Source organism: Oncorhynchus nerka, linkage group LG15, assembly GCF_034236695.1.
Source record: "Oncorhynchus nerka isolate Pitt River linkage group LG15, Oner_Uvic_2.0, whole genome shotgun sequence".
NCBI classification, from domain to species: Eukaryota; Metazoa; Chordata; class Actinopteri; order Salmoniformes; family Salmonidae; genus Oncorhynchus; species Oncorhynchus nerka.
In genome coordinates, this window is record NC_088410.1 from 87,414,807 (window position 1) to 87,529,041 (window position 114,235).

The 114,235-nt window shown below is 42.6% G+C and overlaps 1 protein-coding gene across 1 annotated transcript; it reads left to right on the top strand.

Annotated features, from left to right (window-relative positions):
• Window positions 1–6,200: 6,200 nt before the first annotated feature.
• On the top strand, window positions 6,201–98,467 carry LOC115143775 (guanine nucleotide-binding protein G(s) subunit alpha-like). Its single transcript, XM_065001997.1, has 11 exons — window positions 6,201–7,521; window positions 9,918–9,990; window positions 16,187–16,241; window positions 16,422–16,541; window positions 22,441–22,538; window positions 96,625–96,753; window positions 96,891–96,949; window positions 97,091–97,211; window positions 97,412–97,542; window positions 97,825–97,892; window positions 98,055–98,467. Exons 1-11 carry the CDS (start codon window positions 7,338–7,340, stop codon window positions 98,199–98,201), a joined length of 1,185 nt encoding a protein of 394 aa, XP_064858069.1. The 5' UTR covers window positions 6,201–7,337; the 3' UTR covers window positions 98,202–98,467.
• The last annotated feature ends 15,768 nt before the right edge of the window (window positions 98,468–114,235 follow it).

The window sequence follows — 114,235 nt, forward strand, 5'->3', positions numbered from 1 at the left end:
TACATACCTTGTTTTTTGTGGTAAATGTGAATGGAAAAAAACTGTTTTGATAATGGTTTACATACACATAGTTTGTCCATATGGGATTTTCATTGAAGAGGTAAGGGAGGAGAATGGTACATGTGATCTGCATAACATACCACAATTGGCATGGTATCATCATCAAACCATATAAATTTAGATCATACAAGGGACAAACCTTACCTTAAATTGAGGAGATCTTTACATTTTCAGTTAAGTGCTATCCTTTCAAATTCAAATGTTTCAGTTGGGCAGTTAGGTTCCTGCAAGAACCCCCACTAACTAAGGATGTTCCTCGATGAACCACACCTCCTATGGGGTTCTTGGAAGAACCTTTTGGGGGCCATTTTCAGTGCCAAGAACCCTAAGGTTGTCACGCCCTGACCTTAGAAATCTCTGTTTTCTTTATATTTTGGTTAGGTCAGGGCGTGATTAGGGTGGGTACGCTAGTTTTTGTATTGTCTAGGTTTTTTTGTATATCTAGAGTTTTTGTAGGTCTAGGTGATTTGTATGTCTATGGTGGCCTGATATGGTTCCCAATCAGAGGCAGCTGTTTATCGTTGACTCTGATTGGGGATGATATTTAGGTAGCCATTTTCCCTTTGGTGTTTGTGGGATCTTGTCTATGTGTAGTTGCCTGTCAGTACTCGTTTGTATAGCTTCATGTTTCATTTAGTTATTTTGTTAGTTTGTTCAGTGTTCATTCTTTTAATAAATAAGAATGTACACATACCACGCTGCGCCTTGGTCCGATCCTTATAACGAACGTGACAAAGGTTCTTCAAAGAACTTTGAGGATCTTAGAAGAACCCTTGTTGAACCCCTCATTTTTAGAGTGCTCAGGGGCTCCCGAGTGGCGCAGTGATCTAAGGCACTGCATCTCAGTGCTAGAGGTGTCACTACAGATCCTGGTTTGATTACAGGCTGTATCACATCCAGCTGTGATTGGGAGTCCCATAGGTGGCACACAACTGGCCCAGCGTCATCCGGGTTAGGCCGTCATTGTAAATAAGAATTTTTCTTAACTGACTTGCCTAGTTAAATAAATAAATAAAAATACAGAGGGTAGGGGTGGTAATGTTCTCTAGTTACGCCATAATTGGCTCAGTGTTCTGTCACTCATGGGGACACTACGTCACTGCAGAATCTACAGGGAGAGCTATAAAGTTCAAGCCCCTTGGGTGCTGTCATAGATTTACATTAGAAGTGCCCATCCAGCATGACTTCCACTGCTTTCAAAATAACTGGAAACTCGGAACTGGAAAATCTCAGACTTCAGTGATTTCAAGACAACTGGGAACTCTGGGGGGGGGGGAAGAAATGAGCGCCGACTGGGAAAATACGTTGTGAACGGTCATCCAAATCTGAATTCCAAGTCGGGAACTCTGGCCTCTTTCTAGAGTTCCGACCTTAAGATCCCTGACGTCATGATTCAAACTTGTTTTTTCCCGATATCCCAGTTGTCTTGAAACCACCATAAATCCAGAGAATGGTGACAAAATTTGCCCACAAGAAGGACCGCCATGCCACCTTCCTGTTCAAGTGAGCACAGCACAACAAGGTGAGTCCAAAAATGTTTTGTATTCTGCCTCATAAATTATGTAATATGACAGGGAGATATGTATACTGTAGCTAAGAAAGTAATACTAAGTGTATGCCTAGTTAAATAAAGGTTAAATAACAAAATAAATGTAAGCTGTTAGTAGCCCATGTGCCTCACCCTATTAATTTGGTCCCGTTCCCCCTCATAACTTAACCTACTGTTCTGACTTGGTGGTCCACATGTAGGCTATAGCCTGTTTTAGAGAATTGTTATCATCGAGTTTTGCAAGAGATTTCATTGTCTGCTTATGTGCCCCCTTTATTTATACTACTGTTCTAACTTGGTGTACAGGGAGAATACTGTAAGAACGGCCAATGTTCTGAATTCTGTCGCTGTACATTTCAGAAGTGCTGAACAAAGTTATATTCATTAAGTCCGTCTTAGCTCACTCATTAATGTCTCAATCTAAATTACGGATTGCCTCTTATCTGCTCACCGTTCCCTCATGCCATAGTTTGTACATCTCAATTGTCAGTAGAAACCACATTTGTTCAAGCAAGTCAGCCATATCAGCTATGTTTTTTAAAAAGGCAGTAAATGAGGCTGAATGAACTGTTTCGCTGCCAGTCAAGGCTCCGCTGATAGCCAGGTGTAGAAGTGGTAAGGATTCACTCCATGGTGCTGAAAAGAAAGCTCTGCTGTTAGGACAGCTTTATGTAGGCTCTAACAGTTTGTGGGCACTGTTTGTTACTGTTACAGTGCAATTAATGTATTGTTTTGCTGTCTTGTGTAGTGGCTTTGCTGGCATGCATATAATTGTTTTTGTTGAGTTTTCCCCATCAAGATTTACATGCTAAAATCGCCACTGCTCAAATCCTAGAATCCATTGTGATTGCTGAGAAGCCTCAGGTATGATACAACTGTAACTAAATTCTGCCCCGTACTGGCAAGAGTTGGACATTGCATTTGAATGTAGAATACTGAATCATTTTTGCTCATCGATAAAAAAATAAAACCATACTTTTCACCTCAGTTCGGAATTTTCATTATCAGTTAATCATATGTAACTATTTTATTACTTTTGCTGCAAAATAATTAGGCACAGGTTGAAGTGCTTAGACATTTTCTTATTGTTGTTACGGTCCCCCTGAACACAAATAATGTGTACATACACAATACAGAGAATTGCCCTGTATTATGAGGTAAACGTCCATTAAAGAAACAGAGGGATCAAGGCAGACACACAGGGATTCCACACAGCAATGCTCTCTAGTAAAACATTTGAACCACACCTTAGCCACGGAAGCTGCATTTTGTGAACTCCTTGTTCTCTTTCAGTGGTCATATTTCATGCATGAAGTGGCCTTAAACCTATGCAGTTACATGTGTAATTATAGTGTAGGTACGCATTGTAACAGTTTACAATGTAAGTATATGGGTTTTATGCTTCTTAATGCGAAGTGGAATCAAATAATCACATTTTCACATTTAACCTTGTATGTATAGTACACATATCCAACTTTTTGGTGGATGAAAATGTATCTGCTATTTGCACAATTCTGTTGCAAATGTTGAAAAGGGTTTCCTCCTGAAATGTAAGCATCTTTCAGAGCCTCATCATGATGTACAGGTACCTGCCAAAATAATGGAAAAGCTTAAGTAAATGAGGAATACAAATTCTATTGAAAACACGGGCTTCCATACAGGTGTGGTTCCTGAGTTAATTAAGCAGTTAACATCCCATGCTTAGGGCCATGTTTAAAATGCTGGGCTGGCCATTATTTTGGCTACCATGGCTATGCCACCATAAGATGACAATGCCGCCATACACAAGGCACTAGTGGTCACTGAATGGTTTGATGAGCATGAAAACAATGTAAACCATATGACGTGGCCGTCTCAGTCACCAGATCTCGACCCAATTGAACACTTTTGGGAGATTCTGGAGAGGCGCATGAGACAGCGTTGTCCACCACCATCAACAAAACACCAAATTATGTCATTTTTCATGGAAGTATGGTGTCACATCCCTCCAATAAAGTTCCAGAAACTCGTAGAATCTATGCCAATGTGCATTGAAGCTGTTCTGACTTGTGGTGACTCAAAGCCCTATAAAGACACTTTATGTTGGTGTTTCCTTTATTTTTGGCAATTACCTGTAGATTTGAAGGTTGACATCTTTTAGGCCTTTGGAGATGAACTACTCACACCATGGTGAAATAGTGACGATGATCGGATGGTTGAAGGAAATATACCGGCCTGTATGATGGTTGAAGGAAATATACCGGCCTGTATGATGGTTGATGGAAATATACCGGCCTGTATGATGGTTAAAGGAAATATACCGGCCTGTATGATGGTTGAAGGAAATATACCGGCCTGTATGCTGGTTAAAGGAAATATACCGGCCTGTATGCTGGTTAAAGGAAATATACCGGCCTGTATGATGGTTAAAGGAAATATACCGACCTGTATGATGGTTAAAGGAAATATACCGGCATGTAATGATGGTTAAAATAAATATACCGGCCTGTATGATGGTTAAAGGAAATATACCGGCCTGTATGATGGTTAAAGGAAATATACCGACCTGTAGGCTGGTTAAAGGAAATATACTGGCCTGTAGGCTGGTTAAAGGAAATGTACCGGCCTGTAGGCTGGTTAAAGGAAATGTACCTGCCTGTAGGCTGGTTAAAGGAAATGTACCGGCCTGTAGGCTGGTTAAAGGAAATGTACCGGCCTGTAGGCTGGTTAAAGGAAATATACCGGCCTGTATGATGGTTAAAGGAAATATACCGGCCTGTATGATGGTTAAAATAAATATACCGGCCTGTATGATGGTTAAAGGAAATATACCGGCCTGTAGGCTGGTTAAAGGAAATGTACCGGCCTGTAGGCTGGTTAAAGGAAATATACCGGACTGTATGATGGTTAAAGGAAATATACCGACCTGTAGGCTGGTTAAAGGAAATGTACCGGCCTGTAGGCTGGTTAAAGGAAATATACCGACCTGTAGGCTGGTTAAAGGAAATATACCGGACTGTATGATGGTTAAAGGAAATATACCGGCCTGTATGATGGTTAAAGGAAATATACCGGCCTGTAGGCTGGTTAAAGGAAATGTACCGGCCTGTAGGCTGGTTAAAGGAAATATACCGGCCTGTATGATGGTTAAAGGAAATATACCGGCCTGTATGATGGTTAAAGGAAATATACCGGCCTGTAGGCTGGTTAAAGGAAATATACCGGCCTGTATGATGGTTAAAGGAAATATACCGGCCTGTAGGCTGGTTAAAGGAAATGTACCGGCCTGTAGGCTGGTTAAAGGAAATATACCGGCCTGTATGATGGTTAAAGGAAATATACCGGCCTGTATGATGGTTAAAGGAAATATACCGGCCTGTAGGCTGGTTAAAGGAAATATACCGGCCTGTATGATGGTTAAAGGAAATATACCGGCCTGTAGGCTGGTTAAAGGAAATGTACCGGCCTGTAGGCTGGTTAAAGGAAATATACCGGCCTGTATGATGGTTAAAGGAAATATACCGGCCTGTAGGCTGGTTAAAGGAAATGTACCGGCCTGTAGGCTGGTTAAAGGAAATATACCGGCCTGTATGATGGTTAAAGGAAATATACCGGCCTGTAGGCTGGTATATTTCCTTTAACATTTTTTTATTTACACAAAACAGTGGGATACTCATTCGACCATATGAGCTGAAGGACTTCCTAGTTCACAAAATAAGTTCAAAAACACTAAAGGAAGAAATTGAGCTCTGATATTAGTCACTCATTGTTATTGACAACACACATGACAATATGTTACACAAATGATAATTGGGCAACTATCAAATAACCATAGACATAGTCATTTTTTAGAGAACTTACATAGAGTGTATATTGCTGGGATTCAGAAACAGACTCCTGGTGTCTTCACGCCACATACTCATGCAGTCTGTGCTGTGGTCAGATAAATGTTGTTAAATGCAGTGGGAAATCTGATCACAATGTGGGCACATTTATTTTCAAGCACGCTAATAGAGGCTGGTATTTTTTAAGGCTGGGCTGATATGTCACATATTTGGGAATGGCAAGACCCAGTAAAGCATTAAACTTACTAAGCCTTTATCTGGCAAGAAGTGCAATGTGTTTTTATTATTCATATCTACAAATGAATCCATAAACACATGTATATTAATATACTGCCATTCTTTATAAAGGGGTGGTTTATAATTAGGTTATTATTAATTTTAAAGATGGTTTATAATAAATGAAAACAAATGGTTAAAATGGTGTACTTACCCGTTTTAAACTACCCCTTTACAGATCCTTTTATGTTTTTTAATTTTATTTCCACTAAAACATTCAGAGATTTAGAGAGGGAATAAAGAAGTCAAGACTGAATAGAGATCCGGCAAGTATTAATACATTCTGTGTATTCATGTTATAATGGTTACGATGCATCTGTTGTGCTACAGTCGTCCACTTGCCCTGTATGGACGATCAGTTCTTCAAAGAGGGCGCCTTTTCTCTTCGGAATCGCAACTTCATGACGTCTTGGGCAATCATGTGATTACACTCTGGTCTTTCCCAGGGTTCAGTGAGAGCTGTTTGCCCCACCCCATCTCTTTAACGCTTTCTATCTCAATGTACAATTCTCAGAGAAAAGGACAAAAATGCATATAAATACTTCAAAGAAACTAATGTATTCACATTTATGCAAGAGCAGATCTGGCCTTTACATGAAAAAATAACTGTCATCGTTGGATTAATTGTTATGTTGGCCTACCGCGGTATGTTCATATATCGATATGCACATATATCCAGGTTTAGGCTACCATACGAATTCAAAAGGAATACAAAGCTTAGACTGACAGCGGGCTCTACCCACGAGAAAAACAAGAAAATAACGAATGATTTTCATAAATATACCTGAATCGGGGAAATTGCATTGCATACAACAAAACCTACTGAAGGCAATGTTCGCCTAGAAAAGCTTACCGATGTGAGGAGAAATACAAATTACAGCGGTAAAGAAAAAGACCGAGAGAAGGGCCTTTTTGATCTGGACAACCCCCAAAAGCAGCCAACATCTGTGACGAGGAGGGGAATTAATATTAATATCATTGACTAAAACAGGACATATTTGACAAAGTTACAACAAAAACGTTTTGTCTTGGATTTAAAATACATTCGGATGAAGAAGGAAACCCTGCATAATCATCCACATGCCGTCATTTTAGTGGAAATATGAATATTTTTTTGATCCACCCTCTGTATCTGCTTTGCCTGTCACGCTGGGGCTGAGGACGGATTGAACAAGGAAAAAGGGAAATACGCAAATGTTTTGAATGGCAGAATTCTACGAGTGAAACCAATGATGGATTCTAGATGAGACATTTGCTAGAATTCAGTGTGGATTTCAGCTCTACGACAACTCGAGATCATTTATGTACATTGTAACGCTGAAGGATAATATTCAACACTGAAATTCATCTTGATGACTATATTGCGGATTTACAGTGAAAACATTATAGGAATCAACTGTCTGAGAGGGCGGCCTGAGTGTCGTGATTAGCACCACCACTCTGTTCTCACTGAATAATCTATTGTAACCGGTAGATATTTAACACTAATAACTGTGATAAAGGCTACGGATTGGTTGGTCTTGATCTTCCGCAGGTTTTAGTCTGCAACTGGCAATACAGATGTCACCCATCTTGAGCAAGGTGTCTTTCTCTTGGCCCAATCTAGGAATCTAGAAATTATTTATTATATGAATCCCCCCTCCCCCGAACCTTTTTATTGGGTTTTTGGGAAGATGGGTTGTCTGGGCAATAGTAAATCCGAAGACCAACGTAATGAGGAGAAGACACAGAGGGAAGCTAACAAAAAGATAGAGAAACAGCTTCAAAAAGACAAACAGATTTACCGAGCTACTCACCGGCTTCTGCTATTAGGTAGGTTTCTGACATTGGTTAAGTGTTTCATGCCATGTTTAATGTGGGTATCCCTGCCATATACCTATTGTGGCATTTGAGGATGACAAGGGTCTGACGTAGTAAATGACCGTATTGTATGTAGGCCCATGTTCTTCCTAGGCAGTCTATTAAACCAAGACTCTTCCATTTGTTTTATTGCAATGGGGGTTTACATGTGGCTTTGCTGTCATTTTCGATAGGACTTTGTTCTTGTAAAAGACTTACACTGACAACACGTGTGTCAATGCACACCTGTCATTTCAAGCAGCTATTCATGAAAAGCCACCAAAAGGATTTGTACCCTTATTTTACAACATTGTTGCATATGATGCCATCTGACTAGTGGAATTATTGCTTGTGGTGTAAGCCTAGCAATGTGTGTCTATGCCTGACTTAGGAAGAGTAACCTATATATTATAGTGGATAAGAGCGTCTGCTAAATGACTTAAATGTAAATGTAAATGTAATAGTCCTCAGAAATGTGAGTTTTCATCATCATGGACTACGTTTTCCTTGGAGTGTTTTTAATCATAATCGTTGCTAATACCAGGACTAGAGTACAGTAGTCGTAGAGTAATCAAGTTGTTCCTAGTCCTACCTATGTAATAACACTGTAATTACTCAAGTAACACCATTGTATTAACGTGTTGTTTCATAGTAATTGCTTTATAATTGTATAGTAATGGAGTTATTCCAATTACACAGGGCTGGCTCTAGGATTTGGAAGGCCCTAAGCAAGATTTGGTTGGGTGACCCCCACACCCACACCTCACAGAAAACCATTTTAGAAGCCCCTCTCTTGCCAGTGGAGAGAGAAAGTGTAGTTTTAAAGTTCATGTCCTGCAATTCTACACATTTTGCCATGGAGCATAGATAACATGTTGCAGTTTTAAAGGCCCAGTGCAGTCAAAAACATGATTTTCTAGTGTTTTATATATATTTCCACACTGAGGTTAGAATAATACTGTGACATTGTGAACATGATGATAATGGACCTTTTACTGTTTGAAAAGACTCCCTGAAATTTGAGCTTTGGGGTAAATAAGAAAGATAAAAAACAGAGTTCCAAACTTCTCTGACAATAACAGCTAATTTTATTTTTTCCCCTCCCTATGCCCACTCCCAAACAGTCCTAGCAAAATTGCTTGAGAAATAGCTCTTTGCTAAGAAGCTATTTTTGTTTATTTTTGACCATTTTAAATGAAAACAATCACACTAAGGTAGTTAATTGTTACACAAAATTATTTGATATTGAGATAAAAACGTCTGTATAGTTAGCAAGTTTTCTGCAATTCTACACATTTTGCCATGGGACAGAGAAATTTCCTGCAATTCTACAAAATATTTCTTTAATATGATATCTGACAGAGTGACTAACAAAATCAATGGTGGCTCCGGAGGTCAGGACCTCTGGGCACATGCCATACGTGCCCGGCCAGGATTCGGCCATGATTACAACAAGTTTGGATAGCTGGCTAGACTAACTACTGATCTTTTCCTTTAATTGGCTTGATTTGGTAGGCTCATCTTTGGAGCAATTTAATCCTCATTGGTATTACAAACAACATGAAATCACGTTCTATGTTTTTGACCTTACAGTATTAGGCCTAATAACAATACAGACATTGATTCTAGTCTGAAGTGACAATGACTAGGGTCCCTATTAACTTATCCAAAAACAACATTCTTCATTCACTAAAATAATTCACATTCTTTGGATACATTAATTCAACAAAAGCATGTTCACCATACAAAACAAAAATAAATGTAAAAGCTGCATATTTATTCCAATTCATGTTTTTTGTTGCTGCACAGTAAGAATGTGTTTGACCGGATCCCGGAAACCTGGTTACCATTTTGGATTTTATAGGGGCCTAGGTATTTATGACAAGTCTACCTAGTCAACTCGCTACATTATTGGTGTGTTTTCCCTTGGAGAGAAGTTAAAAAAATTTAAAAATTAAAAAAAAAGATGCTCAGGCCCAAGTTAGGATCTGGTCTGTTTGCTTTTCATTTTCATTTAGCATGTAGCATGCTGTTAGCACGAAGGAGCAGCGTTTGTTCTCTCCGTTCCTTAATGTGTGGGGAATGACTGTTCCGAATATCCCCGAATGTTCCCAGCATTCCATGTTCCGTGGTTAGTGGACAGTCATCACTAGAGGTTAGGATTTCTTCCTAACCATATTATCTGACCAGGAAACACCCTGGGACCTAGTTGTAGTAGGTTATAACTTGGTTGAACACTGAAGTAATGTGTGATTTGCATGCCTAGAATTTAGCTCAAGGGAATTGATATCGCCCTAAAGAGACCACTGTCAAGTGAGGTGTTTTTTGAAAGGTCTTTAGATTTATCTTCCTGTTCTCTCTGTTTGCAGGTGCTGGTGAATCTGGGAAGAGCACGATAGTTAAACAGATGCGAATATTGCATGTGAATGGCTTCAACGCAGAGTAAGTATTATTTCCTCTCATTTCATAAATTTTTGCAGAACCGTGTCAAGCACTAATTATTTTCTAGGTGCCACTGAAGGCTTGGGCCGGGACGATACCAGTATAGCAATATTATTTTCACAGAAAAAATGAAAAACCGAAGCAGGTCAAAGTCTATGGTCCTTTTAAATAAATGTGACTCTGGATGACAAAATAATAATGCTTGCTTCCATCATTAGGGCTGTTTTCTTAAAGAAGTTAAATCCGCTTCGGGTTTTGTTGCACGAGACTAATGAGTATCGCGATGCTGGTATCGTCGCAGCCTTACTGAAGCCCATAGGGTTCTTACTCCTTTTGTATTACACAGACTTTAAACTGGTAACCGAGGCCCTAGGATTCTCTCAGGCTGATTAATTGTTGAGATTTTACACCTTTATAATCTGGGTGGTTCAAGCCCTGAATGCTGATTGGCTGACAGCCGTGGTATATCAGACCGTATACCACGGGTATGACAAAACATTTATTTTTACTGCTCTAATTACTTTGGTAACCAGTTTATAATAGCAATAAGGCACCTTGGGGGTTTGTGATAAACTCAGCAAAAAAAGAAACGTCCTCTCACTGTCAACTGTGTTTATTTTCAACAAACATAACCTGTGTAAATATATTTGTATGAACATAAGATTCAACAACTGAGACATAAACTGAATAAGTTCCACAGACATGTGACTAACAGAAATGGAATAATGTGTCCCTAAACAAGGTGGGGGTCAAACTCAAAAGTAACAGTCAGTATATGTTGTGGCCACCAGCTGTATTTAGTACTGCAGTGCATCTCCTCCTCATGGACTGTACCAGATTTGCCAGTTCTTGCTGTGAGATGTTACCCTACTCTTCCACCAAGGCACCTGCAAGTTCCCGGACATTTCTGGGGGAATGGCCCTAGCCCTCACCGTCCGATCCAACAGGTCGCAGACGTGCTCAATAGTATTGAGATCCGGGCTCTTCGCTGGCCATGGCAGAACACTGACATTCCTGTCTTGTAGGAAATCAAACACAGAACGAGCAGTATGGCTTGTGGCATTTTCATGCTGGAGGGTAATGTCAGGATGAGCCTGCAGGAAGGGTACCACATGAGGAGGGAGGATGCCTTCCCTGTAACGCACAGCGTTGAGATAGCCTGTAATGACAACAAGCTCAGTCCGATGATGCTGTGACAGACCGCCCTAGACCATGACGGATCCTCCACCTCCAAATCGATCCCGCTCCAGAGTACAGGCCTCGGTGTAACGCTCATTCCTTCAACGATAAACGCAAATCCGACCATCACCCCATCACCATGACTCGTCAGAGAAGAGCACTTTTTGCCAGTCCTGCCTGGTCCAGCGATGGTGGGTTTGTGCTCATAGGCGACGTTGTTGCCGGTGATGTCTGGTGAGGTCCTATCTTACAACAGACCTACAAGCCCTCAGTCCAGCCTCTCTCAGCCTATTGTGGACAGTCTGAGCACTGATGGAGGGATTGTGTGTTCCTGGTGTAACTCAGGCAGTTGTTGTTACCATCCTGTACCTGTGTGATGTTCGGATGTACCGATCCTGTGCAGGTGTTGTTACACGTGGTCTGCCACTGCGAGGATGATCAGCTGTCTGTCCTGTCTCTCTGTAGCGCTGTCTTAGGCGTTTCACAGTACGGACATTGCAATTTATTGCCCTGGCCACTTCTGCAGTCCTCATGCCTCCTTGCAGCATGCCTAAGGCACGTTCACGCAGATGAGCAGGGACCCTGGGCATTTTTCTTTTGGTGTTTTTCAGAGTCAGTAGAAAGGCCTCTTTAGTGTCCTAAGTTTTCATACCTGTGACCTTAATTGCCTACTGTCTAAGCTGTTAGTGTCTTAACGACCTGTCCACAGGTGCACGTTCCTTAATTGTTTATGGTTCATTGAACAAGCTTTGGAAACAGTGTTTAAACCCTTTACAATGAAGATATGTGAAATGATTTGGATTTCTATGAATTATCTTTAAAAGACAGGGTTCTGAAAAAGGGACGTTTCTTTTTTTTGCGGAGTTTATATTGCCAATATACCACAGCTAAGGGCTGTGTCTGTAAAAGGTCTGGGTGTAGCTGGTGCAGAGGAGTCAGGCGCAGGACAGCAGAGATGAGTAATAAAAGTAACTTTACTCAAAATGACCAAATACATGTAGTAATACCAAGCCCACACAATCGGACCGAAATGCATAAAACAAACATGCACAAAAACCATGGGGAAAACAGAGGGTGAAATAATGAACATGTAATTGGGGAATTGAAACCAGGTGTGTAAAACAAAGACAAAACAAATGGAAAATGAAAAGTGGATCGGCGATGGCTAGAAGACCGGCGACGTCGACCGCCGCCCGAACAAGGAGAGGGACCAACTTCGGCGGAAGTCGTGACAGTGTCCAGGCAGTCCACGATGCGTCGTGCCTAAGAACAGCCCTTCGCCGTGGTATATTGGCCACATACCACACCCCCCCCCGTGGCTTATTAAATAAATAGATATTGTAGTATATGGCTTGAATGGCAATCTCACACTGGCATTCGCCCCAATCAGGTTAAAGAGACAAGAGGGTTCACACTTCTTTTTAACCTGGGGGTGGCATTTTCATTCCGGGTCGACCAAGTTCAGGACCACAGTCGAAACGTACGAATGCCTTTTCATAAATATTGGGGTTCAGCTTGTTTAGGGGTGAGCGCGTACCTGCCATTGTCCCGTGTGGTTCAGTTGGTAGAGCATGTTACTTGCAACGCCATGGTTGTGGCTTCGATTCCCACAGGGGACCAGTATCAATGAAAATGTACGCACTCACTACTGTAAGTCGCTCTGGATAAGAGTGTCTGCTAAATGACTCAAATGTAAATGTACGCACTCACTACTGTAAGTCGCTCTGGATAAGAGTGTCTGCTAAATGACTAACATGTAAATGTACGCACTCACTACTGTAAGTCGCTCTGGATAAGAGTGTCTGCTAAATGACTAACATGTAAATGTACGCACTCACTACTGTAAGTCGCTCTGGATAAGAGTGTCTGCTAAATGACTAACATGTAAATGTACGCACTCACTACTGTAAGTCGCTCTGGATAAGAGTGTCTGCTAAATGACTAACATGTAAATGTACGCACTCACTACTGTAAGTCGCTCTGGATAAGAGTGTCTGCTAAATGACTAACATGTAAATGTACGCACTCACTACTGTAAGTCGCTCTGGATAAGAGTGTCTGCTAAATGACTAACATGTAAATGTACGCACTCACTACTGTAAGTCGCTCTGGATAAGAGTGTCTGCTAAATGACTAACATGTAAATGTACGCACTCACTACTGTAAGTCGCTCTGGATAAGAGTGTCTGCTAAATGACTAACATGTAAATGTACGCACTCACTACTGTAAGTCGCTCTGGATAAGAGTGTCTGCTAAATGACTAACATGTAAATGTACGCACTCACTACTGTAAGTCGCTCTGGATAAGAGTGTCTGCTAAATGACTAACATGTAAATGTACGCACTCACTACTGTAAGTCGCTCTGGATAAGAGTGTCTGCTAAATGACTCACATGTAAATGTACGCACTCACTACTGTAAGTCGCTCAGGATAAGAGTGTCTGCTAAATGACTCAAATGTAAATGTACGCACTCACTACTGTAAGTCGCTCTGGATAAGAGTCTGCTAAATGACTAACATGTAAATGTACGCACTCACTACTGTAAGTCGCTCTGGATAAGAGTGTCTGCTAAATGACTAACATGTAAATGTACGCACTCACTACTGTAAGTCGCTCTGGATAAGAGTGTCTGCTAAATGACTCACATGTAAATGTACGCACTCACTACTGTAAGTCGCTCTGGATAAGAGTGTCTGCTAAATGACTCACATGTAAATGTAGCAGCAGATACAGGTTGTTACCTTGACAACAGAATTACACATACTGATATCATCAGTGAGATCTCCTGAAGTAAGAGGCATTGTAAGTGTTGTTGTCCAATGATATGCGTACTCCAACATACAAAATAAATAAAAAAGTGACAAGGTAGCAAGGAACAGTAAATTCACTGTGAGGGTATGTGCAAGTGTAATGGCGAACTTTGGCTAATGCATATTCACCTGTTTCTTGCAGTGTAGCTACATTTTCAATGATCTTGGGTGTGCAATTCCACCCATTTAACATTACATTTAAGTCATTTAGCAGACGCTCTTATCCAGAGCGACTTACAAATTGGTGCATTCACCTTATGACATCCAGTGGAGCAGCCACTTTACAATAGTGCATCTAAATCTTTTAAGGGGGGGTGAGAAGGATTACTTTATCCTATCCTAGGTATTCCTTAAAGAGGTGGGGTTTCAGGTGTCTCCGGAAGGTGGTGATTGACTCCGCTGTCCTGGCGTCGTGAGGGAGTTTGTTCCACCATTGGGGGGCCAGAGCAGCGAACAGTTTTGACTGGGCTGAGCGGGAACTGTACTTCCTCAGTGGTAGGGAGGCGAGCAGGCCAGAGGTGGATGAACGCAGTGCCCTTGTTTGGGTGTAGGGCCTGATCAGAGCCTGGAGGTACTGAGGTGCCGTTCCCCTCACAGCTCCGTAGGCAAGCACCATGGTCTTGTAGCGGATGCGAGCTTCAACTGGAAGCCAGTGGAGAGAGCGGAGGAGCGGGGTGACGTGAGAGAACTTGGGAAGGTTGAACACCAGACGGGCTGCGGCGTTCTGGATGAGTTGTAGGGGTTATATATATATACACCCCAGAGAGTATATGGGTGTTTGTCGCCAGAGACTGGGTGTTTGTTATGACTATAGGTGAAACTGCTTGAGTTAATTGATAATATTTACAAAGTGTATTGCTCTATGAATTGCCTATTTTATAAACTGTTTTTTAAACAAGTGTTTTGCTAGATGGCACCAATTATTCAACAGATCCTTGAAATAGTTTTTGAATCGTTTGAAATCACATGCATAGCCTACTGCGTTCAGGCTAGTAGGTCTTGTAACCCTGCTCATCGAGAGAAAATGCTGACGATTTTGGTTTCACTAACTTCTTTTCCTAGTCAGTATAGTATGTCATATAGTATGCCAACATCAATACTGTAGGACCTCTCATTAAAAACAGTAATTTGCCTTAAGCTTTTGTTTCCCAACAATATGACTTCACTCAGGTTCCATTTCCGTGGATTCTCAGGTTACGTACAGTGGCTGTATTGTTAATTCTGATCATTCCACACCTTGGCTTCCCCATATGGCACAGTTGATCAACTTTATTGTCCCAGAGGGGGGCCTTTTTGTTGGACGTACAAGAACGACTGCTCCTACATGACATACGCAACATATAATACTGATCACCTCATAGAAATAGTGCAATTTAAAAACATAGTAGGTCAAAATTACATACACACACACACTTGCACACACATCAGCCAGTCAGTCCATAGCAGGGACCGTATACAGATTGTATTGATGGTCAATTCAGGACAGTTGTTGTCCGGGTTTGTGTTCCACAGCCAGACACCCTGGTGTATGCTATTGATAAATATATGGAGGGAGGGGATCTCTATCGTTCTTGCTTCAGTTCCGTGTGGTTGTCTCAGCCTGCCCCTCAGACTAGAATGTTGTACCTACCTACTGGAAGTTGGACAGGCAGTGCCAGTCAGTACAAGGTGCTGGAGAGTGGGATGAGGAGGACAGAAGGTGATGGGAGGTGGGGAGTGACAGAATGATAGGGAGAGTGGATGATAAGGGAGAGGAGTGGAATGGCAGAGGTGAGAAGAGATTGGTATGGCAGTTTATTTTAAACGGGGTGTTTTGAGGTCTTAGTGTGAGGAATGTAGTGGAGCCTCCTCTCAGTCATACAGTGCACTGCTTTTACTCTGTCACTAAACTCCTACATTCTATCAGCCCAGCTACACAGACTGATGAAATGCATGAAGAATGCACTATTTATCTATCGTCCATCAATGCATGAGCCCCATAGAAAAACCATTGGCAACCATTTTTTATGGATGCAAAATCTGTGTGGTCTGGCCCTTATTTAGGGTTTGCAGACTTCATCAATGAGTAAAGATAGCCATTCTTCTTTTCCATGTCAAGCATTGCTACACCTTTATGGTGATTTTGATGACATTAAGGTGGTATGCTGTTATACACTGACTTCCTCATTATCGTGATTCTAAATATCTATTTTCATGCTTCACAGGGAGAAAAAACAGAAAATTCAAGACATTAAAAACAACATAAAAGAAGCTATAGAGGTCAGTAATTGGTGCTGTTTACTGCTGATTTCTCCCTCTTGGTTACATTGTTTACATGAGTTAGCAGTACTAGTATCCCAATAGAGGAAGTCTTTAACACATTTCAAGATTTACAAAAACATACATTTTTTTTCTGTAGATTTTGTAAATCAAGGTTTTTCTATTTTTCCTCCATTCCAGACTATAGTGACAGCCATGAGTACACTGACGCCCCCAGTCCGGTTAGCCAACCCAGCACACCAGTTCCGAATCGAATACATCCTAAACCTAGTAAATCAGAAGGATTTTGAATTTACATCGGTAAGTATTTTTCTAATTAATAATGACTTATTCTCCCTGTCATGTTGGCATGTTTCCGGGTTGTTCTCTGATGGTGCTTATTTAGCTCAGTGGGCTAACACAGACTAGTTCAAACCCTAATTAGATTCTGCAGTCTCATTCTGAGTTCTTGCCCCAAAGAAAAATGTCCACCTCAAACTGTTGGAACTATGAACATTAGTCAAACTGGCTGCTAACATGATATAGGTCTATGTGTTTGAATTTAAGGCAGGATGGAATAGACCCAGTAAGTGAATGGAGGAATAGGACCAGTCAGTGAATGGAGGAATAGCCAATAAGTTCCTCGAGGAACATCACATCAGCCATGAAAGCTGCTACAGTATGGTGTCTGGCTGTTTTGTGGTTCAGTAATTAGCAGGTGTGCTCTCCTTGGGATGCTCACAATTGAATGAGGCTCTCACCTGAGAGATGCATGGCCTGCGCCTGTTAACACTGATTGTGTTTAATAACACTAAATGAGTCTGATGGGAGTTCCCCTCTGAAACACCAGGACCCTCAGGGATTCCTTCCAAACTGCCTGTTCCCAGGGTTGGCAGGCAGCTGGGTAAGCAGACAGACAGACAGGGAAACAGGCAGGATAAGAAGGCAGGCAGGCAGGCAGGATAAGCAGTTTTCCTATTCTGAATCAGAAGTTACATCTTTAGGTGAGAGTTTGCCCCCCAATCCCCTCTTCTGTAAAACTTGTAAATATTGACTTGTGACTTCCTGTATTATACTGATGCTAAAATGTTTATTCTACTGAGCCTTGTATTATTTCTTATTGTTGTTGCATTGTCGAAGGAACCTGCAAGTAAGCATTTCATTGGACGGTGTATACCATGTGTATCCTGTACATACGACTAAAACGTGAAACTTGGTGAGAATTTGCCCTGATGCTTTCTATAGATTTGAAGATATTTTATATGGTCTGTTGCTGTGCCAACATAATCTATTCGGAAACTATTCAGACCCCTTGACTTTTTCCACATTCTGTTGCGTTACAGCCTTATTCTGAAATAGATTTAAAAAATAATAATTCTCCATCAATCTACACACAATACATAATGACAAACCAAAAATATTACATTAACATAAGTATTCAGACCCGTTACTCGGTGCTTTGTTGAAGCACCTTTGGCAGTGATTACAGCCTTGAGTCTTCTTGGGTATGACACGACAAGCTTGGCACTCCTGTATTTGGGGAGTTTCTCCCATTCTTCTCTGAAGATCCTCTCAAGCTCTGTCAGATTGGAAGGGGAGAGATTTGCTGCACAGCTATTTTCAGGTCTCTCCAGAGATGTTTGATCGGGTTCAAGTCCGGGCTCTGGCAGGGCCACTCGAGGACATTCAGAGACTTGTCCTGAAGACACTCCTGTGTTGTCCTGTTGTTAGGTGAACCTTCACCCCAGTCTGAGGTCCTGAGTGCTCTGGAGAAGGTTTTCATCAAGGATCTCTCTGTACTTTGCTCCATTCATATTTCACTCGATCCTGTCTAGTCTCCAAGTCCCTGCTGCTGAAAAACACTCCACAGCATGATGCTACCACCACCATGCTTCACTTTAGGGATGGTGCCAGGTTTCTTCCAGATGTGACGGCAGGTAGCCTAGTGGTTAGAGCGTTGGGCCAGTAACTGAAAGGTTGCTGGATCGAATCCCCGAGCCCCTGAACAAGGCAGTTAACTCAGTTCCCTGGTAGGCCGTCATTGTAAATAAGAATTTGTTCTAGTCTAGTTAAATAAAGGTGACACTTGGCATTCAGGCCAAAGAGTTCAATCTTGGTTTCATCAGACCAGAGAAGTCCTTTAGGTGCCTTTTGGCAAACTCTAAGTCAGGTGCATTTTACTGAAGAGTGGCTCCTGTCTGGCCACTCTACCATCGTCCTGATTGATGGAGTGGTGCAGAGATGGGAGAACCTTCTAGAAGGACAACCATCTCCAAAGAGCAACTCTTGAGACAATTCCTTCAACCTCATGGCTTGGTTTTTGCTCTAACATTTACTGTGGGACCTTATAGGGGCAGGTGTGTGCCTTTCCAAATCATGTCCAATCAATTGAATTGACCATATGTGGACTCCAATCAAGTTGTAGAAACATATTAAAGGTGATCAATGGAAACATGATACACCTGAGCTCAATTTCGAGTCTCATATCTAAGGGTCTGAATACTTATGTAAATAAGGTATTTCTGTTTTTTATTTTGAATACATTTTGCAAACATTTCAAAAACCTGTATTTGTCATTATGGGGTAGATTGATGAGGATTTATTTATTTAATCCATTTTAGAATAAGGCTAATGTTAAAAAAAAAAAGAATAAAGTCAAGGGGTCTGAATACTTTCTGAATGCACTGTATATTGTGGATTGGAATGTCTGTGGCTTCTGACTACTTTTCTGAAGCATCTAACTCATTATATTAATGTGGGTTTGTGTGTTTGGCCAGAGAAGACTATCTGATTGGCTGCTGCCGCCTCCTCCTCCCTCTCGCCCTCCCCCTATCTCCTGGCCCTAGGCTAGGGCCTACCAGGAACCAGTCTGACTGGTTGACTCTGCCTGCCGCTTCGCTCCGCTCTGCTTAGGGTTCTGACAGGGAACAGGGACAGGAAACCTAAGCTTAGCCAATGCCTTGAATATACTGACTACATCCCAGTGTCTTCCTTAGAGTTTGGTTTCTTCTACTGTACGTAATGGCCTTTTGTCTCACTGAACTTCCTCAACCCATATGTTCGTTGTCCTCATCTGTCTCCTCCTCTTCTGTACTTCTCTAAATATAACATCAGTTTGAACCAGGACAGGTGTCTTGCTATCTGTCAGTCCTCAGCTATGTACGCTGATGCTATACCTCAAGAATAGGGACAGGAGTTTTGGCCTACTTGGTTATAATATTTTGGGGGGTTATTATATTTGTCCTATTACACACAAGGGTGTAATGGAAATGTGTTTCTTGCCTATCCCATCTCCCCCTGAGATACCCTCAGGGAGAAGGATCACAGCCATTGTACAGCGCCCCAGGAGCAATTAAGGTTAAGTGCCCTGCTCAAGGTCACAGTGACAGATTTTTCACTTTGTACCCTTTTCACCTTGCTCCGGGATTCGATCCAGCGACCTTTCGGTTACTGGCCCAATGCTCTAACCTTAAGGCTACCTGCCACATGGTTAGGAGAAACACTTGACCCTACTAATTAGTCACTAGCGTTAAAATGCTCCTTGATTGATTTACAACATGAGTGAATGTCAGGATTTTAGCGTGGTCAGTGAAACCAAATCAAATCAAATTTTATTTGTCACATACACATGGTTAGCAGATGTTAATGCGAGTGTAGCGAAATGCTTGTGCTTCTAGTTCCGACAATGCAGTAATAACCAACGAGTAATCTAGCTAACAATTCCAAAACTACTACCTTATAGACACAAGTGTAAGGGAATAAAGAATATGTACATAAAGATATATGAATGAGTGATGGTACAGAGCGGCGTAGGCAAGATACAGTAGATGGTATTGAGTGCAGTATATACATATGAGATGAGTATGTAAACAAAGTGGCATAGTTAAAGTGGTTAGTGATACATGTATTACATAAAGATGCAGTAGATGATAGAGTACAGTATATACATATGAGATGAATAATGTAGGGTATGTAAACATTATATTAGGTAGCATTGTTTAAAGTGGCTAGTGATATATTTTACATTTCCCATCAATTCCCATTATTAAAGTGGCTGGAGTTGAGAGTGAGACTGACATTTCTGTTTTTTTTTGCATGCAGGCATTGGCAGTCATATCAATTGTCATGTAAGCCTGTGTCTTGTTACTGTCCAGACTCCAGAGGCCTAGTTGGGGATGCTTAGAGAGTCCTTGTCATTTGGAAAGACAAGGTTCTGTTATGGTGTTGCTGTCCCTCATCGTTCATGTGGAGGCTGCTTGATTTGATGAATGTTTTCTTCAGTCTGTATCTCTTGTGTCTTGTGCCCACTCTGTCTCCACTCACCACTGTCAACTAAGGGACGGGTACGGCTGTAGGTTCAATGAGACCACTTAAAGGAAAACACATGCAATGCCCGCCCCAAATATGTAATTTTCAGCTTAAAAGTATTTTCTGATTGGTTGATTTAGTGTTGAATTCCCAATTGACTCTTACACGGAACTCAAACAGGCTGCGCGCTTGCACCATCGTGCATAAATTAATTTTGTCCCCCTACACCAAACGTGATCACGACACGCAGGTTAAAATATCAAAACAAACTCTGAACCAATTACATTAATTTGGAAACTGGTCGAAAAGCATTAAACATTATGGCAATTTAGCTAGTTAGCTTGCACTTGCTAGCTAATTTGTCCTATTTAGCTAGCTTGCTGTTGCTAGCTAATTTGTCCTGGGATATAAACATTGAGTTGTTATTTTACCTGAAATGCACAAGGTCCTCTACTCCGACAATTAATCCACACATAAAACGGTCAACTGAATAGTTTCTAGTCATCTCTCCTCCTTCCAGGCATTTTCTCCTCCTTCCAGGCATTTTCATCTTTGAACTTATATGGCTATTGGCATCTAAACTTTCATAATATTACTACACCGACCGGCAACACAGTTCGTCTTTCAATCACCCACGTGGGTATAACCAATGAGGAGATGGCACGTGGGTACCTGCTTCTATAAACCAATGAGGAGATGGGAGAGGCAGGACTTGCAGTGCGATCTGCGTCAGAAATAGAAAGGACGCTCGTTGACACGCGTGAGCAGTGTGGGTGCAATAATTGAAAAACATAGATTTCTACATTTATTTTGCGGCGCAAGCGGTGTGGTCAGCCTATTAGCCTCTATGCTAGCCCAGGGATTGCCAACCCTCCTGGGCAGCTCCTGCAGGATTTTGTTTGTCTAACTTTAAACACATATGATCATATTAATTATCTCCTCCTCAGGATTAGCTGGTGTAGTTTGCTATAATATGACTAGAGCAAAAGCCTGGGTAGGTTAGATAGATTTAGACAAGCATTGCTTCTTCATTTTACCTTCTGATAGGCTAAAGACATGTAGAACATGTAGTGCATTTGGAGTGTAAAAAGGCTTCTGAAGTGTGTCATTTCCACTTTATAATTTCAGACTTGATTTTCCCTTACGAATAATGTATCAACCCATACAAAAATGCCCATTAATTATAGACGGGTTGGCTGACAACGTCGCGATAACCACTCTGTTTTTCCCCATAGCTGTGCACACATTGTAGTTGCTAGTGGTAGCCCAGCAGTTAAGAGTGCGTGGCCAGTAACATAAAGGTTGCTGGTTCAAATCCCAGAGCCGGCAAGGTGGAAAAATCTGCCGTTCTGCCCCACTTAACCCCAAACAACAACTTCTCCCAGGGCACTGATGACTTGGACATTGATTAAGGCAGCCCCCCCCCCCTCTGATTCAGAGGGCTTGAGTTAAATGCGGACGACACATTTTGGTTGAATGCTTTCCGTGATGTGCAACTGACTAGGTATCCTTTTCCCTAAACAACCAACCCGTCTATAATCCACATAATTCACATTTCCTGTTGCTCCAGGATTATTTTCCTGCTGTAGGAAACTGGCTAAAATTAAGATCCTACGTACTGTATGTAGGTGAACTATCGCTCAATTATCCAATAATTTGAGATGTACAGGTGTGCCGCGGGGGTAGGGGGTAGGGCCTAGGGGGTAGGGCCGCGGGGGTAGGGCCTAGGGGGTAGGGCCTAAGGGGTAGGGCCTAGGACTATATTTTCTATTACCTGAATGAAATGAATACCTGAAATGTAAATAATGTTGAAGGACTTTTCTAATCTGAGTTGGGTCCAAGTTGGCAACCGGTATAACTGTCTACCCATGTACTGGCCTGATCCAGTTCTCTGTGTTGTGTTGTTCTGCAGGAGTTCTATGAGCATGCTAAGACCCTATGGCAAGACGAGGGGGTGAAGGCCTGCTTCGAGAGATCCAATGAGTACCAGCTGATCGACTGTGCACAGTAGTAAGTACCCACCCACTCTTTGCCCCTTTATGAAACACACACACACACAGACTCAAACTTCAGGACAGGTTAAGTATGCATTTTTATTTTCATTTAACTGCTTTGTTGCTGACTTATTAAATTTGTCCAGCTGACAATGGCATCCTCAATCTACAGTATGGCTGTTGTTTCACTCTACAGTATGGCTGTTGTTTCACTCTACAGTGTGGCTGTTGTTTCTCTCTACAGTATGGCTGTTGATTCACTCTACAGTGTGGCTGTTTCACTCTACAGTATGGCTGTTGTTTCACTCACTCTACAGTATGGCTCACTCTACAGTATGGCTGTTGTTTCACTCTACAGTGTGGCTGTTGTTTCACTCTACAGTATGGCTGTTGTTTCACTCTACAGGGCTTTGTTTCACTCTACAGTATGGCTGTTGTTTCACTCTACAGTATGGCTGTTGTTTCACTCTACAGTATGGCTGTTGATTCACTGTATGGCTGTTGTTTCACTCTACAGTATGGCTGTTGTTTCACTCTACAGTGTGGCTGTTGTTTCTCTCTACAGTATGGCTGTTGTTTCACTCTACAGTATGGCTGTTGATTCTCTCTACAGTATGGCTGTTGTTTCACTCTACAGTATGGCTGTTGTTTCACTCTACAGTATGGCTGTTGATTCACTCTACAGTATGGCTGTTGTTTCACTCTACAGTATGGCTGTTGTTTCACTCTACAGTCACTCTACAGTATGGCTGTTGTTTCACTCTACAGTATGGCTGTTGTTTCACTCTACAGTATGGCTGTTGTTTCACTCTACAGTATGGCTGTTGTTTCACTGTTGGCTGTTCACTCTACAGTATGGCTGTTGTTTCACTCTACAGTATGGCTGTTGTTTCAGTATGGCTGTTGTTTCACTCTACAGTATGGCTGTTGTTTCACTCTACAGTATGGCTGTTGTTTCACTCTACAGTATGGCTGTTGATTCACTCTACAGTATGGCTGTTGTTTCACTCTACAGTATGGCTGTTGTTTCACTCTACAGTATGGCTGTTGTTTCACTCTACAGTATGGCTGTTGTTTCACTCTACAGTATGGCTGTTGTTTCACTCTACAGTATGGCTGTTGATTCACTCTACAGTATGGCTGTTGTTTCACTTTATGGCTGTTGTTTCACTCTACAGTATGGCTGTTGATTCACTTACAGTATGGCTGTTGATTCACTCTACAGTATGGCTGTTGATTCACTCTACAGTATGGCTGTTGTTTCACTCTACAGTATGGCTGTTGATTCACTCTACAGTATGGCTGTTGTTTCACTCTACAGTATGGCTGTTGTTTCACTCTACAGTGTGGCTGTTGTTTCACTCTACAGTATGGCTGTTTCACTCTACAGTATGGCTGTTGTTTCACTCTACAGTATGGCTGTTGTTTCACTCTACAGTATGGCTGTTGATTCACTCTACAGTGGGCTGTTGATTCACTCTACAGTATGGCTGTTGTTTCACTCTACAGTGTGGCTGTTGTTTCACTCTACAGTATGGCTGTTGTTTCACTCTACAGTATGGCTGTTGTTTCACTTCACTGTTGATTCTACAGTATGGCTGTTGATTCACTCTACAGTATGGCTGTTGTTTCACTCTACAGTATGGCTGTTGTTTCACTCTACAGTGTGGCTGTTGTTTCACTCTACAGTTGGCTGTTGATTCACTCTACAGTATGGCTGTTGTTTTTCACTCTACAGTGTGGGCTGTTGTTTCACTCTACAGTGTGGCTGTTGATTCACTCTACAGTATGGCTGTTGTTTCACTCTACAGTATGGCTGTTGTTTCACTCTACAGTATGGCTGTTGTTTCACTCTACAGTATGGCTGTTGTTTCACTCTACAGTATGGCTGTTGATTCACTCTACAGTATGGCTGTTTTTCACTACAGTTGGCTGTTGATTCACTCTACAGTATGGCTGTTGTTTCACTGGGCTGTTGTTTCACTCTACAGTATGGCTGTTGTTTCACTCTACAGTGTGGCTGTTGTTTCTCTCTACAGTATGGCTGTTGTTTCACTCTACAGTATGGCTGTTGTTTCACTCTACAGTATGGCTGTTGTTTCACTCTACAGTATGGCTGTTGTTTCACTCTACAGTATGGCTGTTGTTCACTCTACAGTATGGCTGTTGATTCAGTATGGCACTGTTGGCTGTTCACTCTACAGTATGGCTGTTGTTTCACTCTACAGTATGGCTGTTGTTTCACTCTACAGTTGGCTGTTGTTTCACTCTACAGTGTGGCTGTTGATTCACTCTACAGAATGGCTGTTGTTTCACTCTACAGTATGGCTGTTGTTTCACTCTACAGTGGCTGTTGATTCACTCTACAGTATGGCTGTTGTTTCACTCTACAGTATGGCTGTTGTTTCACTCTACAGTATGGCTGTTGTTTCACTCTACAGTATGGCTGTTGTTTCACTCTACAGTATGGCTGTTGTTTCACTCTACAGTATGGCTGTTGTTTCACTCTACAGTATGGCTGTTGATTCACTCTACAGTATGGCTGTTTTGTATTCACTCTACAGTATGGCTGTTGTTTCACTCTACAGGCTACTGGCTGTTGTTTCACTCTACAGTATGGCTGTTGTTTCACTCTACAGTATGGCTGTTGTTTCACTCTACAGTATGGCTGTTGTTTCACTCTACAGTATGGCTGTTGTTTCACTCTACAGTATGGCTGTTGATTCACTCTACAGTATGGCTGTTGTTTCACTCTACAGTATGGCTGTTGTTTCACTCTACAGTGTGGCTGTTGTTTCACTCTACAGTATGGCTGTTGTTTCACTCTACAGTGTGGCTGTTGTTGTCTACAGTATGGCTGTTGATTCACTCTACAGTATGGCTGTTGTTTCACTCTACAGTATGGCTGTTGTTTCACTCTACAGTATGGCTGTTGTTTCACTCTACAGTATGGCTGTTGTTTCACTCTACAGTATGGCTGTTGATTTCACAGTATGGCTGTTTTTCACTCTACAGTATGGCTGTTGATTCACTCTACAGTATGGCTGTTGTTTCACTCTACAGTATGGCTGTTGTTTCACTCTACAGTATGGCTGTTGTTTCACTCTACAGTATGGCTGTTGTTTCACTCTACAGTATGGCTGTTGTTTCACTCTACAGTATGGCTGTTGTTTCACTCTACAGTATGGCTGTTGTTTCACTCTACAGTATGGCTGTTGTTTCACTCTACAGTATGGCTGTTGTTTCACTCTACAGTATGGCTGTTGATTCACTCTACAGTATGGCTGTTGTTTCACTCTACAGTATGGCTGTTGTTTCACTCTACAGTATGGCTGTTGATTCACTCTACAGTATGGCTGTTGTTTCACTCTACAGTATGGCTGTTGATTCACTCTACAGTATGGCTGTTGTTTCACTCTACAGTATGGCTGTTGATTCACTCTACAGTATGGCTGTTGTTTCACTCTACAGTACAGTATGGCTGTTGTTTCACTCTACAGAATGGCTGTGGGCTGTTGTTTCACTCTACAGTGTGGCTGTTGATTCACTCTTGATTCACAGTATGGCTGTTGTTTCTACAGTATGGCTGTTGTTTCACTCTACAGTGTGGCTGTTGTTTCACTCTACAGTATGGCTGTTGTTTCACTCTACAGTATGGCTGTTGTTTCACTCTACAGTATGGCTGTTGACAGTATGGCTGTTGATTCACTCTACAGAATGGCTGTTGTTTCACTCTACAGTATGGCTGTTGTTTCACTCTACAGTGTGGCTGTTGTTTCACTCTACAGTGTGGCTGTTGATTCACTCTACAGAGTGGCTGTTGTTTCACTCTACAGTATGGCTGTTGTTTCACTCTACAGTATGGCTGTTGTTTCACTCTACAGTGTGGCTGTTGATTCACTCTACAGTATGGCTGTTGTTTCACTCTACATTGTGGCTGTTGTTTCACTCTACAGTATGGCTGTTGTTTCACTCTACAGTATGGCTGTTGTTTCACTCTACAGTATGGCTGTTGATTCACTCTACAGTATGGCTGTTTCACTACAGTATGGCTGTTGATTCACTCTACAGTATGGCTGTTGTTTCACTCTACAGTATGGCTGTTGTTTCACTCTACAGTATGGCTGTTGTTTCACTCTACAGTGTGGCTGTTGTTTCTCTCTACAGTATGGCTGTTGTTTCACTCTACAGTATGGCTGTTGTTTCACTCTACAGTATGGCTGTTGTTTCACTCTACAGTATGGCTGTTGATTCACTCTACAGTATGGCTGTTGATTCACTCTACAGTATGGCTGTTGATTCACTCTACAGTATGGTTGTTTCACTCTACAGTATGGCTGTTGATTCACTCTACAGTATGGCTGTTGTTTCACTCTACAGTGTGGCTGTTGTTTCACTCTACAGTATGGCTGTTGATTCACTCTACAGTATGGCTGTTGTTTCACTCTACAGTATGGCTGTTGTTTCACTCTACAGTGTGGCTGTTGTTTCACTCTACAGTATGGCTGTTGTTTCACTCTACAGTGTGGCTGTTGTTTCACTCTACAGTATGGCTGTTGATTCACTCTACAGTATGTGGCTGTTGTTTCACTCTACAGTATGGCTGTTGTTTCACTCTAGTATGGCTGTTGTTTCACTCTACAGTATGGCTGTTGTTTCACTCTACAGTATGGCTGTTGTTTCACTCTACAGTATGGCTGTTGATTCACTCTACAGTATGGCTGTTTCACTCTACAGTATGGCTGTTGATTCACTCTACAGTATGGCTGTTGTTTCACTCTACAGTATGGCTGTTGATTCACTCTACAGTATGGCTGTTGTTTCACTCTACTCTACAGTATGGCTGTTGTTTCACTCTACAGTATGGCTGTTGTTTCACTCTCTGTTGTTTCACTCTACAGTATGGCTGTTGATTCACTCTACAGTATGGCTGTTGTTTCACTCTACAGTATGGCTGTTGTTTCACTCTACAGTATGGCTGTTGTTTCACTCTACAGTATGGCTGTTGTTTCACTCTACAGTGTGGCTGTTGTTTCTACAGTCTGTTGATTCACTCTACAGTATGGCTGTTGTTTCACTCTACAGTGTGGCTGTTGTTTCACTCTACAGTATGGCTGTTGTTTCACTCTACAGTATGGCTGTTGTTTCACTCTACAGTATGGCTGTTGTTTCACTCTACAGTATGGCTGTTGTTCACTCTACAGTATGGCTGTTGTTTCACTCTACAGTATGGCTGTTGATTCACTCTACAGTATGGCTGTTGTTTCACTCTACAGTATGGCTGTTGTTTCACTCTACAGTATGGCTGTTGTTTCACTCTACAGTATGGCTGTTGTTTCACAGTATGGCTGTTGTTTCACTCTACAGTATGGCTGTTGTTTCACTCTACAGTATGGCTGTTGTTTCACTCTACAGTATGGCTGTTGATTCACTCTACAGTATGGCTGTTGTTTCACTCTACAGTATGGCTGTTGTTTCACTCTACAGTGTGGCTGTTGTTTCACTCTACAGTATGGCTGTTGTTTCACTCTACAGTATGGCTGTTGATTCACTCTACAGTATGGCTGTTGTTTCACTCTACAGTATGGCTGTTGTTTCACTCTACAGTATGGCTGGCTGTGTTTCACTCTACAGTATGGCTGTTGTTTCACTCTACAGTATGGCTGTTGTTTCACTCTACAGTATGGCTGTTGATGGCTGTTGTTTCACTCTACAGTATGGCTGTTGTTTCACTCTACAGTATGGCTGTTGTTTCACTCTACAGTGTGGCTGTTGTTTCAGTCTACAGTATGGCTGTTGTTTCACTCTACAGTGTGGCTGTTGTTTCACTCTACAGTATGGCTGTTTCACTCTACAGTATGGCTGTTGTTTCACTCTACAGTATGGCTGTTGTTTCACTCTACAGAATGGCTGTTGTTTCACTCTACATGGCTGTTGTTTCACTCTACAGTATGGCTGTTGTTTCACTCTACAGTATGGCTGTTGTTTCACTCTACAGTGTGGCTGTTGTTTCACTCTACAGTATGGCTGTTGATTCACTCTACAGAATGGCTGTTGTTTCTCTACAGTTGGCTGTTGTTTCACTCTACAGTGTGGCTGTTGATTCACTCTACAGTATGGCTGTTTCACTTGGCTGTTGATTCACTCTACAGTATGGCTGTTGTTTCACTCTACAGTATGGCTGTTGTTTCACTCTACAGTATGGCTGTTGTTTCACTCTACAGTGTGGCTGTTGTTTCTCTCTACAGTATGGCTGTTGTTTCACTCTACAGTATGGCTGTTGTTTCACTCTACAGTATGGCTGTTGTTTCACTCTACTCTACAGTATGGCTGTTGATTCACTCTACAGTATGGCTGTATGGCTGTTCACTCTACAGTATGGCTGTTGTTTCACTCTACAGTATGGCTGTTGTTTCACTCTACAGTATGGCTGTTGTTTCACTCTACAGTATGGCTGTTGATTCACTCTACAGAATGGCTGTTGTTTCACTCTACAGTATGGCTGTTGTTTCACTCTACAGTGTGGCTGTTGATTCACTCTACAGTATGGCTGTTTCACACTACAGTATGGCTGTTGATTCTCTCTACAGTATGGCTGTTGTTTCACTCTACAGTATGGCTGTTGATTCACTTGTTGGCTGTTGATTCTCTACAGTATGGCTGTTGTTTCACTCTACAGTATGGCTGTTGTTTCACTCTACAGTATGGCTGTTGTTTCACTCTACAGTATGGCTGTTGTTTCACTCTGTTGTTTCACTCTACAGTATGGCTGTTGTTTCACTCTACAGTATGGCTGTTGTTTCACTCTACAGTATGGCTGTTTCACTCTACAGTATGGCTGTTGTTTCACTCTACAGTATGGCTGTTGATTCACTCTACAGTATGGCTGTTTCACTCTACAGTGTGGCTGTTGTTTCACTCTACAGTGTGGCTGTTGTTTCAGTCTACAGTATGGCTGTTGTTTCACTCTACAGTGTGGCTGTTGTTTCACTCTACAGTATGGCTGTTGATTCTGTGGCTGTTGTTTCACTCTACAGTATGGCTGTTGTTTCACTCTACAGTGTGGCTGTTGTTTCACTCTACAGTATGGCTGTTTCACTCTACAGTATGGCTGTTGATTCACTCTACAGTATGGCTGTTGTTTCACTCTACAGTATGGCTGTTGTTTCACTCTACAGTATGGCTGTTGTTTCACTCTACAGTATGGCTGTTGTTTCACTCTACAGTATGGCTGTTGTTTCACTCTACAGTATGGCTGTTGTTTCACTCTACAGTATGGCTGTTGATTCACTCTACAGAATGGCTATTGTTTCACTCTACAGTATGGCTGTTGATTCACTCTACAGTATGGCTGTTGTTTCACTCTACAGTATGGCTGTTGATTCACTCTACAGTATGGCTGTTGTTTCACTCTACAGTATGGCTGTTGTTTCACTCTACAGTGTGGCTGTTGTTTCACTCTACAGTATGGCTGTTGATTCACTCTACAGGGCTGTTGTTTCACTCTACAGTATGGCTGTTGTTTCACTATGGCTGTTGTTTCACTCTACAGTGTGGCTGTTGTTCACTCTACAGTATGGCTGTTGTTTCACTCTACATTGTGGCTGTTGTTTCACTCTACAGTATGGCTGTTGTTTCACTCTACAGTATGGCTGTTGTTTCACTCTACAGTATGGCTGTTGTTTCACTCTACAGTATGGCTGTTGTTTCACTCTACAGTATGGCTGTTGATTCACTCTACAGTATGGCTGTTTCTGTGGCTGTTGATTCACTCTACAGTATTGCTGTTGTTTCACTCTACAGTATGGCTGTTGTTTCACTCTACAGTATGGCTGTTGTTTCACTCTACAGTGTGGCTGTTGTTTCTCTCTACAGTATGGCTGTTGTTTCACTCTACAGTATGGCTGTTGTTTCACTCTACAGTATGGCTGTTTCACTCTACAGTATGGCTGTTGTTTCACTCTACAGTATGGCTGTTGATTCACTCTACAGTATGGCTGTTGTTTCACTCTACAGTATGGCTGTTGATTCACTCTACAGAATGGCTGTTGTTTCACTCTACAGTATGGCTGTTGTTTCACTCTACAGTGTGGCTGTTGTTTCACTCTACAGTATGGCTGTTGTGGCTGTTGATTCACTCTACAGTATGGCTGTTGTTTCACTCTACAGTATGGCTGTTTCACTCTACAGTATGGCTGTTGTTTCACTCTACAGTATGGCTGTTGTTTCACTCTACAGTATGGCTGTTGTTTCACTCTACAGTATGGCTGTTGTTTCACTCTACAGTGTGGCTGTTGTTTCACTCTACAGTATGGCTGTTTCACTCTACAGTATGGCTGTTGTTTCACTCTACAGTATGGCTGTTGATTCACTCTACAGTATGGCTGTTGTTTCACTCTACAGTATGGCTGTTGTTTCACTCTACAGTATGGCTGTTGTTTCACTCTACAGTGTGGCTGTTGTTTCACTCTACAGTGTGGCTGTTGATTCACTCTACAGAGTGGCTGTTTCACTCTTATGGCTGTTGTTTCACTCTACAGTGTGGCTGTTGTTTCACTCTACAGTATGGCTGTTGATTCACTCTACAGTATGGCTGTTGTTTCACTCTACAGTGTGGCTGTTGATTCACTCTACAGTATGGCTGTTGTTTCACTCTACATTGTGGCTGTTGTTTCACTCTACAGTATGGCTGTTGTTTCACTCTACAGTGTGGCTGTTGATTCACTCTACAGTATGGCTGTTGATTCACTGTATGGCTGTTTCACTCTACAGTATGGCTGTTGATTCACTCACTCTACAGTATGGCTGTTGTTTCACTCTACAGTATGGCTGTTGTTTCACTCTACAGTGTGGCTGTTGTTTCTCTCTACAGTATGGCTGTTGTTTCACTCTACAGTATGGCTGTTGTTTCACTCTACAGTATGGCTGTTGTTTCACTCTACAGTATGGCTGTTGATTTCACTATGGCTGTTGTTTCACTCTAGAGTATGGCTGTTGATTCACTCTACAGTATGGTTGTTTCACTCTACAGTATGGCTGTTGATTCACTCTACAGTATTGCTGTTGTTTCACTCTACAGTATGGCTGTTGTTTCACTCTACAGTATGGCTGTTGTTTCACTCTACAGTGTGGCTGTTGTTTCTCTCTACAGTATGGCTGTTGTTTCACTCTACAGTATGGCTGTTGTTTCACTCTACAGTATGGCTGTTGTTTCACTCTACAGTGTGGCTGTTGATTCACTCTACAGTATGGCTGTTGTTTCACTCTACAGTATGGCTGTTTCACTCTACAGTATGGCTGTTGTTTCACTCTACAGTATGGCTGTTGATTCACTCTACAGTATGGCTGTTGATTCACTCTACAGTATGGCTGTTTCACTCTACAGTATGGCTGTTGTTTCACTCTACAGTGTGGCTGTTGTTTCACTCTACAGTATGGCTGTTGTTTCACTCTACAGTGTGGCTGTTGATTCACTCTACAGTATGGCTGTTTCACTACAGTATGGCTGTTGATTCACTCTACAGTATGGCTGTTGTTTCACTCTACAGTATGGCTGTTGTTTCACTCTACAGTATGGCTGTTGTTTCACTCTACAGTGTGGCTGTTGTTTCACTCTACAGTATGGCTGTTGTTTCACTCTACAGTATGGCTGTTGTTTCACTCTACAGTATGGCTGTTGTTTCACTCTACAGTATGGCTGTTGTTTCACTCTACAGTATGGCTGTTGTTCACTCTACAGTATGGTTGTTTCACTCTACAGTATGGCTGTTGATTCACTCTACAGTATGGCTGTTGTTTCACTCTACAGTATGGCTGTTGTTTCACTCTACAGTGTGGCTGTTGTTTCACTCTACAGTATGGCTGTTGATTCACTCTACAGAATGGCTGTTGTTTCATGTATGGCTGTTGTTTCACTCTACAGTGTGGCTGTTGTTTCACTCTACAGTGTGGCTGTTGATTCACTCTACAGTATGGCTGTTGTTTCACTCTACATTGTGGCTGTTGTTTCACTCTACAGTATGGCTGTTGTTTCACTCTACAGTATGGCTGTTGTTTCACTCTACAGTATGGCTGTTGTTTCACTCTACAGTATGGCTGTTGTTTCACTCTACAGTATGGCTGTTGATTCACTCTACAGTATGGCTGTTTCACTACAGTATGGCTGTTGATTCACTCTACAGTATGGCTGTTGTTTCACTCTACAGTATGGCTGTTGTTTCACTCTACAGTATGGCTGTTGTTTCACTCTACAGTATGGTTGTTTCACTCTACAGTATGGCTGTTGATTCACTCTACAGTATGGCTGTTGTTTCACTCTACAGTATGGCTGTTGTTTCACTCTACAGTATGGCTGTTGATTCACTCTACAGTATGGCTGTTGTTTCACTCTACAGTATGGCTGTTGTTTCACTCTACAGTCTGTTGATTCACTCTACAGTGTGGCTGTTGATTCACTCTACAGTATGGCTGTTGTTTCACTCTACATTGTGGCTGTTGTTTCACTCTACAGTATGGCTGTTGTTTCACTGTATGGCTGTTGTTTCACTCTACAGTATGGCTGTTGTTTCACTCTACAGTATGGCTGTTGTTTCACTCTACAGTATGGCTGTTGTTTCACAGTATGGCTGTTTCACTACAGTATGGCTGTTGATTCACTCTACAGTATGGCTGTTGTTTCACTCTACAGTATGGCTGTTGTTTCACTCTACAGTATGGCTGTTGTTTCACTCTACAGTGTGGCTGTTGTTTCTCTCTACAGTATGGCTGTTGTTTCACTCTACAGTATGGCTGTTGTTTCACTCTACAGTATGGCTGTTTCACTCTACAGTATGGCTGTTGTTTCACTCTACAGTATGGCTGTTGTTTCACTCTACAGTATGGCTGTTGTTTCACTCTACAGTATGGCTGTTGATTCACTCTACAGTATGGCTGTTGTTTCACTCTACAGTATGGCTGTTGTTTCACTCTACAGTGTGGCTGTTGATTCACTCTACAGTATGGCTGTTGTTTCACTCTACAGTGTGGCTGTTGATTCACTCTACAGTATGGCTGTTGTTTCACTCTACAGTATGGCTGTTTCACTCTACAGTATGGCTGTTGTTTCACTCTACAGTATGGCTGTTGTTTCACTCTACAGTATGGCTGTTGTTTCACTCTACAGTATGGCTGTTGTTTCACTCTACAGTGTGGCTGTTGATTCACTCTACAGTGTGGCTGTTGATTCACTCTACAGTATGGCTGTTGTTTCACTCTACATTGTGGCTGTTGTTTCACTCTACAGTATGGCTGTTGTTTCACTCTACAGTATGGCTGTTGTTTCACTCTACAGTATGGCTGTTGTTTCACTCTACAGTATGGCTGTTGTTTCACTCTACAGTATGGCTGTTGATTCACTCTACAGTATGGCTGTTGTTTCACTCTACAGTATGGCTGTTGATTCACTCTACAGTATGGTTGTTTCACTCTACAGTATGGCTGTTGTTTCACTCTACAGTATGGCTGTTGTTTCACTCTACAGTATGGCTGTTGGCTTTGATTCACTCTACAGTATGGCTGTTGTTTCACTCTACAGTATGGCTGTTGTTTCACTCTACAGTGTGGCTGTTGTTTCACTCTACAGTATGGCTGTTGATTCACTCTACAGAATGGCTGTTGTTTCACTCTACAGTATGGCTGTTGTTTCACTCTACAGTGTGGCTGTTGATTCACTCTACAGTGTGGCTGTTGATTCACTCTACAGTATGGCTGTTGTTTCACTCTACATTGTGGCTGTTGTTTCACTCTACAGTATGGCTGTTGTTTCACTCTACAGTATGGCTGTTGTTTCACTCTACAGTATGGCTGTTGTTTCACTCTACAGTATGGCTGTTGTTTCACTCTACAGTATGGCTGTTGATTCACTCTACTATGGCTGTTTCACAGTATGGCTGTTGATTCACTCTACAGTATGGCTGTTGTTTCACTCTACAGTATGGCTGTTGTTTCACTCTACAGTATGGCTGTTGTTTCACTCTACAGTGTGGCTGTTGTTTCACTCTACAGTATGGCTGTTGTTTCACTCTACAGTATGGCTGTTGTTTCACTCTACAGTATGGCTGTTGTTTCACTCTACAGTATGGCTGTTGTTTCACTCTACAGTATGGCTGTTGATTCACTCTACAGTATGGCTGTTGTTTCACTCTACAGTATGGCTGTTGATTCACTCTACAGTATGGCTGTTGTTTCACTCTACAGTATGGCTGTTGTTTCACTCTACAGTGTGGCTGTTGATTCACTCTACAGTATGGCTGTTGTTTCACTCTACAGTGTGGCTGTTGATTCACTCTACAGTATGGCTGTTGTTTCACTCTACAGTATGGCTGTTTCACTCTACAGTATGGCTGTTGTTTCACTCTACAGTATGGCTGTTGTTTCACTCTACAGTATGGCTGTTGTTTCACTCTACAGTATGGCTGTTGTTTCACTCTACAGTATGGCTGTTGATTCACTCTACAGTATGGCTGTTGTTTCACTTCAGTATGGCTGTTGTTTCACTCTACAGTATGGCTGTTGTTTCACTCTACAGTGTGGCTGTTGATTCACTCTACAGTATGGCTGTTGTTTCACTCACTCTACAGTATGGCTGTTGTTTCACTCTACAGTATGGCTGTTGTTTCACTCTACAGTATGGCTGTTGTTTCACTCTACAGTATGGCTGTTGTTTCACTCTACAGTATGGCTGTTGATTCACTCTACAGTATGGCTGTTTCACTCTACAGTATGGCTGTTGATTCACTCTACAGTATGGCTGTTGTTTCACTCTACAGTATGGCTGTTGTTTCACTCTACAGTATGGCTGTTGTTTCACTCTACAGTGTGGCTGTTGTTTCACTCTACAGTATGGCTGTTGTTTCACTCTACAGTATGGCTGTTGTTTCACTCTACAGTATGGCTGTTTCACTCTACAGTATGGCTGTTGTTTCACTCTACAGTATGGCTGTTGATTCACTCTACAGTATGGCTGTTGTTTCACTCTACAGTATGGCTGTTGATTCACTCTACAGTATGGCTGTTGTTTCACTCTACAGTATGGCTGTTGTTTCACTCTACAGTATGGCTGTTGTTTCACTCTACAGTATGGCTGTTGTTTCACTCTACAGTGTGGCTGTTGATTCACTCTACAGTATGGCTGTTGTTTCTGTATGGCTGTTTCACTCTACAGTATGGCTGTTGTTTCACTCTACAGTATGGCTGTTGTTTCACTCTACAGTATGGCTGTTGTTTCACTCTACAGTATGGCTGTTGTTTCACTCTACAGTGTGGCTGTTGATTCACTCTACAGTATGGCTGTTGTTTCACTCTACAGTATGGCTGTTGTTTCACTCTACAGTATGGCTGTTGTTTCACTCTACAGTATGGCTGTTGTTTCACTCTACAGTATGGCTGTTGATTCACTCTACAGTATGGCTGTTGTTTCACTCTACAGTATGGCTGTTGTTTCACTCTACAGTGTGGCTGTTGATTCACTCTACAGTATGGCTGTTGTTTCACTCTACAGTGTGGCTGTTGTTTCACTCTACAGTATGGCTGTTGTTTCACTCTACAGTATGGCTGTTGTTTCACTCTACAGTATGGCTGTTGATTCACTCTACAGTATGGCTGTTTCACTACAGTATGGCTGTTGATTCACTCTACAGTATGGCTGTTGTTTCACTCTACAGTATGGCTGTTGTTTCACTCTACAGTATGGCTGTTGTTTCACTCTACAGTGTGGCTGTTGTTTCACTCTACAGTATGGCTGTTGTTTCTCTCTACAGTATGGCTTGTTTCACTCTACAGTATGGCTGTTGTTTCACTCTACAGTATGGCTGTTGATTCACTCTACAGTATGGCTGTTGATTCACTCTACAGTATGGCTGTTGATTCACTCTACAGTATGGTTGTTTCACTCTACAGTATGGCTGTTGATTCACTCTACAGTATGGCTGTTGTTTCACTCTACAGTATGGCTGTTGTTTCACTCTACAGTATGGCTGTTGTTTCACTCTACAGTATGGCTGTTGTTTCACTCTACAGTATGGCTGTTGTTTCACTCTACAGTATGGCTGTTGTTTCACTCTACAGTATGGCTGTTGTTTCACTCTACAGTGTGGCTGTTGTTTCACTCTACAGTATGGCTGTTGTTTCACTCTACAGTATGGCTGTTTCACTCTACAGTATGGCTGTTGTTTCACTCTACAGTATGGCTGTTGATTCACTCTACAGTATGGCTGTTGATTCACTCTACAGTATGGCTGTTTCACTCTACAGTATGGCTGTTGTTTCACTCTACAGTGTGGCTGTTGTTTCACTCTACAGTATGGCTGTTGTTTCACTCTACAGTATGGCTGTTGATTCACTCTACAGTATGGCTGTTTCACTCTACAGTATGGCTGTTGATTCACTCTACAGTATGGCTGTTGTTTCACTCTACAGTATGGCTGTTGTTTCACTCTACAGTATGGCTGTTGTTTCACTCTACAGTGTGGCTGTTGTTTCTCTCTACAGTATGGCTGTTGTTTCACTCTACAGTATGGCTGTTGTTTCACTCTACAGTATGGCTGTTGATTCACTCTACAGTATGGCTGTTGATTCACTCTACAGTATGGCTGTTGATTCACTCTACAGTATGGTTGTTTCACTCTACAGTATGGCTGTTGATTCACTCTACAGTATGGCTGTTGTTTCACTCTACAGTATGGCTGTTGTTTCACTCTACAGTGTGGCTGTTGTTTCACTCTACAGTATGGCTGTTGATTCACTCTACAGAATGGCTGTTGTTTCACTCTACAGTATGGCTGTTGTTTCACTCTACAGTGTGGCTGTTGATTCACTCTACAGTGTGGCTGTTGATTCACTCTACAGTATGGCTGTTGTTTCACTCTACAGTGTGGCTGTTGTTTCACTCTACAGTATGGCTGTTGTTTCACTCTACAGTATGGCTGTTGTTTCACTCTACAGTATGGCTGTTGTTTCACTCTACAGTATGGCTGTTGATTCACTCTACAGTATGGCTGTTTCACTCTACAGTATGGCTGTTGATTCACTCTACAGTATGGCTGTTGTTTCACTCTACAGTATGGCTGTTGTTTCACTCTACAGTATGGCTGTTGTTTCACTCTACAGTGTGGCTGTTGTTTCTCTCTACAGTATGGCTGTTGTTTCACTCTACAGTATGGCTGTTGTTTCACTCTACAGTATGGCTGTTTCACTCTACAGTATGGCTGTTGTTTCACTCTACAGTATGGCTGTTGATTCACTCTACAGTATGGCTGTTGTTTCACTCTACAGTATGGCTGTTGATTCACTCTACAGAATGGCTGTTGTTTCACTCTACAGTATGGCTGTTGTTTCACTCTACAGTGTGGCTGTTGATTCACTCTACAGTATGGCTGTTGTTTCACTCTACAGTGTGGCTGTTGATTCACTCTACAGTATGGCTGTTGTTTCACTCTACAGTATGGCTGTTTCACTCTACAGTATGGCTGTTGTTTCACTCTACAGTATGGCTGTTGTTTCACTCTACAGTATGGCTGTTGTTTCACTCTACAGTATGGCTGTTGTTTCACTCTACAGTGTGGCTGTTGATTCACTCTACAGTATGGCTGTTTTTTCACTCTACAGTATGGCTGTTTCACTCTACAGTATGGCTGTTGTTTCACTCTACAGTATGGCTGTTGATTCACTCTACAGTATGGCTGTTGATTCACTCTACAGAATGGCTGTTGTTTCACTCTACAGTATGGCTGTTGTTTCACTCTACAGTGTGGCTGTTGTTTCACTCTACAGTGTGGCTGTTGATTCACTCTACAGAGTGGCTGTTTCACTCTACAGTATGGCTGTTGTTTCACTCTACAGTGTGGCTTTTGTTTCAGTCTACAGTATGGCTGTTGTTTCACTCTACAGAATGGCTGTTGTTTCACTCTACAGTGTGGCTGTTGATTCACTCTACAGTATGGCTGTTGTTTCACTCTACATTGTGGCTGTTGTTTCACTCTACAGTATGGCTGTTGTTTCACTCTACAGTATGGCTGTTGTTTCACTCTACAGTATGGCTGTTGATTCACTCTACAGAATGGCTGTTGTTTCACTCTACAGTATGGCTGTTTCACTCTACAGTGTGGCTGTTGTTTCACTCTACAGAGTGGCTGTTGTTTCACTCTACAGTATGGCTGTTGTTTCACTCTACAGTGTGGCTGTTGTTTCACTCTACAGTATGGCTGTTGATTCACTCTACAGAATGGCTGTTGTTTCACTCTACAGTATGGCTGTTGTTTCACTCTACAGTGTGGCTGTTGATTCACTCTACAGTATGGCTGTTGTTTCACTCTACATTGTGGCTGTTGTTTCACTCTACAGTATGGCTGTTGTTTCACTCTACAGTATGGCTGTTGTTTCACTCTACAGTATGGCTGTTGTTTCACTCTACAGTATGGCTGTTGATTCACTCTACAGCACATATGTCAGAGTCAAGGCTGTTGACATCACCCTACAGAAGGTTTTTTACGGCCCCTGGGATGATCTTGATTTATTATTAGAACTCCCGCACAGTATGGCTGATCTTTTTACTACATTTCCCACAATGCAAAGGTGCCTTTTGAGCAGTAGGCTGCTTCATTTCAATATTTATTGGCACAGCAGTCGTCAGCATCACAGTAAAATTAACTTTCAGATACCCATCAAAAATGGCAAAACGTAAGGTGGATACTGAGAACCGGGGTTTCAAACAAGGTGGGAGTCGGAGTATATGTTCACGAAGGTAGCTGGAAAACCTGGCTTCTGTGTGGAGAAAGTGTTTACTGAAAGAGTATAATCTGAGACGACATTATGAAACGAAACACGCGGACAAAAACAAGAATATGGACATGGAACAAAGGCTGGCAGAGGAATTAAAACGTCAAATCTCGACAGGCTCTGTTCAAAAAGCCAAATCACAAGGCCAGGCTGCTGTCAAGGCCAGTTTTATTTTGGCAGAAGAGATGGCTGTTTACGGAGGGGGATTTCACAAAAACTGCATGATTAAAGTTTGTGACAGTTTGCCCAGAAAAAGGCAACTCTTTTTAAATGGTCTGTTGCCGAGAGAGTCAGTTGTCCATCAATCTAAAAGAGCAGCTTGTGAAAAAGGGAAAAGATTTTATTGCATATTCCTTGGCTGTGGATGAGAGCACCGACATTTCTGACATTGCCCAGTTGTCAATTTTCATCCGTAGTGGACTCCAACCTTGACAGAGGAGTTTTTGGCACGTCCTATGCATGGCACAACTATGATTTGCAAGATGTTAAATGAGATGGAGCTGCCTTGGGAAAAACTCAACCGACAGCACCTATGGCACAGGAGCGGACTGGTGGCGAAGATGGGAAAAGATGCAAGAGGAAAACGCGACAGGTGAGCTGACAGCTTATCATTGTATCATACACCAGTTGGCTGAAAATGGAGCATGTTGAGCATCACACGCGCACAGTTAACTTTATCAGAGCCAAAGGTTTGAATCACCGGTTCTTTCTGTTAGAAACGGAGCATTGATTTGCATCACACAGAGGCTGTTGTTGGCTAAGCCAGGGAAAGGTGCTTCAAAGATGTTTCGAGCTTCGTGAGGAGATTTGTCTGTTCTTGGACAGCAAAGGGAAAGACACAACACAACTCCGAGGCGAAATGTTTCTGTGTGAAATGGCTGTTCTGTTTCAGTCATCTGAATGCAATAAACTTGCAGCTGCAGGGTGTTGTCATCTCTGATATGTACAGTACAGTGAAGGCATTTAAAACCAAACTGACTCTGTGGGAGACGCAGATGCGGAAAGAAAATTTGAGCCACTTTCCCAGCTGCCAGACCATGAAAGAGAAGCTCTCTATGGCTGTTGGCTGATAAAATCACTTGCTGACTTTCGGCGCCGATTTGCTGACTTTGAAGCAAAAAAGCAGGTTGTGCTGTAACCCATTTGCTCTGACAAAGTACCAAACCTCCAAATGGAGTTGATTGACCTCAATGCAATGATGCACTGAGGGCAAAATATGCGGCAGTGGGTGCTGTTCGCTGTTTCCTCCCGGCACAATGCACTCTATCCAGGCTGCTGGCTGTTGTTATGTTTGGCAGCACATACCTGTGTGGCAACTGTTTTCTTTGATGAACCTGAACAAAACATCACACAGAAGTATGCTGAACACCTCCACTTTCAGGATTTCTTCAGCTCAGAGCCTTACCCCGAACATTGATGAACTTGTGGAAAAGATGGGACACCACCAAGTATCACCCTCAACCTCAAACAAGTGAACATTACTGTGCAATCACATATTTAGAGTTTTTACTCAGTTCAAGTTTAAAAGTTAAAATTTAATATTTGTTTTCACTGCATGTTACTTCTCCTTAAACAAAGTGTTGTTTTTGATTAATAGATTTTTGCACTTTATTTTTTTGTATTTCAATCAATTATATTTTAAAAATATTTCAGTTGAGTGGATGATAGAAAATTGCTGTTTTTTCTTTGAAGTAAATTTAGCCCACTTTTGCTAAAATAGAAAATATAGTCTACTGATGGTGTTGTTTCACTCTTTCATTTAATGTTCATGTTATGGGGATATTTATATAAATGGAAATTTGTCTTTTGTGTCTGTTGAAAATTAAAGATTACTGACAGAGCCATAAGAAAATATTGCTTTATTTATCTGATCATATTGTAATATATTTGTTAGGTTTTTCTAGGTTCAATTAGGTTCACTAGACTATATGCGTCATTTAAAAAATTTTCAATGAACATTCGAACAGTCCGGCCCTCGTCTTGTAGCTGATTTTTTTATTTGGCCCTCCGTCCATTTGACTTTGACACCCCTGCTCTACAGTATGGCTGTTTCACTCTACAGTATGGCTGTTGTTTCACTCTACAGTATGGCTGTTGTTTCACTCTACAGTATGGCTGTTGATTCACTCTACAGTATGGCTGTTGTTTCACTCTACAGTGTGGCTGTTGTTTCAGTCTACAGTATGGCTGTTCTTTCACTCTACAGTGTGGCTGTTGTTTCACTCTACAGTATGGCTGTTTCCCTCTACAGTATGGCTGTTGTTTCACTCTACAGTATGGCTGTTGATTCACTCTACAGTATGGCTGTTTCACTCTACAGTATGGCTGTTGTTTCACTCTACAGTATGGCTGTTGATTCACTCTACAGAATGGCTGTTGTTTCACTCTACAGTATGGCTGTTGTTTCACTCTACAGTGTGGCTGTTGTTTCACTCTACAGTGTGGCTGTTGATTCACTCTACAGAGTGGCTGTTGTTTCACTCTACAGTATGGCTGTTGTTTCACTCTACAGTGTGGCTGTTGATTCACTCTACAGTATGGCTGTTGTTTCACTCTACAGTATGGCTGTTGTTTCACTCTACAGTGTGGCTGTTGTTTCACTCTACAGTATGGCTGTTGTTTCACTCTACAGTGTGGCTGTTGTTTCACTCTACAGTATGGCTGTTTCACTCTACAGTATGGCTGTTGTTTCACTCTACAGTATGGCTGTTGATTCACTCTACAGAATGGCTGTTGTTTCACTCTACAGTATGGCTGTTGTTTCACTCTACAGTGTGGCTGTTGTTTCACTCTACAGAGTGGCTGTTGTTTCACTCTACAGTATGGCTGTTGTTTCAATCTACAGTGTGGCTGTTGATTCACTCTACAGTATGGCTGTTGTTTCACTCTACAGTATGGCTGTTGTTTCACTCTACAGTATGGCTGTTGTTTCACTCTACAGTATGGCTGTTGTTTCACTCTACAGTGTGGCTGTTGTTTCTCTCTACAGTATGGCTGTTGTTTCTCTCTACAGTATGGCTGTTGTTTCACTCTACAGTATGGCTGTTGTTTCACTCTACAGTATGGCTGTTGATTCACTCTACAGTATGGCTGTTGATTCACTCTACAGTATGGCTGTTGATTCACTCTACAGTATGGTTGTTTCACTCTACAGTATGGCTGTTGATTCACTCTACAGTATTGCTGTTGTTTCACTCTACAGTATGGCTGTTGTTTCACTCTACAGTATGGCTGTTGTTTCACTCTACAGTGTGGCTGTTGTTTCTCTCTACAGTATGGCTGTTGTTTCACTCTACAGTATGGCTGTTGTTTCACTCTACAGTATGGCTGTTGTTTCAATCTACAGTGTGGCTGTTGATTCACTCTACAGTATGGCTGTTGTTTCACTCTACAGTATGGCTGTTGTTTCACTCTACAGTATGGCTGTTGTTTCACTCTACAGTATGGCTGTTGTTTCACTCTACAGTGTGGCTGTTGTTTCTCTCTACAGTATGGCTGTTGTTTCTCTCTACAGTATGGCTGTTGTTTCACTCTACAGTATGGCTGTTGTTTCACTCTACAGTATGGCTGTTGATTCACTCTACAGTATGGCTGTTGATTCACTCTACAGTATGGCTGTTGATTCACTCTACAGTATGGTTGTTTCACTCTACAGTATGGCTGTTGATTCACTCTACAGTATTGCTGTTGTTTCACTCTACAGTATGGCTGTTGTTTCACTCTACAGTATGGCTGTTGTTTCACTCTACAGTGTGGCTGTTGTTTCTCTCTACAGTATGGCTGTTGTTTCACTCTACAGTATGGCTGTTGTTTCACTCTACAGTATGGCTGTTGTTTCACTCTACAGTGTGGCTGTTGATTCACTCTACAGTATGGCTGTTGTTTCACTCTACAGTATGGCTGTTTCACTCTACAGTATGGCTGTTGTTTCACTCTACAGTATGGCTGTTGATTCACTCTACAGTATGGCTGTTGATTTCACTCTGTTTCACTACAGTATGGCTGTTGTTTCACTCTACAGTATGGCTGTTGTTTCACTATGGCTGTTTCACTCTACAGTGTGGCTGTTGTTTCACTCTACAGTATGGCTGTTTCACAGTATGGCTGTTGTTTCACTCTACAGTATGGCTGTTGATTCACTCTACAGAATGGCTGTTGTTTCACTCTACAGTATGGCTGTTTTTCACTCTACAGTGTGGCTGTTGTTTCACTCTACAGTGTGGCTGTTGTTTCACTCTTGTTGTTTCACTCTACAGTGTGGCTGTTGTTTCACTCTACAGTATGGCTGTTGATTCACTCTACAGAATGGCTGTTGTTTCACTCTACAGTATGGCTGTTGTTTCACTCTACAGTGTGGCTGTTGATTCACTCTACAGTATGGCTGTTGTTTCACTCTAGATTGTGGCTGTTGTTTCACTCTACAGTATGGCTGTTGTTTCACTCTACAGTATGGCTGTTGTTTCACTCTACAGTATGGCTGTTGTTTCACTCTACAGTATGGCTGTTGATTCACTCTACAGTATGGCTGTTTCACTCTACAGTATGGCTGTTGTTTCACTCTACAGTATGGCTGTTGTTTCACTCTACAGTATGGCTGTTGATTCACTCTACAGTATGGCTGTTGTTTCACTCTACAGTGTGGCTGTTGTTTCAGTCTACAGTATGGCTGTTCTTTCACTCTACAGTGTGGCTGTTGTTTCACTCTGTTTCCCAGTATGGCTGTTGTTTCACTCTACAGTATGGCTGTTGATTCACTCTACAGTATGGCTGTTTCACTCTACAGTATGGCTGTTGTTTCACTCTACAGTATGGCTGTTGATTCACTCTACAGAATGGCTGTTGTTTCACTCTACAGTATGGCTGTTGTTTCACTCTACAGTGTGGCTGTTGTTTCACTCTACAGTGTGGCTGTTGATTCACTCTACAGAGTGGCTGTTGTTTCACTCTACAGTATGGCTGTTGTTTCACTCTACAGTGTGGCTGTTGATTCACTCTACAGTATGGCTGTTGTTTCACTCTACAGTATGGCTGTTGTTTCACTCTACAGTGTGGCTGTTGTTTCAGTCTACAGTATGGCTGTTGTTTCACTCTACAGTGTGGCTGTTGTTTCACTCTACAGTATGGCTGTTTCACTCTACAGTATGGCTGTTGTTTCACTCTACAGTATGGCTGTTGTTTCACTCTACAGTATGGCTGTTGTTTCACTCTACAGTATGGCTGTTGTTTCACTCTACAGTGTGGCTGTTGTTTCACTCTACAGTTTGTTGTTTCACTCTACAGTATGGCTGTTGTTTCACTCTACAGTATGGCTGTTGTTTCACTCTACAGTATGGCTGTTGTTTCACTCTACAGTATGGCTGTTGTTTCACTCTACAGTATGGCTGTTGTTTCACTCTACAGTATGGCTGTTGATTCACTCTACAGTATGGCTGTTGTTTCACTCTACAGTATGGCTGTTGTTTCACTCTACAGTATGGCTGTTGTTTCACTCTACAGTATGGCTGTTGTTTCACTCTACAGTGTGGCTGTTGTTTCACTCTACAGTATGGCTGTTGTTTCACTCTACAGTATGGCTGTTGTTTCACTCTACAGTATGGCTGTTGTTTCACTCTACAGTATGGCTGTTGTTTCACTCTACAGTATGGCTGTTGTTTCACTCTACAGTATGGCTGTTGTTTCACTCTACAGTATGGCTGTTTCACTCTACAGTATGGCTGTTGTTTCACTCTACAGTGTGGCTGTTGTTTCACTCTACAGTATGGCTGTTGTTTCACTCTACAGTATGGCTGTTGTTTCACTCTACAGTATGGCTGTTGTTTCACTCTACAGTATGGCTGTTGATTCACTCTACAGTATGGCTGTTGATTCACTCTACAGTATGGCTGTTGTTTCACTCTACAGTATGGTTGTTGTTTGTTGATTCACTCTACAGTATGGCTGTTGTTTCACTCTACAGTATGGCTGTTGTTTCACTCTACAGTGTGGCTGTTGTTTCTCTCTACAGTATGGCTGTTGTTTCACTCTACAGTATGGCTGTTGTTTCACTCTACAGTATGGCTGTTGTTTCACTCTACAGTGTGGCTGTTGTTTCACTCTACAGTATGGCTGTTGTTTCACTCTACAGTATGGCTGTTGTTTCACTCTACAGTTGGCTGTTGTTTCACTCTACAGTATGGCTGTTGTTTCACTCTACAGTATGGCTGTTGTTTCACTCTACAGTATGGCTGTTGTTTCACTCTACAGTGTGGCTGTTGATTCACTCTACAGTATGGCTGTTGTTCACTCTACAGAATGGCTGTTGTTTCACTCTACAGTATGGCTGTTGTTTCACTCTACAGTATGGCTGTTGTTTCACTCTACAGTATGGCTGTTGTTTCACTCTACAGTATGGCTGTTGTTTCACTCTACAGTATGGCTGTTGTTTCACTCTACAGTATGGCTGTTGTTTCACTCTACAGTATGGCTGTTGATTCACTCTACAGTATGGCTGTTGTTTCACTCTACAGTGTGGCTGTTGTTTCAGTCTACAGTATGGCTGTTGTTTCACTCTACAGTGTGGCTGTTGTTTCACTCTACAGTATGGCTGTTGTTTCACTCTACAGTATGGCTGTTGATTCACTCTACAGTATGGCTGTTTCACTCTACAGTATGGCTGTTGTTTCACTCTACAGTATGGCTGTTGATTCACTCTACAGTATGGCTGTTGTTTCACTCTACAGTATGGCTGTTGTTTCACTCTACAGTGTGGCTGTTGTTTCACTCTACAGTGTGGCTGTTGATTCACTCTACAGTATGGCTGTTGTTTCACTCTACAGTATGGCTGTTGTTTCACTCTACAGTGTGGCTGTTGATTCACTCTACAGTATGGCTGTTGTTTCACTCTACAGTATGGCTGTTGTTTCACTCTACAGTGTGGCTGTTGTTTCACTCTACAGTATGGCTGTTGTTTCACTCTACAGTGTGGCTGTTGTTTCACTCTACAGTATGGCTGTTTCACTCTACAGTATGGCTGTTGTTTCACTCTACAGTATGGCTGTTGATTCACTCTACAGAATGGCTGTTGTTTCACTCTACAGTATGGCTGTTGTTTCACTCTACAGTGTGGCTGTTGTTTCACTCTACAGTGTGGCTGTTGTTTCACTCTACAGTATGGCTGTTGTTTCACTCTACAGTATGGCTGTTGTTTCACTCTACAGTATGGCTGTTGTTTCACTCTACAGTATGGCTGTTGTTTCACTCTACAGTATGGCTGTTGTTTCACTCTACAGTGTGGCTGTTGTTTCTCTCTACAGTATGGCTGTTGTTTCACTCTACAGTATGGCTGTTGTTTCACTCTACAGTATGGCTGTTGTTTCACTCTACAGTATGGCTGTTGATTCACTCTACAGTATGGCTGTTGATTCACTCTACAGTATGGCTGTTGATTCACTCTACAGTATGGTTGTTTCACTCTACAGTATGGCTGTTGATTCACTCTACAGTATGGCTGTTGTTTCACTCTACAGTATGGCTGTTGTTTCACTCTACAGTATGGCTGTTGTTTCACTCTACAGTATGGCTGTTGTTTCTCTCTACAGTATGGCTGTTGTTTCACTCTACAGTATGGCTGTTGTTTCACTCTACAGTATGGCTGTTGTTTCACTCTACAGTGTGGCTGTTGATTCACTCTACAGTATGGCTGTTGTTTCACTCTACAGTATGGCTGTTGTTTCACTCTACAGTATGGCTGTTGTTTCACTCTACAGTATGGCTGTTGTTTCACTCTACAGTGTGGCTGTTGTTTCACTCTACAGTATGGCTGTTTCACTCTACAGTATGGCTGTTGATTCACTCTACAGTATGGCTGTTGATTCACTCTACAGTATGGCTGTTGTTCACTCACAGTATGGCTGTTGTTTCACTCTACAGTATGGCTGTTGTTTCACTCTACAGTATGGCTGTTGTTCACTCTGTTGTTTCACTCTACAGTATGGCTGTTGTTTCACTCTACAGTATGGCTGTTGTTTCACTCTACAGTATGGCTGTTGTTTCACTCTACAGTGGGCTGTTGTTTCACTCTACAGTATGGCTGTTGTTTCACTCTACAGTATGGCTGTTTCACTCTACAGTATGGCTGTTGTTTCACTCTACAGTATGGCTGTTGATTCACTCTACAGTATGGCTGTTGTTTCACTCTACAGTATGGCTGCTGTTGTTTCACTCTACAGTATGGCTGTTGTTTCACTCTACAGTATGGCTGTTGTTTCACTCTACAGTATGGCTGTTGTTTCACTGTTGGCTGTTGATTCACTCTACAGTATGGCAGTATGGCTGTTGTTTCACTCTACAGTATGGCTGTTGTTTCACTCTACAGTATGGCTATTGATTCACTCTACAGTATGGCTGTTTCACTCTACATTGTGGCTGTTGTTTCACTCTACAGTGTGGCTGTTGTTTCAGTCTACAGTATGGCTGTTGTTTCACTCTACAGTGTGGCTGTTGTTTCACTCTACAGTATGGCTGTTGTTTCACTCTCTGTTGTTTCACTCTACAGTATGGCTGTTGATTCACTCTACAGAATGGCTGTTGTTTCACTCTACAGTATGGCTGTTGTTTCACTCTACAGTGTGGCTGTTGTTTCACTCTACAGTGTGGCTGTTGATTCACTCTACAGAATGGCTATTGTTTCACTCTACAGTATGGCTGTTGTTTCACTCTACAGTGTGGCTGTTGATTCACTCTACAGTATGGCTGTTGTTTCACTCTACAGTATGGCTGTTGTTTCACTCTACAGTGTGGCTGTTGTTTCACTCTACAGTATGGCTGTTGTTTCACTCTACAGTGTGGCTGTTGTTTCACTCTACAGTGTGGCTGTTGTTTCACTCTACAGTATGGCTGTTGTTTCACTCTACAGTATGGCTGTTGTTTCACTCTACAGTATGGCTGTTGATTCACTCTACAGTATGGCTGTTGTTTCACTCTACAGTATGGCTGTTGTTTCACTCTACAGTGTGGCTGTTGTTTCACTCTACAGTATGGCTGTTGTTTCACTCTACAGTATGGCTGTTGTTTCACTCTACAGTGTGGCTGTTGATTCACTCTACAGTGTGGCTGTTGTTTCACTCTACAGTATGGCTGTTGTTTCACTCTACAGTATGGCTGTTGTTTCACTCTACAGTATGGCTGTTGTTTCACTCTACAGTGTGGCTGTTGTTTCTCTCTACAGTATGGCTGTTGTTTCACTCTACAGTATGGCTGTTGTTTCACTCTACAGTATGGCTGTTGTTTCACTCTACAGTATGGCTGTTGATTCACTCTACAGTATGGCTGTTGATTCACTCTACAGTATGGCTGTTGATTCACTCTACAGTATGGTTGTTTCACTCTACAGTATGGCTGTTGATTCACTCTACAGTATTGCTGTTGTTTCACTCTACAGTATGGCTGTTGTTTCACTCTACAGTATGGCTGTTGTTTCACTCTACAGTATGGCTGTTGTTTCACACTCTACAGTATGGCTGTTGTTTCACTACAGTATGGCTGTTGTTCACTCTATGGCTGTTGTTTCACTCTAGTATGGCTGTTGTTTCACTCTACAGTATGGCTGTTGTTGGCTCACTCTACAGTGTGGCTGTTGTTTCACTCTACAGTATGGCTGTTGTTTCACTCTACAGTATGGCTGTTGTTTCACTCTACAGTATGGCTGTTGTTTCACTCTACAGTATGGCTGTTGATTCACTCTACAGTATGGCTGTTGTTTCACTCTACAGTATGGCTGTTGATTCACTCTACAGTATGGCTGTTGTTTCACTCTACAGTATGGCTGTTGTTTCACTCTACAGTATGGCTGTTGTTTCACTCTACAGTATGGCTGTTGTTTCACTCTACAGTATGGCTGTTGTTTCACTCTACAGTATGGCTGTTGTTTCACTCTACAGTATGGCTGTTGATTCACTCTACAGTATGGCTGTTGTTTCACTCTACAGTGGCTGGCTGTTTCACTCTACAGTATGGCTGTTGTTTCACTCTACAGTATGGCTGTTGTTTCACTCTACAGTATGGCTGTTGTTTCACTCTACAGTATGGCTGTTTTCACTCTACAGTATGGCTGTTGTTTCACTCTACAGTGTGGCTGTTGTTTCAGTCTACTTCAGTGTGGCTGTTGTTTCACTCTACAGTATGGCTGTTTCACTCTACAGTATGGCTGTTGTTTCACTCTACAGTATGGCTGTTGATTCACTCTACAGAATGGCTGTTGTTTCACTCTACAGTATGGCTGTTGTTTCACTCTACAGTGTGGCTGTTGTTTCACTCTACAGAGTGGCTGTTGTTTCACTCTACAGTATGGCTGTTGTTTCACTCTACAGTGTGGCTGTTGTTTCACTCTACAGTATGGCTGTTGATTCACTCTACAGTATGGCTGTTGTTTCACTCTACAGTATGGCTGTTGTTTCACTCTACAGTATGGCTGTTGATTCACTCTACAGTATGGCTGTTGTTTCACTCTACATTGTGGCTGTTGTTTCACTCTACAGTATGGCTGTTGTTTCACTCTACAGTATGGCTGTTGTTTCACTCTACAGTATGGCTGTTGTTTCACTCTACAGTATGGCTGTTGTTTCTCTACAGTATGGCTGTTGATTCACTCTACAGTATGGCTGTTGTTTCACTCTACAGTATGGCTGTTGTTTCACTCTGTTGACAGTATGGCTGTTGTTTCACTCTACAGTGTGGCTGTTGTTTCAGTCTACAGTATGGCTGTTGTTTCACTCTACAGTGTGGCTGTTGTTTCACTCTACAGTATGGCTGTTGTTTCACTCTACAGTATGGCTGTTGATTCACTCTACAGTATGGCTGTTTCACTCTACAGTATGGCTGTTGTTTCACTCTACAGAATGGCTGTTGTTTCACTCTACAGTATGGCTGTTTCACTCTACAGTGTGGCTGTTGTTTCACTCTACAGAGTGGCTGTTGTTTCACTCTACAGTATGGCTGTTGTTTCACTCTACAGTGTGGCTGTTGTTTCACTCTACAGTATGGCTGTTGTTTCACTCTACAGTATGGCTGTTGTTTCACTCTACAGTGTGGCTGTTGTTTCTCTCTACAGTATGGCTGTTGTTTCACTCTACAGTATGGCTGTTGTTTCACTCTACAGTATGGCTGTTGTTTCACTCTACAGTGTGGCTGTTGATTCACTCTACAGTATGGCTGTTGTTTCACTCTACAGTATGGCTGTTTCACTACAGTATGGCTGTTGTTTCACTCTACAGTATGGCTGTTGATTCACTCTACAGTATGGCTGTTGATTCACTCTACAGTATGGCTGTTTCACTTGTTGGCTGTTGTTTCACTCTACAGTGTGGCTGTTGTTTCACTCTACAGTATGGCTGTTTCACTCTACAGTGTGGCTGTTGTTTCACTCTACAGTATGGCTGTTGTTTCACTCTACAGTATGGCTGTTGATTCACTCTACAGTATGGCTGTTGTTTCACTCTACAGTATGGCTGTTTCACTCTACAGTGTGGCTGTTGTTTCACTCTACAGTAGTGGCTGTTGCTGTTGGCTGTTTCACTCTACAGTATGGCTGTTGTTTCACTCTACAGTATGGCTGTTGATTCACTCTACAGAATGGCTGTTGTTTCACTCTACAGTATGGCTGTTGTTTCACTCTACAGTGTGGCTGTTGTTTCACTCTACAGTATGGCTGTTGATTCACTCTACAGAATGGCTGTGGCTGTTGTTGTTTCACTCTACAGTATGGCTGTTGTTTCACTCTACAGTATGGCTGTTGTTTCACTCTACAGTATGGCTGTTGTTTCACTCTACAGTGTGGCTGTTGTTTCACTCTACAGAGTGGCTGTTGTTTCACTCTACAGTATGGCTGTTGTGTGGCTGTTGATTCACTCTACAGTATGGCTGTTGTTTCACTCTACATTGTGGCTGTTGTTTCACAGTATGGCTGTTGTTTCACTCTACAGTATGGCTGTTGTTTCACTCTACAGTATGGCTGTTGTTTCACTCTACAGTATGGCTGTTGATTCACTCTACTCTGTTTCACAGTATGGCTGTTGATTCACTCTACAGTATGGCTGTTTTTCTCTCTACAGTATGGCTGTTGTTTCACTCTACAGTATGGCTGTTGTTTCACTCTACAGTATGGCTGTTGTTTCACTCTACAGTATGGCTGTTGTTTCACTCTACAGTGTGGCTGTTGTTTCACTCTACAGTATGGCTGTTGTTTCACTCTACAGTATGGCTGTTGTTTCACTCTACAGTATGGCTGTTGTTTCACTCTACAGTATGGCTGTTGATTCACTCTACAGTATGGCTGTTTCACTCTACAGTATGGCTGTTGTTTCACTCTACAGTATGGCTGTTGTTTCACTCTACAGTATGGCTGTTGTTTCACTCTACAGTATGGCTGTTGTTTCACTCTACAGTATGGCTGTTGATTCACTCTACAGAATGGCTGTTGTTTCACTCTACAGTATGGCTGTTGTTTCACTCTACAGTGTGGCTGTTGTTTCACTCTACAGTGTGGCTGTTGTTTCACTCTACAGAATGGCTGTTGTTTCACTCTACAGTATGGCTGTTGTTTCACTCTACAGTATGGCTGTTGTTTCACTCTACAGTATGGCTGTTGATTCACTCTACAGTATGGCTGTTGTTTCACTCTACAGTATGGCTGTTGTTTCACTCTACAGTATGGCTGTTGTTTCACTCTACAGTATGGCTGTTGTTTCACTCTACAGTATGGCTGTTGTTTCACTCTACAGTATGGCTGTTGTTTCACTCTACAGTATGGCTGTTGTTTCACTCTACAGTATGGCTGTTGTTTCACTCTACAGTATGGCTGTTGTTTCACTCTACAGTATGGCTGTTGATTCTGTTGGCTGTTGATTCACTCTACAGTATGGCTGTTGTTTCACTCTGTTGATTCACTCTACAGTATGGCTGTTGTTTCACTCTACAGTATGGCTGTTGATTCACTCTACAGTATGGCTGTTGTTTCACTCTACAGTATGGCTGTTGATTCACTCTACAGAATGGCTGTTGTTTCACTCTACAGTATGGCTGTTGTTTCACTCTACAGTGTGGCTGTTGTTTCACTCTACAGTGTGGCTGTTGATTCACTCTACAGAGTGGCTGTTGTTTCACTCTACAGTATGGCTGTTGTTTCACTCTACAGTGTGGCTGTTGATTCACTCTACAGTATGGCTGTTGTTTCACTCTACAGTATGGCTGTTGTTTCACTCTACAGTGTGGCTGTTGTTTCACTCTACAGTATGGCTGTTGTTTCACTCTACAGTATGGCTGTTGTTTCACTCTACAGTATGGCTGTTGTTTCACTCTACAGTATGGCTGTTGATTCACTCTACAGAATGGCTGTTGTTTCACTCTACAGTATGGCTGTTGTTTCACTCTACAGTGTGGCTGTTGTTTCACTCTACAGTATGGCTGTTGATTCACTCTACAGAATGGCTGTTGTTTCACTCTACAGTGTGGCTGTTGTTTCAGTCTACAGTATGGCTGTTGTTTCACTCTACAGAATGGCTGTTGTTTCACTCTACAGTATGGCTGTTGTTTCACTCTACAGTATGGCTGTTTGTTTCACTCTACAGTATGGCTGTTGTTTCACTGTGTGGCTGTTGATTCACTCTACAGTATGGCTGTTGTTTCACTCTACAGTATGGCTGTTGTTTCACTCTACAGTATGGCTGTTGTTTCACTCTACAGTATGGCTGTTGTTTCACTCTACAGTATGGCTGTTGTTTCACTCTACAGTATGGCTGTTGTTTCACTCTACAGTATGGCTGTTGATTCACTCACTGTTTCACTACAGTATGGCTGTTGTTTCACTCTACAGTATGGCTGTTGTTCACTCTCTACAGTATGGCTGTTTCTCACTCTACAGTATGGCTGTTGTTTCACTCTACAGTATGGCTGTTGTTTCACTCTACAGTATGGCTGTTGTTTCACTCTACAGTGTGGCTGTTGTTTCACTTACAGTATGGCTGTTGTTTCACTCTACAGTATGGCTGTTGTTTCACTCTACAGTATGGCTGTTGATTCACTCTACAGTATGGCTGTTGATTCACTCTACAGTATGGCTGTTGTTTCACTCTACAGTATGGCTGTTGTTTCACTCTACAGTATGGCTGTTGTTTCACAGTCTACAGTATGGCTGTTGTTTCACTCTACAGTATGGCTGTTGATTCACTCTACAGTATGGCTGTTGTTTCACTCTACAGTATGGCTGTTGTTTCACTCTACAGTATGGCTGTTGTTTCACTCTACAGTATGGCTGTTGTTTCACTCTACAGTATGGCTGTTGATTCACTCTACAGTATGGCTGTTTCACTCTACAGTATGGCTGTTGTTCACTCTACAGTATGGCTGTTGTTTCACTCTAGTATGGCTGTTGATTCACTCACAGTATGGCTGTTTCACTCTACAGTATGGCTGTTGTTTCACTCTACAGTATGGCTGTTGATTCACTCTACAGAATGGCTGTTGTTTCACTCTACAGTATGGCTGTTGTTTCACTCTACAGTGTGGCTGTTGTTTCACTCTACAGTGTGGCTGTTGATTCACTCTACAGAATGGCTGTTGTTTCACTCTACAGTATGGCTGTTGTTTCACTCTACAGTGTGGCTGTTGATTCACTCTACAGTATGGCTGTTGTTTCACTCTACAGTGTGGCTGTTGTTTCACTCTACAGTATGGCTGTTGTTTCACTCTACAGTGTGGCTGTTGTTTCACTCTACAGTATGGCTGTTGATTTCTACACTCTACAGTATGGCTGTTGTTTCACTCTACAGTATGGCTGTTGTTTCACTCTACAGTGTGGCTGTTGTTTCACTCTACAGTATGGCTGTTGTTTCACTCTACAGTATGGCTGTTTCACTCTACAGTATGGCTGTTGTTTCACTCTACAGTATGGCTGTTGATTCACTCTACAGAATGGCTGTTGTTTCACTCTACAGTATGGCTGTTGTTTCACTCTACAGTATGGCTGTTGTTTCACTCTACAGTATGGCTGTTGATTCACTCTACAGTATGGCTGTTGTTTCACTCTACAGTGTGGCTGTTGTTTCACTCTACAGTATGGCTGTTGTTTCACTCTACAGTATGGCTGTTGTTTCACTCTACAGTATGGCTGTTGTTTCACTCTACAGTGTGGCTGTTGTTTCACTCTACAGTATGGCTGTTGTTTCACTCTACAGTATGGCTGTTGTTTCACTCTACAGTGTGGCTGTTGATTCACTCTACAGTATGGCTGTTGTTTCACTCTACATTGTGGCTGTTGTTTCACTCTACAGTATGGCTGTTGTTTCACTCTACAGTATGGCTGTTGTTTCACTCTACAGTATGGCTGTTGTTTCACTCTACAGTATGGCTGTTGTTTCACTCTACAGTATGGCTGTTGATTCACTCTACAGTATGGCTGTTTCACTCTACAGTATGGCTGTTGATTCACTCTACAGTATGGCTGTTGATTCACTCTACAGTATGGCTGTTGTTTCACTCTACAGTATGGCTGTTGTTTCACTCTACAGTATGGCTGTTGTTTCACTCTACAGTATGGCTGTTGTTTCACTCTACAGTATGGCTGTTGTTTCACTCTACAGTATGGCTGTTGTTTCACTCTACAGTATGGCTGTTGTTTCACTCTACAGTATGGCTGTTGATTCACTCTACAGTATGGCTGTTGATTCACTCTACAGTATGGCTGTTTCACTCTACAGTATGGCTGTTGATTCACTCTACAGTATGGCTGTTGTTTCACTCTACAGTATGGCTGTTGTTTCACTCTACAGTATGGCTGTTGTTTCACTCTACAGTATGGCTGTTTCACTCTACAGTATGGCTGTTGTTTCACTCTACAGTATGGCTGTTGTTTCACTCTACAGTGTGGCTGTTGTTTCACTCTACAGTGTGGCTGTTGATTCACTCTACAGAATGGCTGTTGTTTCACTCTACAGTATGGCTGTTGTTTCACTCTACAGTGTGGCTGTTGATTCACTCTACAGTATGGCTGTTGTTTCACTCTACAGTATGGCTGTTGTTTCACTCTACAGTGTGGCTGTTGTTTCACTCTACAGTATGGCTGTTTCACTCTACAGTATGGCTGTTGTTTCACTCTACAGTATGGCTGTTTCACTCTACAGTATGGCTGTTGTTTCACTCTACAGTATGGCTGTTGATTCACTCTACAGTATGGCTGTTGTTTCACTCTACAGTATGGCTGTTGTTTCACTTCACTGTTGTTTCACTCTACAGTATGGCTGTTGTTTCACTCTACAGTATGGCTGTTGTTTCACTCTACAGTCACTCTACAGTATGGCTGTTGTTTCACTCTACAGTATGGCTGTTGTTTCACTCTACAGTGTGGCTGTTGTTTCACTCTACAGTATGGCTGTTGTGGCTGTTGTTTCACTCTACAGTGTGGCTGTTGTTTCACTCTACAGTATGGCTGTTGTTTCACTCTACAGAATGGCTGTTGTTTCACTCTACAGTATGGCTGTTGTTTCACTCTACAGTGGGCTGTTGTTTCACTCTACAGTATGGCTGTTGTTTCACTCTACAGTATGGCTGTTGTTTCACTCTACAGTATGGCTGTTGTTTCACTCTACAGTATGGCTGTTTCACTCTACATTGTTTGTTTCACTCTACAGTATGGCTGTTGTTTCACTCTACAGTATGGCTGTTGTTTCACTCTACAGTATGGCTGTTGTTTCACTCTACAGTATGGCTGTTGTTTCACTCTACAGTATGGCTGTTGATTCACTCTACAGTATGGCTGTTTCACTCTACAGTATGGCTGCTGTTGGCTGTTTCACTCTACAGTATGGCTGTTGTTTCACTCTACAGTATGGCTGTTGTTTCACTCTACAGTATGGCTGTTGTTTCACTCTACAGTATGGCTGTTGTTTCACTCTACAGTATGGCTGTTGTTTCACTCTACAGTGTGGCAGTTGTGGCTGTTGTTTCACTCTACAGTATGGCTGTTGTTTCACTCTACAGTATGGCTGTTGTTTCACTCTACAGTATGGCTGTTGATTCACTCTACAGTATGGCTGTTGTTCACTCAGTATGGTTGTTTCACTCTACAGTATGGCTGTTGATTCACTCTACAGTATGGCTGTTGTTTCACTCTAGTATGGCTGTTGTTTCACTCTACAGTGTGGCTGTTGTTTCACTCTACAGTATGGCTGTTGATTCACTCTACAGAATGGCTGTTGTTTCACTCTACAGTATGGCTGTTGTTTCACTCTACAGTGTGGCTGTTGATTCACTCTACAGTGTGGCTGTTGATTCACTCTACAGTATGGCTGTTGTTTCACTCTACATTGTGGCTGTTGTTTCACTCTACAGTATGGCTGTTGTTTCACTCTACAGTATGGCTGTTGTTTCACTCTACAGTATGGCTGTTGATTCACTCTACAGTATGGCTGTTGTTTCACTCTACAGTATGGCTGTTGATTCACTCTACAGTATGGCTGTTGTTTCACTCTACAGTATGGCTGTTGATTCACTCTACAGTATGGCTGTTGTTTCACTCTACAGTATGGCTGTTGTTTCACTCTACAGTATGGCTGTTGTTTCACTATGGCTGTTGTTTCACAGTATGGCTGTTGTTTCACTCTACAGTATGGCTGTTGTTTCACTCTACAGTATGGCTGTTGTTTCACTCTACAGTATGGCTGTTGTTTCACTCTACAGTATGGCTGTTGTTTCACTCTACAGTATGGCTGTTGTTTCACTCTACAGTGTGGCTGTTGTTTCTCTCTACAGTATGGCTGTTGTTTCACTCTACAGTATGGCTGTTGTTTCACTCTACAGTATGGCTGTTGATTCACTCTACAGTATGGCTGTTGATTCACTCTACAGTATGGTTGTTTCACTCTACAGTATGGCTGTTGATTCACTCTACAGTATGGCTGTTGTTTCACTCTACAGTATGGCTGTTGTTTCACTCTACAGTATGGCTGTTTCACTCTACAGTATGGCTGTTGTTTCACTCTACAGTATGGCTGTTGATTCACTCTACAGAATGGCTGTTGTTTCACTCTACAGTATGGCTGTTGTTTCACTCTACAGTGTGGCTGTTGTTTCACTCTACAGTGTGGCTGTTGATTCACTCTACAGAGTGGCTGTTGTTTCACTCTACAGTATGGCTGTTGTTTCACTCTACAGTGTGGCTGTTGATTCACTCTACAGTATGGCTGTTGTTTCACTCTACAGTATGGCTGTTGTTTCACTCTACAGTGTGGCTGTTGTTTCACTCTACAGTGTGGCTGTTGTTTCACTCTACAGTGTGGCTGTTGTTTCACTCTACAGTATGGCTGTTTCACTCTACAGTATGGCTGTTGTTTCACTCTACAGTATGGCTGGCTTGTTTCACTCTACAGTATGGCTGTTGTTTCACTCTACAGTGTGGCTGTTGTTTCACTCTACAGTATGGCTGTTGTTTCACTCTACAGTATGGCTGTTGTTTCACTCTACAGTATGGCTGTTGATTCACTCTACAGTATGGCTGTTGTTTCACTCTACAGTATGGCTGTTGTTTCACTCTACAGTATGGCTGTTGTTTCACTCTACAGTATGGCTGATGATTCATGAATGGCTGTTGTTTCACTCTACAGTGTGGCTGTTGTTTCAGTCTACAGTATGGCTGTTGTTTCACTCTACAGAATGGCTGTTGTTTCACTCTACAGTATGGCTGTTGTTTCACTCTACAGTGTGGCTGTTGTTTCACTCTACAGAGTGGCTGTTGTTTCACTCTACAGTATGGCTGTTGTTTCACTCTACAGTGTGGCTGTTGATTCACTCTACAGTATGGCTGTTGTTTCACTCTACATTACTCCACAGTATGGCTGTTGTTTCACTCTACAGTATGGCTGTTGTTTCACTCTACAGTATGGCTGTTGTTTCACTCTACAGTATGGCTGTTGTTTCACTTACAGTGTGGCTGTTGTTTCACTCTACAGTATGGCTGTTGTTTCACTCTACAGTATGGCTGTTGTTTCACTCTACAGTGTGGCTGTTGTTTCACTCTACAGTATGGCTGTTGTTTCACTCTACAGTGTGGCTGTTGTTTCACTCTACAGTATGGCTGTTGTTTCACTCTACAGTATGGCTGTTGTTTCACTCTACAGTATGGCTGTTGTTTCACTCTACAGTATGGCTGTTGTTTCACTCTACAGTATGGCTGTTGTTTCACTCTACAGTGTGGCTGTTGTTTCACTCTACAGAGTGGCTGTTGTTTCACTCTACAGTATGGCTGTTGTTTCACTCTACAGTGTGGCTGTTGATTCACTCTACAGTATGGCTGTTGTTTCACTCTACATTGTGGCTGTTGTTTCACTCTACAGTATGGCTGTTGTTTCACTCTACAGTATGGCTGTTGTTTCACTCTACAGTATGGCTGTTGTTTCACTCTACAGTATGGCTGTTGATTCACTCTACAGTATGGCTGTTTCACTCTACAGTATGGCTGTTGATTCACTCTACAGTATGGCTGTTGTTTCACTCTACAGTATGGCTGTTGTTTCACTCTACAGTATGGCTGTTGTTTCACTCTACAGTATGGCTGTTGTTTCACTCTACAGTATGGCTGTTGTTTCACTCTACAGTGTGGCTGTTGTTTCTCTCTACAGTATGGCTGTTGTTTCACTCTACAGTATGGCTGTTGTTTCACTCTACAGTATGGCTGTTGATTCACTCTACAGTATGGCTGTTGATTCACTCTACAGTATGGCTGTTGATTCACTCTACAGTATGGTTGTTTCACTCTACAGTATGGCTGTTGATTCACTCTACAGTATGGCTGTTGTTTCACTCTACAGTATGGCTGTTGTTTCACTCTACAGTATGGCTGTTGTTTCACTCTACAGTATGGCTGTTGATTCACTCTACAGAATGGCTGTTGTTTCACTCTACAGTATGGCTGTTGTTTCACTCTACAGTGTGGCTGTTGATTCACTCTACAGTGTGGCTGTTGATTCACTCTACAGTATGGCTGTTGTTTCACTCTACAGTATGGCTGTTGTTTCACTCTACAGTATGGCTGTTGTTTCACTCTACAGTATGGCTGTTGTTTCACTCTACAGTATGGCTGTTGATTCACTCTACTGTTGTTTCACTCTACAGTATGGCTGTTGATTCACTCTACAGTATGGCTGTTGTTTCACTCTACAGTATGGCTGTTGATTCACTCTACAGAATGGCTGTTGTTTCACTCTACAGTATGGCTGTTGTTTCACTCTACAGTGTGGCTGTTGATTCACTCTACAGTATGGCTGTTGTTTCACTCTACAGTATGGCTGTTGATTCACTCTACAGTATGGCTGTTTCACTCTACAGTATGGCTGTTGTTTCACTCTACAGTATGGCTGTTGTTTCACTCTACAGTATGGCTGTTGTTTCACTCTACAGTATGGCTGTTGTTTCACTCTACAGTGTGGCTGTTGTTTCACTCTACAGTATGGCTGTTGTTTCACTCTACAGTATGGCTGTTGTTTCACTCTACAGTATGGCTGTTGTTTCACTCTACAGTATGGCTGTTGATTCACTCTACAGTATGGCTGTTGATTCACTCTACAGTATGGCTGTTGTTTCACTCTACAGTATGGCTGTTGTTTCACTCTACAGTGTGGCTGTTGTTTCACTCTACAGTATGGCTGTTTCACTCTACAGTATGGCTGTTGTTTCACTCTACAGTATGGCTGTTGATTCACTCTACAGAATGGCTGTTGTTTCACTCTACAGTATGGCTGTTGTTTCACTCTACAGTATGGCTGTTGATTCACTCTACAGTATGGCTGTTGTTTCACTCTACAGTATGGCTGTTGATTCACTCTACAGTATGGCTGTTGTTTCACTCTACAGTATGGCTGTTGTTTCACTCTACAGTATGGCTGTTGTTTCACTCTACAGTATGGCTGTTGTTTCACTCTACAGTATGTTGCTGTTGTTTCACTCTACAGTATGGCTGTTTCACTCTACAGTATGGCTGTTGTTTCACTCTACAGTATGGCTGTTGTTTCACTCTACAGTATGGCTGTTGTTTCACTCTACAGTATGGCTGTTGTTTCACTCTACAGTATGGCTGTTGATTTCACTCTACAGTATGGCTGTTGTTTCACTGTATGGCTGTTGTTTCACTCTACAGTATGGCTGTTGTTTCACTCTACAGTATGGCTGTTGATTCACTCTACAGTATGGCTGTTGATTCACTCTACAGTGTGGCTGTTGTTTCACTCTACAGTATGGCTGTTGTTTCACTCTACAGTGTGGCTGTTGTTTCACTCTACAGTATGGCTGTTGTTTCACTCTACAGTATGGCTGTTGATTCACTCTACAGTATGGCTGTTGTTTCACTCTACAGTATGGCTGTTGTTTCACTCTACAGTGTGGCTGTTGTTTCACTCTACAGTATGGCTGTTGTTTCACTCTACAGTATGGCTGTTGTTTCACTCTACAGTGTGGCTGTTGTTTCACTCTACAGTATGGCTGTTGATTCACTCTACAGAATGGCTGTTGTTTCACTCTACAGTATGGCTGTTGTTTCACTCTACAGTGTGGCTGTTGTTTCACTCTACATTGTGGCTGTTGTTTCACTCTACAGTATGGCTGTTGTTTCACTCTACAGTATGGCTGTTATTTCACTCTACAGTATGGCTGTTGTTTCACTCTACAGTATGGCTGTTGTTTCACTCTACAGTATGGCTGTTGATTCACTCTACAGTATGGCTGTTTCACTCTACAGTATGGCTGTTGTTTCACTCTACAGTATGGCTGTTGTTTCACTCTACAGTATGGCTGTTGTTTCACTCTACAGTGTGGCTGTTGTTTCACTCTACAGTATGGCTGTTGTTTCACTCTACAGTATGGCTGTTGTTCACTCTACAGTATGGCTGTTGATTCAGTAGAATGGCTGTTGTTTCACTCTACAGTATGGCTGTTGTTTCACTCTACAGTATGGCTGTTGTTTCACTCTACAGAATGGCTGTTGTTTCACTCTACAGTATGGCTGTTGTTTCACTCTACAGTGTGGCTGTTGATTCACTCTACAGTATGGCTGTTGTTTCACTCTACATTGTGGCTGTTGTTTCACTCTACAGTATGGCTGTTGTTTCACTCTACAGTGTGGCTGTTGATTCACTCTACAGTATGGCTGTTGATTCACTCTACATTGTGGCTGTTGTTTCACTCTACAGTATGGCTGTTGTTTCACAGTATGGCTGTTGTTTCACTCTACAGTATGGCTGTTGATTCACTCTACAGTATGGCTGTTGTTTCACTCTACAGTATGGCTGTTGATTCACTCTACAGTATGGCTGTTGTTTCACTCTACAGTATGGCTGTTGTTTCACTCTACAGAATGGCTGTTGTTTCACTCTACAGTATGGCTGTTGTTTCACTCTACAGTGTGGCTGTTGTTTCACTCTACAGTATGGCTGTTGTTTCACTCTACAGTATGGCTGTTGATTCACTCTACAGTATGGCTGTTGTTTCACTCTACAGTATGGCTGTTCACTCTACAGTATGGCTGTTGTTTCACTCTACAGTATGGCTGTTGTTTCACTCTACAGTATGGCTGTTGTTTCACTCTACAGTGTGGCTGAGTTTCACTCTACAGTGTGGCTGTTGTTTCACTCTACAGTATGGCTGTTGATTCACTCTGTTGTTTCACAGTATGGCTGTTGTTTCACTCTACAGTGTGGCTGTTGATTCACTCTACAGTATGGCTGTTGTTTCACTCTACAGTTGGCTGTTGTTTCACTCTACAGTATGGCTGTTGTTTCACTCTACAGTATGGCTGTTGTTTCACTCTACAGTATGGCTGTTGTTTCACTCTACAGTATGGCTGTTGATTCACTCTACAGTATGGCTGGCTGTTGTTTCACTCTACAGTATGGCTGTTGTTTCACTCTACAGTATGGCTGTTGATTCACTCTACAGTATGGCTGTTGTTTCACTCTACAGTATGGCTGTTGTTTCACTCTACAGAATGGCTGTTGTTTCATGGCTGTTGTTTCACTCTACAGTGTGGCTGTTGATTCACTCTACAGTATGGCTGTTGTTTCACTCTACATCTGTTGTTTCACTCTACAGTATGGCTGTTGTTTCACTCTACAGTATGGCTGTTGTTTCACTCTACAGTATGGCTGTTGTTTCACTCTACAGTATGGCTGTTGTTTCACTCTACAGTATGGCTGTTGATTCACTCTACAGTATGGCTGTTGTTTCACTCTACAGTATGGCTGTTGTTTCACTCTACAGTATGGCTGTTGTTTCACTCTACAGTATGGCTGTTGTTTCACTCTACAGTATGGCTGTTGTTTCACTCTACAGTATGGCTGTTGTTTCACTCTACAGTATGGCTGTTGTTTCACTCTACAGTATGGCTGTTGTTTCACTCTACAGTGTGGCTGTTGATTCACTCTACAGTATGGCTGTTGTTTCACTCTACAGTATGGCTGTTGTTTCACTCTACAGTATGGCTGTTGTTTCACTCTACAGTATGGCTGTTGTTTCACTCTACAGAATGGCTGTTGTTTCACTCTACAGTATGGCTGTTGTTTCACTCTACAGTGTGGCTGTTGTTTCACTCTACAGTGTGGCTGTTGTTTCACTCTACAGTATGGCTGTTGATTCACTCTACAGAATGGCTGTTGTTTCACTCTACAGTATGGCTGTTGTTTCACTCTACAGTGTGGCTGTTGATTCACTGTGTTGTTTCACTCTACAGTGTGGCTGTTGTTTCACTCTACAGTATGGCTGTTGTTTCACTCTACAGTATGGCTGTTGTTTCACTCTACAGTATGGCTGTTGTTTCACTCACTCTACAGTATGGCTGTTGTTTCACTCAGTATGGCTGTTGTTTCACTACAGTATGGCTGTTGATTCACTCTACAGTATGGCTGTTTCACTCTACAGTATGGCTGTTGTTTCACTCTACAGTGTGGCTGTTGTTTCAGTCTACAGTATGGCTGTTGTTTCACTCTACAGTGTGGCTGTTGTTTCACTCTACAGTATGGCTGTTGTTTCACTCTACAGTATGGCTGTTGTTTCACTCTACAGTATGGCTGTTGTTTCACTCTACAGTATGGCTGTTGTTTCACTCTACAGTATGGCTGTTGTTTCACTCTACAGTATGGCTGTTGTTTCACTCTACAGTATGGCTGTTGGCTGTTGTTTCACTCTACAGTGTTGTTTCACTGTATGGCTGTTGTTTCACTCTACAGTATGGCTGTTGTTTCACTCTATGGCTGTTGATTCACTCTACAGTATGGCTGTTTCATGGGCTGTTGATTCACTCTACAGTATGGCTGTTGTTTCACTCTACAGTATGGCTGTTGTTTCACTCTACAGTATGGCTGTTGTTTCACTCTACAGTATGGCTGTTGTTTCACTCTACAGTATGGCTGTTGATTCACTCTACAGTATTCACTCTACAGTATGGCTGTTGTTTCACTCTACAGTATGGCTGTTGTTTCACTCTACAGTATGGCTGTTGTTTCACTCTACAGTATGGCTGTTGTTTCACTCTACAGTATGGCTGTTGTTTCACTCTACAGTGTGGCTGTTGATTCACTCTACAGTATGGCTGTTGTTTCACTCTACAGTATGGCTGTTTCACTCTACAGTATGGCTGTTGTTTCACTCTACAGTATGGCTGTTGTTTCACTCTACAGTATGGCTGTTGTTTCACTCTACAGTGGCTGTTGTTTCACTCTACAGTATGGCTGTTGTTTCACTCTGTTTCACTCTACAGTATGGCTGTTGTTTCACTCTACAGTATGGCTGTTGATTCACTCTACAGTATGGCTGTTGATTCACTCTACAGTATGGCTGTTGATTCACTCTACAGTATGGCTGTTGTTTCACTCTACAGTATGGCTGTTGTTTCACTCTACAGTATGGCTGTTGTTTCACTCTACAGTATGGCTGTTGTTTCACTCTACAGTATGGCTGTTGTTTCACTGTTGGCTGTTGATTCACTCTACAGTATGGCTGTTGTTTCACTCTACAGTATGGCTGTTGTTTCACTCTACAGTATGGCTGTTGTTTCACTCTACAGTATGGCTGTTGTTTCACTCTACAGTATGGCTGTTGTTTCACTCTACAGTATGGCTGTTGATTCACTCAGTATGGCTGTTTCACTCTACAGTATGGCTGTTGATTCACTCTACAGTATGGCTGTTGTTTCACTCTACAGTATGGCAGTATGGCTGTTGTTTCACTCTACAGTATGGCTGTTGATTCACTGTTTGTTGTTTCACTCTACAGTATGGCTGTTGTTTCACTCTACAGTATGGCTGTTGTTTCACTCTACAGTGTGGCTGTTGTTTCACTCTACAGTATGGCTGTTGATTCACTCTACAGTATGGCTGTTGTTTCACTCTACAGTGTGGCTGTTGTTTCACTCTACAGTATGGCTGTTGTTTCACTCTACAGAATGGCTGTTGTTTCACTCTACAGTATGGCTGTTGTTTCACTCTACAGTGTGGCTGTTGATTCACTCTACAGGGCTGTTGTTTCACTCTACAGTGTGGCTGTTGTTTCACTCTACAGTATGGCTGTTGTTTCACTCTACAGTATGGCTGTTGTTTCACTCTACAGTATGGCTGTTGATTCACTCTACAGTATGGCTGTTGTTTCACTACAGTATGGCTGTTGTTTCACTCTACAGTATGGCTGTTGTTTCACTCTACAGTATGGCTGTTGTTTCACTCTACAGTATGGCTGTTGTTTCACTCTACAGTATGGCTGTTGTTTCACTCTACAGTATGGCTGTTGTTTCACTCTACAGTATGGCTGGCTGTTTCACTCTACGTATGGCTGTTGATTCACTCTACAGTATGGCTGTTGTTTCACTCTACAGTATGGCTGTTGTTTCTACAGAATGGCTGTTGTTTCACTCTACAGTATGGCTGTTGTTTCACTCTACAGTGTGGCTGTTGATTCACTCTACAGTATGGCTGTTGTTTCACTCTACAGTATGGCTGTTTCACTCTACAGTATGGCTGTTGTTTCACTCTACAGTATGGCTGTTGATTCACTCTACAGTATGGCTGTTTCACTCTACAGTATGGCTGTTGTTTCACTCTACAGTGTGGCTGTTGTTTCACTCTACAGTATGGCTGTTTCACTCTACAGTATGGCTGTTGATTCACTCTACAGTATGGCTGTTTCACTCTACAGTATGGCTGTTGATTCACTCTACAGTATGGCTGTTGTTTCACTCTACAGTATGGCTGTTGTTTCACTCTACAGTATGGCTGTTGTTTCACTCTACAGTATGGCTGTTGTTTCACTGTTGTTTCACTCTACAGTGTGGCTGTTGATTCACTCTACAGTATGGCTGTTGTTTCACTCTACAGTATGGCTGTTGATTCACTCTACAGTATGGCTGTTGTTTCACTCTACAGTATGGCTGTTGTTTCACTTGGCTGTTGTTTCACTCTACAGTATGGCTGTTGTTTCACTCTACAGTATGGCTGTTGTTTCACTCTACAGTATGGCTGTTGTTTCACTCTACAGTATGGCTGTTGATTCACTCTACAGTATGGCTGTTGTTTCACTCTACAGTATGGCTGTTGTTTCTACAGTATGGCTGTTGTTTCACTCTACAGTATGGCTGTTGTTTCACTCTACAGTATGGCTGTTTTCACTCTACAGTGTGGCTGTTGTTTCAGTATGGCTGTTGTTTCACTCTACAGTGTGGCTGTTGTTTCACTCTACAGTATGGCTGTTGTTCACTCTACAGTATGGCTGTTGTTTCACTCTACAGTATGGCTGTTGTTTCACTCTACAGTATGGCTGTTGTTTCACTCTACAGTATGGCTGTTGTTTCACTCTACAGTATGGCTGTTGTTTCACTCTACAGTATGGCTGTTGTTTCACTCTACAGTGTGGCTGTTGTTTCACTCTACAGCTGTTGTTTCACTCTACAGTATGGCTGTTGTTTCACTCTACAGTATGGCTGTTGTTTCACTCTACAGTATGGCTATTGATTCACTCTACAGTATGGCTGTTTCACTCTACATTGTGGCTGTTGTTTCACTCTACAGTATGGCTGTTGTTTCACTCTACAGTATGGCTGTTGTTTCACTCTACAGTATGGCTGTTGTTTCACTCTAGTATGGCTGTTGTTTCACTCTACAGTATGGCTGTTGATTCACTCTACAGTATGGCTGTTTCACTCTACAGTATGGCTGTTGTTTCACTCTACAGTATGGCTGTTGTTTCACTCTACAGTATGGCTGTTGATTCACTCTACAGTATGGCTGTTGGCTGTTGTTTCACTCTACAGTATGGCTGTTGTTTCACTCTACAGTGTGGCTGTTGTTTCACTCTACAGAATGGCTGTTGTTTCACTCTACAGTATGGCTGTTGTTTCACTCTACAGTATGGCTGTTGTTTCACTCTACAGTATGGCTGTTGATTCACTCTACAGTATGGCTGTTTTCACTCTGTTCACTCTACAGTATGGCTGTTGTTTCACTCTACAGTATGGCTGTTGTTTCACTCTACAGAATGGCTGTTGTTTCACTCTACAGTATGGCTGTTGTTTCACTCTACAGTGTGGCTGTTGTTTCACTCTACAGTATGGCTGTTGTTTCACTCTACAGTATGGCTGTTGTTTCACTCTACAGTATGGCTGTTGATTCACTCTACAGTATGGCTGTTGTTTCACTCTACAGTATGGCTGTTGTTTCACTCTACAGTGTGGCTGTTGATTCACTCTACAGTATGGCTGTTGTTTCACTCTACAGTATGGCTGTTTGTTTCACTCTACAGTATGGCTGTTGATTCACTCTACAGTATGGCTGTTGTTTCACTCTACAGTGTGGCTGTTGTTCACTCTACAGAGTGGCTGTCTGTTGTTTCACACAGTATGGCTGTTGTTTCACTCTACAGTTGGCTGTTGTTTCACTCTACAGTATGGCTGTTGTTTCACTCTACAGTATGGCTGTTGTTTCACTCTACAGTATGGCTGTTGTTTCACTCTACAGTATGGCTGTTGTTTCACTCTACAGTATGGCTGTTTCACTCTACAGTATGGCTGTTGATTCTCTCTACAGTATGGCTGTTTCTCTCTACAGTATGGCTGTTGTTTCACTCTACAGTATGGCTGTTGTTTCACTCTACAGTATGGCTGTTGTTTCACTCTACAGTATGGCTGTTGTTTCACTCTACAGTGTGGCTGTTGTTTCTCTCTACAGTATGGCTGTTGTTTCACTCTACAGTATGGCTGTTGTTTCACTCTACAGTATGGCTGTTGTTTCACTCTACAGTATGGCTGTTGTTTCACTCTACAGTATGGCTGTTGATTCACTCTACAGTATGGCTGTTGTTTCACTCTACAGTATGGCTGTTGTTTCACTCTACAGTATGGCTGTTGTTTCACTCTACAGTATGGCTGTTGATTCACTCTACAGAATGGCTGTTGTTTCACTCTACAGTATGGCTGTTGTTTCACTCTACAGTGTGGCTGTTGATTCACTCTACAGTATGGCTGTTGTTTCACTCTACAGTATGGGCTGTTGTTTCACTCTACAGTATGGCTGTTGTTTCACTCTACAGTATGGCTGTTGTTTCACTCTACAGTATGGCTGTTGTTTCACTCTACAGTATGGCTGTTGTTTCACTCTACAGTATGGCTGTTGTTTCACTCTATGGCTGTTGTTTCACTCTACAGTGTGGCTGTTGTTTCACTCTACAGTATGGCTGTTGTTTCACTCTACAGTATGGCTGTTTTCACTCTACAGTATGGCTGTTGTTTCACTCTACAGTATGGCTGTTGTTTCACTCTACAGTATGGCTGTTGATTCACTCTACAGTATGGCTGTTGTTTCACTCTACAGTATGGCTGTTGTTTCACTCTACAGTGTGGCACTGTTGGCTGTTCACTCTACAGTATGGCTGTTGTTTCACTCTACAGTATGGCTGTTGATTCACTCTACAGTATGGCTGTTGTTTCACTGGCTGTTTCACAGTACTGGGCTGTTGTTTCACTCTACAGTATGGCTGTTGTTTCACTCTACAGTGTGGCTGTTGTTTCACTCTACAGTATGGCTGTTGATTCACTCTACAGAATGGCTGTTGTTTCACTCTACAGTATGGCTGTTGTTTCACTGGCTGTTGTTTCACTCTACAGTATGGCTGTTGTTTCACTCTACATTGTGGCTGTTGTTTCACTCTACAGTATGGCTGTTGTTTCACTCTACAGTATGGCTGTTGTTTCACTCTACAGTATGGCTGTTGTTTCACTCTACAGTATGGCTGTTGTTTCACTCTACAGTATGGCTGTTGTTCACTCTACAGTATGGCTGTTTTCACTCTACAGTATGGCTGTTGTTTCACTCTACAGTATGGCTGTTGTTTCACTCTACAGTATGGCTGTTGATTCACTCTACAGTATGGCTGTTGTTTCACTCTACAGTGTGGCTGTTGTTTCACTACACAGTATGGCTGTTGTTTCACTCTACAGTGTGGCTGTTGTTTCACTCTACAGTATGGCTGTTGTTTCACTCTACAGTATGGCTGTTGTTTCACTCTACAGTATGGCTGTTGATTCACTCTACAGTATGGCTGTTTCACTACAGGCTGTTGATTCACTCTACAGTATGGCTGTTGTTTCACTCTACAGTATGGCTGTTGTTTCACTCTACAGTATGGCTGTTGTTTCACTCTACAGTATGGCTGTTGTATGGCTGTTGTTTCACTCTACAGTATGGCTGTTGTTTCACTCTACAGTATGGCTGTTGTTTCACTCTACAGTATGGTTGTTTCACTCTACAGTATGGCTGTTGTTTCACTCTACAGTATGGCTGTTGATTCACTCTACAGTGGCTGTTGTTTCACTGTATGGCTGTTGTTTCACTCTACAGTATGGCTGTTGTTTCACTCTACAGTATGGCTGTTTCACTCTACAGTATGGCTGTTGTTTCACTCTACAGTATGGCTGTTGATTCACTCTACAGTATGGCTGTTGTTTCACTCTACAGTATGGCTGTTGTTTCACTCTACAGTGTGGCTGTTGATTCACTCTACAGTATGGCTGTTGTTTCACTCTACACAGTATGGCTGTTGTTTCACTCTACAGTATGGCTGTTGATTCACTCTACAGTATGGCTGTTGTTCACTCTACAGTGTGGCTGTTGTTTCACTCTACAGTATGGCTGTTGTTTCACTCTACAGTATGGCTGTTGTTTCACTCTGTTGACAGTATGGCTGTTGTTTCACTCTACAGTATGGCTGTTGTTTCACTCTACAGTATGGCTGTTGTTTCACTCTACAGTATGGCTGTTGTTTCACTCTACAGTATGGCTGTTGTTTCACTCTACAGTATGGCTGTTGATTCACTCTACAGTATGGCTGTTGTTTCACTCACAGTTGGCTGTTGTTTCACTCTACAGTATGGCTGTATGGCTGTTGATTCACTCTACAGAGTGGCTGTTGTTTCACTCTACAGTATGGCTGTTGTTTCACTCTACAGTGTGGCTGTTGCACTCTTGGCTGTTGTTTCACTCTACAGTATGGCTGTTGTTTCACTCTACAGTATGGCTGTTGTTTCACTCTACAGTATGGCTGTTGTTTCACTCTACAGTATGGCTGTTGTTTCACTCTACAGTATGGCTGTTGATTCACTCTACAGTATGGCTGTTGTTTCACTCTACAGTATGGCTGTTGTTTCACTCTACAGTGTGGCTGTTGTTTCACTCTACAGTATGGCTGTTGTTTCACTCTACAGTATGGCTGTTTCACTCTACAGTGGCTGTTGTTTCACTCTACAGTATGGCTGTTGATTCACTCTACAGTATGGCTGTTGATTCACTCTACAGTATGGCTGTTGATTCACTCTACAGTGTGGCTGTTGTTTCACTCTACAGTATGGCTGTTGTTTCACTCTACAGTGTGGCTGTTGTTTCACTCTACAGTATGGCTGTTTCACTCTACAGTATGGCTGTTGTTTCACTCTACAGTATGGCTGTTGATTCACTCTACAGAATGGCTGTTGTTTCACTCTACAGTGGCTGTTTCACTGGCTGTTGTTTCACTCTACAGAATGGCTGTTGTTTCACTCTACAGTATGGCTGTTGTTTCACTCTACAGTGTGGCTGTTGTTTCACTCTACAGTATGGCTGTTGTTTCACTCTACAGAATGGCTGTTGTTTCACTCTACAGTATGGCTGTTGTTTCACTCTACAGTGTGGCTGTTGATTCACTCTACAGTATGGCTGTTGTTTCACTCTACAGTGTGGCTGTTGTTTCACTCTACAGTATGGCTGTTGTTTCACTCTACAGTATGGCTGTTGTTTCACTCTACAGTATGGCTGTTGTTTCACTGTTGTTTCTACAGTATGGCTGTTGATTCACTCTACAGTATGGCTGTTTCACTCTACAGTATGGCTGTTGTTTCACTCTACAGTATGGCTGTTGTTTCACTCTACAGTATGGCTGTTGTTTCACTCTACAGTGTGGCTGTTGTTTCACTCTACAGTATGGCTGTTGTTTCACTCTACAGTGTGGCTGTTGTTTCACTCTACAGTATGGCTGTTGTTTCACTCTACAGAATGGCTGTTGAGTATGGCTGTTGTTTCACTCTACAGTATGGCTGTTGTTTCACTCTACAGTATGGCTGTTGTTTCACTCTACAGTGTGGCTGTTGATTCACTCTACAGTATGGCTGTTGTTTCACTCTACAGTGTGGCTGTTGTTTCACTCTACAGTATGGCTGTTGTTTCACTCTACAGTATGGCTGTTGTTTCACTACAGTATGGCTGTTGATTCACTCTACAGTATGGCTGTTTCACTCTACAGTATGGCTGTTGTTCACTCATGGCTGTTGTTTCACTCTACAGTATGGCTGTTGTTTCACTCTACAGTATGGCTGTTGTTTCACTCTACAGTATGGCTGTTGTTTCACTCTACAGTATGGCTGTTGTTTCACTCTACAGTATGGCTGTTGATTCACTCTACAGTATGGCTGTTTCACTCTACAGTATGGCTGTTGATTCACTCTACAGTATGGCTGTTGTTTCACTCTACAGTATGGCTGGATTCTGAATGGCTGTTTCACTCTACAGTATGGCTGTTGTTTCACTCTACAGTGTGGCTGTTGATTCACTCTACAGTATGGCTGTTGTTTCACTCTACAGTATGGCTGTTTCACTCTACAGTATGGCTGTTGATTCACTCTACAGTATGGCTGTTGTTTCACTCTACAGTATGGCTGTTGTTTCACTCTACAGTGTGGCTGTTGATTCACTCTACACTATGGCTGTTGTTTCACTCTACAGTATGGCTGTATGGCTGTTGTTTCACTCTACAGTATGGCTGTTGATTCACTCTACAGTGTGGCTGTTGTTTCAGTCTACAGTATGGCTGTCGTTTCACTCTACAGTGTGGCTGTTGTTTCACTCTACAGTATGGCTGTTGATTCACTCTACAGAATGGCTGTTGTTTCACTCTACAGTGTGGCTGTTGTTTCAGTCTACAGAATGGCTGTTGTTTCACTCTACAGAATGGCTGTTGTTTCACTCTACAGTATGGCTGTTGTTTCACTCTACAGTGTGGCTGTTGATTCACTCTACAGTATGGCTGTTGTTTCACTCTACAGTATGGCTGTTGTTTCACTCTACAGTATGGCTGTTGTTTCACTCTACAGTATGGCTGTTGTTTCACTCTACAGTATGGCTGTTGTTTCACTCTACAGTATGGCTGTTGTTTCACTCTACAGTATGGCTGTTGTTTCACTCTACAGTATGGCTGTTGATTCACTCTACAGTATGGCTGTTTCACTCTACAGTATGGCTGTTGATTCACTCTACAGTATGGCTGTTGTTTCACTCTACAGTATGGCTGTTGATTCACTCTACAGAATGGCTGTTGTTTCACTGTATGGCTGTTGTTTCACTCTACAGTGTGGCTGTTGATTCACTCTACAGTATGGCTGTTGTTTCACTCTACAGTATGGCTGTGTTGTTTCACTCTACAGTATGGCTGTTGTTCACTCACTCTGTTGTTTCACTCTACAGTATGGCTGTTGTTTCACTCTACAGTGTGGCTGTTGATTCACTCTACAGTATGGCTGTTGTTTCACTCTACAGTATGGCTGTTTCATGGGCTGTTGTTTCACTGTTGATTCACAGTATGGCTGTTGATTCACTCTACAGTGTGGCTGTTGAGAGTGGCTGTTGTTTCACTCTACAGTATGGCTGTTGTTTCAATCTACAGTGTGGCTGTTGATTCACTCTACATTGTGGCTGTTGTTTCACTCTACAGTATGGCTGTTGTTTCACTCTACAGTATGGCTGTTGTTTCACTCTACAGTATGGCTGTTGTTTCACTCTACAGTATGGCTGTTGTTTCACTCTACAGTATGGCTGTTGTTTCACTCTACAGTATGGCTGTTGATTCACTCTACAGTATGGCTGTTGTTTCACTCTACAGTATGGCTGTTTCACTCTAGTATGGCTGTTGTTTCACTCTACAGTATGGCTGTTGTTTCACTCTACAGTATGGCTGTTGTTTCACTCTACAGTGTGGCTGTTGTTTCACATTCTGTTGTTTCACACAGTATGGCTGTTGTTTCACTCTACAGTATGGCTGTTGTTTCACTGTATGGCTGTTGTTTCACTCTACAGTATGGCTGTTGTTTCACTCTACAGTATGGCTGTTGTTTCACTCTACAGTATGGCTGTTGTTTCACTCTACAGTATGGCTGTTTCACTCTACAGTATGGCTGTTGTTTCACTCTACAGTATGGCTGTTGTTTCACTCTACAGTATGGCTGTTGTTTCACTCTACAGTATGGCTGTTGTTTCACTCTACAGTATGGCTGTTGTTTCACTCTACAGTATGGCTGTTGTTTCACTCTACAGTATGGCTGTTGTTTCACTCTACAGTATGGCTGTTGATTCACTCTACAGTATGGCTGTTGTTTCACTCTACAGTATGGCTGTTGTTTCACTCTACAGTATGGCTGTTGTTTCACTCTACAGTGTGGCTGTTGTTTCACTCTACAGTATGGCTGTTGATTCACTCTACAGTATGGCTGTTGTTTGTTGATTCACTCTACAGAATGGCTGTTGTTTCACTCTACAGTATGGCTGTTTCACTCTACAGTTGGCTGTTCACTCTACATAATGGCTGTTGTTTCACTCTACAGTATGGCTGTTGTTTCACTCTACAGTGTGGCTGTTGTTTCACTCTACAGTATGGCTGTTGATTCACTCTACAGAATGGCTGTTGTTTCACTCTACAGTATGGCTGTTGTTTCACTCTACAGTGTGGCTGTTGATTCACTCTACAGTATGGCTGTTGTTTCACTCTACATTGTGGCTGTTGTTTCACTCTACAGTATGGCTGTTGTTTCACTCTACAGTATGGCTGTTGTTTCACTCTACAGTATGGCTGTTGTTTCACTCTACAGTATGGCTGTTGTTTCACTCTACAGTATGGCTGTTGATTCACTCTGGCTGTTTCACTGTATGGCTGTTGTTTCACTCTACAGTATGGCTGTTGTTTCACTCTACAGTATGGCTGTTGTTTCACTCTACAGTGTGGCTGTTGTTTCACTCTACAGTATGGCTGTTGTTTCACTCTACAGTGTGGCTGTTGTTTCACTCTACAGTATGGCTGTTGATTCACTCTACAGAATGGCTGTTGTTTCACTCTACAGTATGGCTGTTGTTTCACTCTACAGAATGGCTGTTGTTTCACTCTACAGTATGGCTGTTGTTTCACTCTACAGTGTGGCTGTTGATTCACTCTACAGTAGGGCTGTTGTTTCACTCTACATTGTGGCTGTTGTTTCACTCTACAGTATGGCTGTTGTTTCACTTTATGGCTGTTGTTTCACTCTACAGTATGGCTGTTGATTCACTCTACAGTATGGCTGTTTCACTACAGTATGGCTGTTGATTCACTCTACAGTATGGCTGTTGTTTCACTCTACAGTATGGCTGTTGTTTCACTCTACAGTATGGCTGTTGTTTCACTCTACAGTATGGCTGTTGTTTCACTCTACAGTATGGCTGTTGTTTCACTCTACAGTATGGCTGTTGATTCACTCTACAGTATGGCTGTTTCACTCTACAGTATGGCTGTTGATTCACTCTACAGTATGGCTGTTGTTTCACTCTACAGTATGGCTGTTGATTCACTCTACAGAATGGCTGTTGTTTCACTCTACAGTATGGCTGTTGTTTCACTCTACAGTGTGGCTGTTGATTCACTCTACAGTATGGCTGTTGTTTCACTCTACAGTATGGCTGTTGTATGGCTGTTGATTCACTCTACAGTATGGCTGTTGTTTCACTCTACAGTATGGCTGTTGTTTCACTCTACAGTATGGCTGTTGATTCACTCTACAGTATGGCTGTTGTTTCACTCTACAGTATGGCTGTTGTTTCACTCTACAGTATGGCTGTTGTTTCACTCTACAGTATGGCTGTTGTTTCACTCTACAGTGTGGCTGTTGTTTCACTCTACAGTATGGCTGTTGTTTCACTCTACAGTGTGGCTGTTGTTTCACTCTACAGTATGGCTGTTGATTCACTCTACAGTATGGCTGTTGTTTCACTCTACAGTGTGGCTGTTGTTTCACTCTACAGTATGGCTGTTGTTTCACTCTACAGAATGGCTGTTGTTTCACTCTACAGTATGGCTGTTGTTTCACTCTACAGTGTGGCTGTTGATTCACTGTAGCTGTTGTTTCACTCTACATTGTGGCTGTTTCACAGTATGGCTGTTGTTTCACTCTACAGTATGGCTGTTGTTTCACTCTACAGTATGGCTGTTGTTTCACTCTACAGTATGGCTGTTTCACTCTACAGTATGGCTGTTGTTTCACTCTACAGTATGGCTGTTGATTCACTCTACAGTATGGCTGTTTCACTGTATGGCTGTTGATTCACTCTACAGTATGGCTGTTGTTTCACTCTACAGTATGGCTGTTGATTCACTCTACAGAATGGCTGTTGTTTCACAGTATGGCTGTTGTTTCACTCTACAGTATGGCTGTTGTTCACTCTACAGTATGGCTGTTGTTTCACTCTACAGTATGGCTGTTTCACTCTACAGTTGGCTGTTCACTCTACAGTATGGCTGTTGTTTCACTCTAGTATGGCAGTATGGCTGTTGTTTCACTCTACAGTATGGCTGTTGATTCACTCTACAGTATGGCTGTTGTTTCACTCTACAGTATGGCTGTTTCACTCTACAGTATGGCTGTTGTTTCACTCTACAGTATGGCTGTTGATTCACTCTACAGTATGGCTGTTGTTTCACTCTACAGTGTGGCTGTTGATTCACTCTACAGTATGGCTCTACAGTATGGCTTTGTTTCACTCTACAGTGTGGCTGTTGATTCACTGGCTGTTGTTTCACTCTACAGTATGGCTGTTGTTTCACTCTACAGTATGGCTGTTGTTTCACTCTACAGTATGGCTGTTGTTTCACTCTACAGTATGGCTGTTGATTCACTCTACAGTATGGCTGTTTCACTCTACAGTATGGCTGTTGATTCACTCTACAGTATGGCTGTTGTTTCACTCTACAGTATGGCTGTTGTTTCACTCTACAGTATGGCTGTTGTTTCACTCTACAGTATGGCTGTTGTTTCACTCTACAGTATGGCTGTTGTTTCTCTCTACAGTATGGCTGTTGTTTCACTCTACAGTATGGCTGTTGTTTCACTCTACAGTATGGCTGTTGATTCACTCTACAGTATGGCTGTTGATTCACTCTACAGTATGGCTGTTGATTCACTCTACAGTATGGTTGTTTCACTCTACAGTATGGCTGTTGATTCACTCTACAGTATGGCTGTTGTTTCACTCTACAGTATGGCTGTTGTTTCACTCTACAGTATGGCTGTTGTTTCACTCTACAGTATGGCTGTTGATTCACTCTACAGAATGGCTGTTGTTTCACTCTACAGTATGGCTGTTGTTTCACTCTACAGTGTGGCTGTTGATTCACTCTACAGTGTGGCTGTTGATTCACTCTACAGTATGGCTGTTGTTTCACTCTACATTTTGGCTGTTGTTTCACTCTACAGTATGGCTGTTGTTTCACTCTACAGTATGGCTGTTGTTTCACTCTACAGTATGGCTGTTGATTCACTCACTCTGTTTCACTACAGTATGGCTGTTGATTCACTCTACAGTATGGCTGTTGTTTCACTCTACAGTATGGCTGTTGTTTCACTCTACAGTATGGCTGTTGTTTCACTCTACAGTATGGCTGTTGTTTCACTCTACAGTATGGCTGTTGTTTCACTCTACAGTATGGCTGTTGATTCACTCTACAGTATGGCTGTTGTTTCACTCTACAGTATGGCTGTTGATTCACTCTACAGTATGGCTGTTGATTCACTCTACAGTATGGCTGTTGTTTCACTCTACAGTGTGGCTGTTGATTCACTCTACAGTATGGCTGTTGTTTCACTCTACAGTGTGGCTGTTGATTCACTCTACAGTATGGCTGTTGTTTCACTCTACAGTATGGCTGTTTCACTCTACAGTATGGCTGTTGTTTCACTCTACAGTATGGCTGTTGTTTCACTCTACAGTATGGCTGTTGTTTCACTCTACAGTATGGCTGTTGTTTCACTCTACAGTATGGCTGTTGTTTCACTCTACAGTATGGCTGTTGTTTCACTCTACAGTATGGCTGTTGATTCACTCTACAGTATGGCTGTTGTTTCACTCTACAGTATGGCTGTTGTTTCACTCTACAGTATGGCTGTTGTTTCACTCTACAGTATGGCTGTTGATTCACTCTACAGTATGACTGTTGTTTCACTCTACAGTATGGCTGTTGATTCACTCTACAGAATGGCTGTTGTTTCACTCTACAGTATGGCTGTTGATTCACTCTACAGTATGGCTGTTGATTCACTCTACAGTATGGCTGTTGTTTCACTCTACAGTGTGGCTGTTGATTCACTCTACAGTATGGCTGTTGTTTCACTCTACATTGTGGCTGTTGATTCACTCTACGGTATGGCTGTTGTTTCACTCTACAGTATGGCTGTTTCACTCAGTATGGCTGTTGTTTCACTCTACAGTATGGCTGTTGTTTCACTCTACAGTATGGCTGTTGTTTCACTCTACAGAATGGCTGTTGTTTCACTCTACAGTATGGCTGTTGTTTCACTCTACAGTGTGGCTGTTGATTCACTCTACAGTATGGCTGTTGTTTCACTCTACATTGTGGCTGTTGTTTCACTCTACAGTATGGCTGTTGTTTCACTCTACAGTATGGCTGTTGTTTCACTCTACAGTATGGCTGTTGTTTCACTCTACAGTATGGCTGTTGTTTCACTCTACAGTATGGCTGTTGATTCACTCTACAGTATGGCTGTTTCACTCTACAGTATGGCTGTTGTTTCACTCTACAGTATGGCTGTTGTTTCACTCTACAGTATGGCTGTTGATTCACTCTACAGTATGGCTGTTGTTTCACTCTACAGTGTGGCTGTTGTTTCAGTCTACAGTGTGGCTGTTGTTTCAGTCTACAGTATGGCTGTTGTTTCACTCTACAGTGTGGCTGTTGTTTCACTCTACAGTGTGGCTGTTGTTTCACTCTACAGTGTGGCTGTTGTTTCACTCTACAGTATGGCTGTTGATTCACTCTACAGTATGGCTGTTTCACTCTACAGTATGGCTGTTTTGTTCACTCTACAGTATGGCTGTTGATTCACTCTACAGTGGCTGTTGTTTCACTCTACAGTGTGGCTGTTGTTTCACTCTACAGTGTGGCTGTTGTTTCACTCTACAGTGTGGCTGTTGTTTCACTCTACAGTGTGGCTGTTGTTTCACTCTACAGTATGGCTGTTGTTTCACTCTACAGTGTGGCTGTTGATTCACTCTACAGTATGGCTGTTGTTTCACTCTACAGTATGGCTGTTGTTTCACTCTACAGTGTGGCTGTTGTTTCACTCTACAGTATGGCTGTTGTTTCACTCTACAGTATGGCTGTTTCACTCTACAGTATGGCTGTTGTTTCACTCTACAGTATGGCTGTTGATTCACTCTACAGAATGGCTGTTGTTTCACTCTACAGTATGGCTGTTGTTTCACTCTACAGCGTGGCTGTTGTTTCACTCTACAGTATGGCTGTTGTTTCACTCTACAGTGTGGCTGTTGATTCACTCTACAGTATGGCTGTTGTTTCACTCTACAGTATGGCTGTTGTTTCACTCTACAGTATGGCTGTTGATTCACTCTACAGTATGGCTGTTGATTCACTCTACAGTATGGCTGTTTCACTCTACAGTATGGCTGTTGTTTCACTCTACAGTATGGCTGTTGATTCACTCTACAGTATGGCTGTTGTTTCACTCTACAGTATGGCTGTTGATTCACTCTACAGAATGGCTGTTGTTTCACTCTACAGTATGGCTGTTGTTTCACTCTACAGTGTGGCTGTTGATTCACTCTACAGTATGGCTGTTGTTTCACTCTACAGTATGGCTGTTTCACTCTACAGTATGGCTGTTGTTTCACTCTACAGTATGGCTGTTGATTCACTCTACAGTATGGCTGTTTCACTCTACAGTATGGCTGTTGTTTCACTCTACAGTATGGCTGTTGTTTCACTCTACAGTGTGGCTGTTGATTCACTCTACAGTATGGCTGTTGTTTCACTTCAGTATGGCTGTTTCACTCTACAGTATGGCTGTTGTTTCACTCTACAGTATGGCTGTTGTTTCACTCTACAGTATGGCTGTTGATTCACTCTACAGTATGGCTGTTGATTCACTCTACAGTGTGGCTGTTGATTCACTCTACAGAGTGGCTGTTGTTTCACTCTACAGTATGGCTGTTGTTTCACTCTACAGTGTGGCTGTTGATTCACTCTACAGTATGGCTGTTGTTTCACTCTACAGTATGGCTGTTGTTTCACTCTACAGTGTGGCTGTTGTTTCACTCTACAGTATGGCTGATGATTCACTCTACAGAATGGCTGTTGTTTCACTCTACAGTATGGCTGTTGTTTCACTCTACAGTGTGGCTGTTGTTTCACTCTACAGAGTGGCTGTTGTTTCACTCTACAGTATGGCTGTTGTTTCACTCTACAGTGTGGCTGTTGATTCACTCTACAGTGTGGCTGTTGATTCACTCTACAGTATGGCTGTTGTTTCACTCTACAGTATGGCTGTTGTTTCACTCTACAGTATGGCTGTTGTTTCACTCTACAGTATGGCTGTTGATTCACTCTACAGTATGGCTGTTTCACTACAGTATGGCTGTTGATTCACTCTACAGTATTGCTGTTGTTTCACTCTACAGTATGGCTGTTGTTTCACTCTACAGTATGGCTGTTGTTTCACTCTACAGTGTGGCTGTTGTTTTTCTCTACAGTATGGCTGTTGTTTCACTCTACAGTATGGCTGTTGTTTCACTCTACAGTATGGCTGTTTCACTCTACAGTATGGCTGTTGTTTCACTCTACAGTATGGCTGTTGATTCACTCTACAGTATGGCTGTTGTTTCACTCTACAGTATGGCTGTTGATTCACTCTACAGAATGGCTGTTGTTTCACTCTACAGTATGGCTGTTGTTTCACTCTACAGTATGGCTGTTGTTTCACTCTACAGTATGGCTGTTGATTCACTCTACAGTATGGCTGTTGATTCACTCTACAGTATGACTGTTGTTTCACTCTACAGTATGGCTGTTGATTCACTCTACAGTATGGCTGTTGATTCACTCTACAGTATGGCTGTTGTTTCACTCTACAGTATGGCTGTTGTTTCACTCTACAGTATGGCTGTTGTTTCACTCTACAGTATGGCTGTTGATTCACTCTACAGTATGACTGTTGTTTCACTCTACAGTATGGCTGTTGATTCACTCTACAGAATGGCTGTTGTTTCACTCTACAGTATGGCTGTTGATTCACTCTACAGTATGGCTGTTGATTCTCTCTACAGTATGGCTGTTGATTCTCTCTACAGTATGGCTGTTGTTTCACTCTACAGTGTGGCTGTTGATTCACTCTACAGTATGGCTGTTGTTTCACTCTACAGTGTGGCTGTTGATTCACTCTACAGTATGGCTGTTGTTTCACTCTACAGTATGGCTGTTTCACTCTACAGTATGGCTGTTGTTTCACTCTACAGTATGGCTGTTGTTTCACTCTACAGTATGGCTGTTGTTTCACTCTACAGAATGGCTGTTGTTTCACTCTACAGTATGGCTGTTGTTTCACTCTACAGTGTGGCTGTTGATTCACTCTACAGTATGGCTGTTGTTTCACTCTACATTGTGGCTGTTGTTTCACTCTACAGTATGGCTGTTGTTTCACTCTACAGTATGGCTGTTGTTTCACTCTACAGTATGGCTGTTGATTCACTCTACAGTATGGCTGTTTCACTCTACAGTATGGCTGTTTCACTCTACAGTATGGCTGTTGTTTTACTCTACAGTATGGCTGTTGTTTCACTCTACAGTATGGCTGTTGATTCACTCTACAGTATGGCTGTTGTTTCACTCTACAGTGTGGCTGTTGTTTCAGTCTACAGTATGGCTGTTGTTTCACTCTACAGTGTGGCTGTTGTTTCACTCTACAGTGTGGCTGTTGTTTCACTCTACAGTGTGGCTGTTGTTTCACTCTACAGTGTGGCTGTTGTTTCACTCTACAGTATGGCTGTTGATTCACTCTACAGTATGGCTGTTTCACTCTACAGTATGGCTGTTTTGTTCACTCTACAGTATGGCTGTTGATTCACTCTACAGAATGGCTGTTGTTTCACTCTACAGTGTGGCTGTTGTTTCACTCTACAGTGTGGCTGTTGTTTCACTCTACAGTGTGGCTGTTGATTCACTCTACAGAGTGGCTGTTGTTTCACTCTACAGTATGGCTGTTGTTTCACTCTACAGTGTGGCTGTTGATTCACTCTACAGTATGGCTGTTGTTTCACTCTACAGTATGGCTGTTGTTTCACTCTACAGTGTGGCTGTTGTTTCACTCTACAGTATGGCTGTTGTTTCACTCTACAGTATGGCTGTTTCACTCTACAGTATGGCTGTTGTTTCACTCTACAGTATGGCTGTTGATTCACTCTACAGAATGGCTGTTGTTTCACTCTACAGTGTGGCTGTTGTTTCACTCTACAGCGTGGCTGTTGTTTCACTCTACAGTATGGCTGTTGTTTCACTCTACAGTGTGGCTGTTGATTCACTCTACAGTATGGCTGTTGTTTCACTCTACAGTATGGCTGTTGTTTCACTCTACAGTATGGCTGTTGATTCACTCTACAGTATGGCTGTTGTTTCACTCTACAGTGTGGCTGTTGTTTCAGTCTACAGTATGGCTGTTGTTTCACTCTACAGTGTGGCTGTTGTTTCACTCTACAGTATGGCTGTTACACTCTACAGTATGGCTGTTGTTTCACTCTACAGTATGGCTGTTGTTTCACTCTACAGTATGGCTGTTGATTCACTCTACAGAGTGGCTGTTGTTTCACTCTACAGTATGGCTGTTGTTTCACTCTACAGTGTGGCTGTTGATTCACTCTACAGTATGGCTGTTGTTTCACTCTACAGTATGGCTGTTGTTTCACTCAACAGTATGGCTGTTGATTCACTCTACAGTATGGCTGTTTCACTACAGTATGGCTGTTGATTCACTCTACAGTATGGCTGTTGTTTCACTATACAGTATGGCTGTTGTTTCACTCTACAGTATGGCTGTTTCACTCTACAGTATGGCTGTTGTTTCACTCTACAGTATGGCTGTTGATTCACTCTACAGTATGGCTGTTGTTTCACTCTACAGTATGGCTGTTGATTCACTCTACAGAATGGCTGTTGTTTCACTCTACAGTATGGCTGTTGTTTCACTCTACAGTGTGGCTGTTGATTCACTCTACAGTATGGCTGTTGTTTCACTCTACAGTATGGCTGTTTCACTCTACAGTATGGCTGTTGTTTCACTCTACAGTATGGCTGTTGATTCACTCTACAGTATGGCTGTTTCACTCTACAGTATGGCTGTTGTTTCACTCTACAGTATGGCTGTTGTTTCACTCTACAGTGTGGCTGTTGATTCACTCTACACTATGGCTGTTGTTTCACTCTACAGTATGGCTGTTTCACTCTACAGTATGGCTGTTGTTTCACTCTACAGTATGGCTGTTGATTCACTCTACAGTATGGCTGTTGATTCACTCTACAGTGTGGCTGTTGATTCACTCTACAGAGTGGCTGTTGTTTCACTCTACAGTATGGCTGTTGTTTCAATCTACAGTGTGGCTGTTGATTCACTCTACAGTATGGCTGTTGTTTCACTCTACAGTATGGCTGTTGTTTCACTCTACAGTGTGGCTGTTGTTTCACTCTACAGTATGGCTGATGATTCACTCTACAGAATGGCTGTTGTTTCACTCTACAGTATGGCTGTTGTTTCACTCTACAGTGTGGCTGTTGTTTCACTCTACAGTGTGGCTGTTGTTTCACTCTACAGTATGGCTGTTGTTTCACTCTACAGTGTGGCTGTTGATTCACTCTACAGTGTGGCTGTTGATTCACTCTACAGTATGGCTGTTGTTTCACTCTACATTGTGGCTGTTGTTTCACTCTACAGTATGGCTGTTGTTTCACTCTACAGTATGGCTGTTGTTTCACTCTACAGTATGGCTGTTGATTCACTCTACAGTATGGCTGTTTCACTACAGTATGGCTGTTGATTCACTCTACAGTATTGCTGTTGTTTCACTCTACAGTATGGCTGTTGTTTCACTCTACAGTATGGCTGTTGTTTCACTCTACAGTGTGGCTGTTGTTTTTCTCTACAGTATGGCTGTTGTTTCACTCTACAGTATGGCTGTTGTTTCACTCTACAGTATGGCTGTTTCACTCTACAGTATGGCTGTTGTTTCACTCTACAGTATGGCTGTTGATTCACTCTACAGTATGGCTGTTGTTTCACTCTACAGTATGGCTGTTGATTCACTCTACAGAATGGCTGTTGTTTCACTCTACAGTATGGCTGTTGTTTCACTCTACAGTATGGCTGTTGTTTCACTCTACAGTATGGCTGTTGATTCACTCTACAGTATGACTGTTGTTTCACTCTACAGTATGGCTGTTGATTCACTCTACAGAATGGCTGTTGTTTCACTCTACAGTATGGCTGTTGATTCACTCTACAGTATGGCTGTTGATTCTCTCTACAGTATGGCTGTTGTTTCACTCTACAGTGTGGCTGTTGATTCACTCTACAGTATGGCTGTTGTTTCACTCTACAGTGTGGCTGTTGATTCACTCTACAGTATGGCTGTTGTTTCACTCTACAGTATGGCTGTTGTTTCACTCTACAGTATGGCTGTTTTTCACTCTTATGGCTGTTGTTTCACTCTACAGTATGGCTGTTGTTTCACTCTACAGTATGGCTGTTGTTTCACTTGGCTGTTGTTTCACTCTACAGTATGGCTGTTGTTTCACTCTACAGTATGGCTGTTGTTTCACTCTACAGTATGGCTGTTGATTCACTCTACAGTATGGCTGTTGTTTCACTCTACAGTATGGCTGTTGTTTCACTCTACAGTATGGCTGTTGTTTCACTCTACAGTATGGCTGTTGATTCACTCTACAGTATGACTGTTGTTTCACTCTACAGTATGGCTGTTGATTCACTCTACAGAATGGCTGTTGTTTCACTCTACAGTATGGCTGTTGATTCACTCTACAGTATGGCTGTTGATTCTCTCTACAGTATGGCTGTTGTTTCACTCTACAGTGTGGCTGTTGATTCACTCTACAGTATGGCTGTTGTTTCACTCTACAGTGTGGCTGTTGATTCACTCTACAGTATGGCTGTTGTTTCACTCTACAGTATGGCTGTTTCACTCTACAGTATGGCTGTTGTTTCACTCTACAGTATGGCTGTTGTTTCACTCTACAGTATGGCTGTTGTTTCACTCTACAGAATGGCTGTTGTTTCACTCTACAGTATGGCTGTTGTTTCACTCTACAGTGTGGCTGTTGATTCACTCTACAGTATGGCTGTTGTTTCACTCTACATTGTGGCTGTTGTTTCACTCTACAGTATGGCTGTTGTTTCACTCTACAGTATGGCTGTTGTTTCACTCTACAGTATGGCTGTTGTTTCACTCTACAGTATGGCTGTTGTTTCACTCTACAGTATGGCTGTTGATTCACTCTACAGTATGGCTGTTTCACTCTACAGTATGGCTGTTTCACTCTACAGTATGGCTGTTGATTCACTCTACAGTATGGCTGTTGTTTCACTCTACAGTGTGGCTGTTGTTTCAGTCTACAGTATGGCTGTTGTTTCACTCTACAGTGTGGCTGTTGTTTCACTCTACAGTGTGGCTGTTGTTTCACTCTACAGTATGGCTGTTGTTTCACTCTACAGTATGGCTGTTGATTCACTCTACAGTATGGCTGTTTTGTTCACTCTACAGTATGGCTGTTGATTCACTCTACAGAATGGCTGTTGTTTCACTCTACAGTGTGGCTGTTGTTTCACTCTACAGTGTGGCTGTTGTTTCACTCTACAGTGTGGCTGTTGATTCACTCTACAGAGTGGCTGTTGTTTCACTCTACAGTATGGCTGTTGTTTCACTCTACAGTGTGGCTGTTGATTCACTCTACAGTATGGCTGTTGTTTCACTCTACAGTATGGCTGTTGTTTCACTCTACAGTGTGGCTGTTGTTTCACTCTACAGTATGGCTGTTGTTTCACTCTACGGTATGGCTGTTTCACTCTACAGTATGGCTGTTGTTTCACTCTACAGTATGGCTGTTGATTCACTCTACAGAATGGCTGTTGTTTCACTCTACAGTATGGCTGTTGTTTCACTCTACAGTGTGGCTGTTGATTCACTCTACAGTGTGGCTGTTGTTTCACTCTACAGTGTCACTGTTGTTTCACTCTACAGTATGGCTGTTGTTTCACTCTACAGTGTGGCTTTTGATTCACTCTACAGTGTGGCTGTTGATTCACTCTACAGTGTGGCTGTTGTTGAGATTGTGTTTTACAATAGCTTGTTTTTTTATTTGTATATGCTGGAGATTTGTGCAATATTCCAATATATTTTCATTGTGGCTGTGTTGAGAGGGTTGGCTGTGTTGGGAGGGAGGAAGAGGGTTGGCTGAGTTGGGAGGGAGGGAGAGGGTTGGCTGTGTTGGGAGGGAGGGAGAGGGTTGGCTGTGTTGGGAGGGAGGGAGAGGGTTGGCTGTGTTGGGAGGGAGGGAGAGGGTTGGCTGTGTTGGGAGGGAGGGAGAGGGTTGGCTGTGTAGGGAGGGAGAGAGTTTTACAGTAGAGCTTACCTTTCCCTCATCGGCTCATAGCTTTTCATTTCTGGAATTCTTTCTTATCTGCTTTTTTTGTCTATGTTATAAGTCATGCACTGGTCACATGAATCCAGAGTTCTTGGAAGATGGATGCTGTTGGTGGGGGGGGATGCGAGTCCAGGGATGCGAGCCGCTCCTGGAACGTCAAAGACAGGCAGGAAGACGAAAGACAGGCTAAAGGGGGAGAGACATATAGATGGAGGTCTTTCCTGCATTGCGGGGTATGTATGTCAGCCCTCCTCCAGTCTCCCACACCCAGCAGCCCAGCCTGTGTTGTGGATCAGATGCTGGGCTGGGTAGCCACACCGGAAGTGCTCCCCTCCCCCCGCTGTGTACTTATGTAAACGGAGAAGCAGAGAAGGGGAGAGGGAGAGCTATTTTTAACTCAGGCTAGCTGCAGAAGGAGAAAGAATGAGTGTGTGTGTGTGTTGGGGAAAGAGAGACAACTTTAGCATCAATGATGGTGTCTGCATGGAATGAAAATCTGTCTGGGTTAGTGAGGGAAAGTGAAAACCCTCCCTCGGTAATGTTCCCCCCTCTCTGTGTCAGTGATAAGGACTTGGTAGTATCCCCCCTCTCTGTAGCAGTGATAAGGAATTGGTAGTGTTCCCCCCTCTCTGTGGCAGTGATAGGGACATGCTAGTGTTCCCCCCTCTCTGTAGCAGTGATAAGGACTTGGTAGTGTTCCCCCTCTCTGTGGGGAGAGATAAGGACTTGGTAGTGTTCCCCCTCTCTGTGTCCGTGATAAGGACTTGGTAGTGTTCCCCCCTCTCTGTGTCCGTGATAAGGACTTGGTAGTATTCCCCCCTCTCTGTGTCCGTGATAAGGACTTGGTAGTGTTCCCCCCTCTCTGTGGCGGTGATAAGGACTTGGTAGTATTCCCCCCTCTCTGTGTCCGTGATAAGGACTTGGTAGTATTCCCCCTCTCTGTGTCCGTGATAAGGACTTGGTAGTGTTCCCCCCTCTCTGTGGCGGTGATAAGGACTTGGTAGTATCCCCCCTCTCTGTAGCAGTGATAAGGAATTGGTAGTGTTCCCCCCTCTCTGTGGCAGTGATAGGGACATGCTAGTGTTCCCCCCTCTCTGTAGCAGTGATAAGGACTTGGTAGTGTTCCCCCCTCTCTGTGGGAGAGATAAGGACTTGGTAGTGTTCCCCCCCTCTCTGTGTCCGTGATAAGGACTTGGTAGTGTTCCCCCCTCTCTGTGTCCGTGATAAGGACTTGGTAGTATTCCCCCCTCTCTGTGTCCGTGATAAGGACTTGGTAGTGTTCCCCCCTCTCTGTGGCGGTGATAAGGACTTGGTAGTATTCCCCCCTCTCTGTGTCCGTGATAAGGACTTGGTAGTATTCCCCCCTCTCTGTGTCCGTGATAAGGACTTGGTAGTGTTCCCCCCTCTCTGTGGCGGTGATAAGGACTTGGTAGTATCCCCCCTCTCTGTAGCAGTGATAAGGAATTGGTAGTGTTCCCCCCTCTCTGTGGCAGTGATAGGGACATGCTAGTGTTCCCCCCTCTCTGTAGCAGTGATAAGGACTTGGTAGTGTTCCCCCCTCTCTGTGGGAGAGATAAGGACTTGGTAGTGTTCCCCCCTCTCTGTGTCCGTGATAAGGACTTGGTAGTGTTCCCCCTCTCTGTGTCCGTGATAAGGACTTGGTAGTATTCCCCCTCTCTGTGTCCGTGATAAGGACTTGGTAGTGTTCCCCCTCTCTGTGGCGGTGATAAGGACTTGGTAGTGTTCCCCCTCTCTGTGTCCGTGATAAGGACTTGGTAGTATTCCCCTCTCTGTGTCCGTGATAAGGACTTGGTAGTGTTCCCCCTCTCTGTGGCGGTGATAAGGACTTGGTAGTATTCCCCCTCTCTGTGTCCGTGATAAGGACTTGGTAGTATTCCCCCTCTCTGTGTCCGTGATAAGGACTTGGTAGTGTTCCCCCTCTCTGTGGCGGTGATAAGGCCTTGGTAGTATTCCCCCTCTCTGTGTCCGTGATAAGGACTTGGTAGTATTCCCCCTCTCTGTGTCCGTGATAAGGACTCGGTAGTGTTCCCCCCTCTCTGTGTCCGTGATAAGGACTTGGTAGTGTTCCCCCCTCTCTGTGTCCGTGATAAGGACTTGGTAGTATTCCCCCCTCTCTGTGTCCGTGATAAGGACTTGGTAGTGTTCCCCCCTCTCTGTGTCCGTGATAAGGACTTGGTAGTATTCCCCCCTCTCTGTGTCCGTGATAAGGACTTGGTAGTATTCCCCTCTCTGTGGCGGTGGTAAGGACTTGGTAGTATTCCCCCCTCTCTGTGTCCGTGATAAGGACTTGGTAGTATTCCCCTCTCTGTGGCGGTGATAAGGACTTGGTAGTATCCCCCCTCTCTGTGTCCGTGATAAGGACTTGGTAGTGTTCCCCCCTCTCTGTGTCCGTGATATGGACTTGGTAGTATTCCCCTCTCTGTGTCCGTGATAAGGACTTGGTAGTGTTCCCCCCTCTCTGTGTCAGTGATAAGGACTTTGTAGTATTCCCCCCTCTCTGTGGGAGAGATAAGGACTTGGTAGTATCCCCCCTCTCTGTGTCCGTGATAAGGACTTGGTAGTGTTCCCCTCTCTGTGTCCGTGATAAGGACTTGGTAGTGTTCCCCCCTCTGTGTCCGTGATAAGGACTTGGTAGTATTCCCCCCTCTCTGTGTCCGTGATAAGGACTTGGTAGTATTCCCCTCTCTGTGTCAGTGATAAGGACTTGGTAGTATTCCCCTCTCTGTGTCCGTGATAAGGACTTGGTAGTATTCCCCCCTCTCTGTGTCCGTGATAAGGACTTGGTAGTATTCCCCCCTCTCTGTGTCCGTGATAAGGACTTGGTAGTATTCCCCTCTCTGTGTCCGTGATAAGGACTTGGTAGTATTCCCCTCTCTGTGTCCGTGATAAGGACTTGGTAGTATTCCCCTCTCTGTGTCCGTGATAAGGACTTGGTAGTATTCCCCTCTCTGTGTCCGTGATAAGGACTTGGTAGTACTCCCCTCTCTGTGTCCGTGATAAGGACTTGGTAGTACTCCCCTCTCTGTGTCCGTGATAAGGACTTGGTAGAATTCCCCTCTCTGTGTCCGTGATAAGGACATGGTTAGAATTCCCCTCTCTGTGTCCGTGATAAGGACTTGGTAGTATTCCCCTCTCTGTGTCCGTGATAAGGACTTGGTAGAATTCCCCTCTCTGTGTCCGTGATAAGGACTTGGTAGTATTCCCCCCTCTCTGTGTCCGTGATAAGGACTTGGTAGAATTCCCCTCTCTGTGTCTGTGATAAGGACTTGGTAGTATTCCCCTCTCTGTGTCCGTGATAAGGACTTGGTAGTATTCCCCTCTCTGTGTCAGTGATACGGACTTGGTAGTATTCCCCTCTCTGTGTCCGTGATAAGGACTTGGTAGTATTCCCCCCTCTCTGTGTCCGTGATAAGGACTTGGTAGTATTCCCCTCTCTCTGTGTCCGTGATAAGGACTTGGTAGTATTCCCCTCTCTCTGTGTCCGTGATAAGGACTTGGTAGTATTCCCCTCTCTGTGTCCGTGATAAGGACTTGGTATTATTCCCCTCTCTGTGTCTGTGATAAGGACTTGGTAGTATTCCCCTCTCTGTGTCCGTGATAAGGACTTGGTAGAATTCCCCTCTCTGTGTCCGTGCAAAGGACTTGGTAGAATTCCCCTCTCTGTGTCCGTGATAAGGACTTGGTAGTATTCCCCTGTCTCTGTGGTGGTGGTGATAAGGACTTGGTAGTGTTCCCTTCTCTCTATGACTTGTGATAAGGACTGTGATAAAGCTGTGATAAGGCTGTTCTAAGGACTGGGTTAAGGCTCTTCTAAGAACTGTGATGAGGCTGTTCTAGGGACTGTTCTACGGACTGTGGGAAGGCTGCTCTAAGGACTTTGATTAGGCTGTGATAAGGACTGTGATAAATTTGTTATTAGGACTGTGATAAGGACTTGTGAAGGAGGTTGAATTGAGTCTGTCAGATGGAGGCAGGCGCATGGAATCACTTCTGCTCTGTTGTCATCAGATTCTTAGGCTTTCATGTTTTCATGGCACTTCCTGTCACATTTGGTTGTCTGTGTTTTTAATTAAGGATGTTTTGTATCTTAATCATTTTAGCAATGCAACAGGGTGACATGTTGACTGTCCGAAAGGCGCTGAAATAGACTGTAGGCAATCACTTCATATACAACGTCCATGTGATTGCATGGCTTGTCACATTTACCAACCCTACTCTCCGTAGTTTTATTTAACTAGGCAAGTCAGTTAAGAACAAATTCTTATTTACAATGACGGCCTACCCAAGGTAAAAATCTGTCGTTCTGCCCTGAACAAGGCAGTTAACCCACTGTTCCCAGGTAGGCCGTCATTGTTAATAAGAATTTGTTCTTAACTGACTTGCCTAGTTAAATAAAGATGAACAAAAAAAATAGGTAAACCCGGCCAAACCCTAACCTGGACGATGCTGGGCCAATTGTGCACCGCTCTATGGGACTCCCATTCACAGCCAGTTGTGATACAGCCCAGGATTGAACCAGGGTCTGCTGTGATGCTTCTAGCACTGAGATGCAGTGCCTTAGACCGCTCTGCCACTCGGGAGCCTCATGTATCTGCCTCATTTCATTCTATACCACATAGATTACCACCCTCTCATATTACATTTACATTACATTTAAGTCATTTAGCAGACGCTCTTATCCAGAGCGACTTACAAATATTAGGCCAAGAAGTTATGAAATGGCTGTTGTTGCAAGTATATTGCTTATTGTGTTGTCAAAATGTCTTTCTCTGGCTGAGTGCTACATTTTCATTCCTTAACAACCGGGATAAAACATGTTACGTTACAGATTCTTGAGAGCAAACTTTTACCGGATCCCGTTATGAATTGGGGGTCAATTTGGGGAGTGCCTTGAGTTCCAACAGCAACATACAGTATAGACGATATGGTAGTAAAGATACTAAACCAAACAGATACCCAAAACAACATGTCAAGTCGTTTTGATCTGTGGTTGAGACCTAGTGAGAGCACGGTTAACCTACATAAATCTCAGTCCTACATGAATGTCACAGAAATTAATCTCAAAATAAAAAGCTCTTTCCCTGTGTATTAGGAGTATTACGGTCTTGTCTGACAATCGCACTGCTCATTGCTCTGTCAAAATCATGGGTGGGGAAGAGTGTACAAAACACTTCAGGCCACTCTTGAATGTCGAAACTAGATAGTTAAATAAAAAATGTCAAATAACTGCTCTTTTTCTGGCTCGCAAATTGCTTTTGATGAACAAATCTGCCCTCCGCTGGTTTTTAAAAAGCCTAATGTGTCCCTCGAGTCAAAATTGTGTTTGCTTTGTACTAATTCTGTATTCCATACCAAACTTGATAAACTAGGCTTCATTTTGCATTTGTATCTCAGTTTCCCTGATAAGATTTGTACCTAAACACACTACATAATTCAGTGAACAGGACTGGGAAGTGAAGGTGCGATGCCGCAGACAAAGCAGAGAGAGGTTGTTGAGCTGCTCCCTTCAGGCTGATGTGGACAGCTTTAGGAATGCTGAGGAAATAGGGCTGTGTGGAGTAGCCTAGGCCAGGGGTTCTAAAACTTTTTTGTGCCAGGAACCCCATATGTGATAGCAAATTCTTCTTTAGTGAGATAAAATAGTATACAAGGAGTTTTAATCTGACTTCGGCAGTGCGTGAAACAAGTCTCGGGCCCTGGGAAGGAACATTTTAAATCGAATCAAATGTATTTATAAAGCCCTTCGTACATCAGCTGATATCTCAAAGTGCTGTATAGAAACCCAGCCTAAAACCCCAAACAGCAAGCAATGCAGGTGTAGAAGCACGGTGGCTAGGAAAAACTCCCTAGAAAGGCCAAAACCTAGGAAGAAACCTAGAGAGGAACCAGGCTATGAGGGTTGGCCAGTCCACCTGGCTGTGCCGGGTGGAGATTATAACACAACATGGCCAAGATGTTCAAATGTTCATAAATGACCAGCATGGTCAAATAATAATAATCACAGGCAGAACAGTTGAAACTGGAGCAGCATCACGGCCAGGTGGACTGGGGACAGCAAGGAGTCATCATGCCAGGTAGTCCTGAGGCATGGTCCTAGGGCTCAGGTCCTCCGAGAAAGAAAGAGATAATTAGAGAGAGCATACTTAAATTCACACAGGACACCGGATAAGACAGGAGAAGTACTCCAGATATAATAAACTGACCCTAGCCCCCCGACACATAAACTACTGCAGCATAAATACTGAAGGCTGAGACAGGAAGGGTCAGGAGACACTGTGGCCCCATCTGATGATATCCTCGGACAGGGCCAAACAGGAAGGATATAACCCCACCCACTTTGCCAAAGCACAGCCCCCACACCACTAGAGGGATATCTTCAACCACCAACTTACCATCCTGAGACGAGGCCGAGTATAGCCCACAAAGATCTCCGCCACGGCACAACCCAAGGGGGGGGCGTCAACCCAGACAGGAAGATCACATCAGTGACTCAACCCACTCCTTAAAGGCCCACCTCCTGGCATTGGAGAGAAATGTGTGCAGTTTTCAAGCTAATTTCCTGCTATTCAAAAAAGTATAGTCCTTGGGCAGAGATTTTTGTTGTTGCAGCTTTAAAGCTCATGTCCTGTAATTCTACACATTTTGCAGGTTTAAAGCTTAAATTACAGTGCATTTATGTAATTATAAAATCAAAAATGTTTTAGGGCAATACAATAAGTATTAAGTTCTAAAATGTATAATTGGTAGAGTACTGTGGATACCAATATCCCTGTGAGCCTCCCAGACCCATTTTGCCCAGGGTTAAGAACATACATTTTAGATAACACAATGATATTACATTGTACTATATTACACCCTCTAAACTTATTCCACGGATCCCTTGGCCAACATTCATTAAATCTGTTGTTGTTAGTAATGTTTTTCATGAAACGTAAACAATGTGACTAAATATTTGTAGATCTGGCCGTTGACCTGCTGCAGTACCTCCGCGACCCCAGTTTGAGAACCCCTGGCCTAGCCGACTAGCCACTGACATATGTATCAACGGAGCTATAGACCATTCAGTCTGGCCTGTCAGTTCTACTTTCTCTCAAAGCCACACTATCTTGACTTTTCTGCTATACATTGTTCACTTGGTAAACTCTTCTCTCCCATTCTCTCTCTTTCTCTCTCCCCATCCAGTTTGTAGTAGTGTCTCTGCAGGAAATGGCTGGGACTGAGTCATCACATGAGGGAGAGAAGGAAGGAGAGAGGGAGGCAAAGAGAAAGAGGGCGGGTGAGAGGTTTCACTGGAAACAGGGTTGGTGGAGAGCGTAAGATGGCTTTTCAAACTGAAAGGCCTGAGTTTGTGTGTGGGTATTTTCGTGTAGTCGCACACACTGCACGCATATAACATCCTCCCTATTTATCTAGCTGACTGCATTTCCAGTGTGAGAATAGGTAAACAGTTGTTGGTTCCAGGTGCATGGCCATAGCATTGTAGCGCGTTTCGCAACTTTCCTGGGGTGTATTCATTAGTCGGATTCCATTGCAAAACATTTTCTGTTACGAAATGTTTTGTAACGAAAACGAGACTAACGGATACACTCCAGGAAAATTGTGAGACGCACTACAGTGTTACGACCATGCAGCTGGACAAATTCAGGTAGGTCCCTCCCGGTTTCGTCCCACTTGCTCTGTTTGCTTCAGTTTGGTTCGCAGACCTTAAACATGTCCGTTGCAAAACAGATTCCGACTAATGAATACACCCCTGGTCTGCGTACGTAGTTACATTGTTGCGGTCCCAGACAGTTGTTATTTCTAGAATGCTCTGCTGTTTAGAGCCTGTCACCCCTTTCCCCTCTACTTCCAGCATTCTGTGCTCAACAGCCCTTTTTGGGGGGGGGGGGGGGGCTCTCACCCTCCCTTTGCTGGTCTCTCTCCATGTTTCCCTCCCCCTATTTTCTTCTTTCCCTGCCTCTTTCTCTCTCTCTCGTCTTTCTTTTCTGTGTCTCTCTCCCTCTCTCTGGCCCCACTCCAGTCACTAAAGATTTGGAGCTGATAGTCTATTTATAGCGCCTGTGGTTCTGTCACCATAACAACCAAGCTGGAGGCCAGGGCGCCAGGGAGCTATTTTTGGAGCAGCTCTGTAATGTCTTCTCTCTTTTCTCCCTTTCTCCCTCTCTTCTGTGTCAGAGCGTCTTCTGGGGGTGTGTGTGTGTGTGTGTGTGTGTGTGTGTGACTTTAAATACGGAGGGATGTTAGGGATGTTAGGGATAGTGAAATAGTGGGTGGTTTGCAATAATATATTTAATGTAGTTATAATAATGATGATCCAATGTAATGGGTTTAATTATCATACTATTTACAATCTGTAATCAACATTTTTGTAAAGATTAGGATCAGGACATTCATATTCAAGGAATATGTATTAAGCCACGTTTCAAATGTATTACAAAACTGATAGACTTGTAGACTTGCATGGTAGACTTGCATGGTTAATCTCTGTATCAATGTATCCATGTATGTTCCAGGTCCACTCTCTGTTCCTGATCTAGCATCTTGACATGGTCTCTTTCTGCGCATGTGCTCAGCTAGCAAACACCGCCATGACACTGCTCGCTAGCAGTGAAATATTATTATCTATTGGAAAGGCTGGCTCAGAGTTGTCTTTTCTCTAACAATGTGTGGTGGATCAGTTACAGGCTGGGGGACGGCTGAGAAACAAGTCCAGATATGCAGTGGATGACATTATGAGATGTAGGGAAACCTTTAGAAATGCTCCTTACACGTCTTTCATCGGAAGTAGAGAAATGATTAGGACTCTTAACCAACAATAAGCAAACCCATGTTGTACTAAACCCATTTTGTACAAACCAGAATGTGTTTTAACGTTTTGTTGAAAATAGAAAATCATGAGAGGACAATGCCTCAAAATTCTGACCTTTTTTAAATTATGTATTTTACGGGGTTTTAGTTCAATGAGGTGAACTTGACCCATTAACAATTTGACTGTACAATGTTATCGGTTGGCATCAGTAGATTCCATATATTTTCTTTGGTGGAAAATGTAAACAAATAATCATTGTTATATAATTCACGTGATCCAGTGTGTGTGTGTGTTGTCTTTGAAGATTTTTGGAGCTATGCCCCAGAGCTATTAAGTTATGCCACATTGTAGCCTGCTTTGTAGCACATGTCTCTGTTATTAAACTTAGGCTATTGTTAATTCAAGTTAAATATAAAGTTAAAGATACTAACATTACTGGAAATCTCAAAAGCTGGGGTGGTAAGTTAAATTTCCATTTACCAGTGCTGGACAAATGGACACAGACTATATCCCAGAAATACTTTTGAGATCACCAAACTAGTTAAAGAAAATATAAAAACATGTCAGTCTGCCACCAATACAAGCACACCAGGTTAGTGTTTCTACATCATTATTCAGTCTGACTACTGGGGAAGGGTTATTATAGGACTAGCTCTATTAATAGGGAGAAATTCTTAAATTGAGATGTGTATTTGGACTGGATCCGTGGGCACATCAGAGCAGTTGTTGTATGAGAACAGCCTTGCCACTCAGCCCCAAGAGGGAGGTGGTAGCTAGCTGGCTCTGCGCACGAGTGCGTGTGTGAGCATGAAGCATGTCTGTCTATGTGAATGTTTGTCTATGTGAATGTCTGTCTGCCTGCCTGCCTGCCTGCCTGCCTGCCTGCCTGCCTGCCAGCCAGCCAGCCCCCTCCTCTCTCTGTGTGTGACCTGCAGGCCTCTGGTCACATTTCACACCAGTGTGTCACATTCCTAGTTATATCAGAGGGTTATATACCTCTTCCCTGAGAGGCAGCCAGGCAGCACACTGATTGTCCATGTTGGGGTTCTGGACATGAGACGGGTTACCAGGCCTCACATTCCTACAGCTAGTCTCCAATCAAATCAAAGTTTATTGGTCTCCAATGGGATCTTCAGTAATGCCCTGAATCACTGCACTTCACTGTGGAATTTAGCTGTTTTACCTTCATTTCAGACAGCAGTCATTGTATTTGACTGTTGGGATGACACAACACACAATACCTCTCTGGTATTGAAATGTGTAGCCTATGACCATGGTGTGAGGTTGGGCTTGTCACACCATTCTGCCCAGTAGACTGGACCAATGACGGCAGTCCACACTTAGGGTACAGGTTCACATGTAGAAAAAGAGGGAGGGGCGGATCCGATCCGTCTGCTGGCTGGCCACAACAAGTCACATCAGTCTAAAGGCACAACAGTCAGTCATAAGCTCTCTAAATTCAGAGTAGACATATTTAATGGTTCAACTATATGCATATAACATTTAGAGTCCCCCCCCCTCACTATTACTACTACAGCAGCAGCTCCAGTGACTACAGTGTCTGACAGAGCAAACGGCTGGTGACTCACACTGCAAACCTTTGATCTGGCTGTGGAGAATAAATACACCCCTCTGCTGGTTGGTTGTGGAAGTGTTATCTTTTTGCTTTACTGGTTGGAGACTAAAGACTCCCTCCCCGAGTCTCAATCTGCCTGGTATGGAATTTGCCAAGTGGCAGAATGACCGCTAGCTAGTGCCATCTTGAGAATGTTTACGGTCTGATTAGTTTGACAGGAAATGTATGGTGAAACATGTAGTTGGCTGAATTCACAGACAGATACCATAAATCTAATGTCTCAAATGCAGCACCCAGTGAGGTTTGGGTATTTGACAATAGTTCTGGTTTGAGAATGGTTCAGAGTTGGTAGGCTGATGTTTGGTAATTCTGGGTACTGTGTGGGTTTCGGTCATCTGTCTCTCATGAATGGAGAATATTGTTATATTTCTTGGAGTATTGTCCATTTGGGTATAGTACTAATTATGTATTTCTGTCAGTTGTATGCACAATATACTCTATAAATATCACATTGTGTCTTTTAATATCTGTCAATAAATGTGTAATCCTCTTTTACAGCTTTCTAGAAAAGATTGAAATTGTGAAGCAGAGTGACTACTCTCCTACTGATCAGGACCTGTTGAGATGCAGAGTACTGACTTCGGGGATTTTTGAGACAAGATTCCAAGTAGACAAAGTGAATTTTCAGTGAGTTTGAAATGGCAGCCATTTTTCTTCAAGATGAATACCCTAGTTAACTGTTGATCCCTCTGTGTTTCTACTACTTGTTATCAGTGGATGTATTGGGCAGTAAGTAACTCTCATTGTCTTTTCTCCTCTCCCAGTATGTTTGATGTTGGAGGTCAGAGGGATGAACGCCGAAAGTGGATTCAGTGTTTTAATGGTAAGGTCTATTGCACCATCTAATGCTGTTGTATTTCTACCTCCAATTAGTGTATAAGCAAATGGCATGTGATACATCCACCTTCACATCCATGTCCAGTATCATGTCTAACCCAGTGGTGGTCTCTGTCTGTCCCTCCAGATGTGACAGCCATTATCTTTGTGGTAGCCAGTAGCAGCTACAACATGGTGATCCGGGAAGACAATCAGACCAACCGACTGCAGGAGGCCCTCAACCTCTTCAAGAACATCTGGAACAACAGGCAAGACCTCTCTGGCCTCTACCACTTTCAGTTCTTTCCCACTTACAAAGCCACTCCTGTCCTTGACATACTGTTGTTTTGTGTGATTCCCAACCACAGTAGTTGCCGATATGGATTGTTGACCTTTTTATGCTAATTTAAAATGTCATTGATTTGAATACATCCACTTCAACTCCCTTTGTTGTTGTTTCTCTCCTCAGGTGGCTGCGGACCATTTCTGTCATCCTCTTCCTGAACAAACAGGATCTGCTAGCAGAGAAGGTGCTTGCGGGGAAATCTAAAATTGAAGAGTACTTCCCAGAGTTTGGGCGCTACACTACACCAGATGATGGTAAGGGAAACAGTAATACTCCTGAGCAACTCTCTACTGGAACTATTCAAGACTGGCAACGTTTCAAGTTTATCTGTAAATGTAACAATTGTAATAATATAACTTTGAACACTTCGGAACACTTTGCGAACTCTTCTCTGGTGAAGAATGAATCTTGTTAACATGGATTATTTTACTGATGGAAATGAAAAATGTCTGGTATACAGTGATTAAACAGATTAAACAGATGCTGGTATATAACCGATGTCCACTGGGTTTGATGTCTCTGTCCTTCCCAACCAGCAACACCAGAGCCAGGGGAGGATCCTCGTGTCACAAGGGCAAAGTACTTCATACGTGATGAGTTTCTGGTACATTCATTAATGTCTAGTCACTTTTTTGTTTACCTTTTTGTGTAAGAAACCAAGCATATTGTGAGACTGTAGTAGCACCAAATGTGTATAGAAGTCAGGCCAATATGCACACAACCATATGTGATAATGAATCCCTTCTCTTCTGTGTGACCTTTTCAGAGGATCAGCACAGCCAGTGGAGATGGAAGGCACTATTGTTATCCCCATTTCACCTGCGCAGTGGACACTGAAAACATCCGGCGTGTCTTTAATGACTGTCGAGACATCATTCAGAGGATGCACCTACGACAATATGAGCTCTTGTGATGTGAGTGGGAGGAGAGACTCCCAGTGTTCTGCCTATCCTTGATCAGTTAGTCCCCTCGTCACTCAACCAGCCCTCCCCTTCCATCCTGAAAAACAAACACCTTCTCCTGGGGACGTTGTGTTTCAAAGTAAGAAAGTGACAGTGCAGCCAACAGACTCCTAAACACAGTACTGTACCTGTAACAAGCCAACAGACTCCTAAACACAGTACTGTACCTGTAACAAGCCAACAGACTCCTAAACACAGTACTGTACCTGTAACAAGCCAACAGACTCCTAAACACAGTACTGTACCTGTAACAAGCCAACAGACTCCTAAACACAGTACTGTACCTGTAGCAAGCCAACAGACTCCTAAACACAGTACTGTACCTGTAACAAGCCAACAGACTCCTAAACACAGTACTGTACCTGTAACAAGCCAACAGACTCCTAAACACAGTACTCTACCTGTAACAAGCCAACAGACTCCTAAACACAGTACTCTACCTGTAACAAGCCAACAGACTCCTAAACACAGTACTGTACCTGTAACAAGCCAACAGACTCCTAAACACAGTACTGTACCTGTAACAAGCCAACAGACTTCTAAACACAGTACTGTACCTGTAACAAGCCAACAGACTCCTAAACACAGTACTCTACCTGTAACAAGCCAACAGACTCCTAAACACAGTACTGTACCTGTAACAAGACAACAGACTCCTAAACACAGTACTGTACCTGTAACAAGCCAACAGACTCCTAAACACAGTACTGTACCTGTAACAAGCCAACAGACTCCTAAACACAGTACTGTACCTGTAACAAGCCAACAGACTCCTAAACACAGTACTGTACCTGTAACAAGCCAACAGACTCCTAAACACAGTACTGTACCTGTAACAAGCCAACAGACTCCTAAACACAGTACTGTACCTGTAACAAGCCAACAGACTCCTAAACACAGTACTGTACCTGTAACAAGCCAACAGACTCCTAAACACAGTACTCTACCTGTAACAAGCCAACAGACTCCTAAACACAGTACTGTACCTGTAACAAGCCAACAGACTCCTAAACACAGTACTGTACCTGTAACAAGCCAACAGACTCCTAAACACAGTACTGTACCTGTAACAAGCCAACAGACTCCTAAACACAGTACTCTACCTGTAACAAGCCAACAGACTCCTAAACACAGTACTGTACCTGTAACAAGCCAACAGACTCCTAAACACAGTACTGTACCTGTAACAAGCCAACAGACTCCTAAACACAGTACTGTACCTGTAACAAGCCAACAGACTCCTAAACACAGTACTGTACCTGTAACAAGCCAACAGACTCCTAAACACAGTACTGTACCTGTAACAAGCCAACAGACTCCTAAACACAGTATTGTACCTGTAACAAGCCAACAGACTCCTAAACACAGTACTGTACCTGTAACAAGCCAACAGACTCCTAAACACAGTACTGTACCTGTAACAAGCCAACAGACTCCTAAACACAGTACTCTACCTGTAACAAGCCAACAGACTCCTAAACACAGTACTGTACCTGTAACAAGCCAACAGACTCCTAAACACAGTACTGTACCTGTAACAAGCCAACAGACTCCTAAACACAGTACTGTACCTGTAACAAGCCAACAGACTCCTAAACACAGTACTCTACCTGTAACAAGCCAACAGACTCCTAAACACAGTACTGTACCTGTAACAAGCCAACAGACTCCTAAACACAGTACTCTACCTGTAACAAGCCAACAGACTCCTAAACACAGTACTGTACCTGTAACAAGCCAACAGACTCCTAAACACAGTACTGTACCTGTAACAAGCCAACAGACTCCTAAACACGGTACTGTACCTGTAACAAATCAGGACTGCTGAACGCGCCACTGCACTTTGAAACTGTGCTCAGGACTGCAATGTGCAATCCGTGGCTTTTTTCCTCGTGCACTCTCGCTCTCAAAAACAAACGAAAGGAAACCCTCTCATTTTCAGTGTCTCACATTCATTCTTCTACTTGGAAATATTCCTCACACACACACACACACACACACACACACAGTCTTCAGTTACTCTGGCAAGAGATGTCCTCGAGAGATGCAGTATGTACAGTACACTGAAGACGGCTCTGGGAAGGAAAAATGGAGGAATGTTACCAATAAAGAAGCGGGTTGTGAGCACGTTCTGCCTGGGGATGGATGGATGCATGTAGAACTGAGTGTGACTCGGACACAAGACTGTCACATGACTTGCTTTTCTGGAATCAATGAGGAAAATCTCAACATATAATACATGAATTCATGTATACAGTGAACGTCATGCAGTGCAAAAAAATACAAGCTATATATATATAGATATATATAGATATATAGATAGATATTTATATATGTGTATATATATATATATATAAATATGATATATTCCTGTAATAACACAAGTCAACTTTTAAGTTTGTTAGTTCCCCATGTTGTGTGTTGGTGTACACTGTGTGTGATCTGCCTTTGTGCACCATTTAACCCTGTTTCCTACCTCCCAAATCACCCCGTCTATTCTCCTTCTCCCTCTCTTCTCCCTCCCTTCCCGCTGCTACCGGACTCCAGCTCACAAAACACGGAACCATTTTCACACCTGGGGATTGTAGACTGACTTTATTTAACAAGGAAAGAATAACCACAACACACGGAAATAAAAAGTTGAGGGAGCAAAGGACAGACATGACATGCACACACACACACACACACACACACACACACACACACAGAGAGAGTCCTGCCCTCGTCACTTACCCCTACACATCCCTGTCCCTGCCACCTACACATCCCTGCCAACCTCTCCTGTCTCCCAGCCTCCGAGCATTCAGTCTGTCTGTCTTTATTTTACTGCTGGACTATTATTCTTGTACAGACTGTAAAATGTATTATTTTGTACAACTTTATTGAACAAAAAATTACTTGTAGAAGATCCCTGTGCCTTGATCACGACTGTACGTATAAAATGAGCTAAGATGTAAGGTATGTTTCACTGCGCTGTACAGCTAGGCAGGCCTCAGCCCCCCCCCCGCCCCCGTGCTGGTGCACCCTGGGTAGGGGTAGGGTGAGGGGACGAGGCTGCCATCTGTTGCTTAGTTACCATTTTCCCACATTTGTTTGTCCGTTGATTAATTTGTTTTGCTTTACTTTCCTATGATTTTATATATAATAGAATTCAAGAAGGAAAATTAGCAGACATCCCACCCTAATGTTTTGAAGTAAAATATATTTAACCCTAACACAATTGAATACATATAAAATATATTTCAGATTGTATATTTTATATGTATGTTATTATCTATAGTATCTCCATTGTGAGCTCTCCCCAGGTTTTCTTCGGTTTGTCACCAACATCGGCCTACATTTAATCTGGGTGTAATGGGAGGAGTTTATACTCATTTGTATTTCTTTTTTTAAGCTTTAACTCTTTTAAAGGAGAGGATAGTATCCAAATGCAAAACATCGCTTGTTTCTACATAAACCTAATTATTTTTGCTTAAAAAAATAAGAAAAAATGTATTAGTGTTTGGTTCATTTTTAGTTCTGCCTTGCAGAGAGGCTGAGTACCATTTATTTTTCGAAGCTACCATTTTCTGTCATGTCCATATTCACCAGACTGAGCCTCTTCTATTTCTGCAGCCTTGCCCTACTACCAGGTGACAACCAAGATGACCCTCTCTGTACTACAGAAAATGACAGTACACATTCAGCCATATGACTATGCTCTGCCATGGCTCTGTGATTTACAAATGCATAGTAGTATTTATGTATTTATTTGTCAACTTTTGCCAGATTTGAACATGAGAGTACACTAAGCCTCACTCTTGAGGCATAGCCCTTGCCTTTTTCAAATGGTGGTACTGTGACAGTTGTGGGAAACCAGATTTCAGCTATTTCGTTAATTTAGTATAGTTATGTTGATGTCTCCTGTGTTTTCCTAGCCCAACTCGCTGCAGCAATAAGTGAGTGTAATTTTAGCACCAAAAAACACCTGGCTTTTTTTATTTTTACATTGAGTGTTTTCAATGTATGTTGCTTTTCCATGTGTCTAACACTTCTTGTACATTTTGTACAAAGACTTAAATTACGTCTGTAAAAGCAGAGTGTTACACTGTCTGAGTAAAGCACACACACACACACACACACGGGATGGGAGGCTTTGTTCGGGTACAACAACTGGATAGATCATGAGTTCAAGTTTCAACGTTTATTTGCCACGTGCACACAGGAAACAACAGGTGTACAGTGAAATTCTTACCTTGAGAGCTCTTTCCTAACAATGCAGTGGTAATCATAGAAAAGTTAGAATAAAAGCCACACAAGAACTACGATGAGAGTTAAAGAACACAAGAATGCAAGTACAGTGCATTCGGAAAGTATTCAGACCCCTTGACTTTGCCCACATTTTGTTACGGTACAACTTTGTTCTAAAATGGATGAAATAAAACATTTTCGTCATTGATCTACGCACAATAACCCATAATGACGACGTGAAAACAGTTTTTTTGAGACATTATTGCAAATGTATTACAAATAAAAAACAGATACCTTATTGACACAAGTATTCAGACCCTTTGCTATGAGACTCGAAATTGAGCTCAGGTGCATCCTCTTTCCATTGATCATCCTTGAGCTGTATCTACAACTTGATTGGAGTCCACCTGTGGTAAATTCAATTGATTGGACATGATTTGGAAAGGCACACACCTGTCTATATAAGGTCCCACAGTTGACAGTGCACGTCAGTGCAAAAACCAAGCCGTGAGGTTGAAGGAATTGTCCGTATAGCTTTGAGATAAGATTGTGTCGAGGCACAGATCTGGGGAAGGGTACCAAAACATTTCTGCAGCATTGAAGGTCCCCAAGAAAACAGTGGCCTCCATCATTCTTAAATTGAAGAGATTTGGAACCACCAAGACTTCCTAGAGCTGGCCACTTGGCCAAACTGAGCAAACGGGGGAGAAGGGTCTTGGTCAGGGAGGTGAGCTCTGATAGAGTTCCTCTGTGGAGATGGGAGAACCTTCCAGAAGGACAACCATCTCTGCAGGACTCCAGCGATCAGGCCTATATGGTAATGGCCAGACAGAAGCCACTCCTCAGTAAAAGGCACATGACAGCCCGCTTGGAGTTTGCTAAAAGGCTCCTAAAGGACTCAGACCATGAGAAACAAGATTCTCTGCTCTGATGAAACTCTTTAGCCTGAATGCCAAGCGTCACATCTGGAGGGAATCTGGCACCATCCCTAAGGTGAAGCATGGTGGTGGCAGCATTATGCTGTGGGGATGTTTTTCAGCGGCAGGGACTGGGAGACAGGATCGAGTGAAAGATGAACAGAGCAAAGTACAGAGATGCTTGATGAAAACCTGCTCTAGGGTGCTCAGGACCTCAGACTGGGGCGAAGGTTGACCTTCCAACAGGACAACGACCCTCAGTACACTGCCAAGACAATGCAGGAGTGGCTTCGGGACAAGTCTCTGAATGTCCTTGAGTGGCCCAGCCAAAACCTGATCGAACATCTCTGGAAAGACCTGAAAATAGCTGTGCTGTGACACTCCCCATCCAACCTGACAAAGCTTGAGAGGATCTGCAGAGAAGAATGGGAGAAACTCCCCAAATACAGGTGTGCTAAGGTTGTAGCATCATTCCCAAGACTCGAGGCTGTAATCGCTGCCAAAGGTGCTTCAACAAAGTACTGACTAAAGGGTCTGAATACTTATGTAAAGGTGGTATTTCAGTGTTTTGTTTTTAATACATTTGCAAAAAATTCTAAAAACCTGTTTTTGCTTCGTCATTATGGGGTATTGTGTGTAGATTGATTAGGGGGAAGAACGATTTAACAATTTGAGAATAAGGCTATAACGTAACAAAATGTGGAAAAAGTAAAGAGTTCTGAATACTTTCCGAATGCACTGTATATACAGGTCAGTGCCAGTACCTTACTGGAGTGGATGAGGTGGGTTTATATGTGTAAAAAAAAAAAAAAAGTGGATGAACAGTGAGCTCCAAAAGAATTGTGACACTTCTGTTTTTGTTTTGGCTCTTTTGAAATTATACGAACAATGACTATGGTTAAAGTGCAGACTGTCAGCTTTCATTTGAGGGTATTTTCACCCATATTGGGTCAACCGTATAGAATCTACAGCACTTTTTGTACATAGTCTAACCCCCCCAGGGGACCAGAAGTATTGAGACAAATTCACATAGATGTGTAGTAAAAAGTGAAATATTTGGTCCCATATTCATAGCACACAATGACTACACCAAGCTTGTGACTCTACACATTTGTTGGATGCATTTGCTGTTTGTTGAGTTTCAGAAATTAATGGTAAATAATGTATTGTGTCATTTTGGAGTCACTTTTATTGTAAATAAGAATAGAATATGTTTCTAAACACTTACATTAATGTGGATGCTACTATGATTACTGATAATCCTGAATTAATCGTGAATAATGATGGGTAAGAAAGTTACGGACGCACAAATATCATACCCCCGAGACATGCTAACCTCTCACCATTACAATAACAGGAGAGGGTAGCATTTTGGAGGGGGGTAAATTATACACTTTTGGCCATCTAGTATCAAATCAAATCAAATTGTATTTGTCACATACACATGGTTAGCAGATGTTAATGCAAGTGTAGCGAAATGCTTGTGCTTCTAGTTCTGACAATGCAGTAATAACCAACAAGTAATCTAACTAACAATTCCAAAACTACTGTCTTATACACAGTGTAAGGGGATAAAGAATATGTACATAAAGATATATGAATGAGTGATGGTACAGAGCGGCATAGGCAAGATGCAGTAGGTGGTATCGAGTACAGTATATACATATGAGATGAGTATGTAAACAAAGTGGCATAGTTAAAGTGGCTAGTGATACATGTATTACATAAAGATGCAGTAGATGATATAGAGTACAGTATATACATATACATATGAGATGGATAATTTAGGGTATGTAAACATTATATTAGGTAGCATTGTTTAAAGTGGCTAGTGATATATTTTACATAATTTCCCATCAATTCCCATTATTAAAGTGGCTGGAGTTGAGTCAGTGTGTTGGCAGCAGCCACTCAATGTTAGTGGTGGCTGTTTAACAGTCTGATGGCTGTGAGATAGAAGCTGTTTTTCAGTCTCTCAGTCCCAGCTTTGATGCACCTGTACTGACCTCGCCTTCTGGATGATAGCGGGGTGAACAGGCAGTGGCTCGGGTGGTTGTTGTCCTGTTTGGGCAAGGCCCTTTCCTGTTTGGGCAAGGCCCTTTCCTGTTTCAGCATGACAATAGCAAAAAGCGAGGTCCATACAGAAATGGTTATGTGGACACCTGCTCGTGGACCATCTCATTCGAAAATCATGGGCATTAATATGGAGTTGGTCCCCCTTTGCTGCTACAACAGCCTCCATTTTTCTGGAAAGGATTTCCACTTAGATGTTGGAACATTGCTGCAGGGACTTGCTTCCAATCAGCCACGAGCATTAGTGAGGTCAGGCACTAATGTTGGGCGATTAGGCCTGGCTTGCAGTCGGGCATCCAATTCATTCCAAAGGTGTTCAATGGGGTTGAGGTCAGGGCTCTGTGCAGGCCAGTGAAGTTCTTCAACACCGATCTCGACAAACCATTTCTGTATGGACCTCGCTTTTTGCTATTGTCATGCTGAAACAGGAAAGGGCCTTGCCCAAACTGTTGCCACAAAGTTGGAAGCACAGAATCGTCTAGAATGTCATTGTATGTTGTAGCGTTAAGATTTCCCTTCACTGGAACTAAGGGGCCTAGCTTGAACCATGAAAAACAGCCCCAGACCATTATTCCTCCACCAAACTTTACAGTTAGCACTATGCATTCGGGCAGGTAGCGTTCTCCTGGCATCTGCCAAACTCAGATTTTTGTTTGTTGGACTGCCAGATGCTGAAGTGTGATTCATCACTCCAGAGAATGCGTTTAGCGGCAAGCTTTACACCACTCCAGCCGATGCTTGGCATTGCGCATGGTGATCTTAGGCTTGTGTGTGGCTGCTCAGCCATGGAAACCCATTTCATGAAGCTCCCGACAAACAGTTATTGTGCTAACGTTGCTTCCAGAGTAAGTTTGGAACTGTGAGTGTTGCATTCAACGACAGATGATTTTTACGCTCTTCAGCACTGCTCTCCCATTCTGTGAGCTTGTGTGGCCTACCACTTCGCGGTGGAGCCATTGTTGCTCCGAAACGTTTGCATTCAACATTTACAGTTGATCATGACAGTTCTAGCAGGGCAGAAATTTGACAAACTGACTTGTTAAGGTGGAATCTTAGCACGGTACCAAGTTGAAAGTCACTGAGCTCTTCATTACGGGCCATTCTACAGCCAATGTTAGCTATGGAGATTGCATGGCTGTGAGCTCGATTTTATACGCCTGTCAGCAACAGGTGGCTGAATTAGCCGAAGCCACTAATTTGAAGGAGTGTCCACATACGTGTATTCCACAAAGTGAATTTATGCCACTAACTTGCTCACTCGTCATAATTCATGATTCATTCAGCATTATCCGTAATCATGGTATCATCCACATTAATGTATCAGTGTTTAGAAACATATTATATTCTTATTAACAATAAAAGTGACTCTAAAATGACACAATACATTACTTACCATTCATTTCTATTGGGCACAGCTAATACATCAAACATTTCTAGTCACAAGCTTGATGTAGTCATTGCGTGCTATGACTACGGGACCAAATACTTAACTTTTTACAACTTCAATACAAATATAAGTGAATTTGTCCCAATACTTTTGGTCCCCTAAAATGGGGGGACTATAAACTAAAAGTGTTGTAATGTGTAAACGGTTTACTCGATATGGATGAAACACCCTCATATTAAAGCAGACAATCTGCACTTTAACCTCATAGTCATTGTATAATTTCAAATCCAATGGTAATATGCAAAATACATGTAAACAGGAGTAATAGTGACCAGTAGCTGGATAAATGCTATTCGTAATGGCAATCAATGGACAGCAGCGTATTGGAATAATAAATTTAATCACATTTTAGTCTACACTCTTTTCCAGAGCAACTTGCATACATTTTCATACTGGTCCCCTGTGGGAATTGTACCCACAACCTTGGCATTGCAAGCACCATGCTCTACCAGCTGAGCCACACAGAACCCAATAAACATTTTAGCAGCAGTGTAGGTTGTGTCTGAGTGTGTAAAGACCTGTGGATGGTCATAGAGTCTGTGAGAGGGAGTAGTTGTTAGCCATTTTTTTTAACCTTTATTTAACTAGGCAAGTCAGTTAAGACAAATTCTTATTTTCAATGACAGCCTAGGAACAGTGGGTTAACTGCCTTGTTCAGGGGCAGGACGACAGATTTTTACCTTGTTAGCTCAGGGATTCGATCTTGCAACCTTTCGGTTACTAGTTCAACACACTAACCACTAGGCTACCTGCCACCCCGCAACATTTAACAGTCTTAACGCCAGGGGATAGTCTGTTTTGTCTGAGCCTTGATGCACTGGTACCTCCTGCCGGACAAGAGCATGGAGAACTGTCCATGTCTTGGGTGGTTGGAGTCTTTTGGGGCCTTTCTCAGACATCGCCTGGCATGTATGTCCTGGATGGATGGGAGATAGCCCCACAGTGATGTGCTGGGCGATCCGCACCACCCTCTGTAGAGCTTTCCAGTTGCAGGTGGTGCAGTTGCCATATCAGATGGTGATACAACCAGTCAGGATGCTCTCAATGGTGCAGCTCAACCCCCCCCTGTTTCCTGTAGTCCACGATCAGCTCCTTGGTCATCATGATGTTGAGGGAGAGAATGTTGTCCTGACAGTTCTCTGACCTTCGCCCCGTAGGCTGTCTCGTCGCTGTTGGTGATCAGGCCTACCACCATCGTGTCGTCAGCAAACTTGATGGAGTTGGAGTCGTGTGTGGCCACACACTTGTGGGGGGGAAAAAAGGAGTACAGGAGGAGTACACAACCCTGCGGAGCCTCCTTGTTGAAGGTCAGCATGGCAGAGGTGTTGTTGCCTATTCTCAACACCCACGGTTGGCCAGTCAGGAAGTACAGGATCCAGTTTCAGAGGGAGGTGTTCAGTCCCAGGGTCCCAAGCTTGGTGACGAGCTTGGAAGGCACTATGGTATTGAACGCTGAGCAGGGAGCTTCCTGGTTACATCACTTACACTTATTCAATTATTTTAGTTCTGCAAACCTAGAAGGGCTAGTGGTGAGCGGTTGATTTTGGACCATCTCTGAGACTAAGGCTCTCTCCGGAATTAATGTTGTATAGATGATCATCAATGGTGTGAGGCAGTTATCATCTGTTTGTCCAATCAGCTGTCAGCTTCAAAACAGGATCCACAAACCTTGCATGTTGCCACAGTTTCATAAGATGGAACATTTAGGAACTGGTCAGTTATTCAGTAGCCTGACCTATTATAACTTTTAAAACGTAACTCTGTGGAAGATGAAAGTAGTCTTATTACTCGCCTGGTAATTACAAAGATTAAACAAAGAATTAAACAAAGAATATCACAGAGATTTGACCAGCTGAATAGTATTGCATTACTAGGCCAAGATTGCATCTAAAGAGACTTCCTTTCTGGGTCTCCTTTTCTTCATCTATACTGATTTCAAAGAAATGTAGAGGTCACAGCAAATACCAGGTAGGCACTAGGTAGGTAACCAACACAATATGTTCACCTGTGTTCAGAATAATGCAGATGAACGAGATGGATGGATTTTAAACTATTGACATTCATCCCAGGTAATGTGTAAAGAATTATTTCGAAGTCCTGCCATCGCCGTCCATGCCACTGAGTCAAAGACAGTACAGTTAGAAAACAGTCACAAAGACCTTACTGTCACAATTAGATATTTCACCGGATGTATAAATGTGAAGCATCCGGTGTGATGAGATGAGAGGATGCCCAGTGGCTGTCAGTGAGAGAAGATGGAGCGAGATGGATTTTGGCAGACTTTCTGCAAATTCTCTCATCAATGAAACATTTAATCTCAATACAGTTTTCCGTTTCCAAAACAAGAGTCTGTTATGAATAGAGTGGACTAAGTTTGGTAGACTTTACCCTTTGCCAAAGTCATACAAAAAAAGCGTTCTTTCGAAGCATTGCAAGGGCGAATTTAGTTATTGCACACGCGCACTTCACAGAGTAGTCGTTCCCAAACAGAAATATGCTAATTATGCTAGAACGCGCCAATAGGATCTCGCTAACTCGTGCTTGGCTCTGCCCACCTCCTTGCTTCTTCTGCCCACTATGATTTTTATGCTCCCACTGGAAACGACAGGCTCTGTCTCTGGTCTAACTTGAGTTAGTTATACAAATATTTGGTACACTATGAAGATAGGCTAAAACTGATTCTCCAATAGAAATCCCCGATCACACTTGTAGGCGATGTCATGGCGATGTTGGCAAGCAAGGCTCATGCGACGAAATACGTCAAAAGGTCTCTCGCGCCGAACTGCGCATGTGCATGCCTTCAAATCGAAGGTAGTCTTTCGAAAGCTGTTTTTACGAAAATGAAAACGTGTCAGTTTGTCATTTTCACGAGGTTGGAGTAATATGTTCAACTACTTAAGACATTGTCTCGAATCTAGGTTGTGCCTTTAGATTTCGAGAAAATTAACAACCAAGGACGAATTGTTCACTTCTTCTCAAACTCCAAACCCGGTGTGGTCTGTTTAGTAAGCGTTCCCGGAAGTCTCGCGATGTTGCGCTTCTGGGTTTAGAAATTCTGTGACTGCGGTATAATAAGAACCAGTGGTGGGAAAAGTACCCAATTGTCATACTTCAGTAAAAGTATAGATACCTTGATAGGAAATGAATCAAGTAAAAGTGGAAGTCACCCAGTAAAATACTACTTGAGTAAAAGTCGAAAGTATTTAGTTTTAAATATACGTAAGTATCAAAAGTAAATGTAATTGCTAAAATATATTTAAGTATTAAAAGTGAAAGTATGAATCATTTCAAATTTCTTATATTCAGCAAACCAGACAGGCAGCACCATTTTCTTGTTTTTAAAAATTATTTACGGATAGCCAGGGGCACACTCCAACACTAAGAAATAATTGACTAACGAAGCATGTGTATTTAGTGAGTCCGCCAGATCAGAGGCAATACTTATGACCAGGGATGTTCTCTTGATAAGTGCGTGAATTTGACAATTTTCCTGTCCTGCCAAGCATTCAAAATGTAACGACTACTTTTGGGTGTCAGGGAAGATGTATGGAGTAAAAAGTACATTATTTTCTTTAGGAAATGTGGTAAAGTGAAAGTTGTCAAAAATATAAATGGTAAAGTACAGATACCCCCCAAAAACGACATAAGTAGTACTTTAAAGTATTTTTACTAAAGTACTTTACACCACTGATAAGAATTGTCCATGCATTGGCGCGCTTCACGGGTGTTTCATCCTCCCAGGTGACTGTAGCGTGCTGCCCAGGGTTAGCGTCACGGCAGCAACATTAGTGTTCCAGCAACAACATTAACATTTCCGGTTTTCTGATTTAGCCTTCAAAATAAAAATTATGCAGTAAAACGCTATGTGTACGACACTTATTTTCCACCATAATTTGCAAATAAATTCATTAAAAATCCTACAATGTGATTTTCTGGATTTTTTTTTGTCTCATTTTGTCTGCCATAGTTGAAGTGTACCTATGATGAAAATTACAGGCCTCTCTCATCTTTTTAAGTGGGAGAACTTGCACAATTGGTGGCTGACTAAATACTTTTTTGCCCCACTGTATGTAAACATTATGAAAGTGACCAGTGTTCAATGACTCTATGTACATAGGACAAAGCAGTATTTATTTATTTATTTATTTTTATTTCACCTTTATTTAACCAGGTAGGCAAGTTGAGAACAAGTTCTCATTTACAATTGCGACCTGGCCAAGATAAAGCAAAGCAGTTCGACACATACAACGACAGTGTTACACATGGAGTAAAACAAACATACAGTCAATAATACAGTATAAACAAGTCTATATACAATGTGAGCAAATTAGGTGAGATAAGGGAGGTAAAGGCAAAAAAGGCCATGGTGGCAAAGTAAATACAATATAGAAAGTAAAACACTGGAATGGTAGTTTTGCAATGGAAGAATGTGCAAAGTAGAAATAAAAATAATGGGGTGCAAAGGAGCTAAATAAATAAATAAATTAAATACAGTTGGGAAAGAGGTAGTTGTTTGGGCTAAATTATAGGTGGGCTATGTACAGGTGCAGTAATCTGTAAGATGCTCTGACAGTTGGTGCTTAAAGCTAGTGAGGGAGATAAGTGTTTCCAGTTTCAGAGATTTTTGTAGTTCGTTCCAGTCATTGGCAGCAGAGAACTGGAAGGAGAGGCGGCCAAAGAAAGAATTGGTTTTGGGGGTGACTAGAGAGATATACCTGCTGGAGCGTGTGCTACAGGTGGGAGATGCTATGGTGACCAGCGAGCTGAGATAAGGGGGGACTTTACCTAGCAGGGTCTTGTAGATGACATGGAGCCAGTGGGTTTGGCGACGAGTATGAAGCGAGGGCCAGCCAACGAGAGCGTACAGGTCGCAATGGTGGGTAGTATATGGGGCTTTGGTGACAAAACGGATTGCACTGTGATAGACTGCATCCAATTTGTTGAGTAGGGTATTGGAGGCTATTTTGTAAATGACATTGCCAAAGTCGAGGATTGGTAGGATGGTCAGTTTTACAAGGGTATGTTTGGCAGCATGAGTGAAGGATGCTTTGTTGCGAAATAGGAAGCCAATTCTAGATTTAACTTTGGATTGGAGATGTTTGATATGGGTCTGGAAGGAGAGTTTACAGTCTAACCAGACACCTAAGTATTTGTAGTTGTCCACATATTCTAAGTCAGAGCCGTCCAGAGTAGTGATGTTGGACAGGCGGGCAGGTGCAGGCAGCGATCGGTTGAAGAGCATGCATTTACTTTTACTTGTATTTAAGAGCAATTGGAGGCCACGGAAGGAGAGTTGTATGGCATTGAAGCTTGCCTGGAGGGTTGTTAACACAGTGTCCAAAGAAGGGCCGGAAGTATACAGAATGGTGTCGTCTGCGTAGAGGTGGATCAGAGACTCACCAGCAGCAAGAGCGACCTCATTGATGTATACAGAGAAGAGAGTCGGTCCAAGAATTGAACCCTGTGGCACCCCCATAGAGACTGCCAGAGGTCCGGACAGCAGACCCTCCGATTTGACACACTGAACTCTATCAGAGAAGTAGTTGGTGAACCAGGCGAGGCAATCATTTGAGAAACCAAGGCTGTCGAGTCTGCTGATGAGGATGTGGTGGTTGACAGAGTCGAAAGCCTTGGCCAGATCAATGAATACGGCTGCACAGTAATGTTTCTTATCGATGGCGGTTAAGATATCGTTTAGGACCTTGAGCGTGGCTGAGGTGCACCCATGACCAGCTCTGAAACCAGATTGCATAGCAGAGAAGGTATGGTGAGATTCGAAATGGTCGGTAATCTGTTTGTTGACTTGGCTTTCGAAGACCTTAGAAAGGCATGGTAGGATAGATATAGGTCTGTAGCAGTTTGGGTCAAGAGTGTCCCCCTTTGAAGAGGGGATGACCGCAGCTGCTTTCCAATCTTTGGGAATCTCAGACGACACGAAAGAGAGGTTGAACAGGCTAGTAATAGGGGTGGCAACAATTTCGGCAGATAATTTTAGAAAGAAGGGGTCCAGATTGTCTAGCCCAGCTGATTTGTAGGGGTCCAGATTTTTCAGCTCTTTCAGAACTTCAGCTGAATGGATTTGGGAGAAGGAGAAATGGGGAAGGCTTGGGCGAGTTGCTGTTGGGGGTGCAGTGCTGTTGACCGGGGTAGGAGTAGCCAGGTGGAAAGCATGGCCAGCCGTAGAAAAATGCTTATTGAAATTCTCAATTATGGTGGATTTATCAGTGGTGACAGTGTTTCCTATCTTCAGTGCAGTGGGCAGCTGGGAGGAGGTGTTCTTATTCTCCATGGACTTTACAGTGTCCCAGAACTTTTTTGAGTTAGTGTTGCAGGAAGCAAATTTCTGCTTGAAAAAGCTAGCCTTTGCTTTTCTAACTGCCTGTGTGTAACGGTTTCTAGCTTCCCTGAACAGCTGCATATCACGGGGGCTGTTCGATGCTAATGCAGAACGCCATAGGATGTTTTTGTGTTGGTTAAGGGCAGTCAGGTCTGGGGAGAACCAAGGGCTATATCTGTTCCTGGTTCTAAATTTCTTGAATGGGGCATGTTTGTTTAAGATTGTTAGGAAGGCATTTAAAAAAAATATCCAGGCATCCTCTACTGACGGGATGAGATCAATATCCTTCCAGGATACCCCGGCCAGGTCGATTAGAAAGGCCTGCTCGCTGAAGTGTTTCAGGGATCGTTTTACAGTGATGAGTGGAGGTCGTTTGACCGCTGACCCATTACGGATGCAGGCAATGAGGCAGTGATCGCTGAGATCTTGGTTGAAGACAGCAGAGGTGTATTTAGAGGGGAAGTTGGTTAGGATGATATCTATGAGGGTGCCCGTGTTTAAGGCTTTGGGGGGGTACCTGGTAGGTTCATTGATAATTTGTGTGAGATTGAGGGCATCAAGTTTAGATTGTAGGATGGCTGGGGTGTTAAGCATGTTCCAGTTTAGGTCGCCTAGCAGCACAAGCTCTGAAGATAGATGGGGGGCAATCAGTTCACATATGGTGTCCAGAGCACAGCTGGGGGCAGAGGGTGGTCTATAGCAGGCGGCAACGGTGAGAGACTTGTTTTTAGAGAGGTGGATTTTTAAAAGTAGAAGTTCAAATTGTTTGGGTACAGACCTGGATAGTAGGACAGAACTCTGCAGGCTATCTTTGCAGTAGATTGCAACACCGCCCCCTTTGGCAGTTCTATCTTGTCTGAAAATGTTGTAGTTTGGAATTAAAATTTCTGAATTTTTGGTGGTCTTCCTAAGCCAGGATTCAGACACAGCTAGAACATCCGGGTTGGCAGAGTGTGCTAAAGCAGTGAATAGAACAAACTT

Coding starts and splice junctions, on each gene's coding strand:
- LOC115143775 (XM_065001997.1), top strand. CDS start 7,338: ATGAATCCCCCCTCCCCCGAACCTTTTTATTGGGTTTTTGGGAAGATG. Junction 7,522..9,917: donor TCACCGGCTTCTGCTATTAG/GTAGGTTTCTGA, acceptor CTCTGTTTGCAG/GTGCTGGTGAATCTGGGAAG. Junction 96,950..97,090: donor GTGGATTCAGTGTTTTAATG/GTAAGGTCTATT, acceptor CTGTCCCTCCAG/ATGTGACAGCCATTATCTTT.